Genomic DNA, 144,179 nt, shown 5'->3' with positions numbered 1-144,179 from the left:
ACTGTCAAATGCATTTGTTATTTCATCGTGCAGAGAGAAATGTGATATCTGGTCTCCAGTGGGTCCTTCAATATCTTCTCTGGTAAGGCAAACTTACACTGAAAAGGGACAAAATCTTTAGTCTGTGGCTCCTTGTGCTGTTACATATGTTTCAATTCTTCTGCACAATATTTAATCTTTCTTCTACCTCATTGTAAGCATTGTATTAGACTCATCAGGTTTCTCTAGTGTTTTCTGGACATCAACCTTCCTGAGCAATAAGACAAGATAGAATCTACAGACCACAGACACAGGTTAGTCATGCAACCTGGTCAAGGAAAGGGGAAGTGGGGAGAGGGAAGAATACAACAGCACTTGGGAGATTAGAAAACAGGTGATCAATAACAAAATACAATTCTATTTTGCTTTTAACTTAGAACTCAATGATTGCTTTATGAGAATAGTTTTGCCACAATTACAGAAAGAGATTCATATTTTAGGAAAGTAAAAATGGACAAGCGGTCAGGTGTCCAGGGGCTACAGAACAATTGCAGAGATGAAGGTAAAGGGGGAAATCCTAGATAAAGTGATGTGGCAAGAAAAAAAAATGAAGTTATTTTTAAGGCAGGGAAATGGTGTTCAGGTTTGATGACTTTTTGGAAATACAGGGTAAATTTAAATGAAAAAGCACTACGTTCTTTAGTAGAGAAAGGCTCAAGGCAAGAAAAATACTGTGATATGATTGCACTGAAGGACCCAAAGCAGGTCAATGCCATCCCCTAGCTAAGACAACTGGTTCACTTCAGTCAGCTGGCTGAGGCTGTTACAATTCTCTTGATAACTGGGCTTTACAGAAGTTACAAATGGAGAAAATGATAAAGTCACATTTTTAAAAGACCTGAGAAGTAGTGAGGACCTTGCTGAGGTTTAAAACAATCCTTTTAGGTTTATATAATCAACTGCTGGAGTAGGTTACAATTTCTCACTGGTTCCTTTATGATTTCTGGAGACTTGTAAAATAAGGGTTCTTTTAGAAATTAAGTTTCATATATTGTGTCCTGATTAAAGTCTGGAACTATTCTGTATCAACCTTCTAATTATTCTTGTGGTAAGTTAGGACTGTGTAGCACCAAGGCTGGTCTATAGAAAGAAATTAATCACTCCTTAGGAGTTCTTATCACACACTATGACCTCTTCTGTGCTTGCGAGGATCTACACTGAACATCTTCTGCCACATAAGTTATAGAATCATTTTATTCATTCATCATCAAGGAAGGAAAAACACTTCTGAAACTTTACTCATTATTTTGAAAACTTTCAGATCAAGGGACAGGAATTCTAATAAAGATGGTTGCTTTGTGGTGTTTTATTTGTTTGTTTTGTGGTGCTTAGGATTGAACCCAATTGTTTGTATATTTTTTGAAATCACTCTATTTCTGGTTTAGATATCTATATGAAAATCATTTTATTGGATGGATCTCTTATTCTGTCAGTTTCTACAGAGCCATGTTAACACTGCTACTCATGTGCTACCACGAGAATAACACAGAAGAAAGGAATCCAGAAAAATATTTGTAGAAGATCTAGAGAAAATTATGCAAATATTTTTTCTATTATTAAAATTTTTAATCATGTTGCTCTGATGCCTGTATCTGCCTTTTTTTTAAACATTGTAGAGTAAGCTTAAATGGTTTTCTGATGACTTCCTCTATAGTATGTGAATGTCTATGTAAATTAAATGGTGAATCATCTTTGAAACACATTCTTTATGCCACATCTAGGAAAATAAGTACTTACTTAGAGAATATAATACTGTTATTTTCCATATATTATTATTCTCTGATGGTCACAAATTGTAACTATCAGTTACTGAAATTTTTGATAAAATGTAGGCACATTCTTGAAAATGGAAAGATTGTGTTTCTTTGAAACTTTCTATAACAGAAAAAAATCCTCTAAGAATATAAATGTGATTGCACACTACAAATACTAAAATTCATTTATGTAATATTAACCATAAAATCATTGCAACTAGCTTAGTGATATTGACAAGACTATAAAGCTGTCTACTTGTTGTGTCAATAAAATAGTTTATATTAAATATTCAGTCCTTTTTCTTCATTAAAGTTAGTCTAAATATTAATGAAACTCACAAGAGAACTTTGTTGGTTCTGACATGATTATGGATTGTGAAAGGAAATTTACAATGTATTGTAATATCACAGACCAGCTCAGAATCCAGGTATCTCTACCTTGTCATGGTTGTTGCCTCAGGCTACATTTACCCTACCCATGTGCCACATTCAGAGGAAACCTCATGAACAGATTTATTAGTCCTTCAAAAACTTCTATGCTAGGAGAGATTCTATATTGGTTACCTAAATATTCTGAACACCTTACCAAAATTAAGCATTTGAGTAAGATTTTTTTTACATCTTTCCCCTGCAGAGGATGAGCTCTAAAACAAAAATCCAGCCCTTTACTTACCTCCGTCAAAAAATTCAAATTCCTTCCCCAGTAAGACTCATTGAAAAGAACTGCTTCTTTCACTTGCAAGTGGTTATCATTTGGAGATAGTTTCTGTGTTAGGGGTGGAAACGTGTCCACTTCTTTTCTCAGCACTGGAACCCCATCTGACTCAGATTCAGATGGCAAGGGACATAGGTAAGATCTCAGAGGATTTGAGAGAAGGGAAACTGTAATCAGAATGTATTGTACGAAAAAAATGTTTTTAATAAAAGAAAAATAATTATTAAAAAACCTCAAATTGCTATGCTCAGAAACTTTTTAGGTTGTTTCTAGAATAAAAATACATTAGAGAGTTACTTACTTTTAATTTTATAAACGTTAATTTAATCTGAATTTTTGTAGTACTAAAAATTTTATGATTCCTTATGTACCTGTGACTAATTCTGAATAGCATCTTAAGGCTAGTTCAATCATTCACTGTGTTTCACATCCTTTTCTCTATATTTCTTCTCAGTGTTTATAGTAAATGCTCTTTTTTAAAGATAGATCCTTTCTAAAATCCAGATTCTAAATTCCATGCAGGGGTCATAACTTTTGTTTGCAAGTTTCTTTTGTTTTAGATGCTTTATTGAAAACGTTTTAAATTCCTTTGTCTGTGGCTCAGTGTTGACCAAGCAGAGCACCCATGATATGTTTTAAGTATTCCTTTATGTTTGTTGTTCATGTAAATATCCATTGCTCAAAATAACCTTGTAATTGTGTCACTAAAAGTACAGCGACATTCTCACGATAAATCAGTTAATTTACAAGGAAAAAAACTACAATCATAGAGCCCCATTTTCACTCCTGACATTCTACAAACCGCCAGTTTCCAGGGTTGAAAATGTGTCCTATTAGGCCAATATTTCTTTGTTTGAAGTTTATTGCTACAAGTAGTAGCTATGGAAGATTTTAATAAATCTCTAAGAGGTAAACTTTTATGTCAATTCGGTTGATCTGTATACTCTATTTTTTTATTCGTCTATTTATTTATCTTACATTCCAGCCGCAGCCTCCCCTCGGAGTCCCTCTACCCCATCCGCCCTCCCACCTCATCCCAAACCCCTCCCCTTCTGCTTCCATCTAGGAAAGGGCAGGTCTCCTATTAGTATCACTAAAATATGGCATATCAAGTTGCAGTAAGTCGAAGCACACTGCCATGTATTAAGGCTGGGCAAGACGACCCAGTAATGAGAAGCGGGATCCCAAAAGTCGGTACAAGAGTCAGAGACAGCCCCTGTTCCCGCTCTTAGGAGTCCCATAAGAGGACCACACTATACAATTAACTGTAACATATATGCAGAGTGCCTAGGTAAGTCTCATAAAGACTCCCTGGTCGTCAGTTCAGTTTCTGTGAGCCCCTATGAGCCTAGGTTATTTGATTCTGTGAGTTTCTTCCTCCGCAGGATTCCCAAACTCTGCCTAATATTTGGCTGTGGATCTCTGCATTTGTCTCCATCAGTTGCTGGATGATGCCTCTCTGATGACAATTGGGCCAGGCAACAGTCTGGTCACAGGAGATGGCCAGTTCACGCTATTTATCTACTATTGCTGGGAGTTTAAGCTGGGATCCTCTCCATAGAATCATGGGAGATTCACCTGCACCAGGCTTCTACCTGACTCCAGTATGCCCCCGACAAAGCAGTCCCCCTCAGCACTCTCTCCCTCTGTGCCCCTCAACCTGATCGTTCATGTTCCCATCCTCACTTGCCCTCAGTTCATTCACAAAATCTCTTCTGTTCTCCCTTCCCAGGGAGATCTGGGTGTTCTCCTACGAACTCTACTTGTTACCTCGTCTCTCTGGATCTGTGGATTGTAGCACAATTGCTCATTGTTTTACAACTAATATCCACTTATGAGTGAGTACATACCAGGTTTGCCTTTATCAGTCTGGGTTACTTCACTCAGGATGATTTTTTTCTAGTTTCATCCATTTGCCTTCAAATTTCTTGGTGTCCTTGTTTTTAATATCTGAGTGATACTCCATTGTGTAAATGTACCACATTTTCTTTATCCATTCCTCGGTTGAGGGACACCTGGGTTGTTTCCAGGTTCTGGCTATTACAAATAAAGCTGCTATGAACATAATTGAACAAGTGTCTATTTTTTATAGTTACCATGCTGCATGTCTGGCTAATATAGACTGTAGTTCTTCTCTTACATCATCCTTCCTTGTCTTAAGGAATAAAACCAATGGTACACATGAAGTAATGACAATAGAATCTGTTTCATTGAAGATTTCTTTCATATAATAGGAAAAAGTTACTGTGTTTTGTTAATCTGTCTTATCTCACACTGGTGAAATCTAATTGATTTTCTTTGATGCAAGATGAGAAACCATTGGGAATTGTGTATACTGATTTACAATATCCAGACATGTTTTTTTTCTGTCTAGAAATGAATTACTTTTTTTGTTGTTATTGAGAAAGGCTATCACCGTGTAACCCTAGCTGGCCTTGAACTCACAGAGATTCTATCTGCCTCTGCCTCCTGAGTGCTAGAATTAAAGGTGTATGCCACCACACTTGGCAATGAATTAGCTTTTGCAAAGAACGTAGATGTCTACCACTTGTGCTGCGTTGGCTGTACTTTCTTTTTAGGAAAGAGCTGTTCAGTTTTAGAGTTCTATAGAAGGCTAAATGAGAGAAAGACAGCATTCTTCATAATGTCACACACAGAACACTGCTGGCCACACTACAATTTATGAAAGTTTTTCCTTTAGTGAGTAATCTGAAAAGATGGATCAGGGACGTACCATTTGCAAAATACTGAAATTTAAATATTGAGCTTATGCCTAGTGATAAAGCACTGCTTTGAATATCTCATCGCCAGAACTATATTCATCTTTTAAAAAAGTATATCCTTTTGCCTTTTTAAGTGTATCAGAAAGAGATTTTAGTGCACTTTCAGGAATACATTCTTTCGACCTTTGGAGTGTGCTTTGAGTATTAACTAATTTGAACAGTTATAAATGAGAACCAAGGTTTATCTGGACTATTCCTCCATTGTCAGCTAGAGGCAATAAGTCTACAGTACAATATTCTGAATATTATTAGCAGTGAACCTCTTTTTATGAAATGTAGTTCTTGCCCATAGAGCATGATGCTTTCAATTTGTGACTAGAAAAATAGATAAATGAAGAGTGCTGATTACAAAGTGAATGATTTTTATTTAATACTTACTAACTATTCATTTAAACTATAAAGGGCCAAATCTAAATGCAGCTTTACTAAACATCTGTATTTGACCCTAAGCAATTAAACTATTTGTATACCTTTCGGGAGTATCTGAATTATGTGTTAAATTCAGGTTAGCTACATGTTAATATTGTAAATAATTATTAGCAAACTACATCAGTTAGGCATAGGATAGGACAGACATTGAGCCAACCTCATACACTATTCTGGTTTCTTTTTGAATAGTGTGTATACTTTCCAAAAGATCCAAAAATTATATTTCAACAACACATACACTTCACAAAAGAAAATTGACCACATGTAAACTAAAGAAGATAGAATTTTTTTCCTGTCAAATTTACAAATGATTAATCTTTGGGATGAGTACAAAGACAGATTTCAAGAAATGAGTGACAGGATCAATTATTTATTCCTATCATGTTTAGGTTTGCTTCATATAAAACAAATTACCCAAATAACTTCTCTGAAATCCTAAAAGTTTACTGCCATTTATGATATTTGAAAATGAGTTGTTTTTAAATAGAGTCTTGTCCACCCTGTCTTCTATTTTACATTTCATTCCCCCAGTTCCGCTGTCTGGCTGATGATCATCTCTGTAATATATGTTAGGGATTTTCACTTGAAGGACCATGTATCTTTAAATGTCTTCTTTTTATTCATCCTACTTCTCACACATGTAATTTCCCCTTTAATTTGACATCATTTAACGGCACATTACACGTCAATGATGTGATCTGTGAATATTTACAATGTTCATGTCATTTTTATTTTCTAATCCAATTTAAGTAGCTCTGCTTTTTATGACATCATGAATTCTTCAGTCTTTTTGGTCTTTTTGGGACTAATTATTCCATTAGTTCCTTTGAAGTAGCACTGTTTGTCAGTCATTTCTTCCCTTTTGATCATAAGACCTTTGCTGTCCTCCTTTGCATGTACAATAAGCCCTGGGCTGAGGCAGTGAAGCTGGGAGGCAGTGGAGCCTGTATCCTTGATTCTGCTCAGCACAACTGTCCTGAGCCAGTTTATGAGTAAATCTTCTTATCATAGGACATAACTTGCCACCTACCCAAAATGAGTATACATTAAAAAATACTGACTTTGTAACAGTAAATATTTTATATAGAGTACTTCTACTTGCCAAGACAGAGACATTCAGAGAATGCGATAGTAACTAAAAATATTAGGATAAAAATGGACTAAATTGACTTGTCAAAATACCATGACAGCTCATTGTTTAATGCTGATTTTGCCATAGTTACCTAGTATCATAGAATCAACTTCTGATACAACACAGTCTTCCCTAGACCTGTTTGTCTGTTAACTTACAGAAGTTTATGGATGTGATTAATTTTAAGTAGCATCAAGACAAAAGAGGATCTGCTGGGATTAAAGTCTGACTTTTCCTTCAGCCCCCTTGTTGACTGGAAAGTTCAACATTTCCTCTGCAATGCAGAGCTCTGCTGTCTGTTGCTGCCCTCTGTAGTGATGAGGATGAGACCACAAGATCAGCTTTCTAAAGGCAAGAGAACTCAACTCTCCAAATTGCCTTCAGATTGGTAAAGGAAGTGCCAATAGCAGTAGTTAATGTGTCACCGGTGGTGATCTCTGAGAACATCAACAGCTTCATTTCCGGTTTTTGTTTCAAAAGTAGTGGGACAGTTAAGTCAGTCTCATAGGAAGTGGTGCTAAGAATGTTTGTAACTAAACTAGAGTAAAAGGAATAAATGTAAAAAAAATGTAAAAAGTTCATTTGTGGCTGGAGAGATCTCTCAGCAGTTAAGAACCCTATTTTGCTTTCCAGTATTCATGTCAGGTGACTTACAGATCTCTGTAACTCCAGTTCCACCCTTTTCTGGCCTCATTGCCACTTTCACACACGTGACACACACTTACACAGGCACATATAGACACAAACAATTAGAAATAAATCTTAAAAAATACCAGACTCACATTAATAGTTTAAGATTGCAGGTTGAACTGGGCGGTGGTGGCGCACACCTTTAACCCCAGTACTCGGAAGGCAGAGGCAGGTGGATCTCTGAGTTCCAGGTCAGCCTGGTCTACAAAGTGATTTCCAGGACAGCAAGGACTAAACAGAGAAACTCTGTATAGCTATAATTAATGAGGAAATTCCATGTAATTTATCTGTTAATCAAAAGAGGTTTATTTTTGGGGTAACTTGCAGCCAATAAGGGTTGGTTACAGGATCCAGGAGAGATGAGGTACCATCCAGCGGAGAACTCTGGCTTGGTCTCCCATCCAGCTTCCAGGACCACCAGGTATCCAGAAGGGGGCCAGCACAGTATGCACCCTGAGTCTTTAGGGGCTTCCTCTCAGCCACGCCCCAGGGGCAGGTCATAGGCAGGTGGGTGTGGCAGTTTCCTGCTGTCACTCTAGGGGGCAGTGTTTCAAGGTCAAAGCTGGAACAGCTATCTACTACAACCCCATCTTGAAAAACAAACAACAAATTTCAGGTTGGATGACAAGGGGCAAAAATGATTCAGAGTTTCTACTTTTCTGATTCTGACATCCTTAAACAAGCCATTAATTTTCTCTGAGACAAAGTTGCTTTACCGCTCAAATGATCTTCCTTACTGTAATGATAAACTCTAAGAGTGAATGGGCCTTGTAAACTACAAAGTCTTATCTGAATGGCGAATATTGTTATTTATGCAGCTAGACTGAATGTCCTAACTGTAGAGTCATCTGTTCCTCCTTCCTAATCCATCTCCTGGGCTGCCCCTCACTGTCCTGAGTTTCTGATGATGAAGTTAGAAAGGGCTGGCACATGGGACATCTCCTGAGCTGACGAGAAAGTCAATGATAATATCTAGGCAGAGAACTATCAGAAATATGAACTATTGAGAAGAATGCTGGTAAAGGAGAGATGGGGCTTAGGACACTCACTATGGGGTTCACACAAAGGATTCTTGGCAGAAAAAAATATCAATGACATTTTCCTGTAAGAATAAGGGCATCTTTTGCCAAAGTTGAAATCACAATGGAACATGGCAGTACTTTGAAATCATCAGTCCATGCATTATATACAACTGGTCCAGTCTGATCTCCATGTCCATGGGCCCCTTTCAGTAGAACCAACCCAGTACTGAAGATAATTGAAAAAAAAAAATGAGTGAGTGCTGAAAACATATTATTTTTGTCATTACTTCCTGAAGAATATAGTATAACAACTATGTTGCATTTACATTGTAATTGAGAGGTGATTTAAAATATATTGGAGAAAGGATACACCTTAAATGCAAATTCTGTCATTTTAAAAGTTTTGAGATTTAGGTATTGGCCAGGTATCCTGGAACCAATCTCCCACAGATATGGAAGAAATACTGTGTTTATAAAAATGAAAAGTAAATCTTTTTTTTTTTTTTTTTTTTTTTTTTTTTTTTTTTGGTTTTTCGAGACAGGGTTTCTCTGTGTAGCTTTGCGCCTTTCCTGGAACTCACTTGGTAGCCCAGGCTGGCCTCGAACTCACAGAGATCCGCCGGCCTCTGCCTCCCGAGTGCTGGGATTAAAGGCGTGCGCCACCACCGCCCGGCGAAAAGTAAATCTTTTATTATAAAGTATATAGTTATGAATTTGAATATCACCTCCACATATTACTGCCTGACTGGTCAAATCCTAATCAGGTCCATTCCTCTGAAACTCAGTTTCCTCATTTGTAAAACTAAGGATAATGTATAGTGTATAGTGAATAGTGTATTGTGATACAATACTTCTGAGACTTTTGACCTCCTGCTTGTAATTTAAAGTAGTAAAAAATGTTGATTGACTTTATATCTTTTCAGAATTAGAGCAGAGATGGGCTATGTCCATCTGTCTATGTCTTCATTTAAGAGGGGTTAATAAGGGTTATGATGGTGTTCTCTGAGTTTCCAAAACCATGGCCTTTTCAAGTATTTTCAACGTAGAAAGAGAATTCTGTGAGGGTATTGGAACAGTCTACATAGGACTCCTATTAATTTTTGTAATATTCATGCTATATTGCTTTATTCTTTGATTTTTTTTCACAGATATCTGTGTTATGAGTTCTACCTGGCTATGACCCAAGATATCTACTTTTGTAATTTGTAAACATAGTACTTCAAAACTAAGAACCGATTTGTCTGGCTAGGTTTTGTTTTTTGCTTTTGTTTCTCTATTTTAATCTAATATTAGCACTAGGAAAGTGTTTTAGAGGTCATGCTTAGTTTCATGAATATATGTATATATATATATATATATATATATATATATATATATATATATATATATATATGGAGGTTGTATTGGGAAAAAATAAAGGATTATCAAATTGACTTCTGTAGAATGGTTAAATCTGTTAACTCATGCCATCATGATCTATGCTTGAAGGATTAAGGAAAGTTTGAGATTGAGAAAGATGTGCTCTACAAAGCTACTATTTGCTGACCTAATGCAAATTGATTTTCTTTTGAGGACATGAAAGAACATAAAACATATAGATACTTAGACGTTTAGAAATAAAACGTGGTGGGTTTTTTATCCTTACCAGTGTTCAGAGTTAGCTTTAAAAGTGACAACAGTGAACAGTGCTTAGAAAGGTGGCTAGGGCACCTCAGCCTGAATCGGAGAAATGCAACTTTCTATCTTGTGACTTTGGATCAGTTCCTGTGCCAGTTCTCTGCTTTAGATGAGATTGTCTACATGACTCACAGCCCTTTGTTGTGAGGACTAAATGGTTGATCACATGGGGAGCAACTTTCTGTGTTTCTAAATTCAATGGGATGAGGAATAATGAAATGTAACTAGGCTTTAGAGACAGTTCCTGTAAAATATTATGCTATGTAGGTTTGGAAACACTCGTCCTCCTGGGTATTTTTTCTAGGAATAATTGTGAGGGTGTTTGTTTTTGTGTTTGTTGTTCAAAACACAGTAACATTCATGTTCATTAAAAATATCTTGCGTTTTTGATGAAGCAAGCAGTTTGATGGGGACTGTCTCAATTTTCTAGGTGCAATTATTAAGATGTTTGGAAATACCACATCCGCTTCTTTATTGGTGACTTGATGCTTATAAATTTTAGCTGGTTGTTTGTCCTGTGCCTCCTCTGTGATGCCTCCTATTTTTTAGTGCTCTCCTTTGCAGTGTGTAATTTAATCAATGTTTTAACTGTGAGTCAAAAGTACATATTTTATGAATTCTCCTTAAAGGTTTACGATTTTATCTTTTACTACTAATATACAAAATGACCATTTTATGTCTCGAATGATTGTGTCTCGATAGCCCAATACAATTACTAATAGAGAACTATATGGTCTTAAATGAGCTCTAATAGAATTATTTCTATCCCTGAGTTGCAGGTAATTCAATCCGCAGTGTTGATGTACTCAGTTAAACATGGCAGATTTGCATATCTATGGCCATAGGTATACACCCAAGGAAGCTGACTGGCATCATGAATAATAATCATTTCAATTGGCTATTTATCTAGTGAAAATCTGGATTCTGAAAGCCTTATATGATTTTTCTCAGGTGATCAATATTAATGAAGGAGAAGAAATTTATATGAATTACTTGGGCTTATAGATAATTGAGACTGAGTCTGCCAGATGTATAAATAGGACTCCAAAGTTTATCTTTAAAATTTATTGCCTTTCCAAATTAAATTCATTGAAAAAAAATTTAAAAACGTATGAGCAACTTAGTTTATTTTTTTCTGTATTGAAACGCACAGTATATGTAGTTTGTTTGGCAAGTTTGGTAGCAAATATTCAATAAAAAAATGCTCAAAAGTGTAAGTGGCAGTTGGCTTTGGCTTCCTTAAAGGCCTTGCTCGAACATCTCTTTAAGTAGCCATCTACCTAGGTCTGTACTACTTTATAATATCAAGAATTTAAAATATTAAGCTAGCCCTGTAGCTAACGGTAATTTTGGACTTATTGTTATGATTATATTTTTGTTGAGCATCAAAGTTACTAAATCCTAATGGCTAACGCAAACACAGAATGAATGTCAAAAACGTGGACTGTACTTCTCCAAGCACAAAGCATCAACTCAGTAAGCACAACTCAAAGGACTTATAGATCCAGCTTGTTTGGAATATTTTTTTTTCTGCTCTTTGCTTTGGCTTCTGAAGAGTCTATGAGAGATAAACTGGGTTCATGTATTATCACAGTTACCCAGAGTTTGAACTCACTACGTATTAAGAGTACATATAATCATACCACATTTTGCAGTTTTTGCAGTGCCCTGAGAGTCAGGAGTTGAATGGAGTAAAGCCCCAGAACAACACTATCCTGTGAGGGATAATTTTTTTGTAGAATATAACAATAAAAGGTTAGCTCTAATATACAAAATTACTGATTCTAATGTACCTGACCTCAAATATTTATTATTTATTTATTTTTTTATAAAGTTCTGTTTAGACATTTTTTTTTTCCGGTTTTTTTTTGAGACAGGGTTTCTCTGTGTAGCTTTGCGCCTTTCCTGGAACTCACTTGGTAGTCCAGGCTGGCCTCGAACTCACAGAGATCCGCCTGGCTCTGCCTCCCGAGTGCTGGGATTAAAGGCGTGCGCCACCACCGCCCGGCTCTGTTTAGACATTCTTAAACCTGAGATAAAACAGTTAAACATATTGAAATTGTTTGGGCTTGGTAAGAATTCCTCATTCTTATATATCCTCCATGATTTTAAGTTATATGTTTTATTTACATGACAAGATTTTTTTGACTACTCTTCAAAAAGTTTCACAGGAAAGTACATCTTTTATGAATCCTACTTTAGTGATTTGTGTTTGATCAGGGGCAGATGAGCTGTAAATGTATTACTTAGGTTGTTTTAGCCCAGCCAACATGATTGATGGTGCTCCTGTCTGGTTTTCCTTGTGATTGATGGCATGTATTTATGAAGTGACAAGGCCAATAGAATAGGGTTCATTAAAAAATTAGTCTACCAAGTTACTTTTAACTAAACTTTAGATTTATTTTCAAAGCAGATGCTTCTCTTACATATTGTCTACTATAACTTTATATTTTTGTGATACCCATTGTTTTAGTTAAGCAGATTATCAAATATTTGAAGTCTATTTTTTGGATAAATGATATGTAGACAATTCATACAGAGTTGATACAGAGATGGGCTCAGGCCACATAAGATTTTGCTTACGATCTTTGAGACAGTTTCCACTCAATAGGAACAGATACATTTGTAAATAAACAACAGTGGGAAGGAAATAAATACAATCTGTCTGCTGGGTAAGAAAGCTAACTATACATTCTAAATTGGAACCTGTGATAATTAATTATAATACAATAATATAGTTTGAAGTGTATTATAGAAAGTTCTACCAAGATACAATAGACAGAACTACTTTTAAATAAAATAAAATAGAAAGTAAAGCATTAGTTTTATGAAAATTCATTTTGAATATAAAAGAAATTTAAAGAAAAGGTTTAATCTCAAACAATTTAAAATTTATTTTATTTATTTATTTATTTATTTTTTTGGTTTTTCGAGACAGGGTTTCTCTGTGTAGCTTTGCGCCTTTCCTGGATCTCGCGCTGTAGACCAGGCTGGCCTCGAACTCACAGAGATCCGCCTGCCTCTGCCTCCCGAGTGCTGGGATTAAAGGCGTGCAATTTATTATTTTTTATCCTTCCCTTTGCCTCCTTGCAAATGGTATCATACAAAAATCAAATGGTTAGGGCAAATGGTGATCCAATCTCTGTATTCAACCCTAAGTACTACAAGAAAGAAAAGAAAAAAAAATCCAACAAACAAAACTCGAAACCATTTAATTTAATACATCGTGATATCACGAAGTTTATAAAATTAGCATTTAGTTTATTTCTGTCTTAAAAGTTCTTTACTGGGAATGTCCTATTTTCTAGGCACAGTTATTTTCTGGAGATCTAATAGCATAAGAAAGGCATGAGTTCTTGATGGTACTAAATCACTCTAGACTTGGAGAGAAAAGAACTGATTGAAATGGAGTTAAGGGATGTCAAAATGTGCATATTTTGACCTCCTTTCTACTAAGTTGTTATGGAGGATGATAACTAAGGATTTAGCCATCTATGAGTTCCTTATTATAACTGAACAGCAAAAAGCAGGGGATGGAAAAAGATGGGATCAAGTGCAGGCGCTATATCCCCAAAACTACATAACCTTGGTTGAGAGCATTCCTTTGAGTTTGGCTATTCAGAAGACTTTTCCTCATGATTCCAATCTTATGATGTAGGGAAGAGTATATAGATTGTTGGTGAAATTAGGAAGAGAACCTTGCTATTTTTTAACAGTTTTTATTATAATATCATCTATCTTCCTACCTGTGTGTATCAGTCATATATCTGCATCTGTCAAAACAACAAAAAGATTGTCTCACTCATAAGTATGTAGATTTTGAATAAATTGATGGAGGAGATATTTAAAGGGATGGTAATTAATCTTTTCATAATTTAAGAGTAAGTATGCTTAAAATGTGCTTTGGTGAATACTTTGCTCTATGTGTTTTTATGTATATCTATGCATGTGTAGCTATTCCAAATTTTCTCAAGTTTACCTGCATAAGTGACATGAACATTCTTGGGACTTTTCCTTTGCATAGTGAAATATTAAGTAGCAGGAAACTCTTTGCTTGGGTAAATATGAGCTGCTGTGTTGTGGGACTGGACCATAGAAATAAAGTCTAAAGAATGTATATAGCTCTCCACCTACAAGTAGTATTGAAAACAGACAGTAATTAAATATGGAGAAAAACTCAGTTAAAGTTTTTGTGATTACACTACTAGAATGGTGAGGTAACAGATTTTCCAAGTGATAACAGATAAATTGCCATTAGCTAGCCTATAAAAGGTTTGAAAAAAAAGAAAAACTCAAAAAAGTTACCAATGTTAACAGGGCAGGCATTTTAGAAGGGCCACCCAGTGTGCCTTTATTCCTTTATCCTTAGAGACAATGTGCCTGTACTATACTATCTGTATTTATAATGCTCCTCATTGAGTTCTTTTGACTCCAACCATCTGTATGGTTTGTCTCACCTTGGCTCTTTGATGTGCCACTCTGCCATAAGCCACTTGGGTCAGATGTGATGAAATTGTACCATAAAACAGAAACCATAGCCTTCAATGATGAAGTAATTATATTTTACTAGAAATATCCAGAGAAATATGATGCAATCTTCAAATGCATATGCAAATCACCTGCAAATTATATGCTAATACACACGTGGTCCGCCTAACTATTACATATAACTTAATGCAGCCCTTGGGAAAATCTTATTGGAGATCATTTGTCTAATGAAAATTGCTGCTGCACACTAATTATCATGACATGTGTGCTGCTGTATTGCCCCTTAGTGGTGATGGAGATGACAAAGGTTAGCTGAAGAAAGATGACTGACTGACAGGACTCTATCTGTGATCACAGGGATAAATAGCAAAATACCTCTATCCTCTAAGATCCAACTCTTCTGACTTTGTATCTGCATTAAAACTCAACTTTGTATCTCATTAAAACTCAACACCTATTCAGAAGGCTTAGAGATAAAAGCTGTAAATTGTCACTTGGCTTTCTTTTGTATAGACTTTCACAAATATCTATATTTTACCCATTGACTAGGTTGTTGAAAAGATAGTCTCTAAAAATACACCATTGATGTAAAGAAACAGCATATTTGCTGTCTTTCCAAGGTAAAACAGGTTGCAGAATGATTTGACATATATAGTACTTCTTTTTGAAATAAACCCAAACCTGGCTCTACTGTGTCCACCTGTGTAACCTTGGACACAGCTCTAAATACCTCTGAATCTTCAGTTACTTCCCATTGGGTTTTTAGAGGAAAATATGAAATAATATTTTGCAGAGCCTAGAATAAGAGACAAGTGCTATGAATCTAATATATCTCAAATTAGTGATTTTCAAAACAGTATTTTATTTATATCTAAATGTCTGCTCAAGTTTAGAATAAGTTTTAATTTGTGATATTTAGATTTCTGAGTTGGAGATATACTCAGTATGTGAGAGTTTGTCAGTTCTTACTTAAGGCATACAAAAATATGATAGACAAAGTTGGATTTGACTATGATATAGAATATCAAACAGAATTTGTGATTGTTTTTAAGAATCTTAATAACATCATTTGAGACTCACTTGTAAGAGATGGAGTGACTGAACTGTGGGGGAAGAGTAAAAGAATTATCTTAATTATTCATTAACCTAATTAGCTTAATTAATTTAAGCAGTTCCCCTGCTTGAAAGAAGTACTTTCCTGAACTTGTTCAGAAATCTCATCTACCTTCATTAAAGCCAAGATAGGTACAAATGTTCAGGGTGCGTTTGCTACAAAGTTCAGGAATCAAAATACTTCTCAGCAGTGTGGTCAGGAAATTGCTGAGAATAGACTGTTTGAATTACTAGGATTTATGTATTCTGTCCAGCCTTTTGATGTGTTGTTCAAAGATGCTATTTTAGTCATTTCTAAGATGATTTTTAATTGAAAACTTCAAGAGCTTCTATTAGTTAGGTATGAATAGAGTAGGGGACTTTTCCACTGTTTTGGTCATGTTACTTTATAGCAATGCATTTAATAACTTTGAATGCCTGACTTATGCTAGACAGAAATTTACTGTTATATTTTTTTGGTCATAGACATTTAGAAACAAAATGGAGAAAGGAATGTAAGCGATATTGAGGTCATTATGCATATTTAAACGTACTGGAAATAAGCACACTTGGACTTGATATACAATGTGTATTGTTTATATAAGGTGTGCATGTTCTTGTTAGAATTTGTGCATGTAACCTTCTTCAGCACTGAGTATTTATTGCACAAACATTCTAAAAAGGAGTGCTCAATAAGCACTTCCCTATTATGGCAACAATGAAAGATGACAAAATGCTTTGGCTTTAATCTTTTTTTGAATTCCCTCTATTTGATATCTTACAGTTAAAAATAAACTTGCTTCATGATGGACACAAAAATATAATGCCACATTTTTTTTTCCTGGCGCATATGACTTGCTCACCAAAGATTAAGACTTTGTCTAGTTTGTAATGGCTTAATTATTAGTTAGTAGATTGATTTATCCTTAGCAGTTTACTGAACTTCCTACATTATGCAAGGAAGGAGAGTGTTATAAAATGATTTTGAAGGTTTAAATGTATCTGATCACAGTTTTCTCCTACAGTAAAATCTGTGAAGTCAACAGATTGAACACTTTTAGCTTCAGGAAATGCTTGACTCTCTGAAAGGCATGTAATTGAGTGTACCTGTGGTACATAGCTATGTCTAATCAGTCGACTGTGTAGCTGTAGAGTCAAATGCCATTCATCTGCCTCCCCTGAGATTTGTGGAAACCAGAATGAGGAGCAGACATAAGACAAAGATATACAATCGTGCTGACCATGGAAGCTCATGGGTAACAACTTAATTATCTATGTTCAGCTATCACTCAGAAGCAAACCTGTGCAATTTCGGTATTTTATAATTTACACTAGAAATAGCACAATGCTAAGGACAGTGCTGCTAGATTTAGAACCTACATTAAGTCTGTTTAATATATTTTTAATTCTATTCCTAATAGCTTAAATATGTGCATTGATAAATTGTTTAACCACCTGCGTTTAAATGCCACCTGATGCGTTTATTTTGGAACACTAACAGATTGGCATAATTTGAGATCAAGTTTGTCTGAGCATTCTTCCACTAATGCTTCCAAAATTAATCATTATGCCTGATCAACAAACGCTGTTATAAAGCAACAGTTATTATGAAAATCACCATAGCAAGGTACTATTCTGTTCTTTTTCCAGTCAAATTTAGATTAGTAGATGAATTAAAATATAATTTTGCACTGGCATTTCCCTTTTACCTATGGAATTTCAATATTGGACTAGTGTCTGCTAAAAAAAAAATCAATTCAGTGAAATGTTTGCACAGCACTATGTGAGGAAGGTTAGGTGAATATGCACTGCATCTACTGAACCAAGAGAACAAACACATGCAGAATGCTTTTATTTCTGTGTTGTTTCTATATATCCTATATATTTTGGACTGCTGGGATTATAACAAAACTTAGACTAATTTGTTGACCAATAAGTAGGTTGGTCTTTGAGAAATCTGATGACTTGTGTAGATCTTTTCCTTTTCTTTCAAGAAAGGACAAAACTCACAGAGAAAGTATCAGCATTTTAAAAAGACAATCAATCGAGAGTATCCTTTTTTGTTGTTGTTGTTCAGAAGTTCTTGGTAGTGAAAAGATAAAATCGCTCATTTTAACCATCCTAGGACACATAACAGATCTGGAAAAGTTAAGAATTAAGAAACCAAATGAAAAAGCTTCTGGGGCCCAGTTTCTAATTCAACTGTTTTGAGTGGGGCATAGTCCATACTTAAGGTGCTAGTCTTCTTGGAAATGTGAGCCAATACAATCAAAGGGAATAATGAGTCATTCCCAAAGAAATCCAAATGCTCACTAAGTATGGCTTCAGTGAGCAGCTAATTTAGGTCAATACCATACAGAAAAGAACTGAGGAAATCATGAGCATAAGAGTTGGTGTTAATGCAAAGATGTGGCAATGACTTTGATTAAGTAACTAAACTAATGTCTTAGGTTTATATCCCCAAAAGGTAGAAGTTAAATCTGACAGTCTTTCAGTTTAAATTTTCTTATATTGAACACAGTATTGTGAAGGAAAGAAAATGACTTCAAGGCCTCAAGAACCTGAGTTGGTCTCCAAATGCTACCACTTATTAGACATAAGACTTCGTTCAGCCTGGCAGGCTGACTGCACACCAGAGTAGGTCACAGTCTCATGACTATGTAGGCAACACAAACTGGATTTCATCAGAGGAAAAAAGAAGAGGAAAATAAGATGTCACTTCAAAGCTGGGCAGGAAGGAATGGAAGGACAGAGTGGGTTCTAATGCTGAGGGTAGTGAATACATTCAAATTTCAAGTGTGTGAAATAGTCAAAGAATTAATGAAAAGTTCTGTTTAAAGGACTTGCACAACTCTCTCCTTTCATTACATGAAATGATCAATGATCAAATTGATATAATAGCTGATATCAGAAATGAAGGGGAATAAACTGAGGCTCTTAGTAGGTCCTTAAAAGAAGGTTTCTTTATAACTGCCTCTTTCCATGATCATGATGAGATCATGTCATCAGATGGGAAGCTCTGATCAAAAAAACAGACACAGGTTTGCCCTAGGTGGCTCTTGTCCAATAGTCACCAGAGCCTGTATCAGCTAAGTGGCAGAGTGAATTAACTTTCAATTCTGAAAATGCAAATGCACATACTGGAAGCATCTTATCTTGCCAAAGAAACCATCGAGTTCACCAAAATACTGGATGACACTGATCTAATGGCTCTAACCTGGGAAATTCATAGATATTGTTTGGCATGGTCTATCCTAGATGAGACTCTCAGAAAGTACTTCACAGATGGCTAGTTCTATCAAGGGGCCTGGCTAGGGTACTTTGGAATCATATGCAGGCTGAATATTATTTTAACTCATATTTACCTGGAAAATGTAAATTAGCAGAACCACTTTTTCTAGATAGTTTTGACTTCTTTTCTTTATTTCACAGAGAAAATTGAGCTTGTGGTTATTTCCTTCCACAGCATGCAGTCACAAGATGCTGTATTTCAGGCTCACAGAAGAGATGGAAATAGAATACATGATTCCAGGACCAGAAGAATTACTGGGAAGGAAGTCAACCTTGAACAACACTGAAGAGCAAAAAAAAAAAAGAAGAAGAAGCACGAGTTTGACAGGTGATGGGACAGACCTGAAATTCTGAAGGGCTCTGTAATAAAATGAGTGAAATAGGTTGACTCGATCAAAGGGCATTATGGGAAATTATGTCATTACTGTGCAGTTTGTTTCTGTGATGAATGAAGAACTCTATTTCCTTGACTCATGATTAAGATCTCTTCTATTCATAATTTCTCCCAAATCTACTTTGGAACAAACAAGAGATTCATTTGTACAGTATTATTGTATTTGTCTCCTGGTCCAAATTGTATATGTCATTTTGTGCTACTCAAGATAAATATTGTGGTGGTATGTTCTTATTTCCTGTCCCTGCTTTGAAAGAAAAACAATGGCAGGTAAAGAGCAGTTTTGAAACCAGGGGAAGTAGCTAAGATATGTCAAAAATAAGATAACAAAAATTACTTGGAATTTTACCTGTGATAAATATATATGGTAAAACAAGTACTCCGGTTTGAATTTAAGTTATTCTTAACATTCAGAAGAAATGACAATTCTTTTCTCTTTCCAGTATTTTCAATGATTCTGGCCAAGGCTTGTCAATGTGTCTTACCTCATGTATGGTACTTCCTCATGTACTGACTTCCAAGAGGAGAAGTCATCTTTTAATTTCCTTAAAACCTTCTTGCCATCGAGTGGATGCAGAAAAAAATCATGGCAGAACAAGCTCAGCTAGAGCTGAATGACTGCCAGGAACTTACCTGTACTTCAGTTCACCCTGTGTCCCAGTAGACCAAATCTTGACTACTAATCTGGGGACTGTGTTATGCACCACCTGAAGGTTCTACTTGTTAAAGTTTCATGACTGACTATCAAATTGGTTGTTTGCAGGTAGTCTGTCTGTTTAATTTAGTTGTGTAAAAATAAATGATCATTCAAATCCAACTGATATTTAAACTCAGTTTTACAGAATTATAAGGGGAATGCTCTTGGTATTGGGAAAAGCACTTTAAAAAATAATGGAATCTGTTAATAATGCAGACACACTAATTTCACCCTGTTTTCAAAACATATACTTCATGGCTTACTTCGTGCTATCTGGTGGTAAAAATCAGGTGATTTTCCTCTTTTGGGTGCAGCCAGTGGCCAGGTGCACTGCCCACATTAGCACTTCATTCCAACAATACTCTCAAACCTAGCTGCTTTACTTTGTTTTCTGTTTCTATTTCTACCACCTTAGTTTAGAGTTTTGGTAATACAGACAGGAACAGCCTTATATTATATTTGTTTGCCTTGTTTTCTTCTGAAGGAATAATTTTGATTTACTCAAAATTAATGGTGCCTAGACTTAGTTCATCATGGGTCCTATAGAAGGACAGAAATGTGAGGACCTGGACAGGGTGGCAGGCAGTCATAGAGGAATCAAGTCAGGAATGAGACATGAAAATAAAGAGAGTAAAGTAACACAGAAGTTAATCTTCCTTGTCAGTAAGAACTTCCATTTACCTTCTAAATAAATAAATATACTAAATAAATATAGAAATAACCAGAGATGATATGTAGGGAATATATGAGACCTTCTGCACACAGTCCCCTGGCTTTCACTGGGTAAAATGAGATGGACAGAGTTAATGCTGGAAATCCTTATGGTAAAATTTACGCAAGCATCTAGAAAAGTTCCTCGGCATGTTTCTCATAGGTCCTTTGGAATACACTCTCAGAAAGTGTGTATATAAATCCACATACTCTTTATTTTTATTTGTTTATCTTTTGTGTGTACATTTATGCATGCATGTATTGCTCTGCCTTCAACAGCATGTATGTAGAGGTCAATGAATGACTTGTGAGAGTCATGCCCTGGGATAGAATTCACGTAACCACTATTGGTGATAAGCACTTATACCAGCTGAGTCATGCCATGTGCTCCTAACAAGCTTTATGAAGAAGCATGCCAAGAGAAAAATCACTTCAAAAACTGTAAATTTTTGATACAATAAATAATAATAATTTTCCAATTATATAACCTATTCTTCATGGAGGGTGACTTATGATGGTAACATTGGAATTAGAAATTATGTTTAATGTTTATCTGCTTCCAATACTTACATAATGGCTTACTCATCTCTGCAGACTCACTTAACCCTACAGTTTAGTTACAGAGAATTTGTTGCTGTTGCTGGCTTATTCCATGACATACTCACCTTCCCTGCTTTGACAAAGTCTATTTCTTCTGTCTGTAATGTTCTTTATAATTCAACTTTTACAAGCTATGTAGCCTTAAATATAAGCATGTGTATGACCAATACAAAGAAATATATTCAAACCTATGTTTGTATATATATATTATATATATATGTATATATACATATATATATATATATATACATATATATGTAGTTTTTCATCTTTCACACTTAATATTGTTATCTCCTATAGGAAACCTTTGATGCCAATAGAAAGTAATCTCGTGTTTTTTCCCATTCCCATTCAACTCTATATTTCCTCTGTCAAAATGAGTCATTACATTGTGTAATTATGTCTTTCTAAGAGAATGATCATCTCTGTGAGAATGAAGCCTTTGGTGCTCAGCTGGCACCAGGTTTAGCACTCTATCAAGCTCCCATAAATATAGAAGGAAGCTAGTGAGTGTTGTGGAGTGATACCCATAAGTGCAATTTGCTGTTTGTATGTTGCATCTACAAATTTCACCATTAGTGCTGTGTAGCTACAGGTCCCGTCACACAGTAGGCACTCAAGACCTCTGCTCAAAAAGTGAGTACAAGAAGGAATAACTGATATAGTGAAGAAGGCAGAAATTTCCTTTTCTAAGACGTTTCTTCACGTAATTGAACTTCTGAATAACATCCTTCATATTAGTACCTCCAGCTACCAGCAGCCAGAGCTGTGAGAATGGGCCACGCACCTTAGGAAGCTGTGTGAGTGCCAGTTTGAGTGCAGGACCTTGAAATCCTACTCAGAAAAAATTCTATGAAGACTCATGTAACCTAGAGTGAGGAGATAAGAGAGAGAAAAATGGAAGTCTATGCTTTCTTCCTCTCTTTAATATTTTTGCTCCAGTTGAGACAACTGAATGGCTGTTTTTCCATTAGTTTTTAGAAAATATTTTTGAAGGTTTTTGTACATAGTAGCTTAAACACAAAGACGGTATATGCAAGTTCGAGAAAATGAAATCAGTATTTAATTACTAAATCTCCTACCTCTAAAATTAAAGAAAAAAACTTAAATAATTCAGTTTGATTTGGTCTCATTAGTCTGATTTCCTAGTATTTAGCCTTAATTATGTGATACAGAAGCCCTAATTATGTGGCACATATACAGTGCTCTCTCTGAAGTTAAAGATCAGAACGGATACTGACTTAAATGATAAAATATGTTAAATTATTAATGATAATTAATCTTACAAAATAGGCATAATTAGTTTAAGTACTTTAGATATTATTCTTAATAACATTACAAATAATATGACACAGTTTGATCATTTGAAAAATAATTTATTGGAAAAAAGGCAACACAAGCAATGTTTTTTAATGGATTTCTTGGTGCTGTCAAAATAAGTGTAGCTGTCATTGAAAAGGTAAATTTGCTTTAACTCATGAAATGCTGTATTCTAAATAAAAAGAGATCACCTCTTGGAAAGAATATTTGCATAAGTCAAAAGGAGTTTATTTATAATACTATATCATCAGTAACTGAGAATAAATATGCTATTAACTAATGTTTTGGTAGTTTTAGGAAATGGACAACTCTAATTCAGACATTGAATCTACTTATTCTAGTTAGGACATTCACTCACATGCAGATTTTGCATATACTCCAATTATGGTACTTCCAAGTTATAAAAATTATTCTGAACTCTGTAAAATTTATATTTACATATAACTACATACGTTATAAATTCTCCATTTATGGTTGAACATTCCATAGAAATTCTCTGCATTTTGACCTATTGTGAGTCTCTACATTTACCATCATCTGTTGCACAAAGACATTTATAGACGTGAAGACTGAGATATGCAGTAATGTATGGTCATAAAGATGGATCATATTTAAAGGTCGGTTTGATAATATTCATTAAGCAGTATTCAGAAGGTGAGCTACATGAAACTGATTAGACCATGAGGATTCTGATCTAATCAGTGGTTAATCCCCCAATCTCTTTATTAGGAGGTAGTAGACACTGGAAGCTGGGGCATAGTTCCTGAAAGTAGGTGGCCAAGGACTAACCCTGGAAGGGTTAGATTGGCTGTGTTCCTCCCTCCATCTCCATCTCTCTGTTTTCCTTCCTTCCCTATCTTTCTTTCTGCCTTCCATACAGTGTCCTTCTGTGAAGTCCCATAGGCCTTTGGGTCCATTGGCAATGAAGCCAACCCAGCATGGGCTGAAAAGATGAGAAGAAATAAAACTTGCCTCCCTTGTGCTGTTTCCTCGGGTATTTTGCGCAACAGAGAATCTGACACAAGCTTTCTTCCTTTCTTTTCCTTCACTTGGTTTTCAATCAGTTAAGATAAAAACATAAGACATGAAGAAAACATTGAGAGTAACTTCTTTCTTCTCTTTCCTATAAATTCTTTTGCTTGTTAGATTTCAGATGTATAAGTAATACATGAAATCCTAGTCAGTCTTTAATCAATGTCTGTTCGGCTAAACAGGGCAGAGCAATCAAAACAGCCATTAAACATTGTTCTGGTGAGGAACACCTTGTGACCTGAAACACTAAGTTTAGCATGGAACAGTTTGCCTGCCTTCTTGTCTTCCTTCCTTCTTTCCTCCCTCCCTCCCTCCCTCCCTTCCTCCTTCCCTCCCTCCCTCCCTCTCTCCCTCCTTCCCTCCCTCCCTCCCCCCTCTTTTCTCTTTCTTTCTTTTTTCTTTTCCTTCCTTCCTTCCTTCCTTCCTTCCTTCCTTCCTTCCTTCCTTCCTTCCTTCCTTCCTTTCTTTCTTTCTTTCTTTCTTTCTTTCTTTCTTTCTTTCTTTCTTTCTTTTTCTTTCTATGTTTTTCTGGGCTTTGAACCAAGGAGGTCATAATCTTAAGTAAGTAATCAATACGCCAGCACCAGAAAACCTGTTTCTAAGTGTACTAATAAGTTTGTCTTCAATATGAAGCATAGTACTTGAGTAAATCTGACAGATTTGAGGTAAAGATGGACAGACAGGATGCTTTTTACTTTCATGTCTTTGATATTTGTGCCAAAAAAGTAAAATGAATTTTTTAAGTCAAGGATACAGGCAAGTAGTTAAGCAAAGCTGGCTTGCAAGTCTAAAATCTATGACAAGGATTTGAAAATTACCATGAGGTCACTTTATCAGATAAACATTGCATTATTTCAATGCAATAATATTAATTTAGTAGCAGCATTTTGGATAGATGACAGAGAGACAAATTTGAAAGAAAGGTGAACAAAAGCCCATTAGGTGAGATTAGACCTGGCATTTGGTAGTCAATGTGGGCATCAAATGAAATGGTCAGTCATAAAATGTTCATAAAATGGTTAATTGGTTTATTTCATGCTTATTTTGTTTATCAAAATCAACAAGTACTTATTATTTTATTAAGCACAGTTTTATACTTTATAAAGTATTTATATTTAGTTTATAAATCATTTTAATCATTGGGATAAAACAAAGAATAGTGTTAATGTGATGACATTCTTGTAGAGTTTCAAGGGTTACTTTAATGAAGGTCTAATGGAAGCATATTTTCCTTCTGCTAGGTGATCTGTAGTTTGAAATATAGAACTATATGACTCCTATGCTTATATAGTTTTATAGTTAACAAGTCAATCTATATAAGAGAAGTTAATTAATATCAAATTAGTAAAAAGCAGACATAATATTATTATTGTTATAATTAATTGCAAGCTATGAACAAGTAAATTTTGAATAAAACTTGAGTTAATTGATATGTTATTAGAATCAGAGGAGACCAGTTTACATATGGGAGAGAGTGGAAGAACACTTACATGATAGTAAAAGTACATGGCCATTATTTAGAAACAGCTCTGTGACACTTTTCCATCGACTTAGCATTTTTTAGGTGGAAAATCCATGAAATGCTCCATTCCCTTTTCTGCATTAAGAATCTTTCATAAAAAACTCATTGTGCTAAAATAATAGTTTTGCATAGTTTAATAGTTTCCATGAATAATGGAACTACTTTCAACCCACACATAATTTGACATCAGCTTTTACACAGTAATCCAGGAAGAAAAATAATAAAATAGATGAAGAAAAGTTATTCTGGAAGAAAGAAAAAGATGAAGGAATTATTGTGAATAGGATTTAAATGAACTTCCCAATAAACAAGGCAAAATAGTTCTCCACATTACTAGGGCACATTGAACTGGGGTGATGAGCAAGTGAGCAATGAAATGAGTTGTGAAGAATTATTACTAACAGAAGCCATGCTGTTTTTGGACTTACCATATAAGTTATATGTTTTTCTTTTATTACTTATATAGTATGTAATAAATTTAGTCCAGAATTCTTGGAGTAAGACATTCTTCTCTAAAAATTCCATCTACTTTCTTGAGTTCAAGTCATTCTTTTAGACTTTTTATTAGGCAATTATCATAGACCTATCTCCTCCTAGGCTTCAAGAATTATACATTTAAATATTTATTCTAGCTCTAGCTTATGCCCTATTTTTACTTCAGATTGAACTACTACTTATCTCTGCTCAGTCACTATCTTCTATTTACATCAACAGAAGCATTTCCCCTTTGTATTTGACACTGATAAGGACTGCATGACTCCTAGGAACTTTCCTTAATGCTAACTCTTCATTACATATTCAATGAAGTTGTTGATTTTATCTTTAAGATCTCTTTAATACGCTCTCTTCTTCCTATCTCTGGCCTACTGCTATCTATGCACTTCTGTCTATTATGGCTGTTCAAATAGCCACAAAATAATGCCTCACCTAAGAACTTTAGAATATCTAACAAAAATTCCTAGTGGAATCACATGAACTATTAACCAATAGCTGAGGAGCCCCCATGGAACTGGATCAGGCCCTCTGGATAAGTGAGACAGTCCATTAGCTTGAACTGTTTGGGAGGCCCCCAGGCAGTGGGACCAGGACCTGTCCTTAGTGCATGCTCTGCCTTTTTGGAACCTGGGGCCTATGCTGGGACACTTTGCTCAGCCTGGGTGAAGGGAGGAGGGGACTGGACCTGCCTCAACTGAATTTACCAGCCTGAGCTGAATCCACAGGGGAGTCCTTGCCCTGGAGGAGGTGGGAATGGGGCGTGGATTGGAGAGAGGGTGGGGGGGCAGGAGGAGGGAGGACAGGGGAATCTGTGGCTGATATGTAAAATTAAATTAATTATAAAATTTTAAAAAAATTCCAGTGACAGACATAAGGAGAGTCCCTTCATGCTATCATTCAAAGGGTCTAAAAGACTGCCCAAACAATACTGACTATTGCTATTGTCCCTGTTTCTTCCCCAGAACTTAAAAGCAAAAACACAGTTTGGACCCAGGACTTGGAGAAATTGAGCTGTAATTGACCTGGAAGAATTCTCTGTGAGGACTAGCTCTCACAGATTCCAAAGGTATTGTGTAAGTTGGCAGGTGAGAAAAGCAATCAAAAATCATAATTCAGCTGTAAGCTAAGAAGTCCTAATAATGACCAGCTCACCAAGATATCACCAATGGGGTGAAAGTGGTGTTTTTATATCAGGGTAATCAAAAGCTGTCTAATTTAGCTTAAGGTCACTTAATAGAATGAAATTCATTTTTGATACTCTAGTCCTAGTTGTGAAATAGTGACTGGAGATACCATAGATCCTAGAGGGGAACTTACTCCTGTTTCCTAAACTAGTATGTTTTCTGTCTTCTAACTAATTATCCCTGTACCCCCAGAGAAGTATAGCTCTCACCCTTCACCAAAATGTTTACTTTTCAACAGTTGACCATTACAGAAACCGAGTACTTGTCAAAATGCAGGAAGTAAGTTACCATGGAGTGAACAACCCCAGCTGATACCCTCACAACATAACCATTACATACATCCTGAAAGAGGGGAAGAAAGATTGTAAGAGCCAAAGGACCAGTATGCCTACAGCAGATAGTGTCTTCTAGATATGGAAAGTAGCTGCACCCATACAATCTCAGTAATATGGTTATCTAAATGGAACCTGCATAGTGGTGACACTAGTCAACATGCAGTGTGGATGGGGAACTGCACAATGTCCCTCCACTAGATGAAGGGCTTCTGATGGCTACTGAAGGAGGGAGGATCAGTGTTATCCAGAGACATGCTCCTTGATAGATTACTCAATCTCAAGTGATTAGCCCTACATGTATGTACAAATGAGCAACACTAAAGGGACTTAACAGGCTATATATATATATATATATATATATATATATATATATATATATATATATATATATATAATTAAAGAGGAATTTCTGGATTGGATGGGAGGATATGGAAAGAATTGGAGGGACAAGAGAGAAGGCTAAGATATAAACATTACTCCTGTATGAAATACCAAAAAATTCAATAAAATAAGAAATAGCTTCTAGCTATATCACTCTGGGCACCACTACTGTGTACAACCAATTTATGATACTGTCACCAGAGGAATGATGATTCTAAGATGCGAATCTGATTGGGCATCACTTACATGCTTTTGTTTCTTAGTGATTAAATTATAAATCTAAATTCATCTTTTTCTGCTGCACTACACAAAATTCACCCATAGTTTTTAAAAACTTTCAAAGACATTCTTGGTAGTTGACATATGGCAGGATCTGCCTATCTAAAGCATAGAGTTATTTAGATGACCTGAGGGGCTAAGTGAGAACTTCAGCTGAGAGCCAGGCACAAAGTCATGCACTCATGTATTTTTTTCATTCACTCACATGTAGTTAATAAGCAGTTATATAGTAGATGACTGTACATAAGAACTTTAAAAACATCTTCTTTGTCCTTGAGTTGTAATTAGAGTTATACGAAAAAAAACTAAATAGCATTTGAACATGAAATCTATTTTTGATTAGGGTAGAAAGTAGCAACTGAGCAGAATTTTAAAAGGCAATTAGTTGTTATGCAAAACAGGAAGAAATAATTGGTTTTTATAAAAAGTTGTATACCAAAAGAGCAAATCTCATTCTATGAAAATGAAGATTCATTTTCATTGGTAAACTTTGTCATTCAGGCATTGAAAATGTTTTGATTTTTTTCTTTTGTTGAGATTGCTACATGTATGTAAACTTAAAAGTGTATATATTTGTTTTTTTGGACTTTTTGAGACAGGATTTCTCTGTGCAGCTTTGCACCTTTCCTGGAACTCACAGGCTGGCCTCAAACTCACAAAGATCTGCCTGCCTCTGCCTCCCAAGTGCTGGGATGAAAGGCGTGTGCCACCATCCCCTGGCAAAGTGTATATATTATAGACACACATATACATTAAAAAAGAGCAACATCACACTAAAAATTAGCAATATCACACTGAAATCACCTCTGAAGTATATAATAATCAGAAGAAATTTGATCAAATCTGATTGCCAAAGGATGGATGAAGGGTCTTAGATCTCCAGGAGGGACATGGATGGAAGAGATGCAGTTGTAACTGTTGGAAATAGTGCCTGAATGCTGAGATGGAGAATAACACATATGCTTGGAAGACTTAAGAGATGCTATTTTCAAAGTTGGATTAGTAAATGGGAAAATAAACAAAATTCTAGCAAAAATCAGAAGCTGGAAGACAAAACAGATTTTTCTTGTTTCACAATGGCCCAGTACAATGTAAGTAAAAACCATCAAAAGTTCAAAAACACATTTGATTCACAGAAATTATTCATGTATCAACAATATGCATTATGGCATGCTGTGATTCTTTGAATGACTGAAAGCTGGTGTTCCTTTCCCTTGATCTGCATGTGAGTGTGACACTGCCTAGTGCTCAACTAGAAATATTCAACAGTTGAAGTTTGATTCCAGCTTAACGGACTGGCTTTCATGCCACCTTAAAGCAAAGCAAACTAACTAACCAACTAACAACTAACTTACTCATTAAAATTCAGATTTCACCCAGCACTAAGTAGGAGATCATCTAAAATTTTTGTAGTCATAAGTTAACCCTGTTTCTGGCAATACACTGAAAATGGAAGGCCAAGACTGTTCAGGAATATATTTTCATTAAATGTTCATTTGGGGCAGATTCACTAAAGCAGTTATATTACAGCAAAGTATGTTAATACTGTGTCCCGAAACATCAAAAATAAGTTTAAGCTGGAGGCATCATTTCCTTCTTTATTGTCAATGACACTGCACATCTATTGTGGTTGAAGGAAGGAAATGGGGGTGGGTTATTCCATTCTGGGAATTATACATTGTTTTCTGATGTGAGGTACATAGAGTTTTTCAAATACACGAAAATTTTAATTGAAATATTTATTTAATGTTTGGAGTGAAAGGTGTTTGCATGTATGGAGGTCAGAGGACCACTTAGAGCAGGCAGCTCGCTCATTCTATCATGTGAGTGTTGAGAATATGTTTAGGTTGTCCGACTTGGTTGCAAGCATCACTGACTGCTGAACTATCTCACAGCATGTCTTTATGTTTTAGTTTTTGTTTGCGTGAGTACAATTAATTTTTTTACTTAGCAATCTGTGTACAAAGCTGAAGGTATAATTTTTCTTAAGTCCCTAGGTTTCCAGTAGTCCCCACTGCTGTGGACTGTATGTTGCTGTGGACAGAGGAGTGTCAGTGAGAGCAAAGCAGGCTGGGAATGACATTAGAGGTACAAGGGTGTGGCTTAAGCTGCTGAGCTTATTTAAATCTTTGATCTAAAAGAGGCATTCTTCATCATTCAGAAATCAAATCATGAATATAATTCAAGTTTGGAGATAAATCTTACATGGAATAGCTTTCAGATTTTTTTTTCAAAATCTGCATCTCTAATCACTATTCTTACCTTTAGAACTTCAACTATTTAAATTTATACCTTTAGTGACTTTAACCAAAGGATCTAGACATGCCTCAATCTTTTCTTCTATCTTTCTTTAATAAGTTTATTAATATTATGTCCAATTACTAGGTGTTATATTAGGTAGCAGCTGTGCTTGCTCTATGACAAAAGTGAATAGTGGACAAATTAGAGTTAGAGTTATTATAGAAAAAAGATAAGATCTTTAATGAATTCTAGAAGCTACAAAAGTTGACTTGTGAGAGACATAGATGTGCGTGAGAAATGTACAGCTATAAACCAGTCAGGAAATCTCAGTTATGCCTAAATGGGCAGAATGCCTGAGAAGCAATAACCACATAAAGGACCATTTGTTGTCCTATTTCTTTGGCCTCTAGTGGGGTTATTCTTTTGGCAAGTGATCTATCTTAATATTACACAAGGAAGCTTTGTAAGGATGGTGCATAACTAGAATCCTCTTATTGAACAATAATATAAGGAAAAATGTGTGTGTGTGTGTGTGTGTGTGTGTGTGTGTGTGTGTGTGTGTGTGTGTGCTTTAAGGCACCAATAATTTTCAGAAACTTCATTTAAAAATTGCATTCTTTTTGAAAAGTCAGAACAATAAAATCTCCAGATTTTAGAACTGTATGTGACTCTTAAAAATCTATAGATCATTAGTCAAATGTTTTATTTTACCAAGAAAGTAAAAGTGAACATGCCTCAAAATTTTAATAGAGACAATTACAAAGTTATAGATGATTAAATGCTTAGAATAAATATCACTAGCAAATGGTGATTTTAATTTTTTCCTAAGACATTGCTGTGTCATTACAATATAATTTTGACTCACAAACCAGCAACAAATTCAGTTAAAATCCAGTGTTTTCAACTTACTTTTGCTAAATATTAGTATTTCAAGTTTTTGTTAACATGCATTTATCAACTATTTCTAAAACTTAGAGTACAGTAGTCTGGATTAACTGTTTTTTATTAAATTCAACTACTATTTATTATGTGAAAAACAATTTTTGGTAATAAGTATCAAATTGTACAAAATGCTTCCAAAATGTTTATGTTATTGCACATATCCATCAGGGATTCAAGGAAGTTCCAGTCACTACACATTTGTAAAAGCCTGAGTATGAAATGTTGTTCTTCATAGGCTCGTGTTCAGTCAGCTTACTGTCACTTGGGGCCACTCTGAAGTAGTGCTACGGCATCAAGGTGATGATCGCTGTCATTGAAGCAACTCAATAGGGACAGGCATTGGGAAGTCATGGCCCCTACACCCGACCACTCTCTGCTGCCTGGTCTGCCATGATGTGTGGAGCTTCCTCCATATGCTTCCAATTCTATGTGCTCCAGCATGTCTTCCTGGCATGATGGACTGAGGTTCTAAGGAGCCATGAGCTCAAATACATCTTTTTGTTTTTAAGTAATTCTCGTCAGGTATCCTGGTCACAGTGATATGACATTAGGCAATACAATACTGATACTTAAGGTGGATATTTTAGACTTTTGTGGGGGAGGGGTGGTTGGAGGAAGTGAGATTGAAATAAGGGCTTTGTACATACTACCAAAGTACATTATGACTAAGCCAATCCAGACTTCTTTTTATTTCTTTCTTTATTATTTTAAGATAACCTCACTGAGTTATTCAATCTGGTCTTGAACTCATGTTGTAGCTCAGATAAAACTTGAATTTTTCCATCCTCCTGTCTTAACCTCCTAACTCCCTGGGTTTATAGGAATGCCTTAACAGGGCTGGGTTTTTTTTTTATGTAGTTCTCATAGTGGGATTGTGAAAGCCTCACTTGTTTTAGAGTAAATTTCTCTAAGTTAATAAAGATATGGAGCTGAGCAGTGGTGGTTTTAATCCCAGCACCTGGGAGGCAGAGGCAGGCAGATCTCTGAGTTCAAAGTCAGTAGAGCAAGTTCCAGGACAGCCCTGGCTACACAGAGAAACCTTGTCTCGAAAAAAAAAAAAGGATAATAATGATATTGAACACTTTTTGGTAATTATCATAAATATGTAATGCCATATTTTCTGAAATATATGTTCAAAACATCTTCCCACTTTAAACTTTTGTTACATTTATTTATTTAGAGCAGTGGTTCTTTTTTTTTTTTTTTTTTTTTTTTTTTTGGTTTTTCGAGATAGGGTTTCTCTGTGTAGCTTTGCGCCTCTCCTGGAACTCACTTGGTAGCCCAGGCTGGCCTCGAACTCACAGAGATCCGCCTGGCTCTGCCTCCCGAGTGCTGGGATTAAAGGCGTGCGCCACCACCGCCCGGCGAGCAGTGGTTCTTAACCTGTGGGTCATGACCCCTTTGGGGTCACATATCAGATACCCTGCACATCAGATATTTACATTACAATTCATAATAGTAGCAAAGGTACAGTTATGAAACTGTAATGAAATAATTTTATGGTTGGGTGTCACCACAACATGAAGAATTATACTAAAGTGTTGCAGCATTAGGAAGGTTGAAAACCACTGATTCAGTGTGTGTGTGTGTGTGTGTGTGTGTGTGTGTGTGTGTGTGTGTGTGTGTGTTTCTCTCTGTGTGGAGTCATGCTGGAAGTGTTAACAGTGTCTGTTTGGAGGCCAGCAGATAATTTGCAGGTGTCTGATGTCTCATACTGTATTGGTTCTAGAAATGGGAGTCAAGTCATTAGGTTTGGATTAGATAAAACAGGCTGATACCAGCTGATCTGTCCTTCCTCCTATCTACCTCATAAATGTTAAGTCATAGACATACTTTTGATTAAAATGTTAATCTTCTGCTAGCCCAGGTCCTCATCCACCATTACTGACTCTGTCACTTAGCAGTAACTTTTAAAATAAAATTCATATAGCACCAAGTTGTATAACATTTGAAAATATTAGAGTTTACATTTTTTTTAATTCTATTTTATGCTTTTAAAAGATCTGTTTATATGTGTCTGTTAATAGCTCCTTGTGATAAATAGTAAAGCTGTGCAATTGTATAGCTCATAAATAAAATACTGGAGAGGTGTATGGTGATATTTTATTTGTACACCCCAATAAAGTTTATTTGGAGATCAGAGTCAGCCACTATATTAAACATAGAAGTCAGGCAATGGTAGCACACACCTTTACTTCTAGCATTTCAGAGGCAGAGATTTATCCAGATCTCAGTGAGTTCAAGGTCACACTGGGAACAGAGCCAGGCATGGTGGCACACGCCTTTAATTCCCAGCACTAGTTAACCATGGAGGTCTGGAGGTCTGTACAGACAGGAAGTCACAGACCTGGGCAGAAAGAGGAGGTGATGTAACTGGGCAGAGAGAGGAAGTGAGATGGCAGGGCACGAAAGGATATAGGTGTGAGTATACAGGAAGTAGCTCTCTTGGGCTGAAGATTTCCTAGTGGTAAGAACTTGGCTGGCTTCTTTCTGCTTCTCTGATCTCCAGATAAGCTTTACTGGGGTGCACAAATAAAATACCACCACAGATATGTACTTAAAGTCATCTTTCACAAATGTTAAATATGGCAAAAACATTTTGAGATTCAATATCTCTAATGAATGATTTATCACTGGAATTCCAATTCTGACATGTACGTACTTCAGTGATTGGAGAATGCTAGAATTTAGTAGGCAAGGAGGAAAGGAAAGAGAAATACTAGATGTCCATGTGGCACAGCTTTCATCAGACTACTGTCAAAGAGATAACTAGATAAATACCTACTTGAATAACCATACAAAACAAAATTAAACAAGTTAACAAAACCACTGACATTTATTTGTTGAGTAGGCAAAATGAGTTTTCTTTTGCAGATTGTTTTTGGGGTGGGAGCAATTTTTCTAAGGAAGTAAAATAGTTATAAAATAAAAGTTTTAACACATAGAAGAAAGAATTTGAAAAATATACCAGAGGATTGCAAGGCAACCCATGATAATGCATTGTTATAATTAATATTGTGAAAATTCTGGACATCATACTGGAAACAGCATGATATTAGCATAAAACATATGTGTTAATCAATAGAATAGAATTGAGGACACACATATAAGTCCACACTCCTGTGGTTATGTGATTTTTTTGACAAAGCGTCAACAATACACATAGGAGAAAAGAAAACATCTCCAACAAATGGTACTGGTCAAGCTGGATAGCAGTACACAGAGGAATGAAACTAGATTTTCATCTTTCACCCTGTACAAAACTTAAATTCAGCAGAAACAAAAGCCTTGACATCAAACTGTAGCTGAAGTTTTCCTGTGTCCCACCTGGCACAAACATAATACCTTAAACAAGAGTAGAAACATACATACAGTATAACAAAATTAACTATAAATTTGTATCAATAAACTAAAATCTATACCAATGTAAAACATTTTAAACAAGTTGATCTTTAAAAGTAGGTTCAACAATCCACCCTTTTATTCTGTCCTATCTATATCCTGTATTTCCATATCATATCCCCCTTTCTTCTTTTAGAAAGACATTGACTGTGACCAATAACAATTTGTAACCAACAACCTAAACAAAGACAAACATCCATAATCCATTTTTTGAAAATGTGGGCATAGTTTTCTAGGCTACTTCCTGCTTATAGAGGGCACTGGTAATCTTATGAGAACACAAAATTTTAGGATTATTGTAAAGTCATGACTGGAGTAGTCTATAAGGCTATATTCTCTGAGCCAGTTGCCTTGATTTTGGATGTTGGATGATCTGAGCTCATGATGTCATTGGAGAACTTTCAGGGGGTGTTGGTTGGTCAAACCATATCAGCCTGGAAGCAATCCACAGGTTCTCATCTTCTGTGGAAACAAAAGCAGAACCTCTTTTCTAAGGTTCTAATGTATTCTTAGACATAGATTTTGAAATCAAGATATCTTTAAAATATATATATTGATTTAACTCATCAGCTTTTATAATCAAATGTCTCTCTGCAGTTAAAAATCCCAAAGACAATATAATTCAGACTCTCTGTGTGGTTTCCATCTTTACATGGCTTATTTTTATATTACTTTTACTGTTTCTTTAAAGATTTTATCTTTTAAAAATTATTTCTTTATAAACTGTGTATATTCATTTTCCTCTCTCTTCCAAGCCTACACACATTTTTACACACACTGTAAACCATTTAAAGTCTTATTCCTTCTGAATCTGCCTTATTGTGAATCTATTGCTTTAAACTGCAGTGGCTAGTACTGAAGCAGAAGCCTTGGCTGCTGACTCCGCACACCTCACCTTATCAACATGGCAGAACTATGTTTGCTGCCAACTCTGGGTGAACCATGCTCTCTGCTGACTCTGGGAGGTAGTAGGTCCATGCCTCCATCCAGCAGCATGTAGCCCAGAAACCTCCTCTACTTTTTTTTTTTTGTATTAGCAAAAGCTAAATCCATTAATCCATTATGCAGCAGCATACTGTGCAGCTTGCCTCTGTGTACCATGCGGGAATCTTTTTTTTTTTTTTTAATAATAGCTTTCTCAGGTTTTAGGTGGAAACTTTTGCCCCACGTTTTGGTGCCATTTGTAGTTGAAGTTTTCCTGTGTACCCCCTGGCCCGCAGTTAGGACAAATCTCTCTCACCCACCAGTCCTGCAGCCACTGGGACCCAAGTAAACACAGAGAGGCTTATATTATTTACGAACTGTATGACCATTAGCTCAGGCTAACTATTGACCAGCCCTTCCACTTAAGTTAACCCATAATTCTTATTTATGTCTAGCCACGTGGCTTGGTACCTTTTCTCAGTTCTGCTTCACATCTTGCTTCCTCTGTATCTGTCTGGAGACTCCTGACTCAGCCTTCCTCTTCTCAGAATTCTCCTTATCTGCTCATCCCACCTATACTTCCTGCCTGACTACTGGCCAATCAGCATTTTATTTATCAATCAATCAGAGCAATACATTCACATCATACAGAGCGACATCACCCATCATAAAACTTGATACCCTGAATCTGATAGAGAAGAAAGCAGAGGATAATACATTTTTAACTTATAGGAACAGGAAAGAAATTTCTCAACAGGACTCCAGTAACACAGGCATTGAGACCAACAAGCAATAAATGTGACCTCATGAGCCAGGCTGGCCTTGAACTCAGAGATCTGCCTGCCTCTGCTTCTCAAGGACTGGGATTAAAGGCATGTGCCACTACCACCTGGCTTTATATTTCTTTTTAAAGGCATTTTTGCATTTTATTTAGTATATGAGCACACATTTGCACAAAGGTGTATTTCAGAAGATAGTCTATGGGGAATGGTTCTCTCCTACTTTGTGGGTCCCAGGAATTGAACGAAATCATCAGTCTCAGTGGCAAAATCTTTACCCACTGAACCAGCCAGCCAGCCCTTTCTAAAGTTTAGAGATTTTACATGTTTAATTTATTCTGGTGTTCAAATTTTCACTGAATTTAAATGATTATTATTTTTTAAATGACTATTGCAATTAATTCACAAATAAAAACATTACTTAGATGGATTTAAAGTAGCAAGCAAAATAAACACTTGCTTAGGCCCAAATTCTGTGTTTCTCGATGAACTTTGATATGGTCACAATGGCCATTTATTTTAACAACTAAATATACTTCATGGAAACAGAATCTACAAGATGTTGAAGGGAAAATAAGGTTGATTAGTAATAATTTTTATTTACACTTTATTTATTATCTTCATCTATTTCAGATATACTCCCGATTTAGCCTTAGTAGTATTCCTTTATTAAGATGAAGTGGATTTATAAGAAGAGCACACTAATTCCTGATACTTTCTGAAGACTACATATAAAATTCAGTCTCACTCTAAGCTGTTTCTGCCAGTGGGAGTGATCTATACAAAAAGGTGTCCTTTTGTGAACCTTGCTATAAATTTCCCTAAGTAGAAGTCTCTGGCATTGCTAGTAAAATAGGAGATAACACTTTATAGCAAAAATTCACTTGAGAGATTAAATAAAATATGTCTTAAGCATGCAATAACCACTGTCTCAATACTTAATATTATACTAACTGATAAAATGCAAATGATCCTCACAAGTAGCCACAATGTATAAATAGTCTTCCTGCCTGAACATCTTTCCTAGAGTCCCATCCTTAGAGGGTAGATTCATGTAAGAAAATATTTCATCTTAATTCCTTGCTCCCACCACCCTTTCTTTTTCTTTCATATCGAAAAAAATTAAAGTATTTATGCAGCAAGGAAAATTTAGCTTCTATTTCAATGTTTAACATTATATCAAGAGAAATAGCATTTATATAGGATTTAAGGTTGAAAAGATAATATAAGTTAGAGAGCTCTAATACAGCCTTAGAGCTTTATAGCTAGAAAGACTACATTCTAAAATTATGAGGAACTTCTAAGGTGTCCACCAAAGCAGTACTAGAATATGAAATTTCTCGTTAGCTTATGGAGTCTGCTCATTATTGCGAGAAGTTCAACAAGCCGCATTTGACCTCTGGTTGAGGTTCTTTTGAGGACAGTCAAGCTTAGTTTAGATTCTATTATTTGCTTCCCTATCTTTCTCTTTTCCTAAACTTTGTAATCAATCTTTCTTGAACATGTCTCCAATAAACATATTATCTATTTTCAGTAAAGCCACATTTGATGTCAAGACTTCTTCAACAACCAGTTACAAATGTCCTTTGCAATAGTTGGTAATTTAATTTGCCCCTTTATCAGTCAAATCTAGAAGCTTATATTTGACATGCAGGGTTACAATCCTGGGTAGCTTTTGACACAGATCATTTGCTAACGAGAATTTAAATCAATGACTTTGGGAGTAAATTCTGTTGTGAGGGCATTTTTGCCAGTGGGGGCTTGTACAAGTATTTTTAATTCACATGTCCTTACTGAAGACAGAATGACTGCTGTGTCTGTTCACACAATCCAAAGTACTTGAGAGTCAGGGCATGCATATATGTGTGACTTGATAACTCCATTTCCAACATGATTATGAGACTGAAGCCTATATAAATTCTGCTCTGTGCTCATTTTTTGTTGTGATGAAGAGAAGGCATGCATGTTTGTTTCCATTGAATATAACCCCGGACAAAAGAAGGTAGTCACTACGGCTATAATGCCACTGATGCTTCTTAAAGTCATTGAACATAAGAGTTTGAAAACCTTGAAAAACATGGCAAGTGTTTCTTCCTACAAATTATGACCTATTACATCCCATGTCACTAATCTACTATGTGAAAAGCTGCAAGTCTGTCATTATGTTTGATTAGATTGTGTTAAAAATATCATTCATCTAAAACAATTCTATTACATTTTATAGTTAATAGTTGAATCTCCATAAAAACAATTAAAACATTCTATTTTAGCATATTTGAACCTTATGAAATTAGTATTTTCATGTTTGTCTTTATTGAGAACACAGTAGTAATACTTTATTTATTCTTAGAAATGCTCTATAAATATATGGTACTGCCTTTTCCAAAAATGTAAATGGCAAATTAATAATTTTACATGCTAACTATGTGCCATTAATAAGAAGTAACTGTAGAAAGGTCATACATAGTCAAAATTTTTAAAAATCATAGGCTTACACTGGGTGGTGGTGGCACACATCTTTATTCTCAGCACCCTGGAGGCAGAGGCAAGTGGATCTCTGATTTCAAGGCCAGCCTGGTCTACACAGTGAGTTCCAGAACAGCCAGGACAATAGCATGAATCTTAAATGGTCTTATTAATAAAAACAAACCTGGAGCCAGGCATTGGGGGTGAATGCTGGAAGATCAGAGAAGCAGAACAAACCACAGCCACCTCACCTTGCCAAATCCTCAGCTGATCCTGTTTCCTCAGACTGGATGCCTCTCAGCTGAACTGTGCTGCTCAAAAGCCTAAAAGCTTAACCTGCCCTAGTTCCTGGTCCTCATGCCTTATATACCTTTCTGCTTTCTGCCTTCACTTCCTGGAATTAAAGGCTCACTTCCTGGGATTAAAGGTGTGAGTCACCATGCCTGGCTGTTTCCAGTGTGACTTTAAACTCACAAGAGATTCAGATGGAACCCTGCCTCCCAAGTGTTGTGTGTGCCACCATTTTCTGGCCTCTATATCTAGTGGCTCTTCTGTTCTCTGACCCCAGATAAGTTTATTAGGGTACACAACATTTTTGGGAACACAATATCACCACACAAGACTACACAGAGAAACAATCTCAACATCCCATCCCCAACAAAAATACTCTGGATTTACAAATAACACTTAAAGTGTGTGTTTCTACATGAAGTTTGTCATGAGAAGTAACTATGGCAAATCATAAGAAATGTTTTATTATAAATTTTGATTCAAAAATAGTTTCTCTGCAAATGCAAAAGAATTTGAGACCTAAGAAATGCAAACTTTTCTTTTTAACAAATACTAAAACTGATGTTTATTCTGAATCTCAGTGAGAATGTCAAAATAATAGATAACAATTTGTCTTATAATCTTACCTCCAAGAATCCAAATTGTAAAAATTAATGTGGCACATTGACACATTATTCTCCATTGATCATGAGAATATAGCTTTTTACTTGTATGTCTAATATAAATTATAGTTCATACAGTTTTATGATGAAAGATTATGAACTTACTGCATTTTATCAATTATACTAGTGTTTGTCAATTTTTAATTTTAATAGTCTATATACTTCTCTGAACTTCTGTTCAGTTTAAATTATTTTCATGTTTGATATGTTTTCTGTCTTTACAAAATGTATAATAAATATGCTATGTTATTTTTTTTCCATTGGAGAAGTTTTTAAGATGCTAATTTCTCTTTGAAAAGAAGCATTCTGATGGGCATTGCGTCTAAAACAATGATTTGATTAATATTAATGCAGCAGTGAATTTTTTATTTTAAAATTTGTATTCTACATCACAACATTAGAAAAAATTCTGTCCCTTTGCTGGACTAGTGTTAGTTTGATGATTATACTAATATTAACCGCTTCACTTGAGTAAGCAAAGAAGAGGTAAAATACCAGTCAGACCAGCTGTTAATTCACAGAGTGCTGTACTGTGCTTATTAAAAACACCCAAAAGATGTACCTTTGTGGTTCAGTCTTTTGAATTAGAATCAGAATATTAATCATGCCTCAGGCCTAAATTAAACATTGGAAGGCCCCTTAAGAATTTTCACCAAATTTTCTTGGATTTTTCTTTATTGGGTCTTCCCGGACTCTGTTTAGCTCTGTAATTGCTTTGCTCCTTTGTTGATAGGTTAAAGCACAACGTGATTTTCTCCATGTCATAATATTTAAGAGGACGGCTCAATGGTCTACTCCAAGTTGCGATGTGCAGCTGAGACACCAATTTATAACAGAAATAGTGTTTACAATGTCAAATAAACTGCGATGTATGAACTGTTATGTATTTTAAAATCCATAGCTATAAGAACAGGGATGATTTCTTTCTTCACAGCTTTTACATTCTAATAAGGTTATTAAAAGTGTCTCACCAAATGTGCTCACCCTGTCTTTATATGGCAATGCAAAATTTGCAATTGATTTTAAAAATGGAAAGAAAAGATAAAACAACAACAAAGTTCTAGATGACCAAAATGCATCTAGCCTGCTTCTATTAGCAATCAATGATTAATAAAAATGTTATTAATGAATGTGTGCCTGTACAGACAGATGGGCACATTTACAGATGTCCAGGTACCCTATTCTCTGCTTTCAGAGGATATATATTGTTACTAATAAGTATACCACCAATTCTAAGATACATATGAGCCCTATTTCACAGAGTTGGAATGTGTGAATAATAACATGAAGGCATATAACTGTTAGTAACTGTTTATTGCATGTACTATTTATATTGGGTTCAATTTAAACTCCAGATACTGGAAATCAAAACAAATATGGTATGCTTTTTGAATTGATCTAATGTTTAAAATATTTCTACTCTCTCACCTTCAAACAAAGATGAAATATATATCAATGTGAGGGGGACCATGTTGTTTTATAAAAGCAAATAATGATCGTCATGCAATGTTAGTACTCTTGCTGTATCAGAAAATTTCCCTTCCAGTTCCTTATTTGAATTCATAATAACCTATTAATATTTAAGCTTAAATAAGAACTATGCTAATTATAAACTCCCCCACAATTATTTGGAGATAGAAAAACATATGTCTGCTGAAATTGATATTCAATTTATTGACACATTTGGTAGATGCAACATGTTCAGCTTTTCAAAGGTTTGTTTAACAATATTTGGGCTGAACTGATACTACATAGAATTTATCTTGGCAGCATCTGTATGTTGCATAACACAGAAAAATAAGTGTAGTTCTACAGTTAAAGTCAAGAAAAAAATTATCAAGCCACAGTATTGTTAAGATGAAAAAAAGAAAATAAATATATTTTGGAGTAAAGGTGATAAGCGTTGTCATATTTACTGGTATGTTGACCAATTAACTAGTTCCCAATATAAGTCATTTGTATGTTAGCTGTTTTCATACAAGAATTAGCAGAAAAGGAATATGTATTCATTTTAACTAATGTGTATGAAACAGTAATTCTTTCTTTACATTGTTTTAAGCTGCTCAGATTGCTATGAATGATGTGGGAAAACAAGAACAATAAGAAAGAGAAAGCAGACATTTCAGAAGGAAAGGAACAGAATTAGTGGAGAGGCGCACTCACCAAGAAGTGCTGTGTCCGGAACTGGATTCACAAAGATGTGGATTGTGTAATAATCTCTTTGTTCAAAAATATCAAATACAGTTTTGTTAATCATATTCTTGAGAGATCAAACTGGGACAAGCCAAGGATAGACACATGAGGGACTTTTCCATTCCTGGGATCTTCATTGACAGTAATGAGAACTGGAACAAATCTGATAGTATGTTAAATATTTAGCAGTAAAGACTTGAGATTACTGAGATAGTGAACATATTTTATACCCCACAAATATGCTTTAGGATCTTCTTTGCAGATGGACTACTATTATGATGAAGCTTCATAACCCAGCTCTAACCATATGCTTTGTAAAATTAGTTAAATTCATTTTGGATTAAATTCAAAAGCACACCCTAAACAGCTTATCATTTCATACCTTAATGCCGAACTACACATTATTAACAAACAATACTGTCTAATTTGCTAATTTGGTTGTATTCTAAAGTGGTTTCTAAAAGGAATAATTTCTTCCTAAGTATTTCAATATGCATGCCTAGTGGTTACATTTTAAAAATTAAGAATAAGTTATTTAATATCATTTAATTGCCTGGTCTGTGTTCAAATGTCTCTATTTTGTGTCAGTACTATTTTAGCACAGTTTTTGAAAAAGAACCTAAATTGAATTTAGAAGTTACAATTAGTAAATGAAGACTCTTAAATCTTTTGAAACATGTGATCTTTTCTTCTTTTCTATTAACATTATCTTTACATAGTGGATATTTCCCATGCAGAACTTCCCACATTTGGATTTCTTTAATTGTTCTGTATTTACTATTGAACTTACAATTTTATTTAGAAGTTTGATCAGAATCTATTTGAATGTAAATGTTCTATTTTGTATTTTTTCCTTTTAATATATGTATGTATAGTACCTGTACTTTTACTCATGTTAAAATGTTAAAAATAAATTAATAATGTGAAAATATACATCAGCATAATATATAATGCATTATATGTACAAGTGTATAGCATGATACCATTTAAATGAGTATTTGATCATGCATGCATGTATCTTAAATGTATTTGATTATATTAAACTGGGCATTTGAAAATATAACTTACTAAGTGCAACACATTCTCTAGAGTCAGAGAATAGAAAGAGAACAGATGGAAGAGTTTATCAACCAATTAATATTATTTACTAACTGCTCTTTTTCTAATAGTATTCTGGGCTTTATTGTACACAGATATAAATAGATTTGTATTCTCAATTTGAGAATAGTGTAAGTACTTTACCTACATTAATGTATAATCTGTACCTCAATAAAAACAAATAGTGGACTTTTGTCTTTATGAAAGTTTTTCAGATATTTAATACAGGGGAATTTGAGAAAGAAAATATAAATGCTTTTCTATGTTTAATGAATTAATGGACCGACATTATAATTATTAAGTGCTCATGGTCTCACAGGATGAGGACTTCCAGACACTGTCTTCTCTCAATGGATTGACACAATAATATAGTAGTCTTTATAAAATCTAAACTTAAAATGATCAAACTTCTGACCCAATGTGTGGCAGTAGAGTTAAACAAGCCAATGAGAAGCAACTCAAAATACCCAGATCACAGGAAGCTACAACAAAGGAAGAAAAATTACAGCGGAAACTGGCAGCAGAAAGAGCTAGAAAGAAAACTGATTTACATCACATGCTGCAAAATCTTATTTAAATAATAATTTAAATATTTTTTCAACAGTAATTTACATGAGTTAAACAAACCTGAATTTGATTAAGAATATGATATCTTTATTTTAATTTGATAACAGTACTATGGATATGATTTCTTTCAATGAATGCTTATATATTTTTTATTTAAAATTTATTATAAAACTAACATGAGTGTTAAAATTTAGAGGAGATACTAAAATCACACAGATGAAATAATAAAGGACTTGGGAATTCTATGAAGTTCAACTAGTATGGAGAGGAAACTAGGTCAAATCATACATGGGAAGGATTGTAAATTGATAATTCTTGAAACTGGAAAATTGGGTTATGTCATATCTATGACTTGTGAACACATGCAAAGCTTCCATTGTAAATGAATGCTGCCCTGTAGGTTCTGTTAGGACCAGTCTGATCCTTGATATACAACACTGATGAATAAAGACTTCCATTGATAAGCCTTAACAAGATCTCAATTTATGCTGTCAGTATGTACAGAAATGTGGTACCATTCATGGGTCATGGACAACCTGCTAATGGCCACCTCAAAAAGCAACATTGACTCTTCCTCTCTACAGCAGCCATCAACTGCTTATACCTCCTCTGCTAGGTAGGGCACTGGGAGCTGCTCCTTGCTCCATACTGAAATTTTTAAGTGGTTTCATACAGGTAACCACAGTTCTGTGAGCTCATGTGTGCAGCAGCCATATGTTATATAGAAGACAACACTTTATAGCTGTTCTCCCCATCCTCCAGCTCCCAAGTCCTAACCTTTTTTACGAGTCCTCTTCCATGTTATTCCCTGAGGAATGAGGTAAGGACAGAGTTTATGCGGATGTCTCATAGCTCCATATTCTCAGTACTTTGAACAGTTTTGAATCTTTGTATTAACCACTACCCACATTAATAAAAAGCTTTTATAAATATAGATGCAGATACTTAAAAGACAGTTTGATAGCATGATCATTTTTCAAAATATGCTTTTGACCATGCTTATAATACCAGGCATAAATTTCTTCCTGTGGAGCAGGTTTCAGATCCAGTCAAAAGAGCGATTAGCTACTCACGTAAGCTGTTTGACACTATTGCATGATTAGGAACATCTAGCCTAGTAAATTGGAATTGTAGCATGACAAGGAAAGGTAGCCACCTGGGAGATTTTCTTGGCCAGTAGATTTCTCTATGCTCTCCATCCAAAGTAGTGGCATATTCAGTGATAAGATTTTACCATATAGGTTGGGTGGTTAACCAAGAATGATGACAATAACCTATGTGTTTGTTGGAACCTCTGGAGTCTTCGAATCAATAGGTCATAGGGAGGTTTTCTGTTCTTGGTATTGAGGTTTTAATTTAATAACTAATGTTTCCTGAGAGCAGCATTATTCATCCCTATGGAGTAGCACTTTTCAAAATACTTTTTAAAAAGTTGTATCTTTTGATTACATACTTGTGGTGGTTTGAAAGAAAATGGCCCCCAGAGGGAGTGGCACTATCAGAAGGTGTGGCCTTGTTGGAGGAAGCGTGTCACTGTGGGGGCGGGCTTTGAGGTCTTTTGCTCACACTTCTCTCAGTGTGACAGTCAATCATACTGTTGCCTGCAAGATGCAGCACTCTCCGCTCTAGCACTTTTTCTGCCTATATGCTACCACACTTCTGGTTGTGATGATAATAGACTGAACCTCTGAAACTGTAAGTGAGCCACTCTAATCAAATGTTTTCTTTATAAGAATTGTCATGCTCATGGTGTCTCTTTATAGCAATAAAAATCCTAAGATAATGCTAAAGAGGTTTCATAAGATTTTTTCATACATCCTTAGCTTTGGTTAATTTATATCCTATCTTTCTTTCCTGCACTTCCACTGCCCTGCTGTGAATAAGGTTATTTATTGTGAGTGGTTTAACAATAAAATATAAATTACAAATTATTATTTGCTTTTTATCAGATTTAAAAATGACAGTTTTTGTATATCTTCTTTGAGTTTTATGCTTTCTACCTTACACTAAAAATCTTAATATCTGAAAATTATTCTGTAAGTTTAACAATTATAAAATCCACATGCATTCTCTATTTCTTTTTGCCAATGATAACTTAATTGTTGATGCAAGATCATTGATCTTACATAGAATTTCTTTGAAGACTTTCCTAGTTTTTGTTACTGTTAATTTACCTTAAATTATATAATATTAAATGTTTAATTTCAGAATATTATTGTTTGAATATGATTTTCCCTTCTAGGGCAAATAAAACCAACATACACAAAGTTCTCTTTGCTTCTTTCAGTAGGTTTTCAGATTTCGTATATTATTTTCAATATTACGTTTGGATTTAAAAAGTTAAGTAAGGTATATTTTTTGGCTCAAAACTAACACAAGATGCATTCCATGAAGGTGGGCTTTGATTTTGTCTTCAACTCACTTCCATTGTTCTTTTCTTTTTTTTAGTTTTTGAAATTGTAATTGCATCATGTTTCCCTATGATTTCTTCCCTCCAAACCATCCCATATAACTCCTTGTTTGCTTGTAAAATCATGGCCTCTTTTTTCATTAACTGTTGTACATATATATGTATATGTATATACATATATATTCCTAAATACAACCTGCTCGGTCTGTATAATGTTACTTGTATGTATGTTTTCAGGGCTGACTATTTGTTATTGATAGCCAATTGCGCCTCTTTCCCGGGGAAGACTATTTCTCTTACTCTCAACACTCCTTAGTTTCCCGTAGGTGTTTGTGTAGCATTGAGGCCTTATAAGCTTTTCCAATCCACTTCAGCCTGTCTATAGGTGTCATCTTTGTTTAGTTAATGTGGAAGTAGTTATGTTGGTGAGACTTTATGGGTGTAGTTTCTGATATTACTAGGAGATAAAATCTTACAACAAAATATCTGATCCGTTGGCACTTACAATCTTTCTGTACCCTCTTCCACAGTGTTCTCTGAACCTTAGGTAGATGAGTTGTTTTTTAGATATATCCATTGCTTATGGTTTCTGTAAGAGTCTCTGTGTGTTGCAAGAAGTTTCCTTGATGAGAGTGAACAACTTGAACTATTTTAGTGGTCAGCTGTTTGGAAAGTTATTTAATATTTAATCAATAAGGTGAAAATTACAAAAAATATGACATGTTACTAAACGTTGTGTGATATTTGTTATGCATCTTAAAGGGAAAATTTCTTCCTGGCCATTTTTAAGGAGAACATTTTCATGTTATTATGATTCTTATTAATTATTATTCTTAATAATTTGTTAAGAATATTTAAACAGGTCAAAGGAGAGTTAAACAGATTGCTACAGATGTGTCTTCTAAGCTTCTGGGAATTATAATTCTAGGTCCCATTAGTTTAGCCATGTAATTGGTAACATCTTGGTTTTAGGCTAATTCTTCTCTAGTTAAATGAAGTGGAGAATTAAGCCAATTATCCACTTAATTAGGAAAAAAATATATGTTTTCTTGAAAAGCATTTTTCTTTCTGTTTTGTTTATCTGAGACTATGAACACAGTCACATGAATTTGCCTGAAGAAATATAATAATTTATAATTTTTTTCATGCTTTAACCCACAGAAAAAAAGCTATTTCTGAAACTTTGGTGAAATAAAAAAATCTAAAATAAATATACTAGAATTTGGATGGATAAAAATACATTGGCCATTGCTGAGGTTAGTATTAATAAACATGTTTTGTGAGTAAATAGGTCTTGTTATTCTTGTTGCTGCTATGAGACCTTGGTGAGAAGATTTTATTGCCTTGAAGTGATGTGTTTTCCTTAATGTTTTTAACCTCCTTCTCTACTAATATAGTTAGTTCTCTGTGTCCCAGTAGGGAACACAATTGTTTTCTAACTTTGAAATGAAATGAAATTGTACAGAACAATTATCTGTGCATCCTTGTAGGTTCTAACAACATTAAAAGTGTGTTTCTGAGAAGAAACAAAGGGAGATTCTGACGCTGGAGAATGCCACAGAGGAACGAACTGCATGGCTACCTTTAAAGATGGAGGCCAGGACCAAGCACTGTGCAATGCCACAGTCCCAGAACCTTTGGAAAACGAGAAGAGATGCTCCAAGTAGCATGTGTGGAGACCACAGGTCCATGCCACTTTGATTTTGGTCTCCTTTAGTCAATGCCAGACATTAGGCCTTTGCAACCCTATATGACTAGAAAACAAACATAGGTTGCTTTCAATCACCAAGTTTGTGGTGATGAATAAAACTAACATAATGGATCTTCACCTATGCCACCTTTGCACATGTACTTCTGTCCCCTTGGCCAAGAACATAGTCACTCTTTTCCTCTTGATGTGGAAAACAAAAACTGAACCAAAACAAAACAAAACATGGAGTAGACCAGGGAGCTTTTGGTCAGCAATTTTGTTAAAAAGTACTGACATATCGAGGGAGATATATAGAACCTAGAAAAATATTTTGTAGTACCTCAGTCCTTCAGGAAATAATAAATTTGAATTCCATGGCCCAAGACACTCTACCTTCATGCCTGGTTCTCTTTAGACTGAAATGTAGCTGGAGGGTTTCTCTCCAGCTCCCGCCAAGCCTCAGCAGTCCTCCAGCCCACTTATAAAATAAACACACAGACTCTTATATTATTTAAACTGTTTGGCCTAATGGCTCAGGCTTCTAGCTATCTAGTTCTTACATCTTAAATTAACCTATTTCTATAAATCTATACCTTGCCACATGGCTCATGGCTTACTAGTACTTTACATGTTGGTAGTATTGGCAGCAGCTGGAAGCATCTCCTGACTCAGCCTTCCTGTTCCCAGAATTCTCTTCTCTGCTTGTTCCACCTATACTTCCTGCCTGGCTACTGGCCAATCAGCATTTTATTTATACAGAGCAATATTCACAGAACTGAAATATAAAATTTTCTAATATATGACTTTGATAGCATACCAACATGTGAATCTATACAGAAAGCTAAACATCTCAAGCCTTGGTAAGTGTGTTTGGAAGGAGGGTTACAGGGAAATATACAAGTTTATGACAACAGACTTGACTTATTCGGGCAGGAGGAAAAGCTATCTCCTATTACAACTAACATCTGAAGAATAAGTAGGAGTTAAGCGACTGAGCATAGATTGTAGAGACCCACAGAGGTTTCCTAGTGAGAACTTACTGAGGGTCTGAGAATCTGAGCTTACTTTACTCAGCAGGGCTGCATAGGGGAATGATTGGGCTATAGGCATAGTTACCAGGTGTGTGGAAGGGTCTGCATTTGGCTGTGCAGTATGCTTTGATCTAGCAAGAGGGAGGTCTTTTGCCCTGGCCCTTGGCATTGTTATATAAAAAAAAGCCCTTTTGAAGATCCAGAAGAGGCCGGTGGATTTTGATCCAGGTCCTCCTGAAGCAATCCTGTGTTTCTGTCTCCTCTCCGCTATCTTTCTATCTAAAAGTTTCTTATTCCCCTCTGTTCCTCATAGGAACCCTTTAAAAGATGGAAGCTGGCCTCCCACATCAGGTGAGCAAAGAAATTATTCAAGGCAAAAGAACAACTGTTCCAAGATTGACTAGCAGAAGATTTAAGCAACTGAATGCTGGTGTACCCACAAAACCAGAACTAAGAAAGACAGTGAGAAAGGAAGTCAAGGATTTCAACAGGGACAGGATTAAGCAATATGTTGTAAACACTTCCTTACTTTTATTTTATCCCGGAATTCTGATATATAAACAATATAATTAATTTAAAAATGTACAGGCCAGGGATGACTATGCTCCCACTTTTGAATTTTAAGCATTTTAAAAGTAATTTAGGTAACTGTTTGGAGATGCCAAACATAGTTATGGAAAGGCCCAGGAAGGGATCAAGATGACAGAAAGTTTAAATATTGAACTACATTGATGTCACTGGAAATGGAACAACTAAAGGTATGCTTAAGAGATAAAGGTTGATGCCAAACATTAGACTGGGCATAGACTCAAACTGCAGAGCTTCCCAACCTTTAGCATTGTGTCATGATTATGCCACCCAAAAGATGTGCTGGGCTCTATTCACACCTCTTCTGGGTGGTATGCAGGATGTCTGCCATGTAATCAGGAAACACTGGAAACGAAGATATAGTTTGGACTATGCAGAATCCTTTGCTATTTGGAAGTATTTGAATTTTTGAGATGCCAGAATGATACTGGAATATGAGAAGAAAAAGAAATAAGTAATTTATCCTCTTATTTTTCACCATGCAATTAATCATGTCTCTACTCTAGTTATATGCTTTCAGGTTTTTGTTTGTTTTTTGTGTTTTGTTTTTTGAGACAGGGTTTCTCTGCATAGTCATGGCTGTCCTGGAACTCTCTTTGTAGACCAGACTGGACTCAAATTGACAGAGATCTACCTGCATCTGCCTCTTGAGTACTGGGATTAAAGGCATGTGCCACCACTGCCTGGCAGCTTTAATGTTTTCTTCTTTTTTTTCTTTTTGTTTTTCTTTTTTTATTTACAAGTTTTTTTTTTCCATTTTACATACCAACCACAGTTCTCCCTCCCTCCCCTTTTCCCCAACCCACCACCCTCCACCTTTCCCCCAACCCACCACCATCCACTCCTCAGAGAGGGTAGGCCTTCCATGGGGAGTCAACAAAGTCTGGCATATCAAGTTGAGGCAGGATCAAGCCCTTCCCATCAGTATCGAGTCTGAGGAAGGTATTCCTCCTTAGGAAATGGACTCCAAAAAGCCAGTTCATGTACCAGCAGTGGGACCAGGATTAATGTCTCCTTATAAAGCAAATACTGTCTTTTCCCTTTGAGACAGATGTCACAATACTACAATGTTCTACTCTTTTTTTTAATTTAATTTTATTTTATTTTACAATACAATTCAGTTCGACATATCAGCCATGGATTCCTTTGTTCTCCCCCCTCCTGCCCCCTGCCCTTTCCCCCCAGCCTACCCCTATTCCCACCTCATCCAGGGCAAAGCCTCCCCCGAGGACTGAGATCAACCTGGTAGACTCAGTCCAGGCAGGTCCAGTCCCCTCCTCCCAGGCCGAGCCAAGCGACCCTGTATAAGCCCCAGGTTTCAAACAGCCAACTCATGCAATGAGCACAGGACCAGGTCCCACTGCCTGGATGCCTCCCAAACAGATCAAGCCAATGGACTATCTCACCCATTCAGAGGGCCTGGTCCAGTTGGGGGCCCCTCAGCCATTGGTTCATAGTTCATGTGTTTCCATTCGTTTGGCTATTTGTCCCTGTGCTTTATCCAACCTTGATCTCAACAATTCTTGCTCATATAAACCCTCCTCTTTCTCGCTAATTGGACTCCCGGAGCTCCACCCGGGGCCTAGCCATGGATCTCTGTATCCAGTTCCCTCAGTCATTGGATGGGGTTTCTAGCACGACAATTAGGGTGTTTGGCCATCCCATCACCAGACTAGGTCAGTTCGGGCTGTCTCTCCACCATTGCCAGCAGTCTGTTGTGGGGGTATCTTTGTGGATTTCTGTGGACCTCTCTATCACTTTGCTTCTTCCTATTCTCATGTGGTCTTCATTTACCATGGTCTCCTATTCCTTGTTCTCCCTCTCTATTCTTGATCCAGCTGGGATCTTCCGCTCCCCCAAGCTCTCTTTCCCTCGACCCTCGCCCTTCTTTACCCACACTCATGTCCAAATTGTTCATGTAGATCTCATCCATTTCTCCGTCATTGGGTGATTTCCGTGTCTTTCTTGGGGTCCTGTTTTCCAGGTAACCTCCCTGGTGATGTGAGTAGCAGTCCAGTCATCCTTGTTCCACATATCCAGAATATATAAGGAACTCAAGAAATTAGACATCGAAATGCCCAACAGTCCAATTAAGAAATGGGCTATAGAGCTAAACAGAGAATTCTCAACAGAGGAAACTCAAATGGCTGAAAGACATTTAAAGAATTGCTCAATACCCCTAATTATCAGGGAAATGCAAATCAAAACGACTCTGAGATACCACCTTACCTATCAGAATGGCTAAGATCAAAAACACTGAAGACACCTTATGCTGGAGAGGATGTGGAGCTAGGGGAACTCTCCTCCACTGCTGGTGGGAATGCAAGCTTGTACAACCACTTTGGAAATCAATATGGTGCTTTCTTAGAAAATTGAGAATCAATCTCCCCCAAGATCCATCTATACCACTCTTGGGCATATACCCAAGGAATGCCCAATCATACCACAAGAGCACTTGCTCAGCTATGTTCATATCAGCATTGTTTGTAATAGCCAGAACCTGGAAACAATCTAGATGCCCTTAAACTGAAGAATGGATAAACAAAATGTGGTACATATACACAATGGAATACTACTCAGCAGAGAAAAACAATGACATCATGAGGTTTGCAGACAAATGGATGGATCTAAAAAAAAATCATCTTGAGTGAGGTAATCCAGACTCAGAAAGACAAACATGGTATGTACTCACTCATAGGAGGATACTAGATGTGGAACAAGGATGTCTGGACTGCTGCTTACAATGTTCTATTCTTATACATCTATCTGGGCTTGATTTTCTTAAACATGACCATGACTTTGTAAATATTCCCAATACCCAAGGTTAACTCATTTCACCATTGAGTGTCCTATATATTTCCTGCTAGCTTCTTGACTGATATTGTAATTGTAGGCTATCCAAAGACAGAGACCAACATTAAAATACAGTGGTTTCCAGTTACTACAGGAACAACTGTGAAATTGGAGTGTTGGAGTATCAGTGCAGTAGTAGTAGTTATATTTAGAACAATGGAGGAGCACAGACATGCTATTTTTAGAAATAAGCTATTCTTAGAATGTGCACAATAAAATTGAAAAAAAATTAAAGAGTTACAGTATTCTATTTTGCCACACTTATGCATAAGTATCTGTACGTTGACAAAATAGACCACAACAAAATACCACAATTATTAGAGTTAACAGGCCTTTGCTCACCCATCCCTGCCACTCAAATTCTGAAGTTTATATTAGAATTCCCTTTTGCTGCAGGAGAGTCTACAGGCGATGACAAATATATAATGACATGCATGTAGCACTGCAGGCTTCCACAGTCATTGTGCTGCCTTAAAGACCATGGAGCTTCCTGCAAACACTGATTTTTTTCACTGTCCATGTTTTGCCCTTTCCAGAACATCATAAAGTTGGAAGCATGCAATATGACTCCTTTACACTTTGGCTTCTCTCACCTCAGGTTTCTCTATGTCTGTTCATGTCTTAATAACTCACTTCTTAGCACTGCACGACAGACAGAATACACACACACACACACACACACACACACACACACACACACACCACTTTATCTATGTATGCATCTACCACAAGGCAGCTGTTGCTCTAAGGTTTTTGTGATTATAAAAATAGCCACTCTAAATTTCTGTGAGCAGATTTATAAATGGATAGAATATGTAAGTGTAACATCTGGATCCAAATGTAAGAGGACTTTTACCCACATGTCAAAACTGTCTTGTCCCACTGCCTGGATGCCTCCCAAACAGATCAAGCCAATCAACTGTCTCACCCATTCGGAGGGCCTGATCCAGTTGGTGACCCCTCAGCCATTGGTTCATAGTTCATGTGTTTCCATTCATTTGTCTATTTGTCCCTGTGCTTTATCCAACCTTGGTCTCAACAATTCTCGCTCATATAAACCCTCCTCATTCTCACTAATTGGACTCCCAGAGATCCACCCGGGGCCTAGTCATGGATCTCTGCATAGTTTTTGTTGTTGTTGAAATCCAACTTTAGACCATGGTGGTCTGATAGAACACAGGAGGTTATTCCAATTGTTTTGTATCTGTTTAGATTTGTTTTGTGGCCAAGTATGTGGTCGATTTTAGAGAAGGTTCCATGGGGTGCTGAGAAGAAGGTATATTCTTTTTTGTTAGGATGGAATGTTCTGTAGATATCGATTAAGTCCATTTGAGTCATGACATCAGTTAAGTCCTTTATTTCTCTGTTAAGTTTCAATTTGGGAGATCTGTCCAGTGGTGAAAGTGGGGTGTTGAGGTCTCCCACTATTAATGTGTGGGGTTTTATATGTGATTTAAGCTTTAGTAATGTTTCTTTTACATATGTGGGTGCCCTTGTGTTTGGGGCATAAATATTCAGAATTGAGACTTCATCTTGGTGGATCTTTCCTGTGATGAGTATGTAATGCCCTTCTTGATCTCTTTTGATTGATTTTAGTTTGAAGTCTATTTTGCTGGATATCAGGATGGCTACACCCGCTTGTTTCTTAAGACTGTTTGATTGGAAAGTCTTTTCCCAGCCTTTTATTTTTTAGGTAGTGTCTATCTTTGAATTTGAGATGTGTTTCTTGTATGCAGCAGAAAGATGGGTCCTGCTTTCATATCCATTCTGTAAGCCTATGTTTTTTTATAGGTGAATTAAGTCCATTGATATTGAGGGAAATTAATGACCAGTGCTTGTTCATTCCTGTTATTTTTGCATGAGTTGGCTGTTTGAAACCTGGGGCCTATGCAGGATTGTTTGGCTCGGCCTGGGAGGAGGGGACTAGACCTACCTGGACTGAGTCTACCAGGTTGACCTCAGTCTGTGGGGAAGGCTTTGCCCTGGAGGAGATGGGAATGGGGGGGAGTTGGGGGGAAGGTGAGGGGGACGGGAGGGGGGAGAACAAGGGAATCCGTGGCTGATATGTAGAACTGAATTGTATTGCAAAATAAATTAAAATAAATTAAAAAAAAAAACTGTCTTGTCAAAGTGGCTCTACCAGTTTTCTTTCCCAACAGCTGTCAGTGACCATTCCTGTGACTTTCCATGCTAGTAGCACTTCCTGCTGCCCATGGCTTGGATGCTGGACACTAATACACGTATGATAATAAATCAGTATAATTTACATTTCCTTAATGACATAGGAAGTTTTCACTGTTAACTACCAATAATTTTTCTACCTATAATACCTTCCTTCAGGAAGTATCTCTTTAGGTCTGTTGCACATTTTCAAATTGAGTTGTTTATTTCCTTATTATCAATCAGTTTTTAATGAGTTTTGTAGAAGCCTTTTATCACATATGCTGTTTCAAAGTACTTTCTCACAATCTGTCTTAAAATATCCTTCTCTTGATACAGTCTTCTGCGGAGTTGAAATTTTATTTCATTGAAGTCTAGCTTGCCAATTCTTTCTCTCTCTCTCTCTCAAAAAAGAGCATGTTATTAGGGATATCTCTAGGTTTCTTATACACTGTCACCTAGAATTTCATAGAATTTCATTTTTAGAGTTAGTCTACCATTCAAAGCTCAAAGTAAAAGTACACCTTGCGGATTGAAAAATTTAAAAAAATTCTTCTGTATAGTAAAGAAAACAACCTACAGAGTGAAAGGGCAATTTATGGGTTAAAAGAATACCTTTGTCATTTTCAGATTAGATAGGGAACCAATATCTAAACTATAAGAGTAACTCAAATTAGTCAATTACCAGAAAAGAAATAACTGAATTTTTAAAAATTAGCAATTGCCTTGAATCTACATTCCCCAAAGCCATACAAATAGCTAGCAGCTGTATGAAAAACACAGGACATTTCTATTCCTCAAGGAAATACAAATTATAGCCTTGCGGGATATCACCCATTCCCAATAGAGTAACTACTGTCAAAGCAGCAAAAGACAAATATGGGTGGAGATGTGGATCAAAGTAAGTCCTTAGGCCAGATTGACAGGGATGTAAACTGGTTAGAGCAAGTTGGTAAGAGAAGATGGAGCTGCCTCAAAATGAAAGGTAAAAATATCACAAAAACCAGGTGAAAGGACATTATATGCCTAATGATTATTTCCACCCCACGTCCATGTTCCTTACAGCCATATTCACTGTAGCCAAGATATGGAAGGAACCTAAATACTGACGGATAAATGAATGAATAAAGAAAAGGGGTGCATTAAAACAGCAGCATGCTATTCAGCCTAGTAAAAGAAGGAAATTTTGTCATTTGTAACATGCAAAATACTCTGGAGGATATTACATGAGATAAACCAAAAATTAAAAGATAAATACAGCACAATGTTACTTAAATATATTGGCTAAAAAATACTCAAACTTAAGAAATAGAGATCAAAATGTCACTTACCAGGGCTTAGGATTGGATGAGGATTTGGAAGGTGTATCAATGTTATAATATTTAAGTGAGGTGAACAAAATTTCATAAAATTAATTTTCTAATGTAGTAATTATAGTGAAAATTAATCTTGTATTTTGTACTTTAAATTTGATAGTAGATGTCAAATATTTCATTACAGAAAGACTAGTAAATAATTATAGTCAATTTGATTAGCCATTTTACAATGTAGACATTTTTCAACACATGCTGTAGATTATAAGTTGTGTATTACATTGATAAAACATGGACTCAACAATGGTCTAAAATCAATGGGAAATGTAATGCTGACATACCCTTGGTGTGCTATAGCCAAAGGAAGGAAAAGATACTGGGCCTATCTCTGTCTGTCTTGTGACCATGTGAGGATAAGAGACCACCACTGCATCTTTGCACATGTGATTTCCAGCTGCCCTCTCTTTATAGCTCCAGAAAAGTGAAGGGTGCCACGACAGAAAGTAACCCTATAGTCTTTATGGAAAGAATAGTATCTCTGAGGGAAAGAGTCCACTCAGTGACCTTAGTGATCTTAATTAGATCCTATAATAATAATATAATAAGATTGCAATGTGACCTTATTAGAAAAACAGTATATGAGGAGTGCTGAAACCAGAGATGAAATAGTAATGAGAGATCTATGAACTATCAAATCAATAGTGTCTTTAGGGAAAAAATAAAGTGAATAGCCCACTAAAGTACTGTTTGATATAAATAAAAACTTGTGGGTTTGGAAACAAAACCTAATATAATGGTGTGTGGGGATTCAGGGCCATATATCCAGTGTTCAGTTGTCTGTTCTAGCTTGGTCTTCCACAGATTCAGAGACCAGAAATTAATCTAAATAAAACAGTCCAAACCATTTTTTTCACAGTTGTAATTTCCCTCAATGATTGGCCTCACAATTCTATTTAGACTAACACAGAATTTTAATCTCTTGTCTACTTATAATTCTTTTCATATTTAAAAGTGAGTTTTACATTTCTTTGCATCCTAAGAGTTTGAAGTGTCTTACCTTCTTAATCATTGTATTGCTGCTTCCAACAGTGTTCAGTTCAACACTGAGCAAGCACCATCTGCAGACTCTGGCCATGGTGCTCCCAACGATGTAGTCTCAGATTGAAGCAGCTTTTTTGCCTGCTTCATTACAATACATATTTTTATATAAGAGAGCTGTAAATCTCTGATAAATACAGAATAATCTGATACTGTTTAATATGTATACTGATGATGAATTTTATGATGTATTCTCTTCTATGCCATGCTGATTATTTACCAGTTACAGCATATCAGTGACTATTTCTTAAATAGTTTATAAACATTTCAGCCTGAATCTAATAACTTCTGGGATGGGAAATCACCTTTGGTTCATTTTTTGTCTCAAGCTAAACTAATTCAGGACATTATTGCAGCTGTTCAGTCTCCATGGGGCTCTGAACTCTGCATTTTCAAATGACACCAACTTCTGAATATTCAAATAAAATCAATTTAAGTTGTAAAATAAGTACAAAATTAACAGGCGTATTTGAGAATTCCACAGACTTCCCACACAGTCATTCCTTCATTGCCTTGTGAGGTAATAATCACAGTGGACATTTTTATTGCTCATCTAAGAAGGTCCCTAGGAATAGCTAAGCATGCACAGCATCAAGATGTTACATTGCACAAAATCCCAGAAATGTTGATAATGGACATGTGTATTAAGGTAAGAGCAAGATGTGCCCACTAGTGACATTCTGTAAGTTAAAATCTCTTTTAAGTATGTGCCATGTCTTGATAACACTCTACAGAATTTAGTGAGCTACAAATAGCTAGGATTCTTCCACCTTATTACTTGGAATAGGTATTCAGAGGCCAATGAAATCCTTGAAATTACAAGAACAGTTTGGGGGACATAATTTATATGAAAATGAAATTCAAATTTCTATTTCAAAATGGACCAATCAAATATGCCACATAATGGATGAAATGATTTTGATGGATAAATATTATGTTTGATGTATTTACAAACTGATACTCTTTGCCCTTAAAATAAGTGTCTTTGAAAGAGACAGCAGAGCTTTCCAGCGGGATGTTCATGAGTGGCAGGAGGGTAAACTCCACACCCAGGCTTCATCAGCTCTGGCTGTTTGATCTGCTAGAACACTGTGGATAGGACTTCTTTCAAAATATCTTAGGAAAGGCTAACACAGTAGGTGTATTTACAGCTCTTCAAAAGAACCAGATCCGGAGACCTGGAGATTAACGATCTTTGTTGTACAAGGCCAGGTATGAGCTCAGGTAGTCTCCTAGGCAGTCCTGCACATTGCCATGGCAATAGATTCCAGCCTGACCCACAGAGGCAACTTCTGTAGAAGAGAGATATGTCCTGTGTATCAGTAAAACATCCCTTTTGTATCTCAATATTACAAAATCTCTTACAAATAAAAATAACCAGGAACCTGCATTATTTTGTAGTTTTAAACAATTAATTTAAACTTTTAATTTTTATGTTATATGCATTGGTTATCCAAAGGTCATGGATTTTTTTTTAAAAATGGAAAGAAATGTTTGATTTTATGCTTTCACTTTTAGATATTCCCATATTGCACTGATAGACAGAACTGAAACAAAATGAAACTGTTGGATTAGTGAGCTGAAATGTCATTGAAGTGGAAAATTGCAAGTCCTTGGGACTTATCAAGTACTGATTATCTTGGATTCTAACTCATATAATTGAGATAAATGTAGATGTGCTTTAAAATACATATGACTTTATTTGGAGCAGGTGTTGTGTTTAGTACCTTGAATGAACCTAAGTAGGACCCATGTAATTGGCTGAAAGTTAAGCCTGGTTCAACTTTTCTGCTTACATATTAAGTATTCTTCATTTCTGCTACTCAATCTACTGTTTCATAGCCATGCTTCTCAAACTCTCAAGGACACAGTACTGACTGGAAGAATGATGTTCTAAATACAGATTGTTATTTAGTAGTTCTGGAAAGGGCCTTAGATTCTTCTTTGTCTTAACTTCCCACATTTTTTTGTGTCGTTGGTCTACAGACCACATCAGGTGCCAAAGCTCCATTTGAAACATTTTCAATCATAGCAAATGGTTTATTTTTATATTAAAGAATGCATCTTAATACAACCAAACTAAAACAAACTCATAAGATTATCTCTACTGAAAAAAATAGCAATTTATATTTGAAGTAATATTAAAGCACCATGCTAGAGGTTCTATGCAAGCTTCCAAGGGAGAAAAGCAATTAAAATTATTAGAGTTTTAAAGTCTGTGAATCACAACACTGACCAGCATGGTAAGATATATCCAAGGGTGCAATAAGAGCCCCTATATATTGGGAGTAACCAACAGACACCAAATTGAACTTGAGGCCAGCTCAGTAGAAAGAAATTTATGCCTGGCTCTGTATACCTATCCAACTATCTGTAGCTCAGGAGGCTACAGACTCTAGAAAAGAACCTAGTACTGCTCCTTTCCTGAAGTAGTAAAGTCACCAACTGTGTTCTACACATACCCATAGATCAGTGTAACTCTAAACCCTCATCAAAGAAGCTTCTTGTTAAATTCTGTAACACCTAAGATTCAGAGGACATCACAGAAGAGAGGCCAGAAAAATTGTCAAGCCAGATGAGCAGGACTTCTGCTGAAAGTTCATGACAAGAAGCTACACCCATGAAGTCTCTACAACACAGTCACCCAAACACGACCATAAGGACACAACTGCAAACATGACTACACCAAACGTCAGCATCCTGTAGTGGATGGGGTAATCTCGAAAGGCCTCATCCCTAGATGAAGAGATACTGGCAATTAAAGGCTAAGAATGAGAGAATTAATATTCTTGGGAGATAAGGATCTAAACCCAAGGGCTCATCCCCAAACACATATACATATGAGCAATACTAAATGAACACGGCAGGTATTTATATGTATGTATGTATGTATGTATGTGTGTGTGTGTGTGTGTGTGTGTGTGTGTGTGTGTGTGTGTGTATTCATTGTATTCATGTGATGTATGTGTCACAACAATAATTCATTTTTGAGATCATGAATTTGAGATGATGTGGGGGGAATATAGGAGAAGTTGGAATGTGAAGAGAGGTTAGAGTGGAATGATGTAAATATAGTACTAGCATGTGAAATTATCAGAAAAATAAATAAAATGTTGAAAAGACTAAAAGTAAAATTTTTTGGGTGATAATTTTTTTAAAAGTTTGTTTTACCTGATTGTCCAGGACCTGCAGGAAGCACCTGCACTTAGTATAACTGCTACTGATGAGCTAGTTCTTTCTTAATGGAAGTCTTTATGAGATCAGAAAGACAGGAGCATTTACTGGCAATTTTGCTGTTATATTTTTATGGTGTGATAATTTCTGGAAATAATACCAATATAATATTTTAAATGTAGTAACACACAGGTATACATATACATGGACATGTATGCACACACATACACGCACACACATATGCACCCTGCATTCAAGGCTTAGCGTTCCTCTATGAACCGGCACAGGATGAACCAAGTTCACTTTCACAATCAGCACCTATTTGACCTGCTGAGAACTGGCGATGCCTTGACTTCATGTGGCTTGCTCCCTAGTGGACTGTGAATTTCTTTGAAAATGAAGTTGCGGTGCTTTTTTGACTTTGGCAGACAGGGCAAAACAGGAGCATAATGAACTACAAATTTTCATGTATTTATAAGTATTTATAGCTCACTCTGCAGTTTTACTTTCTCTGTTTTTTTTTTTGTGCATTTGTTCTGAACTTGGCTCTGGTAGCAGGTTTGGTGTATTTGACCTTCTGGTGAGAACAGCTACAGCAGAACCCCAGTAGCCAACGAGTGTTTCATTTTGGGAGGAGGCTTGCAGCACGAGGGAGGCTAAACTATTTCTTCACTTGGGCTTTGTCAATAGCTAAGAAGTGATTAACCTGATGCTTAATATACCACACGGTTAGCACCTCCCCCAGGCAAAAAATTTGTGTCTATTTTATTTTTATTTTAAGATAAAAGTAATAATTACTGTCTGTAATAACAATATAAATATAAGAGAGCCACTGTCATAATCTTTTGAGCATTACTTGACCATAAGGAGTTTTTTCGTAACAATATTTTTTGAATGTAAAGGGACAGGTAACCTATGTTTATTCCTAAGATAATAGATAAAATACATGGATTTGAATCTCTAGCTCTAATTGACTTGTAGCCAACATGGGGAGGATTGTTCCAGTGAACTATGTTAGACTTGCTACAAAGAAAATCAAATTGTACTGATTGACAATGACATCTCTGCCACTTCAGTTGTGGCCTGGTGCTTCATGTGAGATGTATCTCTGCTATCCTACCTTCTTTTCCTCCGTGCAAGCTCAGCATGGCAATGGTGGGAGGGGGAGGGAAAGCGTGCATGTGGGGTCCTCAGCAGGAACAAGTCCTTCAGGGCCACTGCTGCGCAGAGGCCTGCTGAGAAAGGTGTCAGAGAAAGGTCCACTCGAGGACCAAGGCTGTCACTCAAAGAGCCCCTACTAGTTGGGGGTGCTCAGGGGGAGGGGTGTACATTGGAGCGAAGTCCCGACTTCATTCAGCAGAGTAAAAACTGTTCACAGTTGTGCTCACCCAGATAAAGTATTTAGGCCTCTTTTTTCTCCTCCTTTCATCATTTTTTTCTTAATCACCTCATTAATTTCCAGTTTGCCTTATAATATTCAGCAGGCTGGAACTCTACGGCTCATTTATTCTACTTTACTTTATTTACTTTTTCAAAGTAAAATGGATAAAGTCAATTAATAAATTTAAGCCCATTTGCTATGATTTGGAGAGCTGATAAATAATACATCTTCCCTTCTTTTCGAATGCACCATGAAGTAATTTTTCTGTGAGACTGAGAAAATGTCCCTGTCCTCATTGTGCAGGGAGAAGTCCAGGTTTTCCCTGACCCAGGCAGTGAGCCAAACCAACTTCAGGCTTCGGCCATCTTCTCTTACAGAGGTCGTTACTGCCAGTTATGTTACTGCAATGAAAATTGTGAAGAGTTGAGGTATCAATACTCTGAATTCCCCTCACTTTAGTGTAAGCAGAGATCTATTGCTAAAAAATGTTAATTGCAATTGTGTATTTGGGTTTTAAGCTAAGCACAGCAGACAAAAAGGAAAAAAAAATCACTCTTCGACACCAATCTGGAACGTATCTGATTGATAAGAGTAAACACACACAAAATGAATGAGTCAGAATTAACAAAATATATATGTGTGTATGTGTATATACACACAGACAAATACTCACACCCACACACCCCCCACAACCCCCCCATATATATATATATATAAAATCTAATATTATATATATATATATATATATATATATATATATATATATATATAATATTAGAAGGGGTTAGGAGGCTGTGGAATAATGCTGGAGAGAACGAAGGGATGCCTGATCATGCCTAGAAGCAGCAGAAAGAAATGGATAGTGAAGGGGATCTTCAGATCACTGTGACACAGACAGACTCCTAGAGGTAATCATCACCAAAGAAGGCATACACTGATCTCTCACATCGAAAAAAAAAAAAGAAAGGAGGAGGAACAAGAGAAGGGGAAGAGGGAGGGAGGGAGGGAGGGGCAAAGGGAGGGAGGAGGAGGAGGAGAGGAGAAGAAGACAAGGACAACTACAAAGTAAGCCTCTCTCAAACACCTGAACGAAGAATGTTTTGGTTGTTTAGTGACGTATGATAACTATTATGCTTTGACCAAGGCCTGGGACTCAGTCATTGCTCTGTGCTCTGTGAAGATTAGATGTAAACACACACACACACACACACACACACACACACATTTTTTGAAGGACAAAGACAAAAATGTTATAAAATGAATGTGCACAATGTGTATAGAGGTAGAAATGTTCATTTTCTTTTTTTTTTAGTTTTTGATTAAGTAGTAGTAATTTGTTTGGTGTTGAAAATCAAATGATGCAGAAACACAGGGAAGAGAGAAGCATGATTTAAATACTTCCTTGCTATTTCCTATGAACTTGCTATTTTATGTGTATGCAAGTCCACGTGCTCTATTTTGTTGTGAATTGCAATATCACACTTCTACTCATAATATCTGAGACTCATAGTTACTTAAAAATTATAGCTATATCATCAATTAAGCATATTTATAAATCATCTATGTGTCATTTTATTTTTAAACCATAGACATTTGTGTGTCAACCATCTATTTATGAATATTGAGATATCCATTAATAAACAGTTAATAAAACAAATATCCAGTGAGAAGCATTTTAGTTTCCCTTGGAAGTCTTATTAATGACTCATTGATAATCTGTTATGGATTTGGAAAATGTGTGAAGTGCTCTGACAGTGTGTCAGCAAAGTGTCAAGTATAGCAAGAAAGAAACTAAGAATTAGAAATGTAATGTCACTGGGTGTTAAAGATGGGGTAAACTTCGAGAAGCTCAGGATAGCAGTGATGGGACTGAAGCCCTGGAGGATCAGGTGATTTTTCAAGGTCACACAAGAAGTAGAAGCTGGGTATCTTGTCTTCCAGTTCCTTTAGCCTAGCCTCTAGAATTTAATCTTGTTCGTTAATATATTAATAAATTTGTTCTATGTAGAATAAAATACAGATTGAAGGTATTTAAAAGTGGAATTTTTGAAACAATCATTTAAAGGTTACTGTGGTAATCATTTATTTGTTTATTCCTGTTGTAACTACTAGATAAAATAATTTGATGATCAAAGGTGAATTCTAGTTTTGAATAAATAGTCACCCCTCACTTCGACTATGCCTTCATCAATGTGAGAACATTTTTCTTTTTTTTTCCTTCTGTCTTGAGTTCTTACTTTTCTAAAATCGGCACTCTTTCTGTGTCACAGGTCCTCAGATCCAGACATATCAACATAAACAACACATATGAAGGCCTTGAAGGATTATACAACCCTTGTGAGTGTTAATTCTTACCATATTATTTACTTGAATATTTTCAGCCCAGCAGTGGATGGCCAACACAAAATGAACTTAATGACAGTTTTGCTTGTTTGTTTGTTTATTGTCTCCAAATACTTTATCAGAACATTTTATTTATTTATTTTAGCCCTACATATCTTTTTATTTTTTATTTTTTATTTTGCAATACACTTCAGTTCTGCTTATCAGCCACGGATTCCCTTGTTCTCCCCCCTCCCACTCCCCTCACCTTCCCCCCAGCCCACGCCCCATTCCCACCTCCTCCAGGGCAAAGCCTCCCCCGAGGACTGAGATCAACCTGGTAGACTCAGTCCAAGCAGGTCCAGTCCCCTCCTCCCAGGCCGAGCCAAGCGACCCTGCATAGGCCCCAGGTTACAAACAGCCAACTCATGCAATGAGCACAGGACCCGGTCCCACTGCCTGGATGCCTCCCAAACAGATCAAGCCAATCAACTGTCTCATCCATTCAGAGGGCCTGATCCAGTTGGGGACCCCTCAGCCATTGGTTCATAGTTCATGTGTTTCCATTCGTTTGGCTATTTGTCCCTGTGCTTTATCCAACCTTGGTCTCAACAATTCTCGCTCATATAAACCCTCCTCATTCTCGCTAATTGGACTCCCAGAGATCCACCCAGGGCCTAGCCATGGATCTCTGCATCCAGATCCCTCAGTAGTTGGATGGAGTTTCTAGCACGACAATTAGGATGTTTGGCCATCCCATCACCAGACTAGGTCAGTTCGGGCTGTCTCTCCACCATTGCCAGCAGTCTGTTGTGTGGGTATCTTTGTGGATTTCTGTGGGCCTCTCTAGCACTTTGCTTCTTCCTATTCTCATGTGGTCTTCATTTACCATGGTCTCCTATTCCTTGTTCTCCCTCTCTGTTGTTGATCCAGCTGGGATCTCCCGCTCCCCCAAGCTCTCTTTCCCTCCACCCTCACCCTTCATTACCCACACTCATGTCCAAATTGTTCATGTAGATCTTATCCATTTCTCCGTCATTGGGTGATCCCCGTGTCTTTCTTGGGGTCCTGTTTTCCAGGTAGCCTCCCTGGTGATGTGAGTAGCAGTCCAGTCATCCTTGTTCCACATCTAGTATCCTGCTATGAGTGAGTACATATCATGTTTGTCTTTCTGAGTCTGGATTACCTCACTCAGGATGATTTTTTTTAGATCCATCCATTTGTCTGCAAACCTCATGATGTCATTGTTTTTCTCTGCTGAGTAGTATTCCATTGTGTATATGTACCACATTTTGTTTATCCATTCTTCAGTTGAAGGGCATCTAGGTTGTTTCCATGTTCTGGCTATTACAAACAATGCTGATATGAACATAGTTGAACAAGTGCTCTTGTGGTATGATTGAGCATTCCTTGGGTATATGTCCAAGAGTGGATTCCCTTGTTCTCCCCCCTTCCGTCCCCCTCACCTTCCCCCAACCCCCCCCCCCCCATTCCCATCTCCTCCAGGGCAAAGCCTTCCCCACAGACTGAGCTGGATCTTGTGGGAGATGGATTCCCAATTTTCTAAGAAAGCGCCACATTGATTTCCAAAGTGGTTGTATAAGATTGCAGGACCAGATGGTTTCAGCACAGAATTCTACCAGAGCCCTACATATCTTTTGCTTATATATTATGGTTTTCAATTTTTTTGGGGGGAATTCATTGTTCATGAATGTAACTGTCTCAGCATCTGTATGTGTTTCTTGTGCTTTTTCTATGTCTTTTTTTTATATGTTTGTTTGTTTGTCTTATCCTGTTCTGGTTTGTTTGTTTTTAATTCATCTAAGATGATGATGATTTTAAATGCCTGTTTGCTTTCTAAAGAAAGAGAGAAAGGGTGTGAATTTGGGTGGGTGAGAAAGAAGGGAAGATGTGGAGGAGCTGAGGGCAAGGAAAACATAATCAGAATTTAATATATGAAAAAATGTATTTAAAAAACAAAACAAAAACAAAAAATGTTCACTTATAGATGAGATAGTAGATTGGAGTTATGACTTTCAAAGGCAAAAAAAGCTTTCAAAAGTGGGTCTTTCTCTTTCAGTATACACGTACAAAATGAACTTATGGACATTTAACAGATATTTAAGAAAAATAAGATGTTTTCAAAGTGTATTAAAATATTCTAGAGTTAGTGATAAAATCTATTTATCTCTTAGTCATTAGGAGAGATATTTAGTAAAAAAAAAATCCAAACTTCAGCTGAACATAGCCACACTCATCTATATTGTCAACACTTGAGAGCAGAAGGCTTGTGAGCTGCAAGCCTAGACTACAGACTGAAACCTCATCTCAACCCAGCAATAGACAAAATCCAAACTTAGAATGTTTTTATATTTTAAAAAGTTATACTCTATTAATCTGAGAAATAAATTATATTTTTCATTTATATTTCTATGGACATATTCTGGTTGAGAAGTAAATGGCTATATATTTTACTATATAAGAAGATAATTGTAGTTACATATCAGTTATACCAATTAGAATGACTAAGGTAATCAACACATCTATTACTTCATACACTCAGTTCAATTTATTCTCTTGTTAATTTTTAAGAATGTACTATGTTATTATTAACTATGGTCACTATGATAAAATTTAGATTTTGTGATCTTATTCCTTCTGTGCGGATGAAATGTTACATCCATTCATCAATAGCTCCCCATCTTCTTCCCCTGCAGATCCTAGTCACCAGAACTGAACTGTCTGTCTCAATGATTTTGATCTTTGGTCTGTATGGACATGCTCTATTTGTCTTTCTGTTTCTGGCTTATTTCACTAAACATAATGTCTTCCAGGGTCACAACAGTATTTAACATGATAGGATTTCTTTCATTTTAGACTCCAAACTGCATTCCATTGTTTTATGTACTACAATTTTTTGATTGTTTCTTCTATTGATGACAATGTGTTTGCTACCATCTCTTGGCTGTTGTTAATAACTCTACAGTGAATGGAGATTTGTAGTTGAAACATAATTCCATTGCATGTGGATCCATATGCAGTAGTGGAGTTACTGAATCATGGGATAATGCTTTGGATAATTATTTGCTTTGGGGAAACTGAGATATGTATTTAAAACCTGATTTCTGTATCATATATGTTCAGAGAATATTTAAGCTTGTAATTTTAAGGATATCTATCATTGACTTAGATCAGTCTCCAACCGGATCCCATCACTTTCACTGTTTTGGTGTTTGTCTTTTCAGTTTAGCTATTTGGAGTTAGCTGGTGCCAAGTCTCACAATGGAAACAAACCTAGTACTTGTGGCAGATCTTAGAGCAGGTCTGAGAAGATCGAGGCTCTATTTTTGGATTCCCAGAATAGAACTTTAGGTAAGTCATTTATACCCAAACGCTGCTGTAATTTCACAAAAGATGTAAATACTCAGTGGTCAATTTACTTGTTCAAGCACACTAATGTAAATGGTACCATGTTTTGGTTGAGAAAGAGACTAAAATTAAGACTGTGAGTTAAAATCTTGATATCATTATACCACATTAACATTTGCTACTCAATTTAATGACCTATAAAAACACAACTGGGTTAATAAAACTGTAACTCACTGTCAATTCTATATATATCATACAAATTACATGTGTGATGCTAATGACCACCAAGAGCTGATTCAATAATCTATGCATGTTTCTTTGTTAATGTATTGCATACATTTTAAAACTACAAAATACATTAAGTGTTTTAATTTATTTCTTTATATGTACGTGTGTGATGCTGAGAATTGAACTTAGGGGCCTCACACATGCTAGGTGAGTACTTTACCACTGAGCTGTATTCCCAGTCGTGATTTTCAATTTTAAAGGTCAATGTGTGCAGCACACTTTTCCTACATCAAAAATGTTGAATAATTTCAGATGTTTTTCTTTGCTTGGTCCTTTAAAATCTCTAGCAATAAGTTAACATGGAGACACATTTAATATATTGTAAATACTTCTGGAATAGAGTAACTGTGAAGTTTAAAGGAGAAAATGCAAAATGTTAATGGCATCTGATGTGCATATACATTCCCAGAGTCTATTTGTACCACTGAGAGCCAGCAGGACTTTTAGTGGTCAGTGATATCTAGACATTTTACTCTTCTTTGCTTCAGAGAAAGATGCCCAGCTAATAGGTGCTGCTGTAGTCACACTATAGTTCTTCACTATTCTGGGAATTCATTCTTGGGATTGCCTATGGGCACCGAAAGAAATTGTGAGATTATTTATGAGCTTCAGAGACTGAAAGTGTGGAATCAGTTTCCCTGGACTTCCACCATAGAGCCAGCAGGGTCCAGTCCCCTTCGTAGTTTCTTGAAGACTCTTTTCCTTTCCTTTCCCTCCCACCTCCAGTTTTCTGGTAGCTATCAGCATTTCTTGCAGACACACTATTTAAGTGTCTTATTCATCGTCACCTTGCAACCTCTCTTCTATGTTTTATCTTTCTGTTCCTCCCTTATAAATATTATTATACTGGCATTTATGGCTGATCTGGATAATCAAGGGTAGCCATTTCACCTAAAAAAAAATCCTTAACTTAGTTGCAAGTATAAAAATGAGCCTACCTGCTGTCATTCACAGGTTCCAACCAGCATGAGAGAAATCTATCCAGAAGATCCACTATCAATTGACTTTGTTTTATTCTTTAGTACTTTAGGACTTAGTGTGGTGATAGTGTGTCCACCAATATATTGTGCACCCTAATAAACTTGTATGGGGTCAGAGAACAGAACAGCCACTAGACAGACATAGAGGCCAGAAAATGGTGGCACATATCTTTAATCCCATCACTTGGGAGGCAGAGATCCATTTGGATCTCTGTGATTCCAGGCATGGTGACACACTCCTTTAATCTCAGGAAGTGATGGCAAGAAGCAGAAAGGTATATAAGGTGTGAGGACCAGGAACTAGTTTCTTAAGCTTTTAGGCTTTTAGCAGCAGTTCAGCTGAGATCCATTGGGATTCAGAGGCTTTCAGTTTCAGGAAACAAGACCAGCTGAGGAATTGGCAAGGTGAAGTTAGCTGTGGCTTATTCTGTTTCTCTGATCTTTCAACGTTCACCCCAATATCTGGCTCTCATGTTTTTTATTAATAAGACCCTTTAAGATTCGAGTACAACTTAGTGTTGAATGAGGTCTTAAACAACACACAAAGTGAAAAGACATCTCCATTAGTTAATAGCTTGTAATTAGCTGTAGCAAATTCAAACTTAAATCCAACATCTTAATAATGTTCTGATAGGAGACAATAGTTAAAGCACAGTTAATGTTTAAGAACAAGAAATTGGATCTAAATTAATTAAATTTATTAATTTAGTATAAAAATATGGAGCAGTTCAAACATTTTAAAAACAAAATGCTAAATATAGTTCTGCCCTGCTCTGGTTGGCTATGGCTTTTGCATGCGTTTGCCTAAGGGTTTTTTTTTTTTTCTTCCAGCACTTAGAAGATGTCCAGTGCAGAGCAATGTGCTCAGTATTCAGGTTTCCCACAGGGCTGCTTCCACTGATATCACCTCTATTGTCATCAATGTCTGCGGTACTTCCCTACGCTGCCTAGCATTACTACTGAACGTTTACACTAAATCAGCTTCATTATCATTTGCTTGTCCTTGAAATTATTGATAATTGATATTATCCAAAGGTATACTATAGAAAGTACACTACAGGGTAACCTGAAGTTGATTGCTTGAACAAATGTGAGTCTGGAACTAGATTCAAACCTTATTTAATGACCTATTTTTTTTTCCTATAGAGACGACACAGTAACCTCTCACTGCTGGTAATCCACTAAGAGACTTTCAGCTGCCCCGTGGCTCTTTGTGCCACATAGATTTACTTTTTTCACAGCCATTTTTAATTATTTTCTATTCCCCTTCAAAGCCTATAAAATAATAATATGTCACATTTTAATAGTGCCGCAGAGGAAATGATTTCTAACACATGAACATTTAACAAATTTGGATTTCCATTAATGTGTGTGACAGCAGATGATGTTGTTAGCAGTATTTTGCAAAGAAGTTTTATTCTTTCCTTAAGAACACTGATTCCCGAGTGCTGGGATTAAAGGCGTGTGCCATCACCGCCCACTCGGGAGGCAGAGGCAGGCGGATCTTTGTGAGTTCAAGGCCAGCCTGGTCTACAGAGCGAGATCTAGGGAAGCTGCAAAGCTACACAGAGAAACCCTGTCTTGAAAAAACAAAAAAACAAAAACAAAAACAAAAACAAAAAACAAGAACATTGATTCCCTAGCAGGTGACTATTTTTCCAACGTGATTTACCTTAAAATATTAATATTTCCAGGCATCCATAGATCATATATATTCTTGTATTCTACAAAAGTATGAAAGTGTCACTTTAACAAACAAGAGTATAATCTCCTGAGTCAGCTATGGCACAACTTTTAAGAGTTTATTCTATACAGCTCTTCCCTATGTAAAAACTGAAAGAAACAAAACTAAACAAAAACAAAAACAAAACAAGAGCAAACATGGCCATCCCTGGCTCATGGACACTGGACATTCCTATGTCTGGATGCTACCCATCAGAAACTTAGAAGACTCTTCTTTGCCTAGTTAGAATGTTAACAAACAGAGTGACTACCTGAATATTGTTACCATCAATTTGCTTCTGAATTGTTTAGGGCCAGCATGGTTCAATCACCTGTGCAAAGTTCTTCTTCCTCAAAGTAAAGGTTTTACTTGCTGTTAAAGAATCCGACATTTGGACAATTAAAATCATATTTGGACATAAATAACTTTTACATGCACTTTATTACCAGTTCCTATTAAAAAAAAAACCATCTGTGTTTCTAAGAACTTAAAGGTAGCTGCTCAAATCTCTTTAGCAACTGTCTCAAAGTAGAGGTATACACATAGGATGAAGGAAGAAGGAAAAGAAAGCAGTTGGCTTGTCATTTGTTGATACTGTTGTACCTTTGCTTTTCTTTAAAAATTTGTATGAATAAATTTGGATAGTTCCTGGAAGAGAGTTATGCTATATTAACAATAACTTTATTTAACTCTTGGGTATGCTAGATTGAATATTAAATGATATTTTTATTGTCCCTTTCTCATTGAAAAAATTGTTTCTTAAATCATAGAATTATAGTGCTGGAATTCACGCTCCTACACTTTTTATGTGCCCTCCCTATTAGTCTTTGTAAATTCCATATAAATATAGATTTAGAATACTGTGACTGAATTCCTAGAGGGGATTTTTGTGAGACGTAACAGTAGAATGTAGTTGACACTCGTTCTGTGTTACCCCAGGGCTACAGTTTTGATCACTGCCTGAGTGGATTCATTCCTGTCAGCTGAGTGAATTTTATACTCATGTCAGATGTAAAACTTACAATTCTTTTGCCTTTTTCAAGTACAAATGAAGGAAGAATAAATTCAATAGTGAAATATTTCAGCTAAGACCTAAAGAAGATAATTGCAACAAGTAGATTCACAAGCCAAACCTAGTCTGTTCAAATCTAACTGTTTGATTGGATATATTTATTTTATAATACTAGTCTTGACATATATAAATACATGCATGCATTATACAAGAAGCCACTTTACTGAAACTAATACATTGCCATCAATAGAAAATCTGAACATATGAGTTCTATATTTATCAACTCTTCCATATTATTAATAAAGAAGCAGGTTTTTGTTTCTTAACCATATAAATGGTGCAAGTCATTATTTATCATCTTTTAATCTTATAACGCTTTAAGTCTCTGTTTCCCTTTACCCAAGTATTAGACACCAGTGACAATCACTTTGAATTTCTTTAAAAAGTACATTCTGATCATAGGTTCCGAGGAAGGTTAGATATAAATTAGTCATAAAGCCAGTAAAAAAGATAGGAAATGATTAGACTGTGTGGTTATTTCTAAATTTATAGTGTTTTAACCCTACTGGTGTTTAATTAAAGAGAAAAGGAGCCAATTTTATTTTATGTAATTATTTAAGGCCTCAAAAATTAATGCTCTGTTCCCTCTGTAATGCTGTAGTTCTAAAGCAACGCTGAACACAACAAAGTCCTATTTGATAGTCTAGGCTTTCAGCAACAGCTCTTCTTCCTGGCTTTGATGTGGGAATGGTTTATTTAATCAATTATTAATCAAAGTTATGGCACTCTTCTTATATATTTAGGTAAAACTAAAAGATGACTTTCTCGTATCTTATTGCTTAAATAAAAGTTTAAACAGACTGAAACATTTGACTTTGACATGACAGTTATTGCGGTGATTTAAGTTTGAGAGAGCAACTGGTCTCAACTGGATGCTTAGATAAAAAGATGTGTGAGTTTCTCTCTCTCTCTCTCTCTCTCTCTCTCTCTCTCTCTCTCTCTCTCTCTCTCTCTCTGTGTGTGTGTGTGTGTGTGTGTGTGTGTGTGTGTGTGTGTGTGTGTGTGTGTTTGTGTGTGTAATATGATTTCCAGCAGTAGGTGCTGGGTCTGAGCGAAAGTCCAGAACATTTTTGATAACCTGCCTTCTAATAACAAAACCCACTACAGATAATATGATTAGTATTTTCTTTGCACAGGTGTTAAAGTCGACAGGAAACAGCTGAAACACAAGCATAGTGGCGTAAGCCGGGCAGCTGGACACTTTGTGCATTGAGAATCTTGAGCAGTTGGTAACATTTGGCAGCTTTACATAGAAAAAAATGACTGCTAGCAAAATCTCAACTGCTGCTAATTAGCAGCAATGAACTGTGGGTAGGACAGTACGTTTTAATGTGAGAAGATTTTTACAGTAACCACCATACTAAGGAGGGGAAATAGAATGAAATGCTCCCTAGCTGACCCTCGTGGCAATCCAAGCTGCATATTGCAATAATCCTGTAAATTACTATGCTTTCTTATACAGGAACTTGGAGTTAATTAGTAATTTAACATTCCTCTACACTATTAAATGTCTTTCTTGCATTATATTATGTTGTTTCATGGGCTTACCTTAAACACTAATGGGGTTTTGTTATATTTTCTCAAAACAGTAACAGTAAAATAAAACTGAGCTAGAAAATTAATTACTTATCTTTTACCTTTGATTTACCTGTTATTAACAATTAAGTGGTGGTACACATTTTTAAAGTGGTTTTGGAGGTTACACGGAGATGAATAGACTGCCAGAATATATTACTGAGCAAATGTGAATAAAAATGAGTAGTGTACATGCTTCAAGCCACTGTGCTAAGGATGCAGAATGCAAAGCAGACACAGTTCATATTTCTGATCTAGGAGAGCAGAGTAATCATTTCTAGGGGAGGGAGGGAGGACAGAGATAAAGAAAGAAAACCTATTTACTTGGATCCTCTAATTTCCACAGAATTTTTATAAAGAAAATATGCATGGCATTTTTAGGCATATGCCATATGAAATTAACCCACTAGACTGAGGTATGAGATTAAGCCATACAGAGAAAAAGGCATGTTTTGTAGATTTTTAGTTTATAAATAGCAGAAGCTTCTGTGCAGAAAGTGAAACTCAGAATTTTAGATGATTTCTATTCATATATGCTATAAATTTCTGATAAGAAAATATGACACAAGCGACCACAGCAATAAAATTATTCTAGTGAATTAAAGAGAATAAAAAGGTTGCATTGTTCAGCTTGGACTTTTTTAACTAGCCAACTATTCTCTGAATGAACGGACCAATCAAGCCATGTCACCTGTATGCACTTTAAAAATTGTTCCTATGCTGTGACATCGAAATGCTACTGTATTCTGCATATTGAAGATAAAGAAAATATTTTTATTTGACATCTCAAAGACCAGTGTAAACTTAACTGTGGAACAATTTAGCAAAAGCAGAGCTTCAGAAGAAAACTGGCGGTGGCTGCTGGACAGGGTCTGCTTCTTTACAAATGTGTCCCAAAGATTCCGTCTCTTGGGGCTCCCTCTAAGAGTATCTGCTACCATTTAAAACCCCATCCTTTGCAGCTGGATTTGAACATTACATAAAAAATTTATCCATGCTTTAAGAGATGTCTGCTTTTCTGTCCTCTCCATTGTTAGACAAATTGAAGTGTGCACTCAGAAGGAGAGTGGCAGTGAACTGCGAATTTATTTACTCATTCGATTCTAATATTGAGAGAATCTACTCACTCTGTTCAAAGGGTACAGCAACAATGCAAGTGACATCAGGTCACCCGGCACTTCATAGCTACCTGTGAGATAGAATTGTTCTCCTTGCAGATAGGAAGTGGCTGAAACCTCTTTTCTCATCAATGTCTATTATGATTGATGGCTCTATGGTCACATTGAATATGCCCTTTTTAAATAATTCACAATGTCATCGCCATAGTACTAGTTTATAACTAGCCTGTTATTTTTACCTTTGTTCACTCACTATCAGAAGGTTAGATAAATTAAGTGCTATGGGTTTTGGTAGCATTATACTCAACCAAAGTGGTGTTTATAGCCTAACAACAACAAAGCATCAGTTTTCTCATTTTCTTCTCAGAGGTCTGGGTGCTTCTTTCTCAATAAATCCTAACAGAAAACTCTGATCAAGCAGGAGCATTTGTAAGACTTTACCTGAAAGCTTAGAGATCCTAAGTCATCATAAGATTTTCAGGAGAAAAAGTAGTCATACTGGATGGAGACAGAGGGAATGTTACATAAATCCTAAGCACTTAAAATAAATAGCTTATTTGTGTAATGTTTCCATAATGCTGAAATTTAGAACTCATTTCAAATTATATAGTACCTGGCTTGCTTAACTAGCATTGATACAAATGATCAGGAAAGTATGCATTTACAAACTTCCATGGAATCTACTTCATTAAAAGTTGCATAATCTGTTATTTTCTAAATTGATTATAAATTAGAAATTGGTATTAAAATCAGTGAATGTAAATGGGGCCCTCAATATCCCATTACTTTATGGCACATTTAGAATGATTATATAGCTACATTTGATTTTTTTTTTAATGCAGAAGTGGTAGCCAGCAGTAGTCACAAAATGAATAATTTAAACTCATAATGCAAATTCTATTGAGTTATACATTAATTATGGGTATGATCCATCCATTGAGACAAAAATAAGAAATTAGACTGCTAAAGGAAATTGTATGTTTTTAAATAGACTTTCTTTAGTTATTGTTTTTAAATTCATAGTCATTCAAAGGATTTTATTTGTGCAAGTTTCCTCACTGAGTACAAATACTTCAAATCTAATTTTAGGACACTTATTTTCCTAAAATTTTAGTTTACTGTGGATAATCAATCTATACTATAATATATGGATTTATTGGAAAATTGTAGGTTAGTAGAATTCCATCAATGTAATAATGTATATCAAAGTTTTTAACTTTGGGATTATGTTTTGGGTTCTTATGACTTATTTTATTTCTGATACTATTACTAAATTTTATTCTCCAAACTATCAGTGTAAAAAGGATAAAAGAGTATGAAAATTGTTTAAACTTAAACTTATTGATGGCTTTATGTCTTAAAAAATGATCAAACTTATAGGAGAGAAGGGTCTAATATCAGAAATACTATAACCAAAACTACAGCACTTCCAGCCATTCAATCTCAATAAACAGTAATTAGTCACTAAGAGATGAAGACATTTGGCCTTTTTTTTGTATGGAACATTTATACTAGTGAGAAAAACAGCCAACAAAAATATTTTTAAAACAAAGAAACCCCAGATGGTAACAAGTCTTCTAAAACACTGAAGTGATGTGCTAAGGCAAGAATTGGGAGAACAGACTGCAAGGTCTTTATATAGACTGGGTGGCTGAGGAAAGTCTTCCTGTGTGGGCGACACGATACTGAGGACAACAATGGACAGGCACTGGCCATGCCCACCCAGCTCTTTGACCAGATGAGTTTATATCAGTATTGCCAAGGTTCCCTCTGTGGCACAAACAAACATGGCATTTCAAAATGACTGGAGTGATAAGGGAAGGTGGATGAGATTAGGGAACAGAGGAAGACTAGCACAAGTGTGCAGGGGTGAAAGGCTTCGATGTCATTCTTATTGCAACGGGAAGCTAGGGAGAAAGTTCTAGAGAAGAGACACCCTTGCTTACACAGTCCCAGAAGTTCCCTGTAGAGTTGAGTACAGGTTTGAAGTCTCGCCTTCACCCTATTGACTCTTCCTTAATTTCTAGAAGAGTCAGATTCATTGACTCCAGAGTACAGTTTGAGGAAGTAAAAAGATAAATAAGTAAATGTCTAACACAGCCTTTGGCACACCTTAAGGGTTCAGTAAATACAACATCTCTACCGTTTTATTTAACATAAAGTATAAAAACTACTGAGTACTAAGATTTGCAAACCTTGCCAGCACTTGTGGAAATTAATTCTTATTTTATGTTACTTTATTTTCTCCTTAGCATAAAATTAAGTAGACAAAAAGTTGTTACTTGTTTTAAAGCTACCTATTTTAAATAGCTACAGGTATTACTAAAATAAGTTGTTGCAGGGAGTAAACTTCATGCCAGGCAGACCAATAAACTCTGGGAAAATAAGACTTAGAAGTTCAAAATACACAGTGGTCCATTCTAGCCACAGCCAGCTCAAAATGACTTCTGAGATAGCAGTTTTCACCCTTTCTCCAGTAAACCTTTTAATTTTGTAGCTTACTAGCCTTCTGTATATTCTCACTTCTTAAGCGTTTATTTATAACAATGAATCCTGAGTATATAAGTTTCCTGAGTTTATAGAAGAAAAGTGCATTTGGGGAAACCACGGGGGAGGACATGAGAGAAAAGGGAACACACGGCCCAGGTCTGTCCTGATCACGACAATTGCTGTTCATCTCAGGCAGCTCTTACTCGAAGAGCATACTCTTGTTTCTCTTGCCTGCTGAAGCAGACATTGGCTGCATGCATTTTCATTACAGTCTGTATGGATTCTATGGATTCTCTGTTTCGGAAATGAACAAACTTAGTTTGTTGCTGCTGTTAGGGCCAGAGGATCTCAAGACTCTTCATAAGATGTTTACTCAGCCCTTAGCATGTGCAAGCTATATTACATTCTAATATAATATATATACTAATACATCGTGTAGGTATATATACTCATATATATATACTTATATATTAAACTAATCTACATACTATGTTACATATGGTATTATATACTATACACATATGTATATTTTGCATACATGTATTTATATTTATTTCCTTTATAAAACAGCAGTGGTTTACTATCCCATCTTACAGATGAATAGAGAGAGGGCCAAAGAGCCTACAAAAATTTCTAGGTTATTATGAAAGAGGTAGCATATTAAGTAAGTGTACTTTTGCCAAAGCTATTATCTTTGGAAGATACAGCATTTAGAGTATTTAAACATTTATTGTTTAATATGAATGGTTTGGACCACTAAAATTGTATTTTAATGATTCATACTAAAATATCTCAGTCATTAGCATCACAGCTTAAAAAATAAACTTTAAAAACATGTACAGTTTTTAATGGAACAGTCTTTTATCAATTTCAGAATCAGATCTAGTAATTTTATGAAGTATTTTAGTTTAAAAAGTATTTTTTGATTACTTGAGGTCACTTAATCAAATATGAAGATTCAGAGCTACTATCCACAATTAAGAGAGGACACCTGTTGGTTGTCTAGTTCCAGTTACTTCATTCACTATAATTGTTTCCAGTTTAACACAGCATTTTAACAGAAAAGACTTTTAGAGAGATTCACAATTGTTCAAAATAGAGAGAATAAGTGGCCAGGACTGCCCAGATATTTCTATAGCATCACCTTTATACATAAGGCACAAGGAAAATAATGAAAGAGGGTGCAAAGATTTGAAGAGGAAGAGGACCAGGGTGCTTGTTGCAAGATAGTACCTTCTAGGCACGACAGGCATGCTGCACTAGTGATATCTCAATGAGATGGTTGCCCAAACACAATCTGTAAAATGACAACACATTAGCATGCCAACATGAATAGGGACATTTCATAGGGACTCAGCCGGAAATGAGTTCTTACAGGCAATCAATTGCTGCTGAGATAAGAAACATTTTTTTTCCCAAGAATTAGTGCCCTGGTAGGTTGTCTAATCCCTAAGTAGTCAGTCCTAAACACAGAAACATACACACATAGGGACTTAGGAGAAAAAAGTATATTTCTTGTGCATCTTATGCTTATATAGTCAGAAGTTTTCCTGTGTTCCATCCAGTCTCACAGCCACTCAGACCCAAATAAGCACATAGAGGCTTATATTAATTATGAACTAGATGGTCTGTGGTTCAAGCTTCTTGCTAGCTAGCTCTTGTAACTTAACCCATTTTTATTAATCTATAAGTTGTCACATGGCCGTGATGTTACTAGTCTGCTGGCATCTTGCTGCTCCTTGAGGAGTGGCTGGTGTCTTCCCTAACTCTCTTTTCTCCTTCCACAATCTCTCTTTGATTTTCCCGCCTGGCTCCATCCTGCCCTGCCAATGGCCGATGCAACTTTATTTATCAACTAATCAGAGCAACACATATTCACAGCATACAGAAAGACATCCCACAGTGTAGCTGGAGTTTTCCTGCCTGGCCCACAGTCAGGACAAATCTCTCTCACCTGCCAGTCCCACAGCCGCTCAAACCCGACCAAGTCAACACAGAGACTTATATTGGTTACAAACTGTATGGCCGTGGCAGGCTTCTTGCTAACTGTTCTTACAGCTTAAATTAATCCATTTCCATTAATCTATACCTTGCCACATGGCTCGTGGCTTACCGGCATCTTCACATGCTGTTTGTCATCGTGGCGGCTGGCAGTGTCTCTCTCACCCAGCTTCCTGTTCTCTCAATTCTCCTCTCTGTTAGTGTTAGTCCTGCCTATACTTCCTGCCTGGCCACTGGCCAATCAGTGATTTATTTATTGACCAATCAGCAACACATTTGACATACAGACCATCCCACAGCACACAGCATATATGTGTGTGTGTATGTGTGTGTGTGTGTGTGTGTGTGTGTGTCTGTGTGTGTGAATGTGTATACATAACAATAATAATTAAAGAATGAAACACTGTGGATGTGAAAGGGTGGAGGAGGACCTAGAAAGAATGGGAGAGTGAGGAGGAATAAATGAAAACGACAAAAATATAGTATTAATACAGGAAATTCTCAAAAAAAATTTGAGGTAGGATTTGTTGATGCAGCTCAGCAGGTAAAAGCAACTGCTACCAAGATTGACAGCCTGCTTTTGTTCCCTGGGACACAAATGGTGAAGGGAGATGAGTAAATCTGCAAATTATCCTCTGACATGTACAAGCATGCAGTGATGAGTGCATACACACACACATCCTTAAAACATACACATGTGCATGTGTGAATGATTAAATAGATATAATAAAATACAAATTTAAAGAATATTTTTAAAAATTGCAATGCAAATAATAGACACTTGAGTCAAGAAAGAGGATATACATCTCATTGTTTTCTAGTTTTAACTTTGTAATGGGTTTTTCATTTTTGGGTAGTAGGTAACTGTGTAAAAATATATTTGACAGTGAAAGTGTAAAATCCAACATGATGCTTCACAGCTTTAAAATCATGATTCTAACTGCAAAGAAGTTTGTTGAGATATATAAACTGGTTCTGGTTAACTTCACTGTGTGATATCTTTACTTGGAAGTTCTTTATTGTTGTGAGATATTCAATCACACTGTGAACCCTGAGTTTTCTCTGCATTAGTTAAATAATGCAATTAGTTAACCTTGGGTCAGGAGGCTGAGTTAGACAGAAAGTAATCAGAGAGTATCAGGATGTCTAGAAAAGGAGAGAGAGAGAGAGATGTACAGGAAGTAGTGGGGGGGGGGGACTTTGAAAATGGGCCTCCTTTTGGTTTGGGGACAAAGGAAGAGAGACATCTCTTGTAGGGTCTTTGGCAAAAAGAGCAAGGTCAGCTGTTTGCTTCTCGGCTTCTCTCATCTAGCAGGTTTTCACTACCGTATCTGACTTCCAAGTCTTTATTAGTCAACAGAATGATAAGGACATACTTTAAATCTACATATCATGGCTGTAACAGAGCCAGGCTGTGGGACTAGAACTAGGCTGCAGCATGAGCGGCTGGATAAATTGACAGAAAAACATCATTTAGCAATGCCACCAATGCGTGGCAACACTACATGGACAGAGAAATCAGAGTTGTGGCCTAGGCCTCTCTAAGCCTCTCAAGGGACTCCTGAAAGAAAGCCATGCTTGGGAATTAGAAAAGGATTGAGCCCTTGGCTGATAGTTCCATTGCTCCAGACAAACTGAGAAATCGGCAGATTTGGTGAGATCTTTTGTGAGACCTGGGAAATCTTTTAGAAGAGAGTTAAATAATACTAAAGACAAAAATCTTTCCCATGTTAAGAATGAGGAACATCACAATGTAGGGTGCTAGGACCCTGTATAGTGCTACTATGGGTGGTTTAAAATGTAAAATTTAATGAAGGGATAAATGATTTAGCTAGGATTGACATAATGTCTATTGTAATTACTATCAGTTTGGTAACTCATATTTTATCCTTAAAAAAAGTGTTTTTATAACTGTGCCAGATATTATAATTTGACTGATATGAAACAAGCCTTGAAGAGACTTACTATTGAAAATAAGAAAAATTTGACTGGTAAGATAAAATCCTTGGAAAGATCTCCTAATGAAACTAAGAAAAATACTCATACACAAAGGAATTTAGAATAGAACCTACTGTAGTGGGTAGCCATTCCAGCTTTGATCTGGAAGTTCCAACCCCCATTGAGACTTCGGCAACTGTCACGCCTACAAGGCGGGGCCAAGGGAGGCGCCTGGAGATCTAGATTGGTGAGCGCTCTCTCTGTTCCGGGACCCTGGATGGTGGAGGTGGGCCAAGCAGAGCTCCAGAGAACACCGCTGGACTGCGATACACCTTCCCCAGACCCCGCGACCTACCTATCCCTTAATTTGTAAGTTACACCATTAAATAAATCTCCTTTTAACTATGTGGAGTGGCCTTAATAATTTCACCAATAACCTACTGTGTGATTTTATTATGTAACTTAAGAGGAGTAGCTGCAGGTTATTAGAATACCAATTTTAATGTATCCAGTTACCATACAAGAACAACATACCCCTAAGGTATGTAAAAGTTACTTGGGATCCTGTAGAAATGTTAGATTTGAGGAGATTTAAGGAAACAGTCATTTCCATGGTATACATTAACAATTTGTGAGCCAAATATTGAATTCATGAATTTTTTTCACATGACTAGAAATATTTAGTTACAGCAATATTTGAAGCTGGTCTTTAGTTACAATGGAAAACATGGTGGAAAGAGGAAGCTAGGGCCATAGAACAATGAAAGAGGGATAGAAATGTTGAAATTTCCCAAGACCAGTTTCTTGTTGTAAGTAGGTCAGTATGCTGATTTGAAAAGGCAGTTTAGATTTGATGATCACACCTGGTTCTATGAAATATAGCAGCTTAGAATGCTTGGAATAGGGTCAAAGAATCAGGAAAGAGGACTGAATCATTTATTAAAATTACACAAGGCCCAAAAGATGCTTTCACTTTTTTTTTTTTTGGTCAAAGATTGACTTTAGTTGTAAATAGAATGATATTTGAACCAGAAGTTAGGCAAATACTAATTGAATTTTTTGTTTTTGAAAATGCTAATTCAGAATGCAAAAAGATGAATAGGACTTTAAAGGCAAAATCAGCACCAATCAATGAATTGGATTTCACACATACAATGATAGTTGGATAGGAGAAGTAATTTCTAAAAGTTTCAAGAAAATAAAATTTCAGATATTCTAATTGTGGCAAGCAAAGTCATTTAAAAAGGGATTGTAGACAAGATGTTTTTAGGAACAATGTTTTTCTAGAGAATTCTTCTGCAGAGAGATGATATTTTAGAATAGATGTTTTTACTACACAGAGTAAGAAACTAAAGACCTATATAGAAGGTTCCTGAATTGATTCTGAAAGGAAAATTAAGACCTCATCAATTAGCAGGAATAGACCCAGCAGAAATTGTAGTACATTAGTAGCATTTACTAATGCTGAAATTGCCTCATTATGGTCAGAAAATGAACATTGACAAAGAGCTGACAGTAATTTTGGGGGAGAGATTAGCAACAATATCCCCAAACCAAGAGACTCTAGTTTATAAAAAGAACTAATTGTATTCTCCCTCATATAAGAAGAGGAACCCCAATTACTAGAGCCTGTACATTCTATACTGATGCAAAAAAATCAGGAGAGGCAAGTTATGTGTCAGGAAAATTAAGCAAAGTGGCTCAAAGCCCTTATGATTGAATTCAAAAGTCAGAATTATATGCTATTCTCATGGCATTATTAGATTTTCCAGAATCTCTTAATGTAGTCACTGGCTCTCAATATGCAGAAAGAGTTGTTTTACATATTGAAACTGATGGACTTATTTCAGATGATTCCTAATTAACTTTGTCATTTATTCAACTACAACAAGTAATCAGAAATAGAAATCATTCCTTGTGTATAACACATATCAGATCCCATATGAGTCTACAAGGTCCTCTAGCACAGGTAATGATGAAATTGATCAGCTATTGGTAGGAAATGTGCTAGAAGCCTCAAATTTTCATAAGAAGCACCATATTAACAGCAAAGGTTTGAAGAAAGATTTTTCCATCATTTGGCAAGAAGCCAAATAAATTACAAGGAAATTTCCTACTTATTCTCTGTATAAACAAATTCTACTATCTGCAGATAGTACGTTTTTGACAAAACGATGTGTTTTATTTTGCAGAGTTTGTAAAATTAAAATATGTGTACCATAACACAGACACACATTCAGGAACTCAATGGGCAACTAATTTAACTTCTAAAAAGGCTGATTCTATAATTATACATTTATTAGAAGATATGGACATTATAGGGATATCTGTATAAATTAAGGCAGACAATCCTCCAACGTATGTCTTTAGTAAAATGAAACTTTTTTTTGGCTATTACAACATAAGAATATTACAGGTATAACTCACAATCTTACAGGACAAGCAGATATAAAAAGATCTAATCACACTGTAAAAGATATACTAATAAACAGAAAGAGGTAATTAAAGACACCCAGAGGTAGATTACACAGTGCTTTATTAACTTTAATTTTTTTAATGCTAATGAAAAAGGAACAATGGCTGTGGAGAGACATCCGATAATAGAAAAGATGCTAAATTAAATCAGCCTAAATATTTTAAAGATGTTTTGACCTTAGAATAGAAACCAGGATATGTGGTGCATTAGGGAAGAGGTTTTGTTTTTGTTTCCACAGGAGAGGAAACGTTATGGAAACCATCAAGACTGATAAAGACTAGATTCAAACAGGAGAGACCTCTTGATTAGAAGAGGTGATAGTTCATCAAACAGCTGGGTTATTCAATACAAACTAAATTCTAGGATGAACAAATCTCTTTCATTTAATCAGGAATGAAAAAAATTAACTTTTATTATTATAAGATAATACTTTTTCTGTTGCCAAAAACCATTTTGTGGTAACAAATATATAACCTGCCCCCCCAAAAGGAACTCCCCAAAGTTAGGGTTGGGGCAGAGTTTTGTTTTTGTCTTTCCAGGAGAAAAAAAACCATCCAACTAACTAATCCAGTGACCACTGGCAAATGAGACATCTGAAGAAGAAGGATAAATCAACAAGAGAAAATTTCCTCCAAAAAAGAGTAAGTTAGCCTAATGGCATAGCATGCATCCAAATGGGTAGAATTTCATAAAACTTCCCAAATATTTGTTTCTGTTGTCCTCTACAAACATAAAAGGCAAATGGTCTTTCTGTAGTCTCAATTCAATTAAAAATCAAAGCTGGCTTTAGAGTTGGAGCATGGCTCTCTCTTTAAACTGAGGCATGCTCGTTAAAGGAAAATCCAAAATCTCTGTGTCATGTCAGAAGAGCCACCAGATATGGGACAGAGGAAAACTATAATTAAGGGACTATTCTCACTAATCTCATAACCCTTTGGTTTTAATTTTACTCTTTTGAACTTTTCTTAAGATATAAATATTATCTCAAAATTTATAAGATTATATGTACATATGTGTTTTCTGTTGTGATATTAATTGCCATATAGAATACTAAATTCTAGAAATAAACTTCACCCAGCTTTCTGTACTTGATTTCAGGCTTGAGTCTGAAGCAGGTAAGTAGAAATTAAATTTGTGTATCCCGGATGTATTGTACAAATTGTGGTCTTTTAAACTCTCTGAGATCTGTTGCATATGACTTTTAAAATGTTTAAGTTTTCTGGAGTCAGTCATGATCTTTCCTAACAGTGACCTTTGGAGTCTCTGAAAAAGTGATGGGGCCCCACAATGAGGATTCCACCTGAATTGTGGCACTGCCACTAAGCTGACAAACACCACCCAAAGATTAGCTTTGGACTATAAACTGCTCAGGACAACTTACTTCAAAGAGATTAGCTAAGATGGTCCAGCCTCACAGACTACTCTAGCCAAAACTTCAGATAAGCCCTGTACTTTCCTGTTACACAGAGACTGGACAACAATGATACAGCTAGCTCCCCCAGGACATGACCATTATTTCAATTTTCTCAGGGTCCCCTAAAGATGCTGTCACCCTCAAACAACAGGAAGTAATTTAAAAAACGTAACATCTATATTTGCCAGAGATGGGGTAGGTAGATTTTGGTCATTCAGTGGGTTATGGATATTTGTCAGTGTTTAAGAGGGTTGGTTGCAAATCATTATTGGTCATGGTAAAGGAGGTTGGATTCAAGGATCTCTGTCTGAATCGAAAAAGGAAGGTCATGGGAAGGATAGGATAACAGGGTAGACTATTGAATCTACTTTCAGACTAAGAGCAACCACCAGTTTCAAATACTTTACATTGCTATGGATTTTTGTTTATTGATACAAAATTAAGGTTATTTTTGTCAAACATACTATATATATATATTTATATATACTCTTGTTTAAGGTATTGTACCTATACAGCTCATTTAAGAGTGTAATATATATTCTAGTTCTTGAAAGTTATTATTACAAACTATTTAGAATTATTAAAAATGCAGGTTAGTAGTTAGTTATCCATAGCAATCAAACTTGTAGTTGTGTTAGGTATGCTTTCAAGGTCAAAGAGATATTTTAGATAGAGAGGTGGTCTTCAAACACTTCAGAAACCTACAGAATATGGCATTTAAGATGTTTTAATAATATAAGGCTTTTCATGACAGTGATATATGTCTGCTCCTGGCAGCACCAATCTACTTCAAAAAAGGATGTTGGGCATCCATGTGGAGTTTGGTTTCTATGTGGCAATGCCAGCCAATGGATAAGAAACTGACATTGCCTTGATTGCTGACAGTTTGCTGTCCAAATTGGACAAGCAGGACACAAAAGAAGGTGACTGCTGAACTTTGCCAAGACAAAGTAGGACAGTTTTCAAATTTCCTGCTTAACAGAAAAGTCTGTCAGATATTCTGGACCTTTAGGCCAAAGATGGATGTCCCCACATTGCAGAAACTTTGGGTGACTGTGCAGGTAGCCAGGTGTTTCTGTCATTCCTACAGTTTTGTAAGTTACTTGCTTTGCACTTCCTGTTTACTCAGGTAATACTATATTTTTCTCAAATATTTGATGTTGTTGAAGACTAGATAGTTATAGTTACAGTTTTCCTTGTTACCAAATTCAGAAAAGAAACTCACAAAAGAGGTGTAAAGTGTATGCTGAGAGACATAAAAGCTTAAGTTGTTTATCTATGAAAATGTTTTAAGGTCAAAAATGATTTTTGGGATGGTAATACAAATTATGATAGAAAGTGATTTAAGTATAAAACTTCGGCCTCACTGATATAGGATAGATAATAGAGTATTTTCTCTGAGCATTAATAAATTCAAATTTAATTAATTTGCATTAATTAAATAAAATTAACCTTGGGTCAGGAGGCTGAGTTAACAACTAGCTGACAGAAAGTAATCATAGAGTATCAGGGTATCTGGAAGAAGAGAGAGATATAGATGTACAGGAAGTAGTAGGGAGGGACTTTGAGAGTGGGCTTCCTTTTGGTTTTGAGATAAGGGAAGAGAGGCATGTCTTGATGGGTCTCTGGACAACAGAGCAGGTCAGCTGGTTGCTTTTTGGCTGCTCTCATCTAGCAGGTTTTCACCCCCATATCTAACTTCTGAGTCTTTGTTGGTCAATAGAATGACAGAGACTTAGTTTAAACCTACATATCATGGCCATGGCAGAGCTGGGCTGTGAAACCAGACCCAGGCTGCAGTCTGAGTGCTTGGCTGGGCATTGACTGTGGGGCCCTAGAACTGCGTAATAATTAAATATCAGTAGATTCATGTGTAGCCGCTAAGCCAATAGAAAAGCAACACTTTATAATAATGTTTTAATAAAACATACAAAAATTAAAACTCTGTAAATAGCTTAAATATTTTACTTATATATCATTGCTTATTGCATTGCTTTTACTTAACTATGAGGGAAAATAAGAGGGAAGTAAAATATAATGTAAATTGAAAAAATAAAGATTTAATTATAGAATAGTTTTCTATTCAAATAATTTTTACTCTTTTCTCTGTGATGAGAACTCAGTTTTAAGTTTTCAAAATGGAAATTTTAGTTTTAAATATATTTTGTTTCTATTACTTAAAAAATTCTCCTGAGATCCAGTATAAAGTTGTTTTTTTTTTTTTAATTTAAGATCCAATTATGAGTTTAAATCGTCAATCTTTGAAAAGTGCCTATTTCGTGGGCATGACTATAGAATACTTAACCAGAGACTTCCAGAAACTCAAGAGGAAGCTAAGAAATCAAAGATTTACTCAAAATTCTATGCTTTGAGAACTATGGAAGCTTTAAGAACAATTCAGTTTTCACTTTTCATTGGGATGTTATCTAAGACACTTGATTTCACTATGGCCAATACATTTGATATGGTAGTAATAAGTCTTTAAACTGATCTGACCATCTGTATCCTACTTAAAGTTTTCATGGCCTTTTGTCTGAATAACCAATTAATCTGCTGTTTTCTCAGGCTTTGCCTAACTCCAAAGCATGACTCCTTACCTTGATGACACAACACTGTTACTGCATATTCACCACAGTATTGCATGATACAAGTCAAGAGTGCCTGGCCTCAAGGGATGCAACTTGAGCAGGAGATATAAAGGAAGGAAAGCGCCAACATCCTAACTCCAAACACGTGTATTGGCTTGACTTCTTGAGCTGCTGAGTTTCCATCCCACCAAGTGAGACTGATGCTAGAGTTGTTATTTTTCAAGAAGGATTCAGGAATCACCCTGCATTATGCAAAAAAAAAAAAAAAATCAGCTTTGAAATAGCCTTTTCTATAAGAGATGCTGTATTCAAAATTCATAATGGTTTTTCATGCCCAAGATAACTGTTTCAACCTCAACACCTGAAGATGTAGCATTCTTATTCATTCTGTGTATCTGAAGAATAACTCCAATGTCTTTGTCCCACAAAGAAAACATTTAATTCTCTTAATTCTATGGGGGTCAAACTTGATAAAAATAAAATAAAGTAACTAGCTTTGCATACATCAATATAATCCAATGAAATTAACTAGAAATATCTCATTGTAAATAACTTGACTTTAGTAAAAGTACCGTAAATATATGGAGTTACATCAATATGTTCACTGGGAATGATGAAGCTGAGGGCATGAAGGTTATAGTTGGCACCATGAGGATAGGAGATTCTCTAAAAAGCAATCAAAAAGGTAAAGATGAAGTTCTAGGGATAGACTGTAGAAATAGCAAGAGCATGATAAAGGTGTTTAAAAGACATGGACACAGAAGTATAGGAAATTTTTGTCTTGTTCCTTGAAATGTGTTTTATGGCTGTGACAGAATAAAAACAGATTCAGTTGTACTTCTAATTGTTTACATTAATAGCCTACTGAAACTGGGAAAATTTTTAAATTAATTTATTTATTTTATAATATAATATAATATATAATATAATATAAATCAGTTTCCCCTCCGTCCTCTCCTCAAAATCCTTTCACCCACCTCCCCTCCCATGCAATCCACTCCTCCTCTGTTTTTGTTCAGAAAAGGACCCCCATGGATATCAACAAAGCATAGCATATCAATTTACAGTAAGCACCTCTCCTTGAATTAAGGCTAGGCAAGGTATCCCGGTATGAAAAATAGGTTCCCAAAAGCCAGCCAAAGTCTTAGGGATAGCCCCTTTCCCCACCGTTAGGAGTCACACAAGTAGACCAAGCAAAACAGCAGTCACATATATGCAGAGGGCCTAGGTCCCTCACATGCAGGCTTCCTGGTAGTCAGTTCAGACTCTGTTAAGCTCCCACGAGCCCAGGTTAGTTGTTTCTGTGGGTTTTCTTATGATGCCCTTGACTTCTTTAGCTCCAACAATTCTTCCTGACTCTAATAACAGGATTCTCCAGCTCAGCCTGTTTGGCTGTGAGTTTCTGCATCTGCTTCCATCAGGTACTGGAGAACTTTTTTTTTTTTTAAACTGGTGGCCTGGTATACATTTTTTCGTAAGTGCTTATTAATACTCTACCTTAACCTTTCCTTTAATGATTACCCTGTAGTGCATAATGTCATGTAAGATTATCTGGGCCTGAAAAAGTGACAGGACAAAGGTTTTTGTTTTTGTCTTTTAGGAGAATGAAGGTTAAGGAATCTGAAGAACACAGGACAAATGAGGCAACTGAAGAAAAGGGACAAATCATCTATCCCAGGAAACAGAGTGAAACGGCGTATGGGTATATATTATCTAAAAAATTTTATGTCTTCCTAAATGTTTGTTTCTCCTTTTCTCTAAAAATTTAGCACTATTGGTCTTCTAATAGTCCCAGTTCAATTAAAATTTAAAGCTGACTTTGGAGTTGGAGAATGGCTCTCTCCTTCTTTAAACTCAAGCATGTTGTTAAAAGGAAAATGCAAACTCCCTGTATCATGCCAGAAGAAAAGAGCCATCTTCTGCTATGGGACAGGAGAAAAGCCAAATTAATTAAGGGACTATTATATTACTAATCTCAACTCTTTAATTCTATTCTGATTCTTTAAAACTTTTCTTAAAGTATAAATTTTATATCAAAATTTACAAGATTAATATATATAGATATATAGTTATATATACATTTTAAACTTTGTTAATATATGAATGGTCATATAGAGTACTAATTAATTCTAGAAAAAAGGCTTCAATTAGCTGCATATATATGTCTTTGTGTTCGAGTCTCTTATCAGTTTTCTGCAGGAAATCACGGCCAGGCCTAACATCAACTGAAGTCTCCAGGAAGAAGATGGGGCCCCACAACAACAACAATTCCACATGGACAATAATAACATCACTAAGCTGACAAACATCATCTACAGATCAGCTTTGAACTACAAGGTGCTCAGAGCAATTTTGAGATGACTAGCTGAGATGATCCAGTCTCAAAGACTACTTGATTAAGGACTTGAGATAAACCCTGAACTTTGGCATTATACATAGACTGGATAATGAAGGATATAGTTACCTTTCCTAGAATTTGACAATTAACCTAAAATTTTTCTTTCAGGATAAAGATAACTTCGCCCATACCCAGCAGGAAGCAATTTTAAGAATACGACGCCCACATTCCCAAAGAGGTGGTGTGGGGCGGGTGGTTTTTTGGTTTTTTTAATGGGTTTTGGGTCTGGGATAATTTTCATTGTTTAGGGGGTTTGGTTACAAGTTGTTGTCAAGGGTTAGGAAAAAGGCTAAGCAAAGGAGATTAGATTTAAGGTTCTTGTTTAAAAAAAAAAGAGAGAAAGAAAGAAAGAAGAAGAAAAAGACAATTACTAGTTTTAAATATTTTACATTGGATTGGATTGTTTTATAGTGTATACAAATTATATATATTGAAATTGATATTGTTAGAAAATGCTATATGTATATTTCTAATTGTACTTATACCGTTCATTTAACAATGCAATTTTCTGATCCTTGAATGTTATTATTACCAACTATTAGGATATAAAGAAATGAAAGTTAGTAGTTAGACATTACAATAGAACTTGTAGTCATATTAGATATGTTTTAAAAATTGAGCAGATATATTTTAGACAGGTCTCATCTTCAAACCCTTCAGAGATCTACAGAATATGGCATTTAAAATGTTTTAATAACTTAGAAAATTTTTCTTTTTTGTTATGATTATGAGACATGTCGGCTCCTGGCAGTACCAATCTACTTCAGAGAAAATATGGGCATTGAAGAAACTGCATATGGAGTTAACTTTCATTGTGGCAAAAGTTAGCCACTGGACAACAAAGTATCCTCAAATCAACTGCTGACAAAATGGACAGACATGAAACAAAGGACTACTGATTCTTGCCAAAACAAGTGTGGTTATGGCTTTATCAAAAGGCATCTTCTGAGGCCAGGACAATATGGCACCATCCCTGAAGGCACCATGCCTTCGCAATTCGGAAAAGGTACAGTGCCCGTTTCTTCGAAGGCAGCTGAACAGGCAGTGGGCCGATGGCTTCTGATTTGCAATGGAACAGCAGCTGAAACAGTTATTCTTGAAGAGTAACTAAGCTCATGCCTCTCAATAGTAGACTGGCATTTGATAGAGCGATGTGGAGAAGAACGGGATGCTGAGATGAAGCCATATATACACAGTCAAGAAGAATGGACAGTTGAATTAAAAAACCATCAACAATTTCCAGAATTTAAAATCCTGAATCATAACATGACACTAGTGGAATTCAGGTGTTTCTGGTACATGGACTGCTCTCACCCAATGTGAGGTTGAACTGTTGACCTTGTGTACATCCTACTTCACAAATGAGTCTGTCAGATATGCTAAGCCTATAGGCTGAAGATGATGCCCCAGCATTGCGGAGAAACCTCAGGTGACTGTCCAGGCAGCTGGCTGTTTCTGTCAACTCACAAATTTTTTGGAAGTTGCTTGTATGCACTTCCTGTTTTTATTTTTGTTAGCTAATATTATTTCCTTCTTGGGTCTCTGAGGGAGTTGAAGATTAGTTAGTTATAGTTGAAGGTTAGTTAGTTATAGTTGAAGATTAATTAGGATAGAAAGTGAATTAGATACATTTTGGACTTAACAAAATAGGATAGATAATGAAATTATTTTCTCTGAATTTGTCAAATACAAATGGACTAGACATTGTTTAGATATTCATTACTTGTATATATTGTATATAGTTATTGTACTTTTGTATATAGTTTTTCTTTTGTTAGTTATAACCTTTTTTTTTTCCTTTTTATTAAAATAGAAAAGGGGAAATGTGGTGGTATTTTACTTGTACTGAAATGTGATTTTAATTGTATGTTAATAAATAAAGTTGCCTGGGGGTCAGAGCTATTAGAGTCATAGCAAGTGCGTGGTGGTGGTGGCGCACGCCTTTAAGGACCTGGAGGGCGGTACATACAGGCAGTGACAACGTGTTTGGGTTTACAACCAATGAGAAGGCAGAACAGCTAGACTATATAAAGACATACACACAGGAAGTAGGTCCTTTTCGGAGAGCTCTCTTGACTGAAGAGGATCGCTGAAACAGGAAGGGTGAGGCTCTTAGCTCTGACCTCTTGGCTTTCTTCTCTGAATCGGCTCTGTGTTTCTTATTTAATAAGACGGTTGGTTACATCTACAATGTTGCCAGTGTTAACACACAAAATTTCTATGATGATTCTTTAGAAGCAATTCTAGTGAGCTTGCAGAGCTGCAAACGGAGATTGGAACTCTACTAACAAAATAAAAATGTGATAGGATGCATAGTAGCAAGGATGAGAGCAATTTGTTTTGGACATCGTGTTGACTTTGTGTCAGCTATGCCTATAACAAAGGTTGCAATTAAAGTGAATAAAAAAAGAAACTTGAAAATATATAAGTTGTGGAATAAAATGCTAACATCTTGAACAAAAGAACTATCACATGAAATTTTCCTAAACCAAAAAAGAAACAAAAACGTATTTTGTTATTTTTGATATTGTCTTAGAAAATATACAAACTGTAAGAGAAGTATGCTATCAGATGCCACCATTGTTAGGTAGTTGTTTTGTTTTGTTTTTTGGTGTGAAAGTCAGGAAATATTGAAGAGACATACTCAAAGGTTTCTAGAAACATAATGAACAAAATAAAACACCCACATGAAACTTACAGTTTTAAAAGATAAGGAAATCCAAAGAATTCCAGTGACTTTTAAATATTTCTGTCTTTCAAGCTCTCTCAGCTACTAAATGGAAAATCAGAAGAACGTAAGTCTTGTAACTTGACTTCTAATTTATTAATATTTTTTGCCCTTCAATTCATACAAGGCAGTAGACTTGTTCTTCCAGTTTACTATTCATTGATAAATGCTTTAGAAGTGACATTTGTGTGTAACATATTCATTAGCTTACATTTACAAAATATAATTGTTCATGAAAATTATATTTGCATCCTTTTGTTCTCTAATGGGAGTATAGTTTGACTAGAATAACAATCCTTTTTATTGTTCATAGAAAGGCAAGGGGAACTTGAAAGATGACTTCGTGGTCTACTGATGCCCCATGGAACAATGAAACAAAGATGTTGCTCAGATTATTGGGTTATGGGTAGAAATATTAAACTAAGTTGGTCAATGAGAACTTTCCAAACAAAACCACCAATTAAAATGTACAGTTTCTCATGTTACTGTATTCCAAGTAAACTTAAACTTCAATAACTTTGAAAGCAAAGTTAGGGTAATTAGCATTTCAATTTTCTAAGTTATTTTCTCTAACTTTGCATATCCAGTCATCTGTAAAATACCCACTTCTCTAAATATTTCTGGGTTGTCAAACTTTGTTTCCTTCTCATTCAGTTGGAAATTTGGTGGCACCAATTCTTGGCCAATGTATTAAGCCATTTCCTGCTTTCTGATGTTTCTTCAGACAAGTCAGTTCCCCTACCATCGTAGTTTCCTCCATTCTACCAGCAACTGAAGTTGTCACCACAGTACACAGTGTTGCCATGTGTGCCAGATCCTGTTGGTACCACATGCTCCTGTGTAGCTGGGCAGTTCCCTTTCTGGTCCTACACTGTTCTCCCTCAAGGCCAATCATGACATTTAACTATAGCCATGGTATATATTTTTGTATGTATTATGCTGTCTTGTAGGTGTCCTCTATGTGATATTGAATGAACGCTGATGTTACCAAGATCCAGCATTTAATTTTCTTGTAGTCTATGCCATGTATCTGGTCATTTCTCAAGTAGCTGATATTATACTACAGGATTTGACTCCTTTTGGATGTCTAAAAAACAGTATATCAAATTGATGATAGGTAGCTCCTGATTAATATACTACATTTCCAAGGTCTTAGGGACTATTAGAAGTAAAAATCAACAGAAAATAATACTTTTCAAGCACAAAATTAAATCTGAGTATCTTTAATAACTTCCTTCCAAATACCAAAATAAAGACCAAAACTCTCAATACTTTGGAATCCTCCTTAAATGATCCTTCTTCTTTCTGCCTAATTAATTTCCTGGCAACCTATAGATAATTAATTTACTAGTGAGATATTCACCTATTGAAGCCACCAGTCTTCAAAATTTCAAATTAATTTCAGGCTATGGTTGCACAGAATATTTTTTCTACTCAATGGCAGAGGAATAAGATAAGCATCTACTCTATACCTACTTTGTTTTTAATGTATGATACACATGTGTTTTAATTTTAGCAAGATAAAAGAAAAATTTGAAGGCAATGCTGTAACTGTCTCATTGCTGTTGATAAAATAAAATCGAAAAAATGGGAAGAGATAAAAGAAGACAAGCTTTCTCTTTAATGTTGACCATTGGCTGATGTTTGTTTGGAGTTGAGTAAGATGTTCTCATCTATAAACTAAGAACTGACTAGGGTTATCCAAGAGTCTTCTGAAGTAGCTGGAGTGTGAGAATTCCACATTGATTGTCTATATGTTTTAAAAGATTGACTTTCCACAAAAATAAAATAGAAATAAATTACCTTTATCCATATGAAGCCCATTATAAATAAGATTGCCTTTCTGAAATCTGTGTTAGATGGGATTGTAGTGTCTGAATGGAAGTCTTTACTTTATGAAAATTATAATTATTTCAATTTTTGTCCACAATCAGCTTGAAATGTTGCAAAACTCTGCAGGTGCTCGCTGTTATAACAAAACCATGGGAACAGATGGTGCAAGGTACAGGCCAGCTCAAGGGATTAAATGTGAGGCTTTTGAAATTTAAAATTAAAGCTGGGTGATCTTGGGGAAACCTTCTTGCCAAATATTCTTTCTTTAAAAATAAAAATAAAAAAAGTTATCCAAATTCTCTTGACAAGCTTATTTATATTCAAATGACTAGGAAATATTAAATAGTTATAAAGTACACTTGGCGGGGTACAGTTCACCTGACCAAATTAAAATATAAAATGCTCGCTCCCATTATGGTGCTAAATCTTTGCATGCAGTGACCCCTCTTATGTTCAATTGCTAATGGGAACCAATTTCTTAGGTCAAGAGAGTACTTTCTAGGTTCTGAAATAAAGATGTCTTAACTGTCTTGTGCAAATGGACATAAGGAAATCGTTTGGTTGAAGCAGTGATGATTAATAGGGGCTATGTCATTTTCTAACTGTAGAACAAATGACATAAGTTGAGTTTCAAAAATTAGCATGATCCATTAGATTTCATAATTTTGTCTAAACCTTTGTGAAAGAAATACACTCAAAGAGGCTTTTAAAGTTTCCCTCTCATTATATTCATTTTCACATCACTACTATAGTTTATAATAAAACTATTGCATTGTATTGCATCACAATACAAGCTAGTATATTTGAACAACTGTTACATAGCATCACTTATAAACATCTACTTTATTGTTCCCATTTTCTTTGTAAGGTAGATACTATGATCTATAGTCACAGTTATAAAATCATGGCACTTTGCTAACAAGTGGTAAAGCTTGAATATAGGATGGTGAGTTCTGATCCTAAGTCTAATTTTCTGCTTGCTAAAGATAGTTGTTAACTATCATATGGGTAGTGGCACCCATTTTATACATCAAAAGAACAAACATCGTTTAGAAAACCCATGAATGGCAGTCTATTACATCATTGAGAAATGACAGTGTAGGGAGAACTCATGGGCTTCTTGGGCTCTATTTTGGTATTGTTTCAACTGACTGACTTATTTGGTCAGACATCCTGGAAATGACATCAAGCATTTAAAGTTATACACAAATTAGTTGTTGTTTTTCCTCTAGAAAATCTGTCAAATAGCTTAATATTATATATTTTTTTCTTTTCTAGGTTATAATATTAGTCAAGATCATGGTAGTAATTGTTCATACATTCTCTGGGAGACCAAGGTGGTTCTATAAAATTGAGTGTATTAAGTACATGCATAATATATTGGTATATGCATTAGAAATGTCCGGGCAAGTAAATCATAGTCCTTGAATTTGGTTTGTTTGTATAGTAATTTGTGTAGTATCTCTGGTAATATGTTGAAGATGCTCCATATTGATTGAATTTAATTTCCATCAAAATAGTTTAACAAATATGGCCATTCATATTTTAATTGTTTGTTTGACAGGGTTTCTCTGTCTAGCCCTGCTTGTCCTGGAACTCACTCTGTAGACCAGGCTGGCCTCAAACTCATAGAGATCCACCTGCCTATGCCTCCTAAGTGCTGAGATTAAAGGCATGTGCCACCTCTGCCCGGCCCTAATTTAATTATAAATAAACCATGGCTCTGGAAAGGGTAATTTTTTCATATACTGAGAAGTGCAGATGCGTAATTCAGACACTGGTACAATTGGGTAAAACCACTGCATTACTCTACCTCACAAGGAAAAAGAATGATTTAACACAAAATAAAATGTGGCAAATGAGAATTATCATACTTGCTATTTTAATGAAGCTTTGCAACACTGTGTTTGGGACACAATAAAACAGTAGTGCCCACCAAATTGAATCTTTCTTGAGGGAAGATAGGTGTTACCTGTTATCCTTGAGAACAAATGGAGTGAAGTATAAGAATCCAAAATGCTATGATAGTTCTTGGTCCAGGGAGAGATATGGAAGATAACTGTGGTGACTTAAATGAGAACTATATCCCACAGACTCTTAACAGAATTGCACTATTCCTGTGTGTTGAGGGATACAAAATTATCCATAAATGAAGTTTGTTCACAGTAAAATCATGAAATTTATTCATTTATTATTAAAAAGTAAATTTACTTAATAATGTGCATTTCAATATTTTAAGTTCTATAATAATTTTACAGAATGTATTTTGATTACATTCATTTCACTCACAAAAACAAATTTCTCCCATTTCTAATCCCTTACTAAAATTAGTGTCCACTTTGTTTGATTGTTTTTACACGTGGAGTCCAATTTGTGTCACCCATATACTCTTGGCTGTGTGATTTCCAATCAACCACAGACAATCTGCCAGTGTATTTTCTCTCTTTTTTGGATATTTGTTTCAAATCCTCAGATATGTGTATTTTATCTGAAATACCCATAGAGGTCTAGAAATTAGCAAGGGCTCAAGGCAAGTAGTTTCAATGGACACAGAATGGCATAAAAGATTAGAGGGGGAAAATAAATAGCAGGATTAAATTGAGGTAGGGAATGGGAGGACAGGGTAGATGAGGGAACAATGTGCATTTTTAGAAGCTCTCATAGGTATTAAGATAGGAAAATGTGGTAGAGGCTACATTCTCAACAAGCAGGGCGATATATGTTCCTTTATTTTGCTTCAGTCTACCTACAAGAATATTTAAAATATTCTCCAAATTTATAGCTATATTTTCAAATGTCATACCAAGTTGAAATTTGCTAATTTTTGACTATTTTACAAATACATATGAGGAAAGCATGAATAATTATTGCAATTAGAAAAACAAATGTGGTACATTTACACAGTGGACTATTACTCAGCTTTGAAAACAAGGGCACCAGGAAACTAGAAGCAAATGGATGGAGCTAGAAAAAAATCATCCTGAGGTAACCCAGACTGAGAAAGGCAAACATGGTATGTACTCACTCATAAGTGGATATTAGCTGTAAAATGAAAGATAACCATGCTACAATCCATAGCCCCAGAAAGACTAGGTAAGGAAGAGGGTTAATGGGGTTTGCCTAGATCTCCCTGGGAAGGGGAAATAGAAGAGATTTCATGAGTGAACTGAGGGCAGGTGGGGACAGGAACATGAGCAATCAGGTTGGGAGTGAAGGGGAAGAGTACTGAAAAAAAAAAAAACTACTGCAAAGGGGGAACATTTTGGGGTCAGGTAAAAACCTGGCACAAGGGAATCTCCTGGGAATATATAAGGTTGATTCAAGCTAAGACCTTAGCAATAGAATATGAATATCCTGAACTGGCCATCTGCTATGACCAGATTGGTATCTAGCCCAACTGTCATCAGAAAGGCTTCATCCAGCAACTGGTGGAAACAGATGTGGACTCACAGCCAAACACCAGGCAGAGTTTGGGGGAATCCTGCAGAAGGGAGGGAGAAAAGATGGTAGTAGCAAGGACACCACACACACACACACACACACACACACACACACACACACCTCCACCACCACCACCACCACCACCACCACCACCACCAACAACAACAACAACAGCAGCAGCAGCAGCAGCAGCAGCAGCAGCAGCAGCAGCAGCAGCAACAACAACAACAAAAATCACCTCACAGAATCAACAAACCTGGACTCATAGGGACTCACAGAGACTAAATGACAGCAAGGGAGCCTGCTTGGGACTGACCTAGGTACTTTGCATATGTGTTACAGATATGTAGCTTGGTTCTCTTGTGGGACTCCTAACAGTGGGAACAGGGGCAGTTTTTGACTCTTTTCCTGGCTTTTGAGACCCTAGTCCTCATACTGGGTTGCCTTGCCCAGTCTTAATACATGGGGAGGTTCTTAGTCTTACTGCAACTTGCTATGCCTTGTTTTGCTGATACTCATTGGATTTTCCTAAACAGAAATAGAAGAGGAGTGGATTAAGGGTTAGGAAAAGAGGGGAATGATGGGAGAATCAGGAGGAGAGGAGGGAGAGGAAGCTTCAGTAGGGTTATAAAATAAATAAATAAGTTTATTTATCTATTTATTTATTTTTGTTTTTCGAGACAGGTTTCTCTGTGTAGCTTTGTGCCTTTCCTGGAACTCATTTTGGAGACCAGGCTGGCCTCGAACTCACAGAGATCCATCTGCCTCTGCCTCCCGAGTGCTGGGATTAAAGGCGTGCGCCACCACCTCCCGGCAATAAGTTTATTTTTAATAAAGAAAAACAAAACTACACAGTAAATTGCTGTGCAATCTACTTCAACTCATCACACTACATCCCAAACAAAATTTCCTGGTTATACATTTTCATTTTGGCAATTTCAACTCATCATATCTTTATAAGGAGTACAAAAACATCAACATATTCTATATTACCACAATAGGAAAACACTACCTTTCAAGCACTTCCAGAAAGTAGACTCAATGGGTGAGATAGAAATTAAGTCCAGACTGTAGTTCAGGAATTACATTAGTACATATAACCAGTGTAATGTCTTCCAGGAATGTTGAATACACAAGTTCCTGGGTCTTGTGAAATGGCATAGGGCCACACACCTTATTACAGCTTTTTATTGAAATAAGAGGTCATGGATTTGAAGGGAGTGTGGGCAGGGGTATATAGGAAGGTTTGGTGGGAGGAAGGGGAAGGGAGAGTTACTTAAAATGATATTATTATCAAGAATAAAATTTTAAAATGAATATTCATGCCCAATGAAAAAGGCATCTGCTTTTTGCCTTGCCATGAGTTTCATAACTAGTTACTAATGACTGAACAGAAAACAACAGTTCTTTCAAACCTGAAACATTTTGACAATCTAATTATACTATATTGTTTGTGTCCTCCTTGTTAATGTGGGAGGGAACACATTTTTCATGATTTCTTATTCACAGAGAGTCTGTTCCTAGATCATAATATAATCGTTTATCACAGATCTTTTACTCACTTTCCTGGGCTTGCTTTCTCTAAGAGTTTGTATTTATTAAGCCTGCTAGAAATAGAGAGACTCTGCAAAGCACTCTAAATTTTTTGTACAGTTGAACTTAAGATCTTATAAAGGGATGTGTTCCAGCTCAAGTAAGTCAGCAACTGATCTGATGGGACCTGGTGCCAAAGGCTTAGGAGGACACGACAGTGGAGAGAAACTGGGTTGATGAGGGTTTGTGCCACTGAAAGCCAATTTGGTCGTGATAATGGACTGACTTTTCTTTCTCCTTTCATGTAGCTGACCTATCTTGTCTAAGTAAAGGTTTTATAGTCTTTAATTAGGTAGCATGGTTGGAGAGATGGCACAGAACAAAAGTCCGCCCGATCAGACCAAGCTTTCTGCTTTGTACACGAGACATTTCATTGGGATGTTTTATTTGGCAGGTACAGGCTGGCAAGCAGAACTGATCGAAATTAACTAGAAGGGATAAAAGTAGCTTCAGGGAGCAATCTAAATTTTAAAAAAGGAATTTACAGTGAAGGCCTTTGTCTTTCTCCCTGTACTGCTTCCTTGGAGCACATGCTCCTCTTTATGTGAACCTGCCCGTGGCATGATCTGTGTTTATTCTAATCTAAACTTAGAAACAGTGTAACCTGAAGAGTCAGACTACAGTCATCATGTTGAGACATTGTGATAAGTGATAGAGTATTTAGAGCATTTTTTTCCTAAATTTACTTTCTAAGGAGATTCTGTGTCTAAAAGATAACTGTCATCCAGGCTTTATTATTCACCAAAAGAAGGATAATCCTTTACAACAAAATGTATTAGAACAAAAATACCATTATTGCTATATCCAGGTAAAATATCTAGCAGGAGTATGCCCTGATGCATCAGAATTACGGTTTCTAGCATTCTTTCTGATGCAGGGTAATAATTTGATACAAAAGGAGATATTTCGCTAAGCAATGAAAATAATAGTACTTTAGTTGTTTCAAGACTTACGATGTTTCTCATTTTAAATTATACATCCATTTTTCAATTTAGGAAGAGTGTGGTTCATTTGTGTCCTATTTGTGATATCTTAGGATTTAAAAATATCATCTATTTTGAAGTGTAAATTAGCATACATTGGTAGGAGGGAATAGAATATGGGCCAAATGTCTAATAGCCAAACCATATGGTTCTAATCCTAATTGGAATATTCTTTTGGTGGAAATAATTGGATTTACTCAGAGTCGTGGAGACATATTGATTTTAGAGCTCCTAGGAAACTTAAAAACCAACTCACATTAGTTGAAGAAAGAGTTTGAGTCATTTGCTTCATGACCATAATGAAAGGCAGAACAATCAGGACACCCACTACAAAAGAGAAAAACAATGTATTCCCCAAATCACTTAGAATACACGTCTCAATTGTGGAGATCATACACAGAATAATTATAAAGGACAAAATTCATGCTTCAAGTGTGAGCTTTTTCATTTCCTTGTAGTCCTAGAATAGAATCAAACATTTATTAACATGGGAAACTTCGAATTTTTCTTCAATTCATTATTCTCATTGAAGATACCTTTCCCACAAGCATCTAAATATTCACTTTAAAATCAGCCAGATTCAGAAATAATTAAAGAATATCCTCAATATTTGTTTTTGGTAATTTTGTGTATATCACCACACAATTTTTATCCTTTATGATACAATCGTACACTTTTATTTCTACTGAAAATGGTGATTTCTTATAAATTATTAAGACTAGGCAATAACAATAATTGTCCTACAGTATTTATGGGGTCAAAATGTTAAACATTTCAATGTGAAGATGGTAAGGCTGAACGAAATGTTTCTTTTATATGAGTAACAGCTGCCTGGCTTGTGGGTTACCTGAGCCATTTTGGTCCCAGGGCAGTCCTGTCTTTCAAGGCATATCTCCAATTGTTATTCCCAGGAAATATAAATATTAAAACTAAGTTCTAGTTATAAAATAAAATACGTGAAAAAGCAAAACCAACTACATATTTGAAAAATCTAACATAAGGTATTTCTTTTAGAAAAATAAGAAAAACAAAATTCACTTCTCAGGGTTGAGCAGAGAATAATAACCATCCAATATATGAAGAAGTTCTTCTTGAATATTAAGGGTAGCCAGAGTTTGGTGGTATGCTGTTAGAGGAAACCTGTGACAAGTAACAGAGCAGAGTTATTCTAAAAGTGTAGGTCACACAAAGGGGCTATGAAAGAAGATAGCCAATGTATGTGCTGGTATTAGAAGCCACCACAGATCTAGAGGTTTGGAAATAAAGATAAAATTCTGTCCTTTTTTAAAATTTCTATTGCTGTGATAAAACATTGACCAAAAACAACCTGTGGAGGAAAGGGTTTATTTGACTGTTATTTTTCTCTCACAGTCGGTAATGAATGGAAGTCAGGGCAGGAAATTAAATTAGGAACCTGGAAGCAGAAACCATTGAGGAATGCTGTTTACTGTCTTGCTCTTCATAGTTTATTCATTTACTTTGTTGTATAACCTGGGACCCTCTGTCCAGGGCTATCAGTGGCAATATTGGGTTGGGCTCTTCTGAATCAATCATTAATGAAGAATTTGACCTACAGTCTTGCAGGCAATCTGATGGAGGTAATCCCTCAACTGAGGTTCACTTTTCCTGGATAACTCTTGCTTATGTCAAGATAAAACACTGACAACTATAGAGAATCATGTTTTCCAAAGCATGACAGTGAAGTGAGTTAAGAGAGAAACTCAAATGATAGGACAGAAGAATTAAATGTTATCTTGGGCTGATAGTAGAGGTGAAAATAGAAGACGCACGACACAGAGAAGCCAACAGTCTAAGCAGCATAAAGGAGGATTTGTCTCTGAAAAACATAATTACAAGATAGACAGGAGTCAGAGAAGTTTGAAATATATACAAACAAACAGGAGTTTTAAAAGGTCATGAAAATTATGTGCTTATATGTCACATTTAGCTTCATTCACTCAGGAGAAAACTGTTAGCTCACAGTCAATGTTCACTAAGATGGGAAACAAAGACAAACATTGCTGCAAACTTTTACAGAATAAAACAAGGAAAAGCTGATTTTACAGTTTCAAGTGGCATAGCTCATTCATACACAGATAAATAACTCTGGCACACCAGATTGTGAAATTTGAATGCAATCAAACAATCTTAAGTCATAACACACTGCCCTGAAATATGAAACAACCATCACTTTTTGACCATTTCCTGGGAAAATCACATCTAAATGATACTTTTTAAATGTCCAGAAAAGCAGAAATAATATTACATTCCAGAAAGGTGTAGTCAATTAAAACCATGTCCAAAATGTATACCTAAAATATTTACATTTGATATCTATTTAAGAATAAAATAAATTTCCCCTAGAACAAACCTCAAAGCTGTGAGAAGTTAGTTAATCCAAAAAATTAAGGAAGTGGAGAGATGGATCAGATGTTGAGAGGAGAGCTCTAGCAGAGAACCCGAGTTTGGTTTCCAGCACCCACATCTGGTGGCTCATAACTATTGGTAATTCCATCTCTGATCTAATGTTCTCTTCCTGGCTCCACAGGCACTCCAGTGCATGTGTGCATCTTCCTCCTCCACATACAAATAAATAAATCATAAAATAAGTGTTGTAAAAATAAAATAACATAATGTAGAAAATAATTTTTTATAATGAATGGCAATTTTCCATTTGATAACAGCCAATAAATATAAATATTTAAGCAGCCTAATAAAAATAAACTGAAAAAGGTCCTTATGTAAGAAATAGGAGATATTAAAAAATAATAAAAGATCCCACATAAATGTATAAAATTCAAATGGAAACTGAGAAAACAGTCAATAAATAGATTAGAAGTAGAGATGGAGGAAACAGCTTATGCTCAAATGAGTGACTGGACAAGTTAGCAGTAAGGGGAGATACACAAGACCTTGAGTTAGTCACTGGGAAAACAAGATTCTCTTACGTACCTAAGACTGAAATGATTGACCTGAAGCAAAATAAGAAACAAAAGAACATCCCAAAGATTTTTGGTATGTGAATTTGTATAAAAATCTTTAGCAAATGTATTTGCTGATAGAACCCACTAATAAATATCATAGTATCTTGATCTGCATCAAATCTTATCAAACAAATAAACATGAACCTATACAAGGACTGCAGGAAGCTCTACAGAAATAAACCATACTCTGATAGTAGTAAACTCTCTGTTTACTACTGTAGACTCTCAGTGTCTTGGGTTTCTGCTTTTCTGGCAGAAATAATATTACATTTCTGGGGTCCTCCTCTATCACATTGGAGTCAGAGAAAAGCACTTCAACAGAAATGATACACACGAGCCTAAGCATCCTACAGTACAAGAAGGAAGAGAAGAACAGCCAGGAAAAGAAAAACATAACATCATTCACTTAGCTCCAACATCAACATTAGTGATCATATAAAAACATTTAAAAATTTACTTCTGAGAGAGAGCTACAAAATCACATTATGTGATTCATTTGTCACCTATGGTCTTCAAAGGTCAGCTAAGGAAGTGAACAATCTCTATATGTATTTTTAAAATTTAACATGGTGTGTGTGTGTGTCTGTGTCTGTGTCTGTGTGTGTATTGTGCATACACACAGGTCTGTGAAGTCCATAGGTCAATGTTAGGGGTCCTCCTCTATCACATTACTGTTTTTTATATAGGTCTCTCACTGAACCTGAGGCTTACAAATTCAGCAAGACTGGATGGGCAATGACCACTAGAATTCCACCTGTCTCTGGTCCCAGTGCTGGGGTCACTGATATGAGCCTTGCCTTCATGCCTAGATTTGATGTGACTGCTATGATCTCAATTGGGGTACTTATGCTTATCCACCAAGCATTTCAGGCATTGAGCTATCTCACTAAACCCAAAATATCTTTCAAGAGCATGTATACTTAAAACTTTAACTAAACATACCCTTTGACCAAATAATTACACTGAAGGTAAGAGCCACACACTACTGTCTTTGAGATCAATGCAGCAACATTTGCAACAGCTGACAAAAGATCCACTTAATGAAATCATTTTCCTCGTTTTTCTTGAATAGTGGTTATTACTGTTTGTTTCTGAAGGAGGGTGTTGTATTAATGTCTGACTGAACTGTCCTACACACAAATGTGAAACAGACCGAAGAGTGATCCTGGGAGCAATTATCACAGGTGAATGAGGGAAATGGAATCAGGTATAGGAGAGAAGCTACAGAATGGCCACCAAATAGCAGATGTTTCTTTACTTAATTCCAAAGAAACTGTAAAACTCAGATGGTCCTTAGGGTTGTCCTAACTTGATGCAAGGATCGTTACAGCCTGTTTCCCACCAGTCAGTAGATGCAGACTGCATTCAACAAGGCCGGCAGCTGAAAGCAAGTCTCTGGGAGAAACCCTAATGCAGATTCTACATCCCAACACACCAGCTGTGAGGGGAAATGCCATAGTCTTACACTAAGAATGGGTTGAGAGATGGAAACCCAAGACACTGAGAGTCTACAGGCAGGTCACGGGGAGATTTGCTGTCACTATGAGACCATCTGCATCTTTTCTTGGTATCATAATGTGTTTGTGTGGACTTTTAAATTTGAAATGTGTCTCAGAGTCTTTTGTGCTAAAGGCTTGGTCCCCACTCTCCTCAGGAGAGTGGCACAGGGAGGTATTTCAAAGTCTATGGGGGGAAATCTAGGAAGAGGATCTCTTTCACTGGGGTTGTGGGACCTTGGTCATTTCTTTTCCTTCTCCCTCTGCCCCTATTCCTTCCTAGTCGTTAGGTGAAGGGGTTGCTCTGCTACAAACTTCATCCTTGTTATACCATCACAGTAACAAACTATTGGGATCAAGTAATCATGGACTAAACCCTGCAAAACAGAAAGGTGAAATAACTCTTTTTCTAAATCAATTCCAAATCACAGGAGTTTGCTGCAGTATGGAAAGCCGATATATTTGTGCACTTATTACTTTTTCACAAATAAAATGGGGTGTAGGAATAATAGTAAAAAATATATTGAAAATATTTTTTCTTCTGTTGTCCAAGTCTCTAGTCTATACAAAATAATGCTGGGGAAAACGGTAGGTCATTGTACAATAACAAGCACAGAAACATCTGAACAATTTTCTAGAATACCTGCTTACTTGGCAGACAATTCTTGGGTCTTAATCTACGAAGGCCCATACTCATGGTGATATTTTATTTGTGCTCTAATAAATAAGGTTTGCATTGAGATCAGAGGGAAAAGCCAGCCACATTCTTACCGATATGAAATCCTCAGGCAAAGAAAGAGTTACTTCCTGTATACTCATGCCTATATCTTTCTGTGCCCTGCCTTCTTATTTACTGTCTCTGCCCAGCTACATCACTTTCCTCTTTCCACTCAGCTCTATCACTTCCTGTCTGTCTGTATAGACCTCCAGACCTCTAAGGTAAACTAATGCTGGGATTAAAAGCGTGTGGCCTTGAACTCACAGAGACTTGAATGAATCTCTGCCTCCCAAATGCTAGGATTAAAGGCGTGTGCTACCACTGTCTTTAATAGTGGCTGGCTTTTTCCTCTGATCCCCAAGCAAGCTTTATTTGTTGGACCTCAAATAAAATATCACCACATTTCCCCTTTATTTGTCTAAAATAAAAATACTATACATAATACAAGAAAAACTATATACAATAAGTACAATAACTATATATAATACATACAGGCAATTAAATACATCAACAATGTCTAGTCCATTTGCATTTGACAAATTCAGCAAAAATATTCCATTATCTATCCTATTTTGGTGAGTCCAAAATGTACCTAATTCACTTTCTATCCTAAGTTATATTACTAACAGAAAACTATCTTTTGATGTCTTTCAAACTTATACACTTTGCAGGTCTTAGTGAGTTTCTTTTCTGAATTTCTTAACAAGGAAAACTATAACTTTAACTATCTAATCTTCAACTCCCTCGGAGAACCGAGAAGAAAATAATATTAACTGAGTAAGAAGGAAGTACAAACAAGCGACTTCTAAAAAATGTGAGAAATGCAATCTGGTTATCCTTTGCTTTACATCTAGTATCCACTTATGAGTGAGTACATACCATGTTTGTCTTTCTGAGTCTGGGTTACCTCACTCAGGATGATTTTTTCTAGTTCCATCCATTTGTCTGCAAACCTTATGATGTCATTGTTTTTCTCTGCTGAGTAGTATTCCATTGTGTATATTACCACATTTTATTTATCCATTCTTCAGTTGAAGGGCATCTAGGTTGTTTCCAGGTTCTGTATATCACAAATAATGCTGCTATGAACATAGTTGAGCATGTGTCCTTGTGGAATGATTGAGCATTCCTTGGGTATATGCCCAAGAGTGGTATAACTGGGTCTTGAGGGAGGTTGATTCCCAATTTTCTAAGAAAGTGCCATATTGATTTCCAAAATGGCTGTACTAGATGTAAAGCAAAGGATAACCAGACTGCAACTCACAATTCCAGGGAGGCTACCTATAAAGAGGACCCTAAGTAAGACACAAGGATTGCCCAATGACAGAGAAATGGATGAGATCTACATGAGCAAACTGGGGGTGGAGGGTAATGGAGGGCAAAAGTCAGAGGAAAGAGAGCTTAGGGGAGTGGGAGGTCCCAGCTGGATCAGGAGCAGAGTGGAGAACGGGGAGGGAGATACCATGATGAATGTAGACCCCAAGGGAACAGAAAGAAGCAGAGTGCTAGAGAGGTCCCCAGAAATCACAAAGATATCTCCAATGTAGACTGCTGGATGGTTGAGAGAGTGCCTTAGCTGACCTGCTCTGGTGATCAGATGGCCAAACACCCTGGCTGTCATGATAGAAGTCTCATCCAGTGTCTGATGGAAGCAGATGCAGAGATCCATGGCTGAGCCCTAGGTGGAGCTCTGGGAGTCCAATTGGCAAGAGAGAGGAAGGACTGTATGAGCAAGAGATATTGAAACCATGATTGGAAAAAGCACAGCGACAAATAGCCAAACTAGTGGAAATGCATGTACTGTGAACCAATGGCTGAGGAACCCCCATGGAACTGGAGCAGGGCCTCTGGATAAGTGAGACAGTTGATTAGCTTGAACTGTTTGGGAGGCCCCCAGGAAGTACAGCCGGGACCTGTCCTTGGTGCATGGGCTGGCTTTTTGGAGCCTGGGGCCTATGATCGGACTCTTTGCTCAGCCTTGGTGTGGGGAGGAGGAGACTGGACCTGTCTTGGCTGAGTCTACCAGGCTGGGCTGACTCCCCAGGGGAGACCTTGCCTTGAAGGAGGTGGGAATGGGGAGTAGATTGGGGGGGAGCACTAGGGGGTTAGAGGGGGGAGGATGGGGGAATCTGTGGCTGATATGTGAAATTAAGTTAATTATAAAATAAAAATATTAAATAAAATAAAATAAAAAATGTGAGAAATGACAGAAACAGCTGGCTTCCTGGACAGTCAACCGAGGTTCAACTGCAACACTGGGGCATCAATGCTTGGCTTACAGGCCTAGCATATCTGACAGACTTATTTGTGAAGCAGGATTTTCTAAAGGGCCTTTCTACCTTGTCTTGGCAAGGATCGGCAGTCCTTTCTTTTCTGTCCTGTTTGTCCATTTTGGACAGCATACTGTCAGCAGTCAATGCAAGGGCATTTTCTTACCCAGTGGCTAACTTTTGCCATAATGTAATTAAATTCCATATGGAGTTTCTTCAATGCCCATCATCTTCTCTGAAGTAGATTGGTGCTGCCAGGAGCAGACATGTCTCATTGAAACAAAAAAAGGAAAAAAAAAATCTGTTATTAAAATATCTTAAATGCCGTATTCTGTGGATCTCTGAAGTGTCTGAAGTTGACTTGTCTATCTAAAATATATTTCTGCTTGACCTTGAAAACATACCTAATATGACTACAAGTTCAATTGTAATGACTAACCACTAACTTACATTTCTTTATTATCCTAAATAGTTCTTATAACTTTCAAGGACAAGAAAATTGCATTACATTGTTAAATGAACTGTATAGGTACAATAACTTGAACAATATTAGAAATATATGTACAATATTTTTTAACAAAATCAATCTCAAATTTGTATCAATATACATAATTTGTATACAATATACAAAAATCTAATCCAATGTAAAATATTTAAAACTAGTAGTTGCTTTTTAAAAGTAGACTCAATTATCTACCTTTTTGTCTTATCACATACTCTTAAGGAAAGCAGATTTGACCTTGTCTAAGATTTATCCTTTAGCCAAAACACAAGCTCTTGCATTAAACTTCCTCTTGAACATGTGGCTTACCAGTTTCTCATCTATCTAAATGGTCACAGATTGCCTAACCTTCTCTATGGACATCTCAAACACTTTTCTTAGTTTATTGAAGGAAAATTCACTTAAAGCTCAGTCTTTTTGAGAAATTTTCCTTCTGTCTCTTCAGTCTTGATGAGAATTCTAAATTTTCATTAATGCACTTCCCAAGGCAACCTAACTCTATAGTCACTCTTCTTCTTGATTAAGTAAAACATGGAGACCGACACAATCAAGCCACCAAGTACATGTTGTACATATCTATATAAACAAAGATATGTTCTGTTCTCCTTGCTGTTCCTTCTCGGGGGTAGGTGTGAAGGATTATACATTAGTGATTATTCACCTGCATAAAACTCATCACCTTATTTGAGTTTTAAGTTATTTAGCTTTCACCATTTAATTTCTCCCTCATATTATTTTCCAGTATCCTACATACCCTGACCATTAATTTGGTAGATGATACATATACTATTCCATCATTGCTCATCACCCAAGAAAGAGAAGGCAGGGAGTGTATTGTATTTTCGATTCTTTATTTTCTAAATCTTCCACTTGATCCCTTCTAATTAATTGTATTCCTTCCAGTTACTTATTTTAAATTCATAGAACATTCATACACACATTTGCTATACATATCATGGCTATTGCTTTCCTACAACAACTGGATGGTAATAAACTACCTTTATTTTTTAGGTAAAGGAAACTTGCTGTAGTAGAAACATACTGCCTGTTTGGAAGAGAAGATAAATGTCTTAACTTCCTTCTTGCATATTGAGTAAGTTTATAGACTTCTTTGGGTCTTGGATTTTCTTCATTAGTGGGTCCTTAAATAGAGTTTGATTGGCTTGTAGACAGAACCCAGCATTATGAATCAGTAAATGGATTATTTTTCCTTCTTCTGTTAATTATTTACATCACCTTATAGAAGTCACTTAACTTCTAAATACTTTAAAATCTTCTTGTGGAAGGCAAACCATCACAGTAGTCAGAAAGTTTAACTTGATCAAAAAAGAGAATTGACATATAATAAAAGCATATATTAGTTTCATTGAGACCTATATATTGGATAATTTATCTTCACAGTACTATTTTAAAACAGAAACATCCATAAGATGGAATTTTATATGGGACAACACTTGTTTTAGAAATGCATCATAAAAGTTTTTCATAACTTAAAAGAATCACTAAGCAATATTAGAAATCAGTCAGCTGTAAGTGTGTTTTATTTTTTCATAACAACAACTAGGTAGGTATTAAGGTTTAATGTCATAGAGTTCAAATACTACAATAACATGTCTGTTGATTCTCTAATCCGTAAACTCCAGTAGTCACAAACTCAATCACTCAGACAATGTTCTGGCATATAAATAATTAGGATTCATTAGAAAGTGCCATGTGAGATGTGTTAGCTTTTCTCTTACCTTAAATATTCTTTTAATCTGCAATTCTGTAAATTTACTGCATAAAGAAAATGAAAGTACATAGGTATACATACTTGCTAACATACAAAATGATTATGCTATTTTACCAACATGAAAATTTTGGTTGCTCTTTTAAAAGGTATACATAATATTTTACCCATGTTCTTTCAAGCCATATTCAAAGATCACTATTGGTAATACAAGTATGTATTTAAAAATATTAGCAATCATTTTACTTGAATCTTTTGAAGTTATTAATGATCTTCCTAAGCTTCATTATTCACCAAACATGGAGTAGTTAACATTTAAGCTTTAACAATGGCTTCCAGGTTGCTGTAGATGTTTTATTCAATAGGAAGAATTGGATTGTGTATAACCCCATGAAAAGATACTGTAATTAATTTGAAAATTGCTATGACATTGGTATGTATTTTTAAACCTTAATCATTTTTTTTCTTTTGCTTTCTGCCTCAAATGATCTGAATAGCTGGCACACACACTTTAAAAAAAGTAGAGTATTTAGCTGGAGAACCAAAATGTTAATACTGAAGTGGTTTCTTTTTCTTTTTTTTTTTTTAATTTTACAGACCTTAAAAACCTAAATTGTCTTGTTCTTTGTAAGTTTTAAATTAATAGCTAGGGCCAAAACAGGCCTAATTTGAGGGAAAGAAATCTCCATGCAAGGAACTTATTCTTTTAAGCTCCAGAGAAATGCAGTGCATTTATCAGCTTTGAGTGGATATCATTGTGTTTATAACAGAGTGGAGGCACCATGCAATTTTGCTCCTGAAATTGGTTTATATAGATGACTGGTTGCTGTGAAGTGTGTGTCAGAGTTCCATGCAGCTGTTATGAAGTAGTACAATTGTCATCGCTTCTTACATGGTTGTCGAGAAGAGCTTGAGAGCCCAGCTCAGTCAGCTGTTGAATAGATAACCCAACACAGTTAACGTGGCATACATTGTAAAGAATTACATGCCTGCTACAGTGAGCTTTGGGCCTTTGGTCTAGATAATAATCCTGGTGGGTATACCACGTGCAGTGGCTGTCTGATCACTCAGATATAACTGACGAAACATAAAGAAAAATGTCAGTCGACTGAAAGAAAAATGCTCTTGCAAGTTTGTTTAAGGTTCATGTAAACAGCTGTGTGTAGTTTTTAACCCCAAATCTCCCAAAAACTTGACTGCCAAGCTCAAGGTCTGACCCAACATACAAAATCTGGAGACGAAAACCTACTTTGGCTGCATTTAATTACATTGGTGTGTATGCAAGCACTTATTATCTGCATGTTTTGGTTACAAAGATCAGGTCTTTTCATTTTGTAGAAAATGAAGGCTTTTCAAAAATCAGCTTATATATACAGCATTTAAATAAAGAGTAGAAAATACAATTATTGATAATTTGGGGGTGATGGTGGTTTTGAATTTTAATTACTGGAAGCAGTAAGAATGGCAATGTAGACATCTGGGGTGATTTTTAATTAAAATGAAATGAACACAGGAGAAAATATCACTATTTGCCACTTAAGCATAGACACAAACACTGGGATAATTAGCATGCTATCACAATGTCCATGAAGCCCAAAGGATGGGGAAACCACTGATGTTACAGGATTTCCAACTTAAAGCATCTATTTTCCCCCATCTTCTAACTTGTGCTCTGGACTTGTCGCAGCCCATATGGCATGTCAGAAACATGGCCTGAAGCAGGACTGCTCTGATTCCTATACCCATCGGAAGGCTTTATAGATGCTGCATCTGCTTAAGCAGAGGGATTTTTTATGTCATGTAATTTATATCTTCAAAACTAACCCTTTCATCTCCATTGCCTCTATGAATAATAGCTTCATACTATACATAAAAGACAAGAGTCCTTATTCCAGTGATCCATGTGATAGGGAAGAGTTACCACAACTTGAATTTTTTTTTAATATTTACAATTGGATTTGACAAATGTGTATTTAGCACTTACCCTTAAAAATGCATGTTAATGAGGAAAACAAATATTAATTATATACTTGAGAACCAAGAAACTCAGTAAGCTCACTCCATCTCATATTCTTAGAGTAAGAAATAACTATCTATATTTTATTTGAATGTATTCCAATGAATTAACTTTAAAATTGAGTACTTCTTTTTATAATGATAGTAAGAGAATCAATTATCTGAGAAACCTTATAAATGACATATATTCTATCAGTTAAAATATTTATTTTAATTCATTTCTATTATTTATAATTCTTATGGCTGTATTTTGATGGATAAATTTTTTAAATCAGTTTTTCTTAAATGTAGCCCAGGAGACCCAAAAGAAAATTTTAAAAGTTTGGATATAATCAACTGCATCCTTTACCAATGTATCAATATACACATGAAAACTCCCTTTATATATAATATTTACATCAGTTTTTTGTCATGATCATTTTATGTACTTAATTATCTATTTATTTTTAATAATTTTTAAAATTCATTTTACATACCAATCACAGATTCCCCCCCCATCACTCCTCCCATTCCCTTCCCCCCACCTTTCCTCTCACCCCTCATCCCTTCTTCCAACAGGATACGTTCTCCCATGGGGGGACAGCTAAGTCTGGTACATTCAGTTGAAGCAGGACCAAGCCCCTCCCCGCTTTATCAGGAATGAGCAAGATGTCCGACCATAGGTAACAGGATCCAGAAAGCGGGCTCATGCACCAGGTATAGATCCTGATCACACTGCCAGGGGCCCTTCCAACAGACCCAGCTACACAACTGTCTTCCATATGTGGAGGGTCAGATTCCATAGCTGCCAGTCTAAAGTTTGTGAATTTCTATGAGCTTGGTTCAGTTGTCTCTGTAGATTTCCCCATCATGATCTTGACCCCCCTTCCTTATATAATCCCACTTCCCTCTCTTTGACTAGAGCTCAGCCTGGTGCTTAGTTGTGGATCTCTGCATCTGCTTTCATCAGTTACTAGATGATCATTTTCAAAATGTGTGTTTTATCATTAAGGGTATCCAAACATGATTAATCAACATGTAATTATTTTGAAAGGCTAAATACTATCATTGAGTTTTAATCTTCTGACAAAAAAGTATTCTCTTCCTCATAGTTTGGGTCTGGGCTTTAAACAGAATTATCCAATAGAATTAGGAGGAAGTTTCTTTATGTGACTGTAGACAAATTTCTAAATGGTCTTAATAAATAAAAGAACATGGAGCCAGAAATTGGTGTTAAAGACAGATAGAAAGATCAGAGGAATAGGACAAACCATGAGATAACTTCACCTCACCAACTCCGCAGCTTCCAAAGAGAGTGACTTCCTGTCTACCCAGGCTTATATGCCTTGCTGCTCTATCATCTGATTTGCTCTCTGTCTAGCTACATCACTTCCTCTTCCTGGCCAGCTCTGTCACTTCCTGTCTGCACAGGCCTCCAAAACTCTCTGGTTTGTACTGGGATTAAAGGTGTGTGTCATCACAGTTGGCTCTGTTCCCAAGTGTGGCCTTGAACACACAGAAATCCTGCCTGCTAAGTGATAGGATTAAGGGTATGTGCTACCTCTGCTTGACTTCTTTGTTTATTTAAAATGGCTTGCTATTTCCTCTGATCTCCAGGCAAATTTTATTTATTAAAGCACAAATAATATATCACCACATATGACTCTGAGGGTAAACCTCCAAAGCATTAATTTTTTTCATTTATTTATTAAGAATTTCGTATATTAGCCTGAAAAATGACAACACCAACTGACATGCCAACCTTGAATGGGGAAGACTCCAAAGCTTTAAACTCTCTAGGCTCAAACTCTGGCAAGACTGTTGTCCCTTTGTATGAAACCTGGGCTGTCTTGATGTAGGAGTACTATGGAAGAGACCCTGGCATTGCTCCTATCTAGTAAAGTATGCCAGCAGTGAGGACACTGGAAACACAGAGAAATGATGCAGCCTTCAGGTGATGACTTCCTGATGAGCAGCACCAGACTGACACCGAGTCACCATCAACCCAGCTGGGCCAGCCCAACATGCAAGTCATGAACACGTAAATAGTTATTGTTTTAAGCCACTAGTGGTTGGTGTGCAAGGCTACATGTAGTAGATAACTGAAACAGATGGTGATTATTCTGTTGATTTCTTTGAGAAATATTTTCACAAAATAACACCACAATAATAGCAGTTTTCTGCCTCAAGATATGAACTTGTATTTTAATAACTTGCATTCTAAACATAAGAATTTAAGCACAGTGTGTACACATTTGTGGTTGAAGAAACAGAAGCCCGAACATCTGTCTCTGTATTATCAAATGTGCCATCTGAATAATGAAAATTGGGTTGAAACATATTTGTTTTTGTTTTTGTTTTTGTCTAAATTAAGAGTATACTCAATTCTCCCCCCATCCTGATTAACTTTTGACATCTGTTGGCTGTGTTTGATTGTTTCAGGAAAGAGAGCCCATCACCCTCCTGATGTTAACAGGATTGTTCGCTTACTCAACATTGATCGCCAGAGAAACTGTATTTTGGGGTTATATCAGAGCTAGTTTGAAGGCCTCCAGTAGAATAGCTTAACACTTTAAAAATGCATTTTCATTTCTGAAGAGCTGTGTTGGTGGTGTGGTTTGGATGACCTTGAAGCTAGTTAACAAATGCTTATTAAAATGTGCTTCTTGGTGCTAAATATGCAGACTTTTGATGGTGATTTTTATAGGAGTATTTCATATGTTCAAACCCGACTGCCTTTCTGAAGAGTAAGAATAGGCTACATTCTAAAACTATATTACATTTCTGTCTTGTTATTTAAAACAGATGTATTGGACATTTATAAGATGGAAGTATTTGCTGCCCCGCCCCCCTCTACCAACACACATATTTATTTAAAGACAGAGGCATATTAACTGAAGTTCTCCCTTTGAGAAGCCAACCTGGAATCATGGTCAGAATTTACTTTCATTAGAAAACATTAACAGATACTGTTCACAGTATACTTTACTGTATAAGGAGTCAGGCTTGTATTTGGGAAGTCCTTAAATTGATAGTATTGTTTCATGTTTACTACTTTTCACAAAGGGAGCAAGTGTGGTGGCAATTTTTGAAAACATGTGAACAAACAATAATAAAACACAATGATAAATGACCTGGAAGAACTATAGATATCTATAAACTGATGGTAAGAAGTAAGTAAGACACATTGGCAGAACAAGAAATGGATATGATCATTTTAAGGGATGAAAACTTTACCTGTCATGAGTCATATTTCTAACAGTCCACAGTCCAGGTAGGTTTAAGAATATGTGTTTCTTTTCAAGATTTATTGATACAATTGGAAAATGTGTTAATTATTTACCTTTAACAGTATGCAGATTCTGAAATACAAATCTAGCACAAGACTCTTATGCTTAGGCGCGAAACATATCTTGTCTGAGAGAAAAATCTAGAAAGTCTGGTTGCTGAGCCTAGCATTATTAGGCAACTGTAGAAGTCATTTATGTTTCAGGGGGTATGTGTTAAAACTTTAAAATTAGAACAAACCACAAGTTAGATATAGAAGATTATTACCTACCAGATCAATTTCCAAACACCAGTTAATTTCAAAGCACTCATTTGCTGGCGAGAGATCTACAGCCTCCTCACTTCAAAGAGGGCACTGCTGTGTTCTCAGCAGGAAGCCCAAGTTCAGAGCACATTTAGGAATATAGCTCTTCTCTTTGGAGAAGCTAGGGCTTGTTTAACCATAAAACAGCATTCTGATAAGAGAGGTGGCTGTAATAGATGCACATGTTGTCTGTATTTTGCTTTCTTGCAAAACATTATATGGAACATTCAGAACTCTTCCTTACTCAGTTTTGTTGCAGCCAAAGATTTTGCTTTAAACAAAAGACGAAAATGTGGATAGCATAATTATTTGGAGTCAGCTGTAAACTCATATTTTCACTAAAATTTAACCCTACTGTGGATGCGTTAAAGAATATGTTGGAGAATACTTCAATAAGTTGTATATGCTGGTTCATTTGTAACATTGGTTATCATTAAATTATAGATACATCAACTTATCATTTGTCAACAAAAATGGATTGATGAAATATTATGACCTATATTGTCTTGAAAACTAAGGACATAAGAGTGAACAAAACAGAATCTTTCACTCTTGAAACTTAAATTCAAGTAATGTATAAACTAATAAAAAGTAAGTAAAGATTTTATGTGCACTCACACTCAAGACACAGAGACCAATGAATAAGGGTACATTTTATTACAGACTTCAACAGAGGAAGTGGCTTTCCAGTTAGGGGTCTTGAGGAAGAGTTGGTGGAACTTTTTAGGCTGGAGGAAAAGCTAAGTGTGCAATTACACACTTGTTTCCCCCTCCCCCAGGTTTTATTGATCTCACCAACTTCCCAATTGCCTTAAAGGAAATTTCTGTTTGCATTGTATTAACTGAATCCTAATTTTCTATGCTGTTTTCAGTCAGTTATGCTATATGGTATTCTCTTCTGTCACTTGCCTCTTTCACATGATCACTTCCAACATTGTTAGGGCAGAGAAAGCTAGTCTATTTCATCTAGACATCCACATGTGTGTGTCACTGCTACACAGCTTTACTGTGTTCATTGGACATGGTAAGCTACCACAGCCTTCAGACTTCATTCTGCTGGTTTGAGTGTTCCCATTGCAATTTGTTTATTTTTCCTTTGCTCTCTGGACACATTACTGTAGGAATGCCCTTGTTGGTTCTGTCTCTCCATTTATTGCTTTTTTTAAAGTAAGTGACAGTTTACATTTTACTCCTTTTCTTAAAGGTTCTGGGTCCCTGCTCTGAAGACTGTTGCTATTGTCAGGCTCTTTCTTCAGTCATATCAATTGACAAAATGCTAACACTGCCTGGCCTGCTCTTCATGGCCGACAACAATCTCCTGAAATCTTTCTGTTGACATCAGACATCCCTCTGCTTCTTAATAAAACAATCTTGTGCCTTTATGTGTAGTGAGCAGATATGTGGCCTTAGCAGCTCCATAATCTCCCATGAGTTGTTAAAAATGAGGAAGTTGGGAGCCACCACTGCTTGGCTGAAATAGAATCTTCATGTTTCTACCATTTCTAGAGGATTTATGCTCATATCATTTTTTAAGGAGAACTGGGGCTTATGCCCTTACAGCTAAGTTATTCTTTATTATGAAGATCTTCAATAATGGCCTTTAGGTTGTCAGATTGTGAGTGACTCTTGTGAGAGAAGGGACATAGCACAGCCAACACTAACACTATACTTGTTTGAGGCTTGAACCAATGCTGATTATCTTTGCTGTATTCAGGAGGTCACAATTGTCGCATGAAAATAATTTTGTTTAGTTTGTCTTGTAACTACTACAACTTTTATGTCATAGTACATTTGAGATGCTTACCAGAAGATATAGCATACAAAGCCTATGTGTTCTGCAGTTCTTAACATGCTGAGCAGTTGTTGCAAACAAATAAGCTAAACTTTAAATTCTTTGCACTGAAATGTTTTCTCCATGATATAATTATCTTTTATTCAGCATAGGACTCAATTCTAGAATGATTACATGTAATAATGCATATTTTGTTACTGGAGGAAAATGTACTACTCAAATGTACTACCCAAAATGTACTACTTTATTTAATAGTTTGAAATAAAACTCATAAAAGTCTCTGTATGTGACATCTTCAGATGTGTTTCTGGGGCTGGATGCTTGATAAAGTCATTGATGAAGTTAAGTGCCATCTTAGGTATGCTTAAAGAAACATTTTCCTTTCTGTGAAGAACAGTGACCATTTTTGAATTAAACAAATACTATTTAAGTTTTTTATTTAAAATTAAAGTACATTTCAATTGAATGTATTTAATCTATTAATCAATTAAATCTAAAAGTTACTTAGATTCCCTGAGTTTTTTCAGCTTTTTCTATCCCAACATCTCTTCCAGGGTAGCATCTTATACCAGAGCCTGTCCCTGCTTTTCACTGATGATTGTCCACACATACTTTGCTTTAAACAGCCTTGAACACCTCTGTGCTTGCCACTTCTGTAAGATGTTCCTCTACTGGGATTTTACTGATATGAGTTGCTATTATGAACTGAGGTTCCAGATTTGGTATGTTACATCTCACATCAAAACAACATAGAATAACATAATTCATATTCAATGTTACTGGTGCTGATCACGAGCCTAGAGAATTTTCCAGATTCCTTAGCCTCATCCTTCTTTTCACAGTTTTCTCAGAAAAGCAGACGTACTGCACAGCCCACACTGACAATGTGCAGAAGACAAGTTTAAGAATGAAGTTGTAGACTTGCTTGTTTACAGTCTTATCATCATGATGGAAGCCTGAACACATCACCTTTCTTTCTTGACTTCAAGGACTTAAAAATTGTTTTCTCCTACAGTTTTCATACAAAACATTGTGGTCTTCATCATGCCTTTTCTATAACTCCTCCCAGATTCTCTACTACCTGCTTACCCACTTAACATCATTCTCTTCCCCCTCTATCTATATGTCTATCTATCTGTCTGTCTGTCTCCATTGAGTCCATATTGTGTTGGACAACTACTCCTGGAAATGAGGCACTCCTTGGAGTGTGGTTGATATACCAAGTGTTACATCATTAAGGAAAACTGACTTTCCATTTCCTAAGAACTGCCAAGTGTCATTAGGTCCTCATTGAAGGATGGGACTTCATAACAACTTCCCCTTCTTCATTTTTGAATTTTGTCTGACTTGTGCTCGTACAGGTATTGTACAGTTGTACAATTGCCATGAGTTAATATGTGTACCTAACTGCCATGCTCTGTCTATAAAACACTCTCCTCAAAACCATCTCCCATCCTGGAATTATAATCCTTCTGCTCCCTCTTCTACCTTGCAAGGAAGTATGTGATACACATGCTCCATTTAGAGCTGAGCACTCTGAAGTCTTATTCTCTTCATATTGATCAGTTGTGGGTCTCTGTGTTAATTGCCATCTATGACATGAAGAAGCTTTTTTGATGAGTTTTGAGCAATGTACTAACATGTGGATATAGCAATAAATAATTAGGAGTTGTCTTAATATTATGCTCATTTAGAACAACAGGAGTAGGCTTGCCCTTAGAACCTATGACCTATCTAACCACATGTTCTCAGCTCCATTGACAGTGTCAGGTTTGTGTTCTATCCTAATGATTAGGCCTTAAATCCAATTTTTAAAAAATGTGGTTGGTTGGTTACTCCCATAACTGTCATGTCACTATTGCATTGGTGAGCATATCTTTTCAGGCTGGTAATGAATATAGCTCACCGAGTTCACAACTAGGTGAGAATGATGATTAATTTTCCCTTTTAGTAGCTTGCATAGAAACTTTCATCACTATAAAACTAGCTAGTGAGAATGACACTTCCTGTTGAGTATCAGCAGTATTTTCAGATATTACATCCAGATACCAAATAAAAATGTGTTACTTTTCTATTGCTCTGATAAAACATCATGACTGAGGCAACCTAAAAAAGAATACATTAAATTTGGGGCTAGAGTCTTAATGATTCAAGAGGGTTAGAGTCTATTACCATTATGAAGGCAGCATGGAAGCAGGCAGGCATAGCACTGAAGCAGTGGAATAGAACTCACATCTTGAAAACAAAACTATGAGGTAGAGAAAGTTAACTTGGATTAGTGTGAACTTTTGAAATCTCAAAGTCTACACCTCCTCCAAAAAGACTGCACTTTCTGATCCTTCCTAAACAGTTCCACTCACTTGGAACCAAGTATTCAAGCATATAACCTGAAGGAGGCTACTCTCATTCAAACCACAATACTCTGGTCATTTTTTTTATTTCTTTCTTAACTAATAGGAAAAATTCAAGTAGGATTTATTGATCTTTTTTCTGTTCACTACTGTGTCCGCTTTTGCCACTTCACTTCAGCCTTCATCCTTTTTATGTACTGTAATAAAATAGATGTTTTCAGGATTCCTCTTATGGGCCTTTAATTTAACTTCATGTATTAATAATTTCTACTATGAAAATGTAGTCATGTTACTTCCATTCTTAATTTTTCATTAGAATACCAATGTTGAATGATAATTTCTGTTGCTATTTTTTTCTGTTACCATTAATCTAGACCTTATTTTGAAGTACTCAATACATAAAATTATTTACCTTAATCATTTTCTTCACGGGCAATATAGCATTATCATGGTTTGAGATATTTTACACATTATATTTACAATGTTCTGCCATTTTCCTGATATGCCTGGTGTTTACTTGTCCATTCCCCTATACTACTTGATAGGAATAACTATTCTCTAGACATTGTATCAGTTACCAACTGTCATAATAATTCTGCATAATAAACAAACAGATCTTTGGTACAACAATAACAAAGCTGGGACTCTAAATGAGTCTGCTAATCTTGGCTGGACTTTTCCATGTGTTCAAATGTCAGCTGCTATGCTGAGGTCATCTAAGAAAGTTAACACAATTCTTCTAAGTAATGTTTTGTTCATCCTTCAAAAGGATAGCCTAGGTACATCCTCATGACAATAGCAAAGGTACTAATGAGAACAAGAGAAACACAATATCTTAACATTGCTCAGAAACAAGACACTGTCACATCTACCTCACCCAACTGGCCAAACACATTACATAGCACAAAGAAATCTCCTGGCTTACATGACTCCAGGAAAATACAGAATTGAAGTGACTAATGAAATCTTCCTGTCTTGATTGTAATAGAGCATTTTCTGTATTTCATCAAAATTAATTCCAAACGTCTTCTTCAATATTTTGAACATTAAGTCATACGTCAGGTCTTTTGACTTTAATAATCATTAAAAGATACAATTTTTTATTATTAAGAAATTTTCTATTCATTTTACATACCAACCACAGATCCCCCTCTCCTCCCTCCTCCTGCCCCCCTTCCTTCCCCTCCAACCCACCCTCCCATTCCCACTTCCTCCAAGGCAAGGTTTCCAATAGGAAGTCAGCAGAGTCTGGTAAATTCAGTTGAGGCAGGTCCTCAATTAGACCAAGAGCTCCCATTGGACCAAGGGTATCAATCAGGTATTCATTGATCTGATTACTGTGGTAAGTCAGTTCAGACACCTTCTCCACTATTGCTAGTAGTCTAAGCTGGGGTCATCCTTGTGGATTTCCGGGACCTTCCCTAACACCTGGTTTCTCTCTATCCCCGTGATGTCTCCCTCTATCATGGTATCTCTTTCATTGCTCTCCTACTCCATCTCTGTTCCAGCTCAACTCTCCCAATCCCTTATGATCTCATTCCCAATCCCCTACTCTCCATTGCCCACCCCTTATCCCTAGCTCAGTCATGGAGATCTCATCTATTTCCCCTTCCTAGGGCAATCCATTCGTCCCTCTTTGGGTCCTCCTTGTTAGCTAGATTCTCTGGAGTTGTGGGTTGTTGTCTGGTTATCTTTTGCTTTACATCTTACTGTCATCATAGAACCTTTCTCTAGTAACTGATGGAAGCAGATCCAGAGATCCACAGCCAAACACTAGGCCAAGCTCCAAGAGTCCAGTCGAAGACAGAGAAGAGAGATTATAAGAGCAAGGGGCATCAAGATCATGATGGGGAATCCTACAGAGACAACCAAACCAAACAAGTGGGAACTCATGAAATTTAGATCAACAGCTGTGGAGCCTGCATGGGACTGGACTAGGCCCTCTGTGTAACAAGACAATTGTGTAGCATGATCTGCTTAAGGGACCCCCTGGCAGTAGGATCAGAACCCATCCTTGGTACATGAGCAGGCCTTTTGGAGCCCACTTCTATGATGGGACACCTCACACAGCCTTGGGGCAGGGGGAGGAGCTTGGACCTGCCTCTAGTAAATGTACTTCCCCATGAGAGGCTTTACCTTCTTGTAGGAGGGAATGGGGGGTGGGTTGGGAAGGGGAGGCTGCAGGGGCAAGAGGAGGGAAGAGGGGGATCTTTGGTATGAAAAATGAATAGAAAAAATTTTGTTAATTAAAAAAAAGAGAATCAATTGGACCAAGAGAGGCTCCCTCAGACACAGACACTGTTTACACTGAGTGGAGGAAGAGATGGGTAGACACCAGTGCAAAAATACAGTCAACAACATAAAGACCAACATGGTACTATCAGAACTTAATGGTTCTACATCAGTAAGACCTGAACATCCCAATGCAGAAGAAATCGACCTTAAAAATAACTTTAAGGCCGGGCGGTGGTGGCGCACGCCTTTAATCCCAGCACTCGGGAGGCAGAGCCAGGCGGATCTCTGTGAGTTCGAGGCCAGCCTGTTCTACAGAGTGAGATCCAGGAAAGGCGCAAAGCTACACAGAGAAACCCTGTCTCGAAAAACAAAAACAAAAACAAAAAAAAAAAAAACTTTAAGAAGATGATAGAGGTCTTTAAAGAGGAAATGAAAAATTCCTTTGAAGAAATAGTGGAAAAGACAAATTTTTTAGTGTATGGCAAAAAGCAGATATCATACATCTGACAAAAAATATATATCCATGTATATAAATATTCAAAAAATATCTGAATGTTTTTATAACTTTTAAAATATATTTTTAAGAAAACATAAAAGTGTTCAGTACCTAATGTGTGATTAAAAATGGTTATTCTTTATGAAAAAATTATTAACTATAAACATCAAATATGTAGCATCTTAGAAACTAAGAAATAAGATGATACATTTGACCCAGAGAAGTTGTTATTTTATATTTGTGCTGGTAAAGAATTTCAGGTTTTTAATTTAATAATCATGCTATTGAAAATCAGATCATTAATTCAGTTATTTTTTATTGCATTTACAATCATCAATTGTTTATGAAAATAAAACTAATATAGCTCTTTATCCTTTTAGTGATCAGTATTTAGTTCTTGTATTTACAGTATAGACCAGTTTAAAAGTCTTCATTTCACATAGGCAAACATTTTTTCCCAATAATCAGAAGATACAGCTTACATGAAACTAAGATGTTAATAAAGTTTCTTTCCCTTCTCAGCTATCAGATAAAATGATGAATGACTAAACATATCTCAGAATGCATTCTCAACACTGCTGCATACTGATACAAGACCCACTGATGGTCTGGAGCACACACAGTTTCTGTCCTGAATTTAGATATGACTTGACTTAGAAAAATAAGCCACTGCGTAAAGAAGTTGATGTTGCATGTGGTTTGAGTTATTAGTAAAGCATGCATTAAAAAGAATTTTAAATGCTTATTACTTACTTTGGCCATATTTCCCTCTTCTTCTATGTCAGATGAGTTCTTTTGTTTATTTATTTAAGCTAAATAAATGCAAATGAGTTGTTTTTTATTTATTTAAGTTAAATGAAAATACTCCAGAAACATGTTCATATTTATAACCAAAAAGATATTGTATAGCATTTACATGTGGTGGAATATTTGATACATGTTTAGATATTTGTAATCAGTTAACAAATGCTTCATTGATCAATGTTTCAAGCCAGTCTTGCAAAAGGTGTAGAAAATTAAAATTGTCTATAATGCTGGAAAAGGAATGAATTTTTGCCAACTTAGAATACTAAGTAATACTTAGATACTAAGTGACAGATAAGATGCTAGAACAGATAAAATTGGAAACAGTTTTACATTCTAAACAGTATTAAAGCATAAATAAAACAAAAATTGGTCTTTTTTATTTTTTTGTAGTGACTCAGAGCAGAAATCATCTGGAATATTATTACAGAGAGAAAATATCTGAATAAATGTTTATCGGTGTGCAACTGCTTTCTGCAGTGATGCAATCAAGCATCCAGGAAATATTGGCCACTTCAAACAAGTCTCAGAGTGAAATGTGCAATAAAGTTTAATTTTGAATGTGTATCTCTCTTTACACAGCTCTTGTCCATAGCCATATGGATAAATCCCACAGACCTTCTATTTTCAAATGTTTCAGGAAAGAGAAATCACTCATCAGTAACAGTTAGTGACCACTACCCTATGCTTTTCTTTTATTAGCTTTTCAATTGATTATTTTATTCTAGTAAATAAACTTCTTACTTAAAAACAATAAAGTAATAAATGATGCAGATAAATGAAGAATGTCTCTATCATCATGATGTTATTTGATAGATGATCTCATCAAATGATTGGCTAGATGGTTGGAACTACAAAAAATTGTTGTGGGATATTTAAAAATAGGTTCTGATTTATTATACTGACAGCTGACTTCTGGTTGGATATGACCCTTCTAATTGCATAGTAATTGATTTCTTCGTCTCCCCATTGTGTTTTGATATACTATTATATTTTTAAGCCACTTAAAAACATTTGTACTCTTTGGGAACTTGTAATTTAAATTAGGGTATATCTGAAAAAGTAAACTGACTGTGTACTAGAAAAAAATACTATATTACTTACTGTTTTAAGCCATTGTAGACTTTCAAAATGTTATCTTCCAAATATGGTTCACACTTACATGGTGTTTCTGCTCTGAATACTGCAGTGTTTTCTTTAAGAAAAATACTGATAATTACAGATTTCAGATCCTGGGTCTTTTTGAGGTCTGAGCTTTTTTTTTAAACCTTTCTACGTTCTAAACCTATGAAGCCTCTATACCTGTGCTGTAGCCTCTTCAACTGTACTGTCATCGTCTAGCTCTTGAACTCCGTGGTATATATTATACAGAGAAAAGTCCAAGGAGAGGGAAGAAAGAGAGAAAGGTTAGTCAGTAAGAGAAACAGAGATAACAAAGTCAAGGTAGAGACTGAATATGGAGGAGATTGCAGAATGAGTCAGGGTGGGGTGTCACCATGGACTATCGCTGATGTAGAGTTGAGAGCAGGGCAGAAAAAAATGACCCACATGGTAACTATTTAGGTTTTTTAAAAGGTTTCACATTTGTCTAACCTAAGTGTTTAAATGAATGATTGCCTAGACACAATTGAATTAGCTATCATGTTTTGAAATGTTATTTTGTGCTGAAGATTTAACCCATGAATTCATTTAATATCCAAAGTCACCTTATGAAGTGTGCACTATTGTTGTCAACTCTATTTTATTTAGGAAACTGAAGGTAATTAATGTATTTATTCTTGTATATTTAGTGTGTTGTAGGGGGAGACTATGAACTCAGGAAAGCTGGCTTTCAAATCCCAGCTCTGAGACACTCTGCCAGGAAATACCTGTGCTCCACTACTCTATAACTTACCTTCAGACAACTGTAAGCTTTGGGATTGGTAAACATGTATTTTTTTATTACCTGAGCCCCTCCCTAGTCTCTCTAAAGAACATTAGGTAAAAGGTAAGAGGTAGCAGCATGATTGAATCTATTCATGTTCAAGACAGGAGTACTAGTTTGCAAATCTTCCCAAAAGTATTTAAATTATTAAAGGGGGTGCTTGCTAAAAGCATAAAATTAATACTGAATTAATGAACTATCTGATTGTATAAAACCAGCCAGTAAAATAACTTAGGAGTATAGAAGGAAAATATTTTCAAGCAGAAGCTGCTTTCCATTAAATAAAACATTGGTCTATTTTTTTCCCAGGTAACTCTGGTTGCTTCTATATAGCAAACTTCATTCTGTATTTTCCAACTCAAATATTTGTATTTTACATTATTGCTCTCTCACTACTGATCTCAAATGTAGTTAATGTAGAGCTCATGTAGAAATTGAGAATGTAAAGAAAATATCAGCAGTCACTTGAGGGAACCATATGTACTGATTCACAATTATTTTACAGAAATAATATAAATAGAAAAGTGTGAGTTAATTGACTAGATTTTGATTGTGTCTGTAATTCTTAACTTATCATAAGAAAATTATTTTAGAATCAGAACAAAGATGGAGTGGGAGTGTAATGAAATACCATAATAGAGGGAGACATCATGGGGATAGGGAGAAATCGGATGCTAGGGAAGTTCCCAGAAATCCATAAGGATGACCCCAGTTCAGACTACTAGCAATGGTAAAGAGGGTGCCTGAACTGGCTTACACCAGTAATCGGATCGGTGGGTACCCTAACTGTCATCATAGAGCCTTTCTCTAGTAACTGGTGGAAGCAGATGCAGAGATCCACAGCCAGGCACAAGGTAGAGCTCCAGGAGTCCAGTCAAGGAGAGAGAAAAGGGATTCTGTGGGCAAGGGGCATCAAGATCGTGATGGGAAACCTACAGACAACCAAACCAAACTAGTGGGAACTCATGAAATTTAGATCAACAGCTGTGGAGCCTGCATGGGACTGGACTATGCCCTCTGCATAGCAAGACAGTTGTAGAGCATGATCTGCTTGTGGGGCCCCCTTGCAGTAGGATCAGAGTCCATCCCTGGTGCACGAGCAGGCCTTTTGGAGCCCACTTCTATGATGGGACAGCTCACACAGCCTTGAGACAGGGGGAGCGGCTTGGACCTGTCTCTAGTAAATGTACTTCCCCATGAAAGGCCTTGCATTCTTGTAGGAGGGAATGGGGGATGGGTTGGGAAAGGGAGGCTGGGGGAAGGCAGGAGGAGGGAAGAGACGGATCTTTGGTATGTAAAATGAATAAAAAAATTTTTTCTTAATAAAAAATAAAGAAAAAAGATTAAGTGTGCTTGCTCTCATTGAAATCATTATCAAAAAGTGAAGTAAAAAATATACACCAAGTAATTTAAGCTAACAAATGCAAATTAACAACACATATCATGCTAAATTGCTTTACATTCTAGATGAAATCACTTTAAGTCCTGAAATATTTTAGTTTTAGCCCTCCTTTCACATCCATATATATATATATATATATATATATTTGTTTGACCTACTTAAAGGTAATCACTCAAGTCTATTTTACTTATGAAGTATAAGATGGAAAGACTAAAATCATGGTGTTAACAGAGTTTAGAGAGGATCCATCTACAGAAAAAAATCTGTCTAAACATAATTTCTTAAAAAGATATTTTTATTCTTTTTAAGAGTCCTTGGCAAAACTTTCAAGAATTTGTAGCAATATAAACTTTACCAACATTTGCTTAAAGTGAGTAAGGTGGGGAAGCTTGATTAATGGAGAGCAATTAAACCCATATGCTTAATTTTAGTGAGTAACCCATTACTTTCCTTTCTGTTTTGCCCCTGTGTAGAGCAGGCCTGCACTAAGAATGTTCTTCAGGATGTAAAATTGCCCCATGGTGTTATCAAGAAGTCAAAAATACTTTATGAATGTGGTCGGTTATCCTGACTGTCTGCTTGATCTGATAAAATCTTCAAATCAGATGAAAACAAAATCAACCAACCAACCAACCAACCAAGCAAAAACCCCACATTATTTTGTGATGCTTTATTTGATCTAGTGGATTTAAGAAGTGGATGCCAATCTCCCTTTAATCTCAAGCAAGATGACTAAATATGAAAGTTTAAATGAAAATGAACAGATCAGAACTTAATTTTAAGACTCATGATTTTTTGTCAAATGAGCATTGTGCTAGAACTTCCATTTACAAACCAGTTTCACCAGTGCTTCATCCCTTATATGTGAGAAAATTACCAGGAAAACCCTTCTGAGTTCTTTTGTTTCTAAAATTCAAAAGAATTGCATCATTGATTTAAGAGTCCCCTGAAATGTGTAATTGCAAAAACATTCCGAAAATTAAAATGCTTACATTCTTTTACCCATCCATTACTACTGAGGTGTTAAAATAATTTATTCCATTATATTAACAATTGCTTGATGCATCAAAAGATAATTTGCCATGTAATTTTGTTAAACCTGAAACTGTAGCATATTTTTTTGATAATATCATTAATATATCCAGAGTAAATAAAATGTTTGGTGGTAGGCACATTAATTATCGCCTTCATCTATCGGTGTTTAAAATTTAGAAATAATTAAATGTGCTTTAATAAGATATGGTTCTGAGAAAGCAAGATCGTTTATGAATTGCTAGAGGTGCGTGGAGCTGCGTTTCCCCTGAGAGGCGAAATTTATGCCTAACACCCCGCTGATTGTTCAGAAGGTAAAGAACCAATAGCTGCATGTACGGAGGTTTAATTTAAAGTGTGTTTCTCACTAGGCTGCTCACAACACTTAATTAAACTCTGCTGTTTTGGCAGTGACAAATGCTGTAGTGCCCGACGAGCCCAAGTCACGGTGACTGAGAAGCCTGTGTGATTTCTTTCATGTGCACTGGCAGCCAGATCCAGGTCAGCAAGAAAGCGAGAATAAAAGAAGATGTATTTAAGGTATTTGGACAAAGTTGTTAGCTCTAAGAATCTATTTCTGGTGCTCAAAATGTGGCTTTATTTAAAGGATTTTAAGTACTGTAGTGTTTGTGGGAAATATGCTGCCTGACTGGGGAAACCCATTTACAAGTTATTTAAAATCATTATGCACTGAAGAAATAGTTTTTGTTTTTAATTAACAATTAGAAAACATGAAATAAAATTTAGATAGATACAGAGGTGTTACCTCTAGCCACATCTTCTTACTATACTTTGAAAGTAGTTTATATACTATAGGTATGTTTATTTCTGAATAACCTTCAAAATTAAGGAAGTTTACTATCTAGTTAAAAGTTTTAAAAGATTCCCAAATTTCTATGTATGTGAAGTTAACTATAACGATCTTTTCTTTAAAAGTTTTTCTACTGAAATATTTAGTTCAAAGGGTGTCTGTAAGATTCCTTTGCATAATCCCCCTAATTCTTCTTTTCAGATTCCATTTGTAGAGATCCACTATAAATAAGCTGAGATGTGCTTTTACATTGTTCTTATCTCAAAGTGATACCAAAGCTAGAACCATTAAACTATTGAAAACAATGACAAAAATAACCAATATTTATTTTTACTATGTGGAAGAAATCATTTGAGCTTGTGGATCTGTATAACTCACCTAGTTCCTGAGACCATGTATGCATTTGTTACTTACTATGTCCACTCTGCATAGTGGAAAACTGATAGAGAAATTAGGAGATGCATAGGATTCACATCTAATTTTGAAGAGAGCAAGGTTTAGATTCATATGATTTGTCTCTAGAACTGCATACAATACATGATCCTGACCAGTTAAAATAACAGAGATTGTAACCCCAGAAATCAAAACCAAACCAAAGGCCAAGTGAAGCACACATGGTAGTGACTTTCTTTCTTACCACAGAGGCCTTTACTCTTCCTTAATGATTTATATTGCTATACTGAACTTAGAAATCTTCTAATTCCTGCAAGGTACAGAAGGTACAGTAGCTAGGAAAGGCAAGGAAATGCATACTATTGTAGAGCTGAAGAATGAAATCATTAAAAACAAAGCAAAGCTTCCTTTATCCAGGAATATGTTTTGCAGCACACCAGGTTTCTTTGTTGCTTGATTGACACCTCAGAAGCAAACATGGCACAGCTACCACACCAACAGAAAATAAAGTTCACTCACCATTGTATTCATCCTAAGTATGATAGTGTTAAAAAAATAATGACAGATGTTCTTCTTTAACTCAGTTCTGTGGGTTAAAAATTTGTTATTGTGGGATATTTTGATCACACTCTGACACTCCTGAGACTGACAAAAAAGTTTACTTTGAATCAGAGGAGGGATCTAGCTACTAACTGACCAAAATTAGCCATAGAGGTTTTGGAGTACCAAGGACAGATAGAGAGAAAGATTCTCGACCTTTTTGGATCAAGGAAGGAGAGAGAGAAGAAGTCACTGCTCACTTCTCTGCCATTTCTCTGATCAATCAGATTCTTATCCCAATATCTGACACCTGAGCTTTTATTGATAAAGAATAATTAGATAAATGCTTCATCTGGCACCCAATGTGGGGCATCATATGTAAGGAGTCTCTCTCTGTTCTGCCAGGCAGCTCCTAAATAATGACATGGGGACTTATCATTAATTATGAAAGCTTGGTGTAGCCAGAAGTTTCCCCAGTCCTGCCTGTCCCTGCAGTCTGGACAAATCTCTCCCACCCTCATCCCTAAGCCACTTAGTCTCAAGTAAACACACAGAGGCTGATATTATTTACAAACTGTATGGCCTGTGGGTCAGGATTCTTGTTAGCTAGCTTTTATAACTTAATTCAACCAATTTCTATTCATCTATATGCTGCCACAAGGCCATGGCATTACCAGTCTGCTGGCATCTTATTGCTCCTTGGGCAGCAGGCTGATGTCTGTTCCACTCTCCTTTCTTCTCCTCTTTCTCTAGTTGGAATGTATTGCCTAACCATATTCTGCCTCACCATTGGTCAAACAGCTTTATTTATCAACCAATCAGAGTACTCATATTCACAGCATACAGAAAGATATCCCACAGCAGCTTGGCCTTTAGCTTAAGCTTGTCTCAACTAACTCTTATGCCTTAAATTATCCCATTTATATTAATCTATGTTCTATCTTGTGGTGTTACCTCTTCCATCTTGCACCCCTGTTTCCTCTTGTGTGCCTCCCTGACCTTTTAAGTACCTAGATTCCTCCTCCTCTTCTCTCTCTACCTAGAAATGCTGCCTCTCTTGCTTGCCTAGCTATAGGCCATTTAACTCTTTATTAAACCAAGCAGAAGGTGCATTAAACAAAAACACATCTTTATAGTGTAAACAAATATTCCCCAAGAGTTTGTATCAAAAATATTTCAAATTTTCTTTCCTACATATTTTTCTGAAATCATTTTCTTTTCTAACTGTTGTCATAATTTCAAATGCATTAATCTTAGACTATAGGATTATACAAATAATTTCATATCATGAAGTTTATAATCTTTGAGGATATAATTCAGTGGTAGAGCTTGTCTGTTACTTAGAAGGCCTTGCATTTAATCCCTCATACTAAATAAATGATTCAATATACACAAACAAACAAACAAATAAATAAATAAATAAATAATAGGAAAAGCAAAGAATATAATCTTCATTATGTGATGGATGTATATATATTCCTTACTTGAAACTCTGTAGAGCAGAAAGTATCAACTTTGCAAGACAGACTTCTTGTTTTTATACAATTGCTGTAGGACTCCCCTTTTTAGCTTATTTCTGCTGTGGAATCTGCCACATATGTTATTGCTATGGACTTGATGTTGTAGTAACATTAAATTTTCTACCAAAGAATACAATAAAAAGTGAAAATATAATTAGTTCACTTGGGGTCTGGATTGAGACAGTTCTGGAATAAGTTGTCTTTAAAACTTCATAACAGATGTATTAAGTCAAATAAGATACTAGAATTTTAATGTACCAAAAGAGTCACTTAGTTCTAGAGTAGTGACTAATTTTGTCTCTGATCTTTAGCAATCAGGACAAATATTATACAAGAGAATGAGTCACAGCTCTTATTCTTTGTGGAATATGTTGCATATTCAACCCGATGGATTCTCTAATATAATATATTAGAAGTACCATGTTTGAGGCCATGGCTGGGATTTGTGTGCAATTTCTAGACTAAAAGTAAAAAAACAAAATTCACACCTGAAACAAATTTTAGTCCCACTCATTCACAGAAGGAACTTAATTTATTTTTGTTTTATTAGTGTAAGAGAGGTATGATCAAGGCAACATCAAATTCATCTCTGACAGGATTTATGCCTTTTTTTCACAGTGGCTCAGAAGAGCATTTTAATGATGTGATCTGTTTCTATAACTGATTTCTCAAACTTTCTTTCATATCTATGCAATTTTCAGTATTTGGAAATCACTTGTATTCACACTGAAAGTTATTTTCCTTGTTGTAAAAGCTATATTCACTACTCAGGTGAGGTTATTTCACTTTGACCTTAATGGCACCTTCTTACAGATGCACTATTTGATGAGCCCATCAGAGTGATGCTCTCTCTCTCTCTACCTTCTTCATTTCAGAGCTGAGTTATCTTCACAGAACAGTCAAAAGTCTGAGATGTCTTTATTTTTTCATGTATATTTATTCATTCTATTTCCTATCTTAAGTTACAAATCTTTGGCTGTGACAAAAATCTCATTTGTTCCCTACTAAATCTTCAGCACTGAAATAATGGTTGGCATTTAACTTGCTTGGTAAGTTTTTACTGAAAGAACAAGTAAATGAATTAGCTAAATGCTAGTTAAAGTGCTCAAGCTACCTCAATGTTTACTTTTGCTACTGCTATGGAAGGAAGGGTCTTTTCCAGTTTTTGGCATGTTTGTTTCTACATACCACAGGCTTACTTTCTACTCACTACTGGAGAGAAACTCATTTGAAAACATCAAGTTCTCGTGGCTGAAATTACAACCACAAGCTTCTTGTAGTTTAAAAAACATTCCTCTATGACAAGAAACACAGAGTGAGGGATAGTATTTCTTTTTAATACTACATTTTCGCTTACTTTTGTGGCTGTGTCTGGGTATTTATGGGGCATGGGACTTGCATGTGACATCATGTCTCTGTGGAGGACAGAGGACAATGTGCAGAAGTTAGTTCTTCCCTTCCAGCATTTGAGTCCGTGTAATCAAACTCAGGTCACTGGGCACCTTCGTCTTGGAGGCCATCTTACTGGACCCAAGATAGTAATTTATTTATTTATTTTAATTATAATTTTTATGCATTTCTTTAATGAAAACAGAGTCTTTTCTCATAAAATATAACCTGACTATAGTTTTCTCTTCCTCCACTCCTCCCAGTTCTTCACCTTCTTTCCTCCCTTTCTGTCTCTCATTAGGAAAGAACAGACTTCCAAGAGATAACAGCCAAACATGACAAAATAAAATATAATAAGATGAACAGCAACCCAAAAGGAGAGAAAGTGTCCCAAGGGCAGGCACAAGCGTCAGAAACCCACTTGTTCTCACAGTCAAGAGTTCCATAAAAATACTAAGCTAATAGCTTAACATATATGCAGAGGGCTGGTACAGACCCACAGACGCCCTATCCTCCTGCTTATTCATCCAAAACAAACAAACAAAAAGAGTATCATTGAAATGACTCCTAAGTATACTATGCTGTACTCATAAAATAGTGCCTTATCCAGTCATCATCAGAGATGCTTCCTCTGGCAGCAGAGGGGAACAGATGCAGAGACCCACAGACAGACATTACATAGGAAGAGAATCTAAATAGAATGTTTCTATCAAATCCCTCCCCTCAGAGATCAGGGAATCCTGTGGAAGGGAATGTTGAAAGATTCTAAGAGCCAGAGAGGGTGGAGGACACCAGGAGAGCAGGGCCCTCTGAATCACCTAAGCAAGACATATAAAAGCTCCAAGACAGTGATTTATATGACAGGGTACCAATATCCTTATGTTCATTTTGATAGATAACCACCTAGTATTAGACTTTTTCTAGCATCACTGAAGCCACAATAACATTAATGACCAAAGTATAAAGAGAATATGTTATTTCAATAATTGTTTCATGCAATAAAAACTCTTTGATTTGTTTTAGCTTTGCCTGACCTCAGCAATAGTAAATTAGGCTTGTTCAAATGCTGCAACCATTCATTCTATCTTCTCTCCAGCATGTTTGGGCAAATAGAGTGGGGAAATGGTAGTGAAGAAATTGTGGTAGTTATAATTTATTATTCCTATCAGCAACTAAAAGACCCTTCATCTCCAGCTTTCCCACACTTACACTCCTCTAGATCTTCCAGAAAGCTGAATAGCTTTGAGAAATCAAACCATCCCTCTTTCCTGTATCTTCTGTAATGTTCCAAAAGAACTTAAGCTTCAAAGTTCAATCCACCTGTCTGGTCACTCAAGTCTTTGTGCTCACATCCCATCACTTTACATGTAGTGTTCACACAGCATACTTGAATGATGAAGTCTGAACTTCACGTCCCCAACATTTAAAGAAGCAATTCAAAGCAGATAGTGAGCAATTCAGCCAGGGCCTATTTACCCTTGTCATTTATTTTAAAACCATCCCACTAAAACCAGACCATTTTAAATGGTAGATAAAAGGCAGTGAAATTGATGAATGCCTTTTGGCAAGTACAGTAGAGTTTCCATGGGGTTTTATACATTATTGACACTGTCAGTGATTTCGGTGATTGTGGCGACAGCTGGGATGTTATTATTACCATGTTGTTGTACTTCTGTTCAGAGGCTATTCCATGGTCACAGCTGGAAATGTTACTGGCATTTGATGTTCATGACCTGCAGTAATTGTACCATTTTATAAGAGGAGTTCAAGAAATCCATAGTCAAGAATTAAGCTGTACCGGACCAAGTGACTTACGCTGGTAGGAACGGGAATGAGCAGGAGTGGCCTCAGTCAGAATTCAATAGTTGCCACGAGAGACTGAGCAGGTCGTTATGAGGGTAATGTTATTGTACAATGGCACCAATCTGCACAGGAGTCTGGGGTTGCTGTGTTGGCACTGATACATTTCCTCCAAGGCTGTCTTTGGGTAGGGAATTTTGTATGCCTTTAAGGCCGAGTGAATTCTATTCCACACTGCATTGTGTGATGAATAACCCTTTTATTTTCTCTAAATTTGTTTCTCAGATTATAAAAATAATACATGTTCTTTATGGATAATGTGCACAATACAACTAAGGCTAGAAAATGAATTTAAAATCATGTTTAATCTTAGTACTCAGAGGTATCCAATTTTAATATTTCCTTAGATAGCTTTCTAAAATATGTACATATATATTTTGGTTTTTTATGTAAATACATATGAACAAAATTGAATTAATTCTGTATATGCAAGTTTTTTATTTTTAATTCTGCATTTGCACATTTAACAGGAGGTATTAAGTAATGAATTTCATTATAGATAACTTTTTGTTATCTAACTTCAACCTGGCAGATTTTAAATTTTTTAAACCAGAAACTATAAGTATAGAAATCTCTTAATGAAAAACAAGCATGGTTAATGGATTAGGGCAATTACCAAAATGGACTGGCTTGCCAGTAATTTTTTAGATTTTCCCTGTAAAGTAAAGAACAGAAAGTTAAGGAAAAGCTGGACAATTTGTAGAGAGGAAACTGAGCAATATGGTTGATGCACACAATTTTCATTCATAAGTAGACAGGGATAGGTCACTACCATCATGAAGAAACCAAGATCTTCACCCATGTGCTGCATGCCATCTTGCTAACATGCCAAATAATATGCCAAACAAATATTTTGTCCCACCACAATTAAGCAAGAACACATACAGTCTTCCTTGTCACAGAATTTTAAACATTTTAGTCTTTTAAACATTGCAGTCAACTGTACTCTGTTTCTACATTACTATGAATTCTTAATTTTACATAGATTCTTACCAAGAATTGAGATTTTCTATATCATATATAAACTGACTCCTGGTCTATGAAAGTAGCCCCTTTGTTAATCTCCCTGCTTTTTAAAAACATTTTAAAATGATTTTTCTATTCTGACAGTTTCATTCATATATTTTCATTTCTTACTATGTTCTTCATCCACATTATTTCCCCTAATGAAACTGTTCTCAACAAGTCTTCTTCCAACTCTTAACGTTGTTTATGAATATGTGACCCACTGAGTTCAGTTAGGCTTGCTTATATGAGCATGGGTGTGAGGTTATTCACTTGACCATGGGCAACTTATTAGTGTATACACTACTAAAGAAAGAAACAACCCTTCTCTCAGTCACCATTAACTGCCAGTAATCCTTCAGGGAGATATGGAACCTTATGAATCCTTGAAGGCCCACTCTTGTGTAGGTCTTGTGAAAGACATCTATGTCATGTCCAGAAAACATGTTTATACAACGATCTCCTTATCCTCCAGCTATTACATTTCTTATTTCCTGCTCTCTTTGCCAAGATGTCCCTTGAACCTTGGAAAGCGTTATATCAAAGACCCTTTTCAGGTTGAGTACTCCACCATCCCTTATTATTGGCAGTCTCTGCACTAACCACTACCCACTCCTATTAGAAGCTTCTTTGACAAAGGCTGAGGGCATCACAGTACTACGTTTATGGAACAGGCCTCAATTAAATTATAAAGTGGTTGATTAACCTTATAATGCTTGTACCACTATTGCACCAATATTCACACATTGTCATGATGGTCATTATTGCAGTTCATAGAGATAAGAGCTGGATAAAACTGTTGATGGCTTTTCTCTCTTAGCATATTGCATAGCACAACTGTAACACATTTGGTCCTGTTTCTGCTTATCTCTTTATATATATATATTGTTAGTTAAAATTTTTTCCATTGGCATATGCTCAGCATACAACTGAATCTTTCTCAGCATGCTGTCCCCAGAGCTCATATGCGATCCTTAGAAGACATGACTAGTGTAAGGCCAGGACGGGAATTAATGGACTTCACCAGGCTGTGGGATGGCTCACTATTTGGTGAGACACTATTGTGGATATCGATATATAATATTTCTTGAAGATACTTACAATTGAATGGATAAACAATAAAGTTGGTTGCCTTCGCTAATGTGAATGACCTTTATCTAATCAGTTGAAGGCTTACACTAGGCTAACCATCTTTCACTAAGAGATCAGGAACATAACCTGTGCATGTGGTAAGACAATGTTCTTTTCCTGCCTTTGTACTTGGACTTAATAATTTGCTCTTCCTGGGATTTGGGCTTCCCAGTTTGCAATTTGGAAACTCCAATATCAGTTTTGTTTTCTGAATCTTTCTACCTGAACAGAAACTACAACACCATCTTTTCTTGGTCTTTAGCTTGCCCTCTGTAGATCTCGGAATTTGTGAATTCCAATATTTGTATGAGACTTTGCTTTTTAAAATTGATTATTTTCTTATACATTGTGACCACAGCCTCTCCTCCTTCCACTCCTTCCAGTCCGCTCCCATCTCCCCCTTTCCCCAGATCCAGTGCTCCTCTGCTTCCCTTCAGAAGACAGCTAAACTACCACATGTATGCAGAGGGCCTAGCACAAACACGTTCAGGCTCTGTAGTTGACATTTCGGTCTCTGTGAGCCCCCATGAGCCATGCTTGGCTGACTCTGTCAACCATGTTCTCCTGGTGTTCTTGACCCCTCTGGCTCCTACAATCCTTCCTTCCCTTCTTCTGCAGGGTTCCTTGAGCTCCACCTAATGTTTGGATGACTCCCAGTGGTGGGATTGGGACACCAACCCAGCCACAAAACATATAATCCCAACCTATCCTGCCTGCAAGATGCACTGGGGCAGTGGTGACTCAAAGCTTGTGGCAGTGGCCAACCAATGACTGGTCTAACTGGAGGCCCACCAGGAGAGGGAGTCCATGTCCAACATTGCCTAGATGGCCAGGATCCAGAAGCTGGTTGGCTTAGAGCCTTAGGGTAGAGCCAAATAAGATTAACAACAACAGGCCCCGGGTGGAGCTCTGGGAGTCCAATTAGCAAGAATGAGGAGGGTTTATATGAGCGAGAATTGTTGAGACCAAGGTTGGATAAAGCACAGGGACAAATAGCCAAACAAATGGAAACACATGAACTATGAACCAATGGCTGAGGGGTCACGAACTGGATCAGGCCCTCTGAATGGGTGAGACAGTTGATTGGCTTGATCTGTTTGGGAGGTACCCAAGCAGTGGGACTGGGTCCTGTGCTCATTGCATGAGTTGGCTGTTTGAAACCTGGGGCCTATGCAGGGTCGCTTGGCTTGGCCTTGGAGGAGGGGACTGGACCTGCCTGGACTGAGTCTACCAGGTTGATCTCTGTCCACGGGGGAGGCTTTGCCCTGGAGGAGGTGGGAATGGGGGGTGGGCTGGGGGGAAGGTGAGGGGGGCCAGAGGGGGGAGAACAAGGGAATCCGCGGCTGATATGTAGAACTGAATTGTACTGCAAAATAAAAATAAAAAAAAGATTAACAACAACAAAAACTCAGTGAAATGATTTTTAATGACACTCCTTTATGCTCATAGATTGATACCTAGCCAAATAGTAAGCAAATTTTCTTAAAATTCAACTTCCTTATCTATTTATACCTATCACCTCTTAGCTCTGTTTCTCTGAAGAACTTGGAAGGAAAGTTTGCATGAGAGCAGTGAACTAAAGTTTAAAGCTATGAATAAATAAACTATCCAAAAAAAGCGTCTTTTTACAACAGCAAAAAAAAAAAAATGGAATCAGTCAACACACCCATCAGTAACAAAATGGCTGACCAAAATGTGGTACATACATACAATAAAATTTTATTCAATTGTTGAGATAAATGAAATTAGAAAATTTACAGAGAAGTCAATGAAACTGGAAAGTACTATATTAAGTAGGGTAATTGAGGCTCAGAAGTACTATGTGTTTTTTCTTATATGTGGATACAGTCTTATAATTATTAAATGTGTGTGTCTAGATAGATACAAATGATGGTAAAGTAAAGAATCTAAAAAGGGGCTGAAGGAATAGGGGGAAGTTGCTTTAAGGGAGGGAAGCAGGAAAGAAAATAGAATGCATAGTATATTAAAGAGAAAGGTAAGATACCTATGGCTATATTTAAGAAAATAATACCATAATTTTGCAGTAGACATTTTTAGCCTTCAAATTTGATTTGCATGCCTTTCTCTTACCTAATTTTGCCATATTCATATTTCAAGATAATGCTTAGCAGCAATATTAAGAACATACCTAATGTCTTGAGTTTAATAAGAGGAAAAATCATCAGTCTTCACTATCAAGAAGTATTTCATTGATTCCCCTTATAAATTGATCTGTAATCTATTCTTTGAGTTGTTTATGACAAACATCATCGTATTTTATCACATGTACTTTTTGCATTTGCTGAAAATATAGTATAGTTTTTCCTCTATGTTCTGTTTGTATATTTGTTAATTTTTATATTTTGTGCAATACGTTCTTAGGAAAAATACCCATTTGACTATGATGCTTATCCTTTTCAATACTCTAGGAATAGATTTCCAGTATTTTATTGAGGTCATATTTTCTTTGGCTGGAGAGCCTACTGTATGGTTGGAAAGTGCTGTGCTATATGGACTCCACCTTCAGCTCTGTTAGCAGTTTATGTATTTACATTAACAGAGGTAACTATTGTATGGACTTACTTTTTACGTGACATATTTGTCTGGTTTTGTAATCAGTTTAATATTGTTCTCAAGAATGAATTAGGAAGGACCAGCAAGACAGCTCAGTGAGTAAAGGTGCTTGTCTTCAAGTCTGAAGATCTGAGTCTCATTACTGAAACTCACATGGTGGAGAGAAGCCACTTCTGCAGGTTTTTCTCTGACCTCCACACATGTCTTCACATGAGTATACTAAGCACACACACACACACACACACACACACACACACACACACACACACACAAACACACAAAACCACTAAATAATAAATAAATAAATTGTAACAATAATTTACAATTAGTGATTCTTAAATTTATTTTGCAAGAGTCTCAAAAATGCTATTGTAGCCAGGTGTTGGTGGTCCATGCCTTTAATCCCAGCACTCAGGGGACAGAGGCAGGAGGATCACTGAGTTTGAGGCCAGTCTGGTCTACAGAGTGACTTCCATGACAGCTACACAGAGAAACCCTGTCTCAAAAGAAAGTTTTAGTATTAGTCATTCTTTGAATTTTGGATAGATTTATGACGTAAGCTGTTCAATCACAAACTTTTATTTGTAAGAAGACTCAGAGTGCCAGCATCATGCTCTTTTATAATCCTATTGAAGTTTTCCTGTGGTGATATTTTATTTGTGCTGAAATGTGGTGATATTTTATTTGTGTTTTAATAAATAAAGTTTGCGTGAATATCAGGAAATAGCAAGCTATATTAAGTAAACAAAGAAGTTAGGCAGCAATAGCACATACCCTTAATCCTATCACTTAGCAGGCAGGATCCCTGTGTGTTCAAGGCTATACTAGGGAACAGAATCAAGTGTGATAACACACACCTTCAATCCCAGTACCAACCATAGAGGTCTGGAGGTCTGTACAGACAAACAGAAAATGACAGAGCTGTGTAAGCAGAGGAAGTGATTTAGCTGGGCTAAGAGAGCCAATGAGAGACCAGAACAGAAAAGGCATATAAACCTGCGTATACAGGAAGAAGCTCTTTTTGGAAGCTGTGGAGTTGGTGAGGTAAGGTTAGCTCATGGTTTGTCCTATTCCTCTGATCTTTCCCTCAGCCTTTAACTCAAAACTCCGTGTTTTTTATTTATCAAGACTATTTACAACAGACAATGAGGAAATCCAGAGAATCATCAGGTCATACTTCAAAAACCTCTACTCCACAAAACTGGAAAATCTAAAATAAATGGATAATTTTCTGGATAGGTACCACATACCTAAGTTAAATCAAGACCAGGTAAACTATTTAAATAGTCCAATAACCCCTAACGAAATAGAATCAGTCATTAAGTCTCCCAACCAAAAAAAGCCCAGGACCAGATGGTTTCAGCATAGAATTCTACCAGATCTTTAAAGAAGAGTTAACACCAATACTCTTTAAATTGTTCCACACAATAGAAACAAAAGGAACATTACCAAACTCCTTCTACGAGGCTACAATTACCCTGATTCCTAAACCAAACAAAGATACAACAAAGAAAGAGAACTACAGACCAATCTCCCTCATGAACATTAAGGCAAAAATACTCAATAAAATACTGGCAAACAGACTCCAAGAACACATCAAAACAATTATCCACCATGATCAAGTAGGGTTCATCCCAGGGATACAAGGGTGATTCAACATATGAAATTCCATCAATGTAATACACCATATAAACAAACTCAAAGAAAAAAAACACATGATCATCTCACTAGATGCAAAAAAGGCATTTGACAAAATACAACACCCCTTCATGATAAAGGTCTTGGAGCGATCAGGAATACAGGGAACATACCTAAATATAATAAAGGCAATTTACAGCAAGCCAACAGCCAACATCATATTAAATGGAGAGAAACTCAAAGCAATTCCACTAAAATCAGGAATGAGGCAAGGCTGTCCGCTCTCCCCATACTTATTCAACATAGTACTTGAAGTTCTAGCCAGAGCAATAAGACAACATAAGGAGATTAAGGGGATACAAATTGGAAAGGAAGAAGTCAAGCTTTCCTTATTTGCAGATAACATGATAGTATACTTGAGTGACCCCAAAGATTCCACCAAGGAACTGATACAGCTTATAAACACCTTCAGCAACATAGCAGGATACAAGATCAACTCAAAAAAATCAGTAGCCCTCCTATATACAATGGACAAAGAAGCGGAGAAGGAAATCAGAGATACATCACCCTTTACAATAGCCATAAATAATATAAAATACCTTGGGGTAACACTAACCAAGCAAGTGAAGGACCTATATGACAAGAATTTTAAGTCCCTGAAAAAAGAAATTGAAGAAGATGTCAGAAAATGGAAAGATCTCCCATGATCATGGATAGGCAGGATTAACATAGTAAAAATGGCAATCTCACCAAAAGCAATCTACAGATTCAGTGCAATCCCCATCAAAATACCAACACAATTCTTCACAGACCTGGAAAGAATAATACTCAACTTCATGTGGAAAAACAAAAAACCCAGGATAGCCAAAAGAATCCTGTACAATAAAACAACCTTGGAGGCATCACGATCCCTGACTTCAAGCTCTACTATAGAGCTACAGTAATAAAAACAGCTTGGTACTGGTATAAAACCGACACGTGGACCAATGGAATCGAATTGAAGACCCTGACATTAATCCGCACACCTACAAACATATAATTTTTGACAAAGAAGCCAAATGTGCACAATGGAAAAAAGAAAGCATCTTCAACAAATGGTGCTGGCATAACTGGATATCAATGTGTAGAAGGCTGCAAATAGATCCATATCTGTCGCCGTGCACAAAACTTAAGCCCAAGTGGATCAAAGACCTCACCATGAATCCAGCTACTCTGAACCTGATAGAAGAGAAAGTAGGAAGTAGTTTTGAGCGCATTGGCACAGGAGATCACTTCCTAAATATAACATCAGTAGCACAGACACTGAGAGAAACAATCAATTGGAACCTCTTGAAACTGAGAAGCTTTTGTAGAGCAAAGGATGTGGTCAACAAGGCAAAGCGAAAGCCTACAGAATGGGAAAAGGTCTTCACCAACCCCACTGAGGACTGATATCCAGAATATATAAAGAACTCAAGAAATTAGACATCAAAATGTCCAACAGTCCAATTAAGAAATGGGCTATAGAACTAAACAGAGAATTCTCAACAGAGGAAACTCAAATGGCTGAAAGACATTTATGGAATTGCTCAACATCCCTAATCATCAGGGAAATGCAAATCAAAACGACTCTGAGATACCACCTTACACCTGTCAGAATGGCTAAGATCAAAAACACTGAAGACAGCTTATGCTGGAGAGGATGTGGAGCTAGGGGAACTCTCCTCCACTGCTGATGGGAATGCAAGCTTGTACAACCACTTTGGAAATCAATATGGCGCTTTCTTAGAAAATTGGGAATCAATCTCCCCCAAGATCCAGCTATAAAACTCTTGGGCATATACCCAAGGAATGCTCAATCATACCACAAGGGCACTTGCTCAGCTATGTTCATATCAACACTGTTTGTAATAGCCAGAACATGGAAACAACCTAGATGCCCTTCAACTGAAGAATGGATAAATAAAATGTGGTACATATACACAATGGAATACTACTCAGGAGAGAAAAACAATGACACCATGAGGTTTGCAGGCAAATGGATGGATCTAGAAAAATCCTGAGTGATGTAACCCAGACTCAGAAAGACAAACATGGTATGTACTCACTCATAGGAGGATACTAGATGTAAAGCAGGGATGACTGGACTGCTACTCACAAATCCAGGGAGGCTACCTGGAAAGCACGACCCCAGGAAAGACACAGGGATCACCCAATGACAGAGAAATGGATGAGATCTACATGGACAACCTGGATGTGAGTGGGGGTAATGAAGGGCAAGGGTCGAGGGAAAGACAGGTTGGGGGAGCGGGAGATCCCAGCTGGATCAACAACAGAGAGGGAGAACACGGAATAGGAGACCATGGTAAATGAAGACCACATGAGAATAGGAAGAAGCAGGGTGCTAGAGAGGTCCACAGAAATCCACAAGGATACCCACACAACAGACTGCTGGCAATGGTCGAGAGATAGCCCAAATTGACCTACTCTGGTGATAGGATGGCCAAATACCCTAATCTTCATGCTAGAAACCTCATCCAATGACTGAGGGAACCGGATGCAGAGATCCACGGCCAGGCCCCAGGTGGAGCTCCAGGAGTCCAATTGGCAAGAAAGAGGAGGGTTTGTATGAGCATGAGTTGTTGAGACCAAGATTGGATAAAGCACAGGGACAAATAGCCAAATGAATGGAAACACATGAACTATGAACCAATGGCTGAGGAGCCCCCAACTGGATCAGGCCCTCTGGATAAGTGAGACAGTTGATTAGCTTGATCTGTTTGGGAGGCATCCAGGCAGTGGGACCGGGACCTGTACTCAGTGCATGAACTGACTGTTTGGAACCTGGGGCTTATACGGGGACATATGGCTCAGCCTGGGAGGAGGGGACTGGACCTGCCTGGACTGAGTCTACCAAGCTGAACTCAATCCTCAGGGGAGTCTTTGCCATGGAGGAGATGGGAATGGGGGGTGGGCTGGGGGGAAGGCAAGGGGGGATGGGAGGGGGGAGAACAAGGGAATCCATGGCTGATATGTAAAATTAAATTAAATTATAAAATAAAATTAAAAAAAGACTCTTTAGAAATGTGTCCCCTTAGATAAATTTGGCAGCTCATTTTGTAAAAGTATTTTCCTTGTTTGTTTATGTGATATGTAACTGTACTGATAGTTTTTCTTATTATTCTCTTGAAATATGTATTTTCCAGTTTTTTGATGTGATATTCAAGTTTTATTTTTTGGACTTAGAAGTCTTTGTTCTTTATTTTAATCAGGATAAAAAAAAGACTGTTTAACTGCTTTATACGTGTATCTTACTTTCCAGTCCATTTTTGCATGTGTATGTGATCTGCATGCATATGTGTATGCGTGTTCACCTTTGTGTGTATGCATGCTTATATACCACTAGAGGTTTATGTCAAATCCCTCCCTCTATCATTCTCCACTTTATTTATTGAGATGGAGTCCCTTACTTAACCCAGAGTTTGTAAAATCAGCTAGTCTAGGTATTCATCTTGTCCCAGGCATCTCCTGTCTCCAGCTTCCAAATGTGGAACTTAGTGGCTGCAGCTATACACCCTCAGCTTTTGGTTGGTTCTGGGTATTCAAACTCTGGTCTTAACACTTTCACAGCAAGCTTTTGATCCCCAGAGACATTTACCTACCCCTGTCTCACCTAACCTTTCCATTTTCTCTTTCTTTATGTTAAATTAAATTTCTTTTCATTTTTTTCTAATTCATTAAGTTAAACATTAATGAGTTGAGATGATTTTAAATATATCTGCATCTACGCATTTCTTTTTATGTAATACTATAATGGCGTCTTGATAAAATTGCAAGCCCCATGTTTTAATTCATATCAATGCATTCATCAATTTCCCTTACTTTCTATGTAGTCTACTGACTGCATGGTATCCTATTTTTTCTTTCTTCTACTTCTAAATTATTCGTAACTTTAAATCTAAAGTGTATGTTCTGCATAAAACATAAAGTAGAAGAAAAATTTTCTTTAACCAGCCTCTGCATTATTGAAATTTCACCAATATTAAATGTAATTTATGATGATGCAGGGGTCTGCATTTTCTAATTTTCTGATTAATGTTTTATACATTTTGTTTGTATACATGATGCTTTATTCATTCCATTTCTTTATTCCCAGACCAGTTCCTTGTGGTATACTAAGTTGTATTTGCTGTCTTCTAAGGTGCCAGATTACTTGTCTTGTTCTCACACCCTGTTGCTTAAGTTACATTCTCAGTGATCTTGGTAGGTAATAATTAGCTTCTCATAATTTTATAGCTTATATAAATAACAACTCTGTTGCATTTTTCCCAAAATATTTACTTCCATAAAGCTCTCCCCAAG

Source organism: Peromyscus californicus, unplaced genomic scaffold, assembly GCF_007827085.1.
Source record: "Peromyscus californicus insignis strain IS unplaced genomic scaffold, ASM782708v3 Scaffold_7__1_contigs__length_154581171, whole genome shotgun sequence".
NCBI lineage: Eukaryota > Metazoa > Chordata > Mammalia > Rodentia > Cricetidae > Peromyscus > Peromyscus californicus.
The sequence above is the reverse complement of the archived record's forward strand: the minus strand, read 5'-3'. Positions refer to the sequence as shown.